The sequence below is a fragment of the Mytilus edulis genome, chromosome 3 (assembly GCF_963676685.1).
Source record: "Mytilus edulis chromosome 3, xbMytEdul2.2, whole genome shotgun sequence".
In the NCBI taxonomy this organism is placed as follows: domain Eukaryota; kingdom Metazoa; phylum Mollusca; class Bivalvia; order Mytilida; family Mytilidae; genus Mytilus; species Mytilus edulis.
The window spans coordinates 63,125,940-63,254,135 of NC_092346.1; the positions used below are offsets into that span (position 1 = coordinate 63,125,940).

The 128,196-nt window shown below is 31.5% G+C and overlaps 1 protein-coding gene across 2 annotated transcripts; it reads right to left on the reverse strand.

Moving 5' to 3' along the window:
• Nucleotides 1-45,754: 45,754 nt before the first annotated feature.
• Nucleotides 45,755-119,530, reverse strand: LOC139517094 (protein dispatched homolog 1-like). Of its 2 annotated transcripts, none has more exons than XM_071307773.1 (7): nucleotides 119,436-119,530; nucleotides 112,253-112,296; nucleotides 100,941-101,110; nucleotides 92,386-92,447; nucleotides 55,119-55,242; nucleotides 52,689-52,905; nucleotides 45,755-48,975 (listed from the first exon to the last, which is right to left on the reverse strand). In XM_071307773.1, the coding sequence occupies exons 4-7, from the start codon at nucleotides 92,388-92,390 to the stop codon at nucleotides 45,971-45,973; spliced, it is 3,351 nt and encodes a 1,116-aa protein (XP_071163874.1). In that variant the 5' UTR covers nucleotides 92,391-92,447; nucleotides 100,941-101,110; nucleotides 112,253-112,296; nucleotides 119,436-119,530; the 3' UTR covers nucleotides 45,755-45,970. The 2 variants fall into 2 exon arrangements, with proteins under 2 accessions (XP_071163874.1, XP_071163875.1); XM_071307774.1 differs by having other exon boundaries at nucleotides 112,257-112,296; nucleotides 119,436-119,513.
• Between the last annotated feature and the right edge of the window lie 8,666 nt (nucleotides 119,531-128,196).

Consider the following 128,196-nt stretch of genomic DNA (forward strand, 5'->3'; position numbering starts at 1 on the left):
TATCTCGCCTATGTTCAACATGTGATGGAGTGGCAAGTTCACTCGCACGTAAAAATGCAGCACATACGAAGTTACATGCTGTTTGAAGCTTATAATTTTTATATTTCAAATTGCAACAATAGCCAAATTACCACAATGAAATTCATTTAAATGCATAAAAAGATGACTAAAGCATAGGTATTATTTTTAAATAAGTGATGTCAACTAATAAAACTTTGTCCCAATTATATGGCTATTTTGAAAATGATCATGACCCATTTAAATAAACTGCACAACCCAAGAAAAAAAACCCTGCACTGTCAGCATTCAAATGTAAATCAGCATTAGAAAATAGTTCATTTACATTTTATGTAAATTATCTTTTGTTAAAACTTCCTTTTGGGTTTTGTCTATTAGCAGAGTTGTTTAGGAAAGGTGCAATGTCATTTCTATTATACCTAGATGGATCAGTATCAATTTCATTGTCCATAAATCGACAACATCTCAAGGAAGAGTGATCTAAACCACATTTGAGACATGCATGTCTGTATTGGCAATTGCGTTTATTGCAAAAACCTTTAAAATTAAAATCGTAGCATTTATTACTAACATCAGCGTGTTGTTGTTTTGGAGTACTGGCAGTTAAAATACGTAACCACAAAAAACCATCTATGGATGACCATTTCTTTGTATGATCCCTTGATACCCTTAAACGGAATTGTTGGTCATAAGAATAGCATTTTTCAAAAGAATGATCAGCTGCTGCACCCCTTATTATGGACATATACGAAAACAGTTCACTTGCCTTTCCAGGATACCTTTCGATAAGGACCTGGGCATAGGCAATAAATGAATCAGTCCAATCAACAACAGAACTAACAGTTTGGGTTTTTTAACTTTGTTTTGAATAACTAGCATACCCTCATTGATGCCAATTGTGTTTTCATTATTTGTTTGGCTGTTAAAATTCTTACGGTGCATAAGAGACAAATCAATGTATTCAAAATTCCAAATTTTGTCCTTAAGTTTTTGGCTTATAAATATGTCAACTTCATTAAAGCCAGGTAACAGTAGAGGTTCATCATAAACTTCATTTACCTCACCTAATGCAGCTAATTGCGGCTCATTCACTCGAATGTCAACAGGTCGCATGGCAACTAATTCGGGTTCATCAACCCGCAGTCTTCTTTCTATATATGCTTCTTGCTCTACATCAGCTTGCGGACGCCTTCCCACATTTCTCACAACTGGTTGTGGCTGTTGTACTTCCCTGGGAGCCCTCCTAACCCGAAGCTCCGGACCTCTAACCTGGTCCTGTCGGCGACGTCTACCTCTACCTCTTGGCATTGTTATAACTATTATAATCATAAATACAGATTAGATACATACATCAAGTCTTTAAAGTCCAGATCATATTTAAACATGTACGAATTTAACATATGATAAATTACTCAAATTTAAATAAATTGAAATACCAAAATGTTTACACTGCGTAGTCTTAACTGAACTTTTGATACATTTTTATGCATCAAAACAAATGAAGTTGATTATAAAAACCTAACTCAAAACAGCTACGATGTGTGCTTTCTTAACAAAATAAACATCGTTTTAAAAACGTTTGATAGCTTCTATTACCAAGCTTAACTTAATTAAACTATGTTTCCGGAAATTAAACACACATGTATAAATCATGTGTAACGTTTAATAAAATTAAACTTTTCCGGTCATGTTAATGATAACACGGCATACACAACATACATTGTAACTACCTGTTCAAAGTGTATCGCTAATACATTTAAAACAAAATATATCACCTGTAGTAAAGCATTTAATTTTAATGCTAGTCAATGAAATATAAGTGTGCACACTATAACATAACTATTATTATTAAAATATAGTTTGTTCCGTGTAATATGCTATTCAAGTGAGAGAAATTTTGAATTAATGAATCGAACTATTTGCAAGAAATAACTTTCATTTAAAATCAAATAATTTCTTTTACAAATTACAGAAATAAAAATAATTCGGAAAATACAATTGCAGTAACTAATCTAACTATCAATAAAACATTATGTACTTATCTTATGTCCGAATCTACCTGTCCTTTTTGTGTTCCTTCAGAGTTCAAATCACGCAATGAACAAATCACGAAAAGCATGCAATTTTATACCAAATAAAAGCAGGAAAACCGCTTATGAAAAATGTAGGTTAACAAAAGACGCTTAAGTCCGTCAAAATTAAAGAAAAGTTAACTCTAGTTTAGCAGACGATACTCTCAATTTATTAAATTGATTTAATGCTGAATGATTAAATCTTAATAGTATCAACTTCTTGATAAACACTGGGGTAAAGCTGATGACCGTAACTGCATTCACGGTCATCCCAAGATGTCGGATGAAAAATTAGGTCAGTTTCTGTATTGTCTGTTAAAGTGTTTCTATATCATTTTCTTTACAAATCATACATTGAAACGATGTAAATTTATAAAAGAATCACTCGGAAATCACTAATTACTTCCGAGAAATGTGCATGAAACGGGAAATTCGATTTGAAAAAATCGTTAAGATGACCGTAAATCATAATCAAAATATTTTCAAGATGACCGTAACATAAAACAAGGATGACCGTGATTGGTAAAAAGATGACCGTAACTTGTAAAGGATGACCGTAATTTGTAAAGACTGACTGTAATTTATATAGGACGACCGTAACTTTTATAGGATGACCATCAATTCTAAGAAATATCCGTATTGTATTCAAAGCTTTGTTGTTGAGTTGGTCGATCTCAATAAGGGCTCGGTTAGCGGATATAAATATGTTTCATAAATTTCTTTTTAACCGGATTTTTGTGACAAAAATGTCGGTTATTGATTTGGGGATGAACAGCGGGCGGGCGGCAATCAAATGTTGTCCGTGCATTACCTCATGAACCGTTCAACCAAAGCTTTTAAAATTTTAATATGTTGTTACTAACAACTAAATGAAGGTCAAGTTCAATAATTGCGATTTTGACTTTTACCGTTCAGGAGTTATGGTTCTTGAAAGATTGAAAAATGGAGTTTCCAGTCGTGTCCGTGCATTTACGCATGTTCTGTTCTACCTAAGCTTCCCAAATTTTAATATGTTGTTACTGATGACAAAATGGAGGTCAAGTTCAATAATGGCGATTTTGACTTTTACCGTTCAGGAGTTATGGTTCTTGAAAGATTGAAAAATGGTGTTTCCATTCGTGTCCGTGCATTTTCTCATGAACCATTCAACCAAAGTTGTTTGTGTCATTTTGGTCTTTTCTGGATAGTTGTCTCATTGGCAATAATACCACATCTTCTTTTTTATTATCGTATCTAAAGTTGGATGTAGAAAATGCATAATCTCCGATTTTTTTTTATCACGGACGGAGAACATATCAATCTTTTAGTTCAGAAATTTTCGTGTCTGCCCTTCCATTATGTGGATCAAGAAAAAATGCCCCAAAACAGGTAACGATTGTATCGACAAGAGAAAAATCGAGTGCACCTTTTAATGTAAGGGCATGTTTGGGGTGTATATTTTGTCTTTAAAACGTACAAAGCAAGAGTATTTTATATAGCATCTCGCTTCAGATTCTATCATTATTATATATCAAAGCTACAGTACGAAAAGATGAAATATATGGGTCAAGTGAGATACCTATCTAATGAATCACAAAAACAGAGTAGGTTTGTTCGAATAGCTATTTTTTTCTAAAAGTACTTGACGACAGTCTTTTAATTTGGATGATGAAAATGGATATCTTCGAAAAAATATGATTTTCTTGTGTGTGATAACTAGGGTTTATAATCTTCAACCACTGAAAATGTTTAGTCTGCCCTTCCACGAAATATTTAATTAAAATTTTTTTTAATGCTTAAGAATTTTCAAAAATTCAATCTGACATCCGAACAGACAATATTTTTAAGTTGAATCAATGCAGACAAGATCATTAACTAATGCTCATTAGCTAGTAGATACATTTGTCTTTTAAAATATAACTGGCATATAACGATCGATCGTAATGGTGCTATGTGGATAAATTTATCAGTTTTCAAAATTGGCAGAGCGTCATCCCTACAATGGCTCCCATTTCTACGATTGTGAGCATGAACTGGCGTAATGGGGAGATAATTTTGAAGAAGTAGAATCCTGACTGTATGAATAACATTTCTGTATATATACAAATTGACAACGTTCCGCCTTGTGATACGCTTTTCGTACAATACTATTTTAAGGATCTACTTTGCTGGAGCTCACCTTCACTAGTTTATTCGAATGATATTTTCAAAATATTTTATTTGCACGACAAGATGAAAGACGATATAATATCAATGGGTGTACATGCAATTTTTTGGCATTTTTAAAAATGTTTATTTATTATATGTCATTAAAAGGAATCCCAGAAACAAACAAAAATCTTTTGTCGAGCAGTTGAAGGCTGTGCACCCCATTTTTTTTTATTATGCTTGTAAGGTGTCATTTTATCGCGCTTTTGTGGCATGTTTTCCCTTCCTGTTCATTTGCATGTCTTTTGGCAATCATTTGATACAAAAAGATAGTTATATAATTACGGATATTTCTTAGAATTGAGGGTCATCCTTTAAAAGTTACGGTCATCATTTACAAATTACGGTCATCTTAAAAGCAGTTACGGTCAGCCTTGTTATGAATCTCTGATTCTGTTACGGTCATCTCGATTGTGATTTACGGTCATCTTGGCGATTTTTTCAAATCGAATTTCCCGTTTCATGCACATTTCTCAGAAGTAATTAGTGATTTCCGAGTGATTCTTTTATAAATTTACATCGTTTCAATGTATGATTTGTAAAGAAAATGATATAGAAACACTTTAACAGACAATACAGAAACTGACCTAATTTTTCATCCGACATCTTGGGATGACCGTGAATGCAGTTACGGTCATCAGCTTTACCCCAGTGAATCAGACAACTTTCTACCAGATACCATTATATATTGAATTTATACAGTAGAGCCTTTAACACCCTGCATAAAAGGTCCCTTATTGAAAAAATAAGACATTTAAAACGAGAAAAAATAACGGCCTGATCTATGTACAAACAAATATGATTTGCAGCAGCGAAATTACAATCAATAAATTATAGGCTCCTGACTTGGGAGAAGCACATGCAGAATGTGGCGGGGTAAAAACATTTATTATGGCGCAACCAGGGACAATTGTGTAACAGTACGTAAAGAAAACAAAAAAGACCTAAAAATATCAGTCGGAGGGCTTGCCTTTCAGTTCGAATCAAACCAAGGAAAAAACTTACCAAAAACACAAAATACAAGATGTCAGATCTGAGAGTATTCACAGTTACTGAAGGCCAGTTCAAAGGTATCGACAATGTAAATGGTCGTATGTGTATAACAATAATATTTAGTTAAGTTTTATTATACTGATAACAAAATCATTATTTATACTGATGAAAACAATATTCATGGATCTAATTACAGTGTCGAATTTGTAATCTTTTAAAATAAGTTTATATATAGGATCGATTGGTTTTCCCGGATATGTTCATTTTCTGTAAATTTACAGTATTTGGCACAACTTTTCGGGAATTTTCGATTTTAAATGCTTTCAACTTTGTGTTGCTTTTGGCCTTCCTACTATGAGTATGAAAGACGAAACGTACATTTGGTATACAAATTTATGAGCCTAGAATTTTTCCATGTGTATTAGCATCCACTAGGTCGATGCCACTGCTTGTGGTCGTTTTGTCCCCTCAGGTATCATGCATCAGCCCAGTAATCAACACTTTTGTGTTCACATGAAATATCATCGATAGACTTATTTTCTACAAAAAATAAACTGCTCATAAATTGTTGTAATTTTGAAAACACTACCCCTTTAGATTTTTCGGTTTAAAATTCCTTTCAATTTCTTTTTTGGGGGGGGGCATTTCAACTGTTTTGGTTTTGATATTTGTGCCACTGATGAGTGTTGATTAAACGAAACGCCCGTTTGGCGTACAAAATTATAAGTGGCATCTTTGGTAAGATTTGCAATATTTCTATATCTGATTCAGACTTCGACATCATCTTCAAAATTTGGCTAAGCTTTTTTTTTTGGGGGGGGGGGGGGGGGGGGGGTACATGAATTTGGCCATGTCTGTGAACATGATAAAACCTATTCTATTGTTACTTTCCTCCCTGGTTCCAACTTATATAGGGTGTGAATTTCTTTGTTGTTGTTTTTGTGCTTTACCTTACAGCGAAATTTCATATTTCAATAAACGAATTACATTTTAATCATAACAACTAATTTATTTAATTGTGAAAGCTTTTGCATTTTTTTTATCAAAAAAATCTTATGTGGAACTATGATTCAAGCTGTGAAATTTAATAAAAGTGGTAATGTTCACACAGTGATATCTTTTCTAAAGCTTACGAATTTGAAATTAATCTTTATTTTTCACTTTGGTTAAAACACTTATTGCTTAAGTTTAAGGTAAGTTGTTGTTCAATCATAGCGTTTGATTTATTTTTTTAAGAATAAATCACTAATTTATAGTTTGAATTAAGAATAACAATTTCCCTTTGGTTTTTCTACATTGAAGTTTGTGTATCAGAACTACTAGGTAGTACTGCATTCAAATGTAGAACAACATGATTTTTTGTAATTTCTATGACTAAATACTTAGAACCTGCTTCAGTAGGAGCATTGTTTGATACGATATGTTTTGTATTGTCTTATTCGTACTTGAGTCTTGTGTGAACATGTGTCTTATTTGTACGTGTGTCATGCCGTGGAGTTTAATTCCGGTTCTGATTTGTTTTACATATTTTACTAGTATAAATCTAGATTATTAGGAGAGTTGAGATCTCACAAAATTAGTTTTCACTCACTACAATAATGATTAAGTGCCTAACACACTGTGTAAAACCCGTCTATTGTTGGGGATTGTTAATTGCTTCATAATTGTCGTTTAGAATTTATTTTGTCGTGGCGTTGATGTTTCAATGTACCAAATGCATATGTTTATAAAATTTGTAGATTTTGTGTAGTGGTTATAGATTAAAGCATAATAGTAACATATCCCCAAACTACGTAACATTAATCCAAATATAACGTTAAAGTGACAGATATTGTTTTTTTATACGTTATTTGACATTATTTTCGACAAATAACTATTCAATCGAGAACACTAGTTTTAATTTCTGTGATTTCATATGAGTCGTTTCCATTGTCAAATGAAACTTGAGTATTTACAGCTGTAACTTATAAATTTATAGAATTTAATCCCTTGTGAACTACCATCAAGCATTTCTGTGACAATGACATACTTATGATTTCATTTGATTATATTGTTCAGTTCTAGGCTTGTCTACATGTATGTCATGATGCTGTTTGTAGACAAAGGTGGAAGCTTTTCTTGTATCTTTCTAGAATGATTGAAATCGATTTTTACTGTTTTCTACTTGACATCATATTTTTCTAATTGGTTTTACAATTGTAGTACTTGATATCCATCAATTATTTTAAGTCTGCGATCCAAGACTACAATCACATGTTTACATTTATAGAAATAATGAAAAAATACTTTGGCATTCGTTATTTACTCTTGTTTTCGTTCTGATCCCTTCACACAACAAAGAAAGTGTGTTTAATAATGTGTTGTTTTTTTTCTATTTCAATTTAGTATTGACTTGAGATCAATTGTAGTAACTAAGCTTATTTCATTGATTTGCTTTTCCTTGAAGCTCGGTATTTTTGTTATTTTACATTTGGAGACTCCAAAGAAAGCATTCACATATAATAGCAGACTTCGTCCTTCATTATTTTTTTATCACAGTATGGATAAATTCCAAAAAGATCAGCCTAAATGCTTATCAATTGATAGATTTGATAAATCTTACTATTGTCTTGAACATATTTCCCCCTTAGATAACCAAATCTCAAAATTATACATAATATTGTGGAAATTTTCTAAACGGGACTAACTTTTAAAAATGTTATATAGACATCAATGATTGTCCTTTTCCAAGTCACCCCCAGTTTTCGGTGGGGTTCGTGCGTGTTTTGCTTAGACTTAAGTTTTTTATGTTGAGTCTTTTGTACTATAACTTGTCTGTTTGTCTTTTTCTTTTTTAGCCATGTCGTTGTCAGTTTATTTTCGATCTATGAGTTTGACTGTCCCTCTGGTATCTTTCGCCCCTCTTTTTGATATTTCAGTTTTTTGATATTTTTTTTATTTAAAGTACAATTGGTCGAATTATTTGCGTGGTCTTAGTCATTATAGCTTAAAAAGAACAATGGGAATATCGAAAATTAACTTCCATAAACTGTGTATTAAAATGGTGCGAAGGAAGTATACTGATTGATAACTGAGAAGAGTACAACACTAATAGGCTAATAGCTTTAATTCTAAAAATTATCCGCCTTTCAACACTGTTACATCATACTTTCCACCTTTTATTGACTTTCAATGATACATCTATGAATATTTTGGAATGAATTTTTAAAATAATTTTAGCAATTTTCTTTCCATATTAAAAAGAACCAGAAGATTTAAGAGGCTGTCCAAGTAAATATCAGGCAAATCCTATGATATGGGTGGCACAACATAATTTTTGGTTCCAATGCAATGTTTATATCATACAAAGGATATATATATGTCAAAGATACTTTTGAATCAACAGTGGATGGCTCAGAAAATGATTTTAAAGTTCACTAACAATGTCAGACTTTTGTCTGCCCATGAAAGTGACTGAAAAGGAAAAGAAATCATTTTACAGCTTTAAAACAAAGTATTTTGGGTCATTTTTTACTTTTTACGAAATCAAAGGCACTTGTCTTAAAAGACAAAAAGAAATCGTCAATATGAAGTACCTTTAGTTTGTAATGTCTTATCATAATATAGTAGATGTGTTTGAACTAAAAAGTATCAGATAAAGACCTATTTATATGCAAATCTATTCTATTTTTTATTAAAAGCCTCTACCCCTTGAGACGCAAAATCGGACACCCCGAGCGGCAATTCATATTTTGATGAAAAACTAGTTTTAAAATAAATTAATTTTAAGTAAGAAGCTGGTTTTTGGTTAAATTCCATGATAGGAATTCAATTCTATATAAATGATACAAGAGGAAGTCGTCTAAAGTAGTTTTTATCCAGAAATTTGCATATGAGGCCTAAAAATCTGCAACACGGAAAACTAGGGAGAGGTGTTTGAGGAAACAGAACACTGAAAACGACTGCTTCTGCTTGCAGGAAATAGATTATTTTTCAGTTCATTCCGTGCAATACATTATATGGTACTAAGAATTCAAAAATATTTTTTTGGATACTTGAACTTACTTTGATAGTTTTTCTCCGCTTCGAAATTGCCACCCCATGTCAAACATAGCCGACGCCCCGCATGTGGCGTTCTACACGGTGAAATACCAAATTCAACATATCAACGAAACTCCATCATTAATATCAATTTTCTATGGGAGTTTTTAATTAAATTTTTGTCTACAATACGATTATATCCCGAATGCAACATAGCTGCGCAACTTAATTATGTGTCGGACCAACGAAGCTTATAAACTGTTTGTTTTCATTTTTTACTCACTTGGTTGATACTGCAGCTATGAGTCCCCGATAGTTCATTGGTCAGTTCTTCAGTAATGCCATGATTTACAACAAACATTCCTAAAGTATCGTGTTAAAAAATTTATGAATTATCAAGAAACTAAGGTTTTAAATCAATCCTTAGATGGATTGGGCTATTATTTTATGTCCTTTTTGGTCATATATAGCTCTTCAACCGTTTCAGTTCTGCTACATCTTTGGCGTTCAAATATTTGACTTTGACCGTTCCTGATAAAGGTAAATTCAGGAACACGGTTCAGACACACAGAAATTGGTAAAGTGTTGTTTCATTATCTAATCGCTGTTTTTTTTTACCCCTTCAACTACGACTGTCATACAAGTAAGAGTTTAAGCTAGCTATAAACCAGGTGTAATCCATCATTTCACACATTAGAAAATGCCCGCACCAAATCAGGAATGTGACAGTTGTTATTTATTCGTTTGATGTGTTTGAGCTTTCGATTTTGCCACTTGATTAAGGACTTTCAGTTTCGTATATCATCGGGGTTCGTTTTTTTGTTATTTTACTTTTTTCGATACGAAACTGTCTAAATTCGTCAACCAGATTACTCTTTATTATAGTTTAACCACTGCGTTTAATCTGTGAGTGTAATGAACAGAGAAGTTAAATAGTTTACCAGACACAAGTTGGTTCCTTTTTCCTTTTTCCTTTTTCGATATTCAAATTGTGAAAAATATTACAAGTCCAAACTAAAAATTTGTTTTCCTTCAAAAAATATTTTCCTCAGAATTTTTTTTTCCTCAAATTTATTTTTCCTCAAATTTTTTTTTCCTCAAATTTTTTTTCCCTCAAAATTTTTTTTTCCTCAAAATTTTTTTTTCCTCAAATTTTTTTTTTCTCAAATTTTTTTTCCTCAAATTTTTTTTTCCTCAAATTCTTTTTTCCTCAAAAAGTTTTTCAAATTTTTTTTTCGTTTCCTTATTCGGTTTCTTTTTCCTAATTCGGTTTTCATTTCCTTATACAGTTTATATTTCCTTATTCGATTTCCATTTCCTTATTCGATTTTCATTTCCTTATTCGGTTTCTTTTTCCTTTTTCAATGTTTATTTCCTTTTTCAGTTTCTATTTCCTTATTCGGTTTCTATTTCCTAATTGGATTTTCATTTCCTTATTCGATTTCCATTTCCTTATTCGATTTCCATTTCCTTATTCGGTTTCTATTTCCTTATTGGGTTTCTATTTCCTTATTGGGTTTCTATTTCCTTATTGGATTTTCGTTTCCTTATTCGATTTCCATTTCCTTATTCGATTTCCATTTCCTAATTTGGTTTCTTTTTCCTTTTTCAATCTTCATTTCCTTTTTCGGTTTCGATTTCCTTATTCGGTTTCTATTTCCTTATTCAGTTTCCATTTCCTTATTGGATTTTCATTTCCTTATTGGATTTTCATTTCCTTATTCGGTTTCTTTTTCCTTATTCGGTTTCTATTTCCTTATTCAGTTTCCATTTCCTTATTGGATTTTCATTTCCTTATTGGATTTTCATTTCCTTATTCGATTTCCTTTTTCGATATTCAAATTTTGAAAAATATTACAAGTCCAAACTGAATTTTTTTTTTCCTTCAAAATTTTTTTCCTCAAATTTTTTTTTCCTCAAAATGTTTTTTTCCTCTAAATTTTTTTTCCTCAAATTTTTTTTTTCCTCAAATTTTTTTTTCCTGAAAAAGTTTTTCAAATTTTTTTTTTCGTTTCCTTATTCGGTTTCTCTTTCCTTATTCGATTTTCATTTCCTTATACAGTTTCTATTTCCTTATTCGATTTCCATTTCCTTATTCGATTTTCATTTCCTTATTCGGTTTCTTTTTCCTTTTTCAGTGTTCATTTCCTTATTCGGTGTCTATTTCCTTATTCGATTTCCATTTCCTGATTCGATTTTCATTTCCTTATTCGGTTTCTTTTTCCTTTTTCAATATTCATTTCCTTTTTCGGTTTCTATTTCCTTATTTGGTTTCTATTTCCTTATTCAGTTTCCATTTCCTTATTGGATTTTCATTTCCTTATTGGATTTTCATTTCCTTATTCGGTTTCTTTTTCCTTATTCTGTTTCTATTTCCTTATTCAGTTTCAATTTCCTTATTGGATTTTCATTTCCTTATTGGATTTTCATTTCCTTATTCGGTTTCCATTTCCTTTTTCGATATTCAAATTTTGAAAAATATTACAAGTCCAAACTGAAATTTTTTTTTCCTTCAAAATTTTTTTCCTCAAATTTTTTTTCCTCAAAATTTTTTTTTCCTCAAATTTTTTTTTCCTCAAAAAGTTTTTTCCTCAAAATTTTTTTTTTCCTCAAATTTTTTTTTTCTCAAAATTTTTTTTTCCTCAAAAATTTTTTCCTCAAAATTTTTTTTTCCTCAAATTTTTTTTTCCTCAAAAAGTTTTTCAAAATTTTTTTTTCGTTTCCTTATTCGGTTTCTCTTTCCTTATTCGATTTTCATTTCCTTATACAGTTTCTATTTCCTTATTCGATTTCCATTTCCTTATTCGATTTTCATTTCCTTATTCGGTTTCTTTTTCCTTTTTCAATGTTCATTTCCTTTTTCGGTTTCTATTTCCTTATTCGATTTCTATTTCCTTATTGGATTTTCATTTCCTTATTCGATTTTCATTTCCTTATTCAATTTCAATTTCCTTATTCGGTTTCTTTTTCCTTATTGGGTTTCTGTTTTCTTATTGGGTTTCTATTTCCTTATTGGGTTTCTATTTCCTTATTGGATTTTCGTTTCCTTATTCGATTTCCATTTCCTTATTCGATTTCCATTTCCTAATTTGGTTTCTTTTTCCTTTTTCAATATTCATTTCCTTTTTCGGTTTCTATTTCCTTATTCGGTTTCTATTTCCTTATTCAGTTTCCATTTCCTTATTGGATTTCCATTTCCTTATTGGATTTTCATTTCCTTATTGGATTTTCATTTCCTTATTCGATTTCCTTTTTCGATATTCAAATTTTGAAAAATATTACAAGTCCAAACTGAATTTTTTTTTTCCTTCAAAATTTTTTTCCTCAAATTTTTTTTTTCTCAAAATTTTTTTTTCCTCAAAATTTTTTTCCTCAAAATTTTTTTTTCCTCAAAAAGTTTTTCAAATTTTTTTTTTCGTTTCCTTATTCGGTTTCTCTTTCCTTATTCGATTTTCATTTCCTTATACAGTTTCTATTTCCTTATTCGATTTCCATTTCCTTATTTGATTTTCATTTCCTTATTCGGTTTCTTTTTCCTTTTTCAATGTTCATTTTCTTTTTCGGTTTCTATTTCCTAATTGGGTTTCTATTTCCTTATTGGGTTTCTATTTCCTTATTGGGTTTCTATTTCCTTATTGGATTTTCGTTTCCTTATTCGATTTCCATTTCCTTATTCGATTTCCATTTTCTAATTCGGTTTCTTTTTCCTTTTTCAATATTCATTTCCTTTTTCGGTTTCTATTTCCTTATTCCGTTTCTATTTCCTTATTCCGTTTCTATTTCCTTATTGGATTTTCATTTCCTTATTGGATTTTCATCTCCTTATTGGATTTTCATTTCCTTATTCGGTTTCTTTTTCCTTTTTCAATATTCATTTCCTTTTTCGGTTTCTATTTCCTTATTCGGTTTCTATTTCCTTATTCAGTTTCTATTTCCTTATTGGATTTTCATTTCCTTATTGGATTTTCATTTCCTTATTGGATTTTCATTCCCTTATTCTGTTTCTTTTTCCTTATTCTGTTTCTATTTCCTTATTCAGTTTCCATTTCCTTATTGGATTTTCATTTCCTTATAGGATTTTCATTTCCTTATTCGGTTTCCATTTCCTTTTTCGATATTCAAATTTTGAAAAATATTACAAGTCCAAACTGAATTTTTTTTTCCTTCAAAATTTTTTTCCTCAAATTTTTTTTTCCTCAAAAAGTTTTTCAATTTTTTTTTTTTCGTTTCCTTATTCGGTTTCTTTTTCCTTATTCGATTTTCATTTCCTTATTCGGTGTCTATTTCCTTATTCGATTTCCATTTCCTGATTCGATTTTCATTTCCTTATTCGGTTTCTTTTTCCTTTTTCAATATTCATTTCCTTTTTTAGGTTTCTATTTCCTTATTCGGTTTCTATTTCCTTATTGGATTTTCATTTGCTTATTCGATTTCCATTTCCTTATTCGATTTCTGTTTCCTTATTCGGTTTCTATTTCCATATTCGGTTTCTATTTCCTTAGGTAGCACTCCACAGTTAAAAAATAAAATTAAAAATGAGCCACAAAATGTTTTATCATCTCCTATTCCTGGATTTCTAATACATTAACCTAACTGTTTGTGTTGTACATGTGCATATGTATGTAATCAGTATCTTCCATAGATTAGATTTTTAAAAGTGAAAAGGGTGAAAATTAATTCCTTTTATGTGTATCCATGGCAACATTCTGCATTTATTTCCCATAAAATATTGCAAAAAGGGGGGTGAACATGTCACATTTCACCCAAAAATTTGGATCAAACTAGAATTTCAATGCCTTTGAGTGATACCTTTTCAGAAACTGTTTCCCTAAATCTTCCTAATGATCAAATAAAAAATGGGTGTCTTTCGCCTCATTTTTTCGTAAAATCCAATCACAAAGTTCGTGCGATAAAAAGTTGGAAAAAAACATTGCAATAATTGCCGGACCAGTGTATGGTAGGGACATGCAAATACGGACTGTCATACAGAAAACAGCCTATATTACATACATTACATAACCTTGATGTCCATATAAACCCAATACAAAGATTATCTTAATACTCAGCTATCCAAAAATGAATTTTATTGCACACTAGCTCTCATATTTGAAAAATTCACAGGGGCCAAAATGCGAAACTACACATCTAACTGTGGAGTGCTACCTTATTCGGTTTCTATTTCCTTATTCGGTTTCTTTTTCCTTATTAGGTTTCTGTTTCCTTATTTGATTTCTTTTTCCTTATTAAATTTTCATTTCCTTATTCGGTTACTATTTCCTTATATTTACAACTATCAAACATCAACACACACCAAACTGGATGTAATTGAAAGATATCTAGAGGTCAATATACAGTCTCGAACAAAAGACAAAAAAGGAAAAATATAGCGAGCTTTTTTGGGATGAAGATGTAGTAAAGACCGAACGTCAGTTTTAGTGGGATATACTTTAATGTTAGTCTTACATGTTGTTCTGGAACTCATTCCTCATTTATTCTTCAAGTGATCATCATTTTATATTGTTAACGTTTCATTGCGTACATCGCTTAATGTGCGCCAGTTTTAGGAGTTTTATACAGGACAGTGTAGGAATCCATGTTACTTTCCCCTTTCTCTGAATAACGAAAACTGCACAACTACAAGGAACATTCAGCGGACACGTTCTTCTTCTTCTTCCGGTAAGCGGCCACCGTCAACTGGTTGTCCAAAGGAACAATTCATGGCTAACCACAGCGTGAGTAACATTTAAAACATTACAAATTTTGTATTTACATCAGCCATGAACTGTTCTAATATCTTTTCTTATGTTATAAAGAAATTATGAACATTTTACCGTTCAAACTGTTCGTATCTGAGATGTTACAACTTAATTCCAGACAGAACCCGACGTGTGCAAGAATATTTATCTATTTATTATTATAAAGAACTTTAACGGCTTTATATATCTACGAACTGTTTATCCGTATATTTTATGGACTTAAATTATCATTGAACACATTGTAAAATTGTATTTATATTTGTATTTTCAGTTTTTCATCTTTTGGATTGGTAGTAAAATAAAAAGTCAGCTCCTGATTGTTTTATCCTTACATTAACCCAGTCATCTTGGTTACACTCACTGGTCCGGCCAGTACACATGTATAGATGTGTATATATATCATTGATTCAGTGGCGATGGCAAATAGACACTGATAAGTCTTAAATAAAATTTTATAGTTTTGAATGTTTCTTCATCAGTTGACTAAAATTAAGTGGAGGTATGTTCTTATTGCCGACAAGAGAGGCGCTCTACCTATATTAATTTGTGCATAAAGCGATTGAAAGTTGTTAGATACTGAATGCTTTTACCACAAATGCGCCTAAGTTTTAATCTGTGTATATATACTTAAAATACGATGATACAATTCATGTCTTGTTCAGGATTTCTGTCAGATCCAACCATGTAGAAGTCATGTTTGTGAGCTATGGTTTTAGTCGATGATGTTCATGAAGGACCTGTAGTACAAAGTATATCACTGGATTGAGCTCTCTGTCTAAGTGTATCATTAAAGTGCTTTGCTTTGAGCTGAGTTCATTGCGGTGCAATTCATTTTTTGTGAAATAAAGATTTGACAGACAACTCTCATGTACAAGGATTTGTCAAAGTAGTATTCATTCTATGTACAATGTATGTAATCACTGTGCTTAAACGGCCGTGGGTAACTTGTGTAACTTAAGTTACCCACAGCCCAAGATGGCGGACTCTAAACTTGTTGAGATGATAGTTGATACGAAATCTACTTTTTGCAACGTTTTTCATGATCTATGTAAATATTGAGAAGACTTTTGAATCAAGAAATCACTTGCCATCACTACATATGCGTTAATTTTGACTTCATTTTTGCGCAAGGCCAACTTTTAAAAAAAGCATAAGATGTCCGTAACTTATAAATCAAAAATAATCAGACTGTCCGTAACTTTATTTTCGGATGTGGGTAACTTTGTTTTCAAAACTGTAAGATTAACAATTTCAACACTTAAAGGACAATAAACACTATCAAACCCTTTAATTATTACATAGATTTATACAATAACGATATGCTTCAAAAAGCAAACAAGAGTGTCACGGATTTTCCGTTAAATTAAAAAAAAAATATTCCTGGGATAAAACGGGATTTTACGGTACGGCGAAATTGATCTAACATTCTTCTAGCTTTAAAGATTGTTCACTGATGAGTCCTTGGTCGGTGTAGCCGCGGAAAAATTGATATCCTTTCCTTTAAATCATGATATTCTGAATTGTTAGTCTCTTCACTATATCTAGTGTGATGTGTTGTTGATTTCGAGAAAAAAAAAATGCCAATATCTAGGAATAGATGGAAGGCTATATTGTTAAACAGGATTTAGTTTATTATAGCAATAAAAGTAGATTTAAAAGCTTCTAAAAGTTTCATTGACCTCAGGGATTCAATAAGATCGGGTATCAAATCATACATATCTTCTTTAGAGGTTTGGACTGATATATCTATGTATTTCTGCTAAGGATTGTCCTCCGAAATTGTTCTCCTAATGTCATTTGCATATGTTCACTATTAATTGATTGATCGATTTTTGGTTGCTTAACGTCCAGTGGCAAATATTTCATGCACATCCAGACGGTAACAAGTTCACAATAAATACTATAGGTAGGTCTTGAAATAATAGAAGCCATCTGGGATGAAGATCGGGGAAATATGGACTGCCACTGGAAATTAATGGTATATCGGATAGGGACAGAAATTTTGCCTAGCTACAGGCCACCTACGGACCCATCAAAGAAGTGTTGCAAGGGTTCTTAACGTGCCCTCCTTACACGAGGCATCGGATTTAACGTCCCAAATCTGACCGGACGTGACTGCGTAGTTGATACATCCCGCACAGCCAAACGGACGCCTCACTTCGGCAAGCGTTTTACTGCCGGTCGGGAGAAGACCAAGTGACCATATTTCTATTCCCCAGTCACCCTTTGGGGTGTTCACTATTAATGTAATTTCTACAGTTGGAAATGGTGAGATTTATAACCTGCATGTCATGATTTATCATCTAAAACTTAAGCAGTAAACAATCTATAAAGTCAGTAGAATGTATGATTATACATTAATTTTGCCGTACAATTTTCTACATAAGAAAATGCCTGTACCTAGTCAGGAAAATGGCAGTTGTTATCCATTCGGTTGAGTTTTGGATTTTTCCATTTGATAAGGGACTTTCCTTTTTGAATTTTCTTCAGAGTTTAGTATTTTTGTAATTTTAGTTTTTAATGCCTGTACCAAGGCAGGAATATGGCCGTTGTTTTCTATTCGTTTGGTGTGTTAAATTGAGCTTTTGTCTTTGCAATTCCATAAAGGACTTTCCGTTTGAATATTCCTAGGAGTTCGGTATTTTTGTTATTTATCATTTCTTTTTTTTATAATTACATCTACGAATAAAGATTCTTTGAAAATTACTGACATCATGCTAAAGTTACGGACAGCCCTATTGGTATAAGGAAAAAAGTTACGGACGAGCTGTTTTGAAGTTACGGACATCATAAGTGTTTTGGAAAATCGTGCTGTAATCAATTATTTTGTAGTAATAAACCACGTTTCACATTGCAGAGTTTTCTTAAAAGATTTATATAACTTTTTAATTACTGAACATTTCTTTTGTATTCATTGTATTATTATCATATAGGAGCAAACTTCCTAACCGAAGCCAGGCGGCTCCATTTTGGGATGTAGGTAACTTAAGTTACCCACGGCCGTTTAAGCACAGTGATTACATACATTGTACATAGAATGAATACTACTTTGACAAATCCTTGTACATGAGAGTTGTCTGTCAAATCTTTATTTCACAAAAAATGAATTGCACCGCAATGAACTCAGCTCAAAGCAAAGCACTTTAATGATACACTTAGACAGAGAGCTCAATCCAGTGATATACTTTGTACTACAGATCCTTCATGAACATCATCGACTAAAACCATATCTCACAAACATGACTTACTTCATGGTTGGATCTGACAGAAAACCTGAAAAAGACATGAATTTTATCATCGTATTTTAAGTATATATACACAGATTAAAACTTAGGCGCATTTGTGGTAAAAGCATTCAGTATCTAACAACTTTCAATCGCTTTATGCACAAATTAATATAGGTAGAGTGCCTCTCTTGTCGGCAATAAGAACATACCTCCACTTAATTTTAGTCAACTAATGAAGAAACATTCAAAACTATAAAATTTCATTCAAGACTTATCAGTGTCTATTTGCCATCGCCACTGAATCAATGATATATATATACACATCTATACATGTGTACTGGCCGGACCAGTGAGTGTAACCAAGATGACTGGGTTAATGTAAGGATAAAACAATCAGGAGCTGACTTTTATTTTACTACCAATCCAAAAGATGAAAAACTGAAAATACAAATATAAATACAATTTTACAATGTGTTCAATGATAATTTAAGTCCATAAAATATACGGATAAACAGTTCGTAGATATATAAAGCCGTTAAAGTTCTTTATAATAATAAATAGATAAATATTCTTGCACACGTCGGGTTCTGTCTGGAATTAAGTTGTCTCATCGCAGATACGAACAGTTTGAACGGTAAAATGTTCATAATTTCTTTATAACATAAGAACAGATATTAAAACAGTTCATGGCTGATGTAAATACAAAATTTGTAATGTTTTAAATGTAACTCACGCTCTGGTTAGCCATGAATTGTTCCTTTGGACAACGTGTCCGCTGAATGTTCCTTGTAGTTGTGCACATGACACGCTGAGCATTTTTCGTTATTCAGAGAAAGGGGAAAGTATCATGGATTCCTACACTGTCCTGTATAAAACTCCTAAAACTGGCGCACATTAAGCGATGTACGCAATTGAATGTTAACAATATAAAATGATGATCACTTGACGAATAAATGAGGAATGAGTTCCAGAACAACATGTAAGACTAACATTAAAGTATATCCCACTAAAACTGACGTTCGGTCTTTACTACATCTTCATCCCAAAAAAGCTCGCTATATTTTTCCTTTTCTGTCTTTTGTTCGAGCCTGTATATTGACCTCTAGATATCTTTCAATTACATCCAGTTTGGTGTGTGTTGATGTTTGATAGTTGAAAATATAAGGAAATAGTAACCGAATAAGGAAATGAAAATTTGATAAGGAAAAAGAAATCAAATAAGGAAACAGAAACCGAATAAGGAAAAAAAACCGAATAAGGAAATAGAAACCGAATAAGGAAATAGAAACCGAATAAGGAAATAGAAACTGAATAAGGAAACAGAAATCGAATAAGGAAATGGAAATCGAATAAGGAAATGAAAATCCAATAAGGAAATAGAAACCGAATAAGGGAATAGAAACCGAAAAAGGAAATAAACATTGAAAAAGGAAAAAGAAACCGAATAAGGAAATGAAAATCAAATAAGGAAATGGAAATCGAATAAGGAAATAGGAACTGTATAAGGAAATGAAATCGAATAAGGAAAAATAAACCGAATAAGGAAACGAAAAAAAAAATTGAAAAACTTTTTGAGGAAAAAAAATTTGAGGAAAAAAAAATTCAGTTTGGACTTGTAATATTTTTCAAAATTTGAATATCGAAAAAGGAAATGGAAACCGAATAAGGAAATGAAAATCCAATAAGGAAATGAAAATCCAATAAGGAAATGGAAACTGAATAAGGAAATAGAAACCAAATAAGGAAATAGAAACCGAAAAAGGAAATGAATATTGAAAAAGGAAAAAGAAACCGAATAAGGAAATGAAAATCGAATCAGGAAATGGAAATCGAATAAGGAAATAGACACCGAATAAGGAAATGAAAATCGAATAAGGAAAAAGAAACCGAATAAGGAAACGAAAAAATAAATTTGAAAAACTTTTTGAGGAAAAAAAAATTTGAGGAAAAAAATTTTGAAGAAAAAAAAATTCAGTTTGGACTTGTAATATTTTTCAAAATTTGAAAATCGAAAAAGGAAATGGAAACCGAATAAGGAAATGAAAATCCAATAAGGAAATGAAAATCCAATAAGGAAATAGAAACTGAATAAGGAAATAGAAACAGAATAAGGAAAAAGAAACCGAATAAGGAAATGAAAATCCAATAAGGAAATGAAAATCCAATAAGGAAATGGAAATTAAATAAGGAAATGGAAATCGAATAAGGAAATGAAAATCCAATAAGGAAATAGAAACCGAATAAGGAAATAGAAACCGAATAAGGAAATGAAAATCGAATCAGGAAATGGAAATCGAATAAGGAAATAGACACCGAATAAGGAAATGAAAATCGAATAAGGAAAAAGAAACCGAATAAGGAAACGAAAAAATAAATTTGAAAAACTTTTTGAGGAAAAAAAAATTTGAGGAAAAAAATTTTGAAGGAAAAAAAAAATTCAGTTTGGACTTGTAATATTTTTCAAAATTTTAATATCGAAAAAGGAAATGGAAACCGAATAAGGAAATGAAAATCCAATAAGGAAATGAAAATCCAATAAGGAAATGGAAACTGAATAAGGAAATAGAAACAGAATAAGGAAAAAGAAACCGAATAAGGAAATGAAAATCCAATAAGGAAATGAAAATCCAATAAGGAAATGGAAACTGAATAAGGAAATAGAAACCAAATAAGGAAATAGAAACCGAAAAAGGAAATGAATATTGAAAAAGGAAAAAGAAACCGAATAAGAAATGGAAATCGAATAAGGAAATGGAAATCGAATAAGGAAACGAAAATCCAATAAGGAAATAGAAACCCAATAAGGAAATAGAAACCCAATAAGGAAATAGAAACCGAAAAAGGAAATGAACATTGAAAAAGGAAAAAGAAACCAAATAAGGAAATGGAAATCAAATAAGGAAATGGAAACCGAATAAGGAAATGAAAATCCAATAAGGAAATGAAAATCCAATAAGGAAATGGAAACTGAATAAGGAAATAGAAACAGAATAAGGAAAAAGAAACCGAATAAGGAAATGAAAATCCAATAAGGAAATGAAAATCCAATAAGGAAATGGAAACTGAATAAGGAAATAGAAACCAAATAAGGAAATAGAAACCGAAAAAGGAAATGAATATTGAAAAAGGAAAAAGAAACCGAATAAGGAAATGAAAATCGAATCAGGAAATGGAAATCGAATAACGAAATAGACACCGAATAAGGAAATGAAAATCGAATAAGGAAAAAGAAACCGAATAAGGAAACGAAAAAATAAATTTGGAAACCCAATAAGGAAATAGAAACAGAATAAGGAAAAAGAAACCGAATAAGGAAATGAAAATCCAATAAGGAAATGAAAATCCAATAAGGAAATGGAAACTGAATAAGGAAATAGAAACCAAATAAGGAAATAGAAACCGAAAAAGGAAATGAATATTGAAAAAGGAAAAAGAAACCGAATAAGGAAATGAAAATCGAATCAGGAAATGGAAATCGAATAAGGAAATAGACACCGAATAAGGAAATGAAAATCGAATAAGGAAAAAGAAACCGAATAAGGAAACGAAAAAATAAATTTGAAAAACTTTTTGAGGAAAAAAAAATTTGAGGAAAAAAATTTTGAAGGAAAAAAAAAATTCAGTTTGGACTTGTAATATTTTTCAAAGTTTGAATATCGAAAAAGGAAATGGAAACCGAATAAGGAAATGAAAATCCAATAAGGAAATGAAAATCCAATAAGGAAATGGAAACTGAATAAGGAAATAGAAACAGAATAAGGAAAAAGAAACCGAATAAGGAAATGAAAATCCAATAAGGAAATGAAAATCCAATAAGGAAATGGAAACTGAATAAGGAAATAGAAACCAAAAAAGGAAATAGAAACCGAAAAAGGAAATGAATATTGAAAAAGGAAAAAGAAACCGAATAAGAAATGGAAATCGAATAAGGAAATGGAAATCGAATAAGGAAACGAAAATCCAATAAGGAAATAGAAACCCAATAAGGAAATAGAAACCCAATAAGGAAATAGAAACCGAAAAAGGAAATGAACATTGAAAAAGGAAAAAGAAACCAAATAAGGAAATGGAAATCAAATAAGGAAATGGAAATCGAATAAGGAAATGAAAATCCAATAAGGAAATAGAAACCGAATAAGGAAATAGAAACCGAAAAAGGAAATAAACATTGAAAAAGGAAAAAGAAACAGAATAAGGAAATGAAAATCAAATAAGGAGATGGAAATCGAATAAGGAAATAGGAACTGTATAAGGAAATGAAATCGAATAAGGAAAAAAAAACCGAAAAAGGAAACGAAAAAAAAAAATTGAAAAACTTTTTGAGGAAAAAAAATTTGAGGAAAAAAAAAAATTCTGAGGAAAAAAAATTTTGAGGAAAAAAAAATTTGAGGAAAAAAAAATTTGAGGAAAAAAATTTTGAAGGAAAAAAAAATTCAGTTTGGACTTGTAATATTTGTCAAAATTTGAATATCGAAAAAGGAAATGGAAACCGAATAAGGAAATGAAAATCCAATAAGGAAATGGAAACTGAATAAGGAAATAGAAACAGAATAAGGAAAAAGAAACCGAATAAGGAAATGAAAATCCAATAAGGAAATGAAAATCCAATAAGGAAATGGAAACTGAATAAGGAAATAGAAACCAAATAAGGAAATAGAAACCGAAAAAGGAAATGAATATTGAGAAAGGAAAAAGAAACCGAATAAGAAATGGAAATCGAATAAGGAAATGGAAATCGAATAAGGAAATAGAAACCGAAAAAGGAAATGAACATTGAAAAAGGAAAAAGAAACCGTATAAGGAAATGGAAATTAAATAAGGAAATGGAAATCGAATAAGGAAATGAAAATCCAATAAGGAAATAGAAACCGAATAAGGAAATAGAAACCGAAAAAGGAAATGAACATTGAAAAAGGAAAAAGAAACCAAATAAGGAAATGAAAATCGAATAAGGAAATGGAAATCGAATAAGGAAATAGAAACTGTATAAGGAAATGAAAATTGAATAAGGAAAAAGAAACCGAATAAGGAAACGAAAAAAAATTTGAAAAAACTTTTTGAGGAAAAAAAAATTTGAGGAAAAAATATTTTTAGGAAAAAAAATTTGAGAAAAAAAAATTGAGGAAAAAAATGTTTTGAGGAAAAAAAATTTTGAGGAAAAAAAAATTTGAGGAAAAAAAATTTTGAGGAAAACAAATTTTGAGGAAAAAAAATTATGAAGGAAAAAAAAATTTGAGGAAAAAAATTTTGAAGGAAAAAAAAATTTCAGTTTGGAATTAGGAAATGAAAATCCAATAAGGAAATGAAAATCCAATAAGGAAATGAAAATCCAATAAGGAAATGGAAACTGAATAAGGAAATAGAAACCGAATAAAGAAATAGAAACCGAAAAAGGAAATGAATATTGAAAAAGGAAAAAGAAACCGAATTAGGAAATGGAAATCGAATAAGGAAATGGAAATCAATTAAGGAAACGAAAATCCAATAAGGAAATAGAAACCGAAAAAGGAAATGAACATTGAAAAAGGAAAAAGAAACCGAATAAGGAAATGAAAATCGAATAAGGAAATGGAAATCGAATAAGGAAATAGACACTGTATAAGGAAATGAAAATCGAATCAGGAAAAAGAAACCGAATAAGGAAACGAAAAAAAATTTGAAAACACTTTTTGAGGAAAAAAAAAATTTGATGAAAAAATATTTTTAGGAAAAAAAAATTGAGAAAAAAAAATTTTGAGGAAAAAAAATTTTGAGGAAAAAAAAATTTGAGGAAAAAAAAATTTTGAGGAAAAAAAAATTTGAGGAAAAAAAATTTTGAGGAAAAAAAAATTTTGAGGAAAAAAATTTTGAAGGAAAATTTTTTTTTAGTTTGGACTTGTAATATTTTTTAAAATTTGAATATCGAAAAAGGAAAAAGGAAAAAGGAACCAACTTGTGTCTGGTAAATAGTTTAGTATTACTGGTTGTATAAGAATGGAAAAGGATCCTTGTAATTTGAAATTCATTTTTGATACAAACCGCCTCTAGAATATGTAGTTTCGAAGTAGCTCTGATTCACTGTAGAAGATGTTAATACTTTAGTTATAATACTCCTGAAGCGTTTATATATATATATATATATATATATATAATTAAATATTGCTTGTAATTTAGGTATCCACTGGAGTACAGAATGATTCCGTTCTTAATGTCTAGTCTAAATTCAAGAGTAAACAAAACAAACCAGGACTCCCTCCTTGTATATATGGTGGTTGTCCAAATGAGTTGTCAATACATCCTTTCTTTATCACTGGGGTAAAGCTGATGACCGTAACTGCATTCACGGTCATCCCAAGATGTCGGATGAAAAATTAGGTCAGTTTCTGTATTGTCTGTTAAAGTGTTTCTATATCATTTTCTTTACAAATCATACATTGAAACGATGTAAATTTATAAAAGAATCACTCGGAAATCACTAATTACTTCTGAGAAATGTGCATGAAACGGGAAATTCGATTTGAAAAAATCGCCAAGATGACCGTAAATCACAATCGAGATGACCGTAACAGAATCAGAGATTCATAACAAGGCTGACCGTAACTGCTTTTAAGATGACCGTAATTTGTAAATGATGACCGTAACTTTTAAAGGATGACCCTCAATTCTAAGAAATATCCGTAATTATATAACTATCTTTTTGTATCAAATGATTGCCAAAAGACATGCAAATGAACAGGAAGGGAAAACATGCCACAAAAGCGCGATAAAATGACACCTTACAAGCATAATAAAAAAAAATGGGGTGCACAGCCTTCAACTGCTCGACAAAAGATTTTTGTTTGTTTCTGGGATTCCTTTTAATGACATATAATAAATAAACATTTTTAAAAATGCCAAAAAATTGCATGTACACCCATTGATATTATATCGTCTTTCATCTTGTCGTGCAAATAAAATATTTTGAAAATATCATTCGAATAAACTAGTGAAGGTGAGCTCCAGCAAAGTAGATCCTTAAAATAGTATTGTACGAAAAGCGTATCACAAGGCGGAACGTTGTCAATTTGTATATATACAGAAATGTTATTCATACAGTCAGGATTCTACTTCTTCAAAATTATCTCCCCATTACGCCAGTTCATGCTCACAATCGTAGAAATGGGAGCCATTGTAGGGATGACGCTCTGCCAATTTTGAAAACTGATAAATTTATCCACATAGCACCATTACGATCGATCGTTATATGCCAGTTATATTTTAAAAGACAAATGTATCTACTAGCTAATGAGCATTAGTTAATGATCTTGTCTGCATTGATTCAACTTAAAAATATTGTCTGTTCGGATGTCAGATTGAATTTTTGAAAATTCTTAAGCATTAAAAAAAATTTTAATTAAATATTTCGTGGAAGGGCAGACTAAACATTTTCAGTGGTTGAAGATTATAAACCCTAGTTATCACACACAAGAAAATCATATTTTTTCGAAGATATCCATTTTCATCATCCAAATTAAAAGACTGTCGTCAAGTACTTTTAGAAAAAAATAGCTATTCGAACAAACCTACTCTGTTTTTGTGATTCATTAGATAGGTATCTCACTTGACCCATATATTTCATCTTTTCGTACTGTAGCTTTGATATATAATAATGATAGAATCTGAAGCGAGATGCTATATAAAATACTCTTGCTTTGTACGTTTTAAAGACAAAATATACACCCCAAACATGCCCTTACATTAAAAGGTGCACTCGATTTTTCTCTTGTCGATACAATCGTTACCTGTTTTGGGGCATTTTTTCTTGATCCACATAATGGAAGGGCAGACACGAAAATTTCTGAACTAAAAGATTGATATGTTCTCCGTCCGTGATAAAAAAAAATCGGAGATTATGCATTTTCTACATCCAACTTTAGATACGATAATAAAAAAGAAGATGTGGTATTATTGCCAATGAGACAACTATCCAGAAAAGACCAAAATGACACAAACAACTTTGGTTGAATGGTTCATGAGAAAATGCACGGACACGAATGGAAACACCATTTTTCAATCTTTCAAGAACCATAACTCCTGAACGGTAAAAGTCAAAATCGCCATTATTGAACTTGACCTCCATTTTGTCATCAGTAACAACATATTAAAATTTGGGAAGCTTAGGTAGAACAGAACATGCGTAAATGCACGGACACGACTGGAAACTCCATTTTTCAATCTTTCAAGAACCATAACTCCTGAACGGTAAAAGTCAAAATCGCAATTATTGAACTTGACCTTCATTTAGTTGTTAGTAACAACATATTAAAATTTTAAAAGCTTTGGTTGAACGGTTCATGAGGTAATGCACGGACAACATTTGATTGCCGCCCGCCCGCTGTTCATCCCCAAATCAATAACCGACATTTTTGTCACAAAAATCCGGTTAAAAAGAAATTTATGAAACATATTTATATCCGCTAACCGAGCCCTTATTGAGATCGACCAACTCAACAACAAAGCTTTGAATACAATACGGATATTTCTTAGAATTGATGGTCATCCTATAAAAGTTACGGTCGTCCTATATAAATTACAGTCAGTCTTTACAAATTACGGTCATCCTTTACAAGTTACGGTCATCTTTTTACCAATCACGGTCATCCTTGTTTTATGTTACGGTCATCTTGAAAATATTTTGATTATGATTTACGGTCATCTTAACGATTTTTTCAAATCGAATTTCCCGTTTCATGCACATTTCTCGGAAGTAATTAGTGATTTCCGAGTGATTCTTTTATAAATTTACATCGTTTCAATGTATGATTTGTAAAGAAAATGATATAGAAACACTTTAACAGACAATACAGAAACTGACCTAATTTTTCATCCGACATCTTGGGATGACCGTGAATGCAGTTACGGTCATCAGCTTTACCCCAGTGTGATTAGAAACATACCATATTTTTGATTGTATATATCAATGATTTTTCATGTCAATACTGGTCTGCTTTATACCCTCGTGGACTAACCATACAACTGGATCAGCCCAGTTGTTGTTAAAACTCATAAGGTATACAAGGCTTGAAATTCGATATGACAAAGGAGAGTTTTGTCGACACAATATCCATCAGTGGCGCTCGAATAAAACCAGTTGGAAGGTCAAATGAAAAGGAACGAAGTTGATGAGCATTTAAAACCGAAAATACAAAAAAGTTAGGTCAAATACGGATAATACAATCTATTCCTTGAGGAAGGGGTACCTTAGCGTTTTGAATATTTTCATTAAAACAATTGATATCCTCTAATACCGAACACTAGTAGCAGTTGCACCGGTCAAAAGTAAAATAACAAAATAACCGAACTCCGAGGAACGTTCTAAACGGAAAGTCCTAAATCAAATGGAAAAATCAAAAGCTCAAAGACATCAAACGAATGGATAACAACTGTAATATTCCTGACTTGATACAAGTCGTTGTCAAAACTAATCAAAGATACCAAGCTTATAGTTTGGAACACTGAAACAATCCGCAAACTTCATTATTAAACGACTTAGAAGCTGAGAGTATCCTCGACATCAGGTGTACACGTTAGTACATACAATTTTATGTATGTACTATAACGAACAGCAAAATAGTTTTACCATCACTTCCGTTCGCAACAGAAAAGAGACAGATAAAAAATAAGTTTTTTAAACAACCGATTACATTTAACTGCATTATTATATAGTAGTTCCACTTTCTACATGCAAATTTATGGAGACATATGATTGACATAGTGTTTTAGACCAGAAAATGTCGGAACATATAAAATTATCATGATGGTGTTGTCTCTGAGAAATTGAGACAAAACAATGTGAAAGTTACATAATTCTTGCTGAAGTCGATTCACTGCTCAGAAAACAATCCAGCAGACCGTTCAATGAATAAAGACTATAAAATATAAAATGTTATGACATTATATTGTCTTAAGGATGTACCTAGGTGAGGTTAGGTAAAAATTAAGAAATTGAGAAATTAAAATTGATACTATAAGTTGGTAGAGCATCAATTAAGGATAAAGATAAGCTAAAAATATTGATAGGTCATGGACCTCCTTTTCGAGATATTTGAGATTTAAAAAATGGCGGGAAAAGGCTGACTCGGACTTTTGCCTTATATTTGCATTGGTATTATTTGGGTCTCAAAACAAAAGAAAGAAAATCAAGAATCTTCTAAAATTTTGGTAAATGACCTTTCATGAGCTATTAAGTCTTATATGGAAAAATAAATGGGTGTTATGGGGCAACATATTTTATATTGTAGTGTATTGAAAAACACCAAAGAGTCCGAACGTTTGACACAAATTCCAAACAATTACCTAAGTTCATCCTTAAGTCATTTCATTTCATACTTGAATAACATTAACAACTTCAACAAGTTGCATGAGAAAACTTCAGTTATGATGCATCTGTTGAAGTAAAGTCATTTTATTTTTATTTTACCATGATTCTATTTCAATCTATTTTTCAAGTGTAACTCCAAATCTTGCACACTCATATTGTTCAACGTATTTTGCAGTACATACTTTTTGATTATTTTTTTTATATAAAATAAAGAGAAGCGGCATGATTGTAATTGAAACCTGGGGTCTTAATGACGTTGATGTGATAACATTTTTGATCACTGATTAACTGTACCAATAGTCTACACCAGATGCGCATTTTTACAATAAATGACTCTTCAAGCACTATTCGGTATTGTACGGCCTTCAACAATATTCATACCTTACGTTAATGGCCTTGTGCCATTTTAACATGTTAGTTTGTGATATATGACGGGCTGTAGAACCCTAGACTTTTATATGTATTTTGATTTTCGAAAACGTAATCAATGTTAGTACCGATTAAACAATATTCAAAGATCTTATTGCAATGTTAAATCAATATTGTTTTAAAAGGAATAACATTATTCAAACTACTATTAATTAATATGAATCGCGCTTGATGAATAACATTACCATACAAATGAGGATGTGATATCCTGTTTGTAAAAAAACAGTGCAGGTACAATTAAACTTCTTCTAAATCAAATCTTTGACAGAATTTAGAAAAGTAACTTTTGACAACGAATCCTTGGCCTTATAATTATACAGTTAAGTCGGCTTCATATCTTGACTTACATCTAGAAATTGACAATGAGGGTCGGTTGAAAACAAAACTTTACGACAAAAGAGATGATTTCAGCTTTCCAATTGTGAACTTTCCATTTCTAAGTAGCAACATTCCAGCAGCACCTGCATACGGGTATATATCTCCCAATTGATACGATATTCCCGTGCTTGCATTTCCTATCATGATTTTCTTGATAGAGGGTTACTGCTCACAAGGAAGCTATTAAACCAAGAGTTCCAAGTGGTGAAGTTGAAATCATCCCTTCGCCATCACGAGTTGGTTGACCGTTATGGAATAACCGTTTCACAAATGATATCGGATATGTTCCTTACGTCGTAACTACAATCCCCTTCCCTTTCATGAATGTGACCTACCGAATTAGACTATTTACCGGATTTGTAATCACATAAGCAACACAACGGGTGCCACATGTGGAGCAGGATCTGCTTACCCTTCCGGAGCACCTGAGATCACCCCTAGTTTTTGTTGGGGTTCGTGTTGTTTATTCTTTAGTTTTCTATGTTGTGTCATGTGTACTGTTGTTTTTCTGTTTTTCTGTTTGTCTTTTTCATTTTTAGCCATGGCTGTGTCAGTTTGTTTTAGATTTATGAGTTTGACTGTCCCTTTGGTATCTTTCGTCCCTCTTTTACAGGTTCTAAATAGATCTCAAGTTACTTGAAATTTACATCTCACAACAGACACAGAAATGATTGACAATATATACAAAAAGGGAAAATAAACAAAAAGGAACGAAAAATGGTATGTTTGTCTAATGTTTTGTTTTGAGTTTCTGTTTAGAGAAGAACAATTATAACTTTTAGTTTTTTGAAAGAAGATTTCTTTAGAAAATTTTGGCAGATTTATGTATATATCAGAGATTTGATTATCTCAGCATAACTGTGATCAATATAACAGTAAATCTTATTACATTTGTCAATTGGAAATAATTGTGACGGATATTTTTTGGTTTGGGCCATTAACTTTGTTACGTATTTGGCACAGCTCTTTGTAATTTTGGGTCCTCAATGCTATTCAACTTTTTACTTGTTTGACTTTAAAACTATTTTGATCTGAGCGTCACTAATGAGTCTTATGTAGACGATACACGCGTCTGGCGTATTAAATTATAATCCTGGTACCTTTGATAACTATTTACAAAAACATTATAGGAACAAGTCTGTTATTACATGCGAAGCAAATGATTTCTTTGAAGCCTCCAAAAGTAAGTAAGTAACAAAAATACTGAACTCCACAGAATATTCAAAACGGAATGTCCTTTATCAAATAGCAAAATCAAAAACTCAAACACACCAAACATATAGAAACCAACTGTCGTATTCCTGAAATGATACAGGCATTTCTTTATGTAGACAATGGTGTTTAAAATTAATGTCAACTATATCTATTCAATTTTTTTGGATTCAAACTTTACAATTTTATATCTATTAATTTTATATTTGTAATTACATTATTTGAATAGAGAGACAGGACGATATTATAATATTTACAAAAAAAGATAGATAATGATCCAACGAAGAAGAATTTCCTTTTTTATTAGAACGTTATAAATATGTTGACATTGGGGAACATTATATCAACAATATTTTTGGAGACACCCCTCTACTTATAAATTGATACAATTGCTATATGCAATATATTAAAGAACTAAACAATCTTAGTAAATACTTTAAATTGGCTGAGAAACTACGTGATTAATTTATTACTGCTAATTGTGAACATTTGCATGTCATGCTGTTATCGTACTTTGTATATAAGAGTGATTAAATGAAGTTAAATATTGTGAAGATTTCATTATATGCCTGTTTATGTGATATGGTGCATGTATAGATAATGTTTCAATCATTGTGTGTATATAGCATACGATGTACTTGCTTTTGGAATTTATTACTATTATCAAAAGGGACACAATGGGTGCCTCTATGAATAAATAGACGCCGACAAACTTAAACAGGTTCGGATAAGAGTAGATCGATTTGTAGATGGTAACTTTTCTACTTACAGCAGCATTTCCAAAATGGATCACATACCTAAAATGACCGACACTTCAACAAAGGCGAGCAACCATGAAAGCTACAATAATGTACAGCATTGTGTACTATTTTTTGTTCTAAGCCTCTCTTGAAAATGTTTTTGCTAAAGATTTTAGGACGCCAGATATGCTTAAATGTCGCTATGGACAACCTGATATGGTTTTTCCGTAATTTAATTACCTTATTTATTTGTTTATTTGATATGTTGACTGAACTTGTGACGTGTTTTCGAAAGTTGGCTGCTTATATATACAAAGTTTATTTGATTTATACTGTTTAAGCTGACATAAGAGGTAACAGTACTTCTACAGACTAGTAAGACTTCATTTAAAGTAATGGTATCCGGATTACTGTATAATGTTTGACACTCGAAGTCCTACAAAGGACACATGTCCTACTCAAAATTATTATGCTTCCTTCTTTTTATCGACATCCTTAATCAAGAAATGGATGGAAAAGGAAGTCCGTTTAAAAAAACCTGTACCTATATATGATTTATTTACGAAACATGAAAGGTATGATAAAAGGGGAAACTTTTTTCCGTACTTGGAGATAAAATCATCTTGTGGTTGTTGTTTAGAAAAAAAATGAGAAAAATATTGTTGATTGCATAAGGGCGTCAACAAAAAGGATATGTGCGCACCATGTTTCCATCCAGATCAACATTAATTGAAGACAGTTTATGCAGAGTTATCAAATCATCAATATGCTTGTTCACACTATACGGACTTCATATACAGGAGTGTGCTCCTTACGAAGAAACTGCTCCAACAAATTTATGAGGAGGACAGATTAAAATGACTCTCCTTTAATTTTACGGACACCTTCACGAATTGGTTGATCCATACGATGTGTCTTTGTCCAAACTAGCTAAGGACATTTTTACCACATGTTAGATTATGGTTTGTCATTACGTCGTCTAATCTTTTAATTACCGAACGTGACGTATTCCCGATTGTGACTGTGAATTCGCATTGCTATAAGACGTGTTACGGTACTTTTTTCCTATCCCAAATTCATGTATTTAGTTTTGATTTATATTTGTAATTCTCATCGGATTTTGCACATGTCTTGACGTCTTTTTTGTTATATACATGTGTTATGGTAAAGAAAATTAATCACCGCCTTCACTTATTAGATTTGATTTGGTTCAACGTAATTTGTACGATGTATTACGTTTGCAGTTTGATTCAGAATAAACAGAACATAGAATATATTTAATTGTCTAATTGTTACCTCAGTTTGATATTAAAGGGGCACTAGCTGTCAAATTCATGTTCAACGATTCTAATCAAATTTTTATATTTGATTAATAACAATGTAAAACATTTATCCAAACTATTAAAAGTCTAAATAAAACAATAAACAAGGCACAGGCATGAAAATACGTAGCTTTGTTTTGTGTGTATTTGTGTCTAGACGCCATCTAATTATTTATCGAGTTGACCTCTATAGTCATCCGATGACCATATAAGCGACGTAAACATAAAAATAGATATAAATAGATTAAGCGAACACGTGCTGTTGAATTATTCTAGGTCTATTTTATTTCATATTAAAGATAAAAAATAAATGTTTATCATCGTTTTTACCTGTATTAGAATGTTTATTTGTGGATCGAATCAGTCAGTCAAATGATTTACCTTTGTTTCACTTTCAATGTTGACATTCTCTTCCTTTAAATAACTTTATACATACAATTCACGTGGTATCCATCTCAATCTAAAGGGTTAAATTAAAGTTCACATGAATACGGATTCAATGAGGTCGAATTATTCACTTGCAAGTGAATAATTCATAATCAATGGTTTTTTTAACCTTATTGGCTACTAAAAACGAATTATTATTTCACTATTTGTATTTCATTACTGATTGAGCGAAAAAAAATAATGTATTAGGTTTTTTTATATATCTCGTAGCTAGTGCCCCTTTAATAAGTATTGCAATTTTCATTGTCATTAAATGCAATATCAGTATTTAGTACAAATATAGTCCTGTAATGTTGTGTTGTCATTTTAATGTTACATTTACCATTGCCATTAAACGGTAGGTTTGGCATGCCACAAAACCAGGTTTAACCCACCATTTATTTTTTTTAAATGTCCTGTACCAAGTCAGGAATATGGCCATTGTTATATTATAGTTCGTTTCTGTGTGTGTTACATTTTATTGTTGTGTTTCTTTTGTGTCGTTTGTTTCCTCTTATATTTGAGTGTGAATTCACATTATTATAAGACGTGTCACGGTACTTTTCTATCCCAAATTCATGTATTTAGTTTTGATGTTATATTTGTTATTCTCATCGGATTTTGTCTATACTAATGCATAGTTCGTTTCTGTGTGTGTTACATATTAATGTTGTGTCGTTGTTCTCTTATAATTAATGCGTTTCCCTCAGTTTTAGTTTGTAACCCGGATTTGTTTTTTTCTTTCGATTTATGAGTTATGAACAGTGGTATACTACAGTTGCCTTTATTTATCTACATTTCACCTTAAACGTTCGTGGGAGATTTAAAGAAATTGATAAATCAAAACCAGACTGCTCTTGGTGGCCAGTTTTTTTTTAAATGCTTGAAACAGAATGAACATCGTTTGTAGAGAATCTTCCATGTATACATCCTTCCGAATTCAGTCCAAATTGGCAAAATTGTTGTTAAGAAATATAAGACCTTTACTGACGAAAAAAAAATTGGAGTCAAGTGATAACAGTAGTAATGTCAAAGTCCAAATGACCTTCATGCCATGTGAGATAATTGTTCAAAAATTTAGTACTTTGTCTACCTTTAACAATTAAATCTAAAATCAATGACGTACATGTGTTCAACAACTGAAGGCTGCAACTGGCTACAATAAGGTTTCCAGATATTGTGACTTTCTCAATAACACATATCCATGGTCAAATAGGTGTTACATAAACATAATTGACATAATGACTTTGCCTCTTTTTGTGTCTCTTCGAATTTTCAATTTCATCACAGTTTCACTATAAAATTAGGTATACTGGATTAGGTACTGGCCTAAACTAGAATTGAGCTGAATTTCTGTCACGTATTGTTCACAATTTAGCGATATTTTTTTCACATTGGCATAAAGCGGGCATTTTGGCTAACCATTTTTTCTTGAAATGTCCTGTACAAAGTCAGGAATATGACAGTTATTATCAAGTAGTTCGTTTATATGTAAGTTGGCATTTCTTTTGATGTACTTTAGTGTTTCTGTTATTTTTTTGTTTTCATCTAATAGTTGATGTGTTCCCTCAGTTTTAGTTAGTAACCCGAAATTGTTTTTAACTCAATCGATTTATGACTTTGAACACCGGTATACTTCTGTTGCCCTTATTTCCCATGTATTTTTTTTTCACAGGGTCAACAAAGAAAATTAATAAAACCTCGCCTTGGATGTTAAGGAGTATAGATAATATGTGTATACGATTTTTCAGCAATTCTAAATATTTAGACTGAAAAAACCCTGGCATCAGAAGGAGCCACGACCCAAAGCACCCAATATTTTATGCATAAAGGGAACATTACATATTTAATAATTTTCGATAGAATTGAAGTGGTGTCAAATAACGATATTGTAAAAATATAGTCTGATCGAGTGTTTTATAACCCAGAATTGTTTTCTCTTAATCGATTTATGTTTTGGACAGCATTGTACTACTGTTGCCTTCATTAACTCCAAAACAGAAAATATTTTAGAATGATATGGATATGTGAACCAGTGATAAATAACTTAATTTTTCTAGATTTGTACCATTGCCGCAACCAGTTACACTGTAGTCATACACTAATGGCTTTAAGTTCAAGAGACATTGTGGAAACTTTTCCAAGCAGTTTGAAAAACTGTAGTTCTTGGTAAATAAATACACCAATTTGAAAAATTAATTCATTTATTGATGGAGAGTTTGATCATGGTTGTATATTAAAATGAACAGAATTAGGATATAATTAACAGTAACATAACAATACAAATATATCATTTGATCAAAATAACAAAATGAAAACCTGATAATTTACCATAAGAGTGAAAAATAAACAGCATATAGATAATACTAATTAAATACAATATAAAATTCATAGAATATTAAGAAGACGTTGATTATATGGGATTTCAAATTCAGACTTCCTTTAGCATGATTCACCTTCAGCTCAATATTTTAATTGTTTTTTTTTTTTAGTTTTCTTTTTATATGGTTGGGACATTCAACAATTTAATTCTACTCTATCCCAAAATTTGGTAGCAGTAAGCCAACATTTCTCAGCAAATAACATTCTTTTTTCATCTAGTATCTAAGTTTCGGGATGGGGGAAGCCATGTATGGTTATTTTGGGTCATCACCCAAATTCTTCTAGGAGAATAACAATGCATTAGTCAATATAAAATTAAACTTGACCTGTATTTTATCGTTCATGACATTATTTGAACATTTTGGCAAAGTGGTACTTTAATTATCCTCTATATAACAAGAATATATGTCCATACAATTCTAATAGACACTTTCACAGTTCCAATTTAAATGAAACTCTAAATCTGGTTCAAAAAACTACTCAAACATTTTAAAAGGTTACATTATACTGAAAATATTATTTTCAAGTAGATGATACCTCATGGTATTTTAACCTGATATTAGAATGAGCAAAGGTTTAGACAGATGAATATATAGACGTAGACAAGAAAACATGACACTCACTTACCACAGCAATATATAAACAGTTATTAAAGTGAAATTTGCACAGCTCCTCTTTATGCTCCTTTATTTGAATCCTTGTCATAAATCATGTTAACTCAAAAACTTTTCAACTGTTGATATCATTAGATTTCTACCAAGAAGAATTCCAATTATATACTTTTATATCAAACCTAACAGTACTAACGAGTGGTTGTATGAATGTAAAGTTTACATTTAATATTGGATAGTTTCCGGAATAAAGAGTAGAATAACAAAAATACAGAAGAAAATTTCAAAACAGAAAGTCCTTAATTGAATGGTAAAATCTAAAGCTCAAACACATCAAATGAATGGAAAATAATTGTCATAATTCTGACTTGGTACATGCATTTTCTAATGTAGAAAATTGTGGATTAAACCTGGAAATATTTTCCCCCATCTCACATAATGACAAAGTAACACTCTATATGAAGAATAATCTTTTTGAAAATAAATATAAAATGTATATGGGTTATACAATACACAATAATATATATAACCAACAGAAAATATGTCAAAAAAGCCTTATGTTTGAAAAAATACGAAAGAGTATTAAAATGACAAGCCATGTTTATACACATACATGATTTAACAAATTCAAAACCATTGGATGTGCTATTTTATCAATTTCAACCTTTTTTTCAATCTAAGATGTGTTATCTCCTATACACAGTCTCAGTTTTAAAAAATAACTTATATAAATTGTTACTATTTCATATTTTTTGCATGACCTATCACTAATGTATTTATAAATTTGGTAATTGATTATGTTATTAGAGATTCATTTGTACAAGTTATTTCCTCCAGAGGGATGTACATTATCATTGCAAATAAAGAGCAAACAGATAAACAAATTTACCTGTGTGAAATGTGTGCAATATGTATTTTTTTTTTAAATCTAATGATTGCATATAATCTATTGATTTAGATTACCTAAAAAAACTACATTTTACTTTCAACTTACAGCAGTTTGCAAGGGAAGCAACTTAATGTGTCCAGTAAAAAATTTGTAGTTGGCAAATAGAATATTTAGATCATCTGTTTACTTTTTAATGTATATTTATGGGTTTAGATGTTCTTGATATGAATATGACCCTTATGATGATAGGTTCCTGATATGAATATGACTCACACTGACTAGTTCTAAAAGTTCTGAGTATTGTAAGAAGTGTTTACAAGAGAATATGTTTAGTCCATTGAAATCAAGGAAATTAATTGAATTAATATACCTCCCAGTATAACTAAATAAACCTATTGGCTAATAGATGATCATGAGTCAATTTCAAAACTCGATACAGGAAAAAGTACATGAGTTACAGCTGGGAAAGAGTTCAGCATATACATCTAAATACAATTCAGTATGTAAAAATTATCTTAACCGAGGGTCCTAACTGGTTAAAAACCTAAATGGAGGTCATTATAAGAAAAGAATAGTCAAGGTATGGTTGAAAAAAAACCACAAACATATGGTTCAAGTAATTAGATACCATTCAAACAAGAGGAATATGGTTAATTCAAGAATCAGTAAGTCATATAAATGAGCTTACATTTAAAGCTATGATTTAAAAAAAATCACATTTGTTTAAGGTCTGACAGTGCTACGGTTGGGGCTTACATAAATAATAACGGTTGCTCAATAAATTCAGATTCAATCCTCAAGTCTAAAGGCTAACTCAGATAATGCCTATCATCTTTAAAATTCCCCTGGATGTTTTGTAGATAGCACATTGCTCTTGTAGGCCCTTTTGATTATGTGATCTAACAACAGCACAAATAAACTACAACTTCCATAACTAGAGGCTCTCAAGAGCCTGTGTCGCTCACCTGTTAATGTGTTTACAGATGTTGGCCATCTTCGTTGGTAGGCGGGGTCATTAGACACTTTTTTTTTAAAAAGATACCCTAGTATTATGATTGTGGCCAAGTTTGGTTAAATTTGGCCAAGTAGTTCTAGAAATGATTTTTAAACAAGTTACAAAAATGACGAAAAGTTGTTCAATATTGACTATAAAGGGCAATAACTCCTTAAGGGGTCCTCTTAACAATTTTGATCATGCTGACTTATTTGTAGATCTTACTTTGCTGAACATTATTGCTGTTTACAGTTTATCTCTATCTATAATAGTATTCAAGATAATAACCAAAAACTGCAAAATTTCCTTAAAATCACCAATTTTAGGGCAGCAACCCGACAACAGGTTGTCCGATTCAATTGAAAATTTGTGAGGGGATATATCTTATTCTGATGGACATTAAAATCTTGAAAGATTTGCCCTAAATGTCTTAGTTTCAAAGATATAAAGCAAAAACTGCATTTTACCACTATGTTCTAATTTTAGCCATGTCGGCCATTTTGTTTGGTAGGCTGGGTCATCGGACACATTTTATAAACTGTAAACCACAATGATAATTGTGGCCAAGTTTGGTTAAATTTGACAAAGTAGTTTCAGAGAAGAAGATTTTTAGAAAAGTAACAAAAAATGACGAAAAGTTGTTAAAAATTTACTATAAAGGGCAATAACTCCTTAAGGGGTCGACTGACCATTTTGGTCATGTTGACTTATTTGTAGGTCTTACTTTGCTGAACATTATTGCTGTTTACAGTTTATCTCTATCTATAATAGTATTCAAGATAATAACCAAAAACTGCAAAATTTCCTTAAAATAACCATTTCACAGTCAGCAACCCAACAACAGGTTGTCCGATTCGTCTGAAAATTTCAGGGCAGATAGATCTTGACCTGATCAACAATTTTACCCGTCAGATTTGCTCTAAATGCTTTGGTTTTTGAGTTATTAGCCAAAAACTGCATTTTACCCCTATGTTCTATTTTTAGCAATGGCAGCCATCTTGGTAGGTTTGACGGGTCACGCCACACATTTTTTAAACTAGATACCCCAAGAATAATTGTGGCCAAGTTTGGTAGAATTTGGCCAAGTAGTTTCAGAGGAGAAGATTTTTGTAAAAGTTTACAGACGACGGACGACGGACGCCAAGTGATGAGAAAAGCTCACTTGACCTTTCAGGTCAGGTGAGCTAAAAATTAAGTCAACAAATACATCAAACCTCTTATATTTTTAAAAACAAACTAAAATCTCTTAGGAAAAAAACATGCAAGCACTTATAAAAAAAGCTTGAGCATGACTTGTTACATATTTTGATATAAAAAAAAATACACAGCCCTTATTGTCAATACATATGACCACATGTACATACATTTCATTTGATTCCTATTTATTCAGAAAATGTACTGCCACTTAACAAATGAACATCACATATGATGAGCTTTATATATCTTACTTTTGAGCCATTAATACAATAAAAGTACAATGTATATTCAATGAAAAATGTATACATTTATATCTTATTAGATCAAATAATTAAACAAATGAATAGTAAAGTACCTACAACAATGATTCACCATAACAGTTAAAAAGACATTATGTATTCAAACATGTTATTTACAGTTATATAAATTAAATGTGGATTTCATACAATATAAATTTGTATATGTAGAGATTTTTTCTAATAAAAATCACTGTCCCGTCTCAATATCCTATCCTTTATAATGATATTTATCTTACCAACTATCTTAATTTGTTTAATTTAGACTAGAGTTGTCTAATTTGCAATCTTATTTTTATATAAAAGTGTTCAAGTGTTCAACTTTAAGAGCCTCCTTCCATTGGTCTGCACAAAAAAAAACGAATGTCAACAATAACAATTTAATATCAACAACCTTGATACAACAATATCAAACAGAACTTTCATTACATTAAGTGGCAAAGTCGTAACTCCATTAATAAACATGTATTCAAATAAGCCCCGCCTCCCTACTAACCTAATATGGAATATACACGGTCTCCACACAGACGCTTTTAACCAATCACATTCCTAGAAATGTATAGGAGCTAAGATAATACATATTATTCATGTACATTTTGTACTAAAATTAAATATGAAAGATTGATTAATTTTTCTGTGGAAATTAAATCTGTTGACCTACCATCAGCATGCTTTATAAACTTATTAAATGTGATAGGTTCAGAAAAGAAATTTAGAATATTAAAGATGTGCAGTGTACAATTCATTATCATGGATGTTGCTTTCTTAGACACCAACCAGGTGCTCCGCAGGGCGCAGCTTTATACGACCGCAGAGGTCGATCCCTGAACAGTTGGGGCAGGTATGGACAAAACATTTAAGCGTGATACAGCTCTGAATTTGGATTGTGATCAAATTTTTGACATTATATGGGTTTTTTACACAAAACAAATGTCAAGATTTTACAAATGAATTAAAGATTTCTTCTTCAAACTTATTTAAATCTTAAATTAAATAGTTGACACAGCATAGGTTTCTGACACAGAATGAATGTGGTCTAATGAACTTAAAATTTTTTTTGCCTTTGAGCAATTCATTATGCTGTTGAATATTAATCCTGTCAAAAAAATGTTTGAAGAAATTTTCTTTTTATTTATGAAATCTGAAATGAGAACAAGTATGGACACAACTTTTAAGTTTGATACAGCTATAAATGTGGATTGTGATTAAATAGTTGACACAACATAGGTTAATGTCACATTATGAATTTGGTTTAAGAAATGAAAATTAGAATTTAAAGTTTTTAAATTTAATATTAAACTATTATGGTTCAATATCCAAAATGTAAATAGTCATGTCTGGCAAATGTCCAACATACATTATCTAAAAACATTTTAGATAAGATAAGGAAAAAAAGCTTCATCAGCAACATTTTATATTGGCAAATTTCCAATGAAGTTATTTACATAAAGTTATTGGCAAAAAAATAGAAAATGACATCATAGTCATGTCTGCCAAATTTACAACATATATAATCAACTACTATTCTATACAAAGAAAGATAACTCCAATTGAAAATTAATTGCTATTGCACAATTAGGTATTTCTTGCTATTGTGCAATACTGTGCAATTGAAAATTTCTTGCTATTGCACAATACTTGATATGGAATCCTGATTTGGACCAACTTGAAAACTGGGCCCATAATCAAAAATCAAAGTACATGTTTAGATAAAGCATATCAAATAAGCCCAAGAATTTAATTTTTGTTAAAATCAAACTTAGTTTAATTTTGGACCCTTTGGACCTTAATGTAGACCAATTTGAAAACTGGACCAAAAATTAAGAATCTACATACACAGTAAGATTTGGCATATCAAAGAACCCATTTATTCAATTTTTGATGAAATCAAACAAAGTTTAATTTTGGACCCCCATTTGGACCAACTTGAAAATAGGCCAATAATTAAAAATCTAAGTACATTTTTAAATTCAGCATATCAAAGAACCCCAAGGATTCAATTTTTGTTAAAATCAAACTAAGTTTAATTTTGGACCCTTTGGACCTTAATGTAGACCAATTTGAAAACGGGACCAAAAATTAAGAATCTACATACATAGTTAGATTCAGCATATCAAAGAACCCCAATTATTCAATTTTTGATGAAATCACACAAAGTTCAATTTTGGACCCTTTGGGCCCCTTATTCCTAAACTGTTGGGACCAAAACTCCCAAAATCAAACCCAACCATCCTTTTATGGTCATAAACCTTGTGTTTAAATATCATAGATTTCTATTTACTTATACTAAAGTTATGGTGCAAAAACCAAAAATAATGCTTATTTGGGCCCCTTTTTGGCCCCTAATTCATAAACTCCAAAAATCAATCCCAACCTTCCTTTTGTGGTCATAAACCTTGTGTTTAAATTTCATTGATTTCTATTTACTTATACTAAAGTTATTATGCGAAAACCAAGAATAATGCTTATTTGGGCCCTTTTTTGGCCCCTAATTCCTAAAATGTTGGGACCAAAACTCCCAAAATCAATCCCAACCTTCCTTTTGTGGTCATAAACCTTGTGTTAAAATTTCATTGATTTCTATTCACTTTTACTAAAGTTAGAGTGCGAAAACTAAAAGTATTCGGACGACGACGCAGGACGACGACGCCAACGTGATAGCAATATACGACCAAAAAATTTAAATTTTTGCGGTCGTATAAAAATGTCATTAAATTTGATTACACCTACACTTAATTTTTGTTTAGTATTTGTAATAGGCTTCATTCATGTATCATGAGGTTTAGGACTTTTAGCATTACTGGTACTGAAAAATCTTCATTTGAGATATTGGAACGTTTGACTTCAAGTATACATAAAGGAAATTTGTTTTGAAAATTTCATTAAAAAAATTAAATGGAAACCATATGCTCCACAGGGCACAGCTTTATACGACCGCAGAGGTCGAACCCTGAACAATTGGAGCAAGTATGGACACAACATTCAAGCTGGATACAGCTCTGAATTTGGATTATGATTAAATAGTTGACACAGCAAAGGTTTCTGACACAGAATGAATGTGGTCTAATGAACTTAAATTTTTTTTTTTTTTGCTTTTGAGCAATTTACTATGCTGTTGAATATTATTAATCCTCTCAAAGAAAAAATATTTGAAGAAATTTTCTTTTTAAATTCTGAAATCTGAAATGAGAACAAAAAATTGACCCACACCCCAATTTTTTTTCCACTTCCCTCTTTCCCTTATTCCAACAATGATCTCAATTTTTGTTAAAAATTAATATTAATTAATAGTAACTTCTTAAAAAATAAATGGGGAATGTGTCCAAAAGGACAAAGATGATGCCCCCGCTAGCATATAGCGATATAAAGGGACATAACTCAAGAACTGTAAAAGTGCAGCTGCCAAAAATTGAACTAAAACTGAGTTTAAAGGAAATAAGCATTATATACACATAAATTTTGTTGAGACAAACTTAAGTTAAGAGAACAGAATTCTTCAATTTTTCCACTTGTTAAGGGGCATAACCCTAGAATGGTAATCAAAGTGCTTGTAATCACTGAATGGTAAAGATTGCTTTAATTTATCAGTTGGTAGTAAAGTGAATATTGCATTGTATATTGTATATAGCATTGATTTAAGTTGATTCATTTCTATTCTGGACAAAGAAAGATAACTCCAATTTTCAAAGAAGATTATATAAAGCATTGGTTTTAGGTGATTCAACAACCATTCTGGACAAAGAAAGATAACTCCAATTTATTGACTTGAAACTACAAAATTCTTGTTTTTGGCCCCTTTTTCCTAGACTGTTTGCCCCATAACCCTTAAAATATATCTCAACCTTCTACTTATAGTATTAAACATTGTGGTACAATTTCAGAACCATTCAAATACTTATACACAACTTATTGTTATGACACTAGATTAATGCTATTTTTGGGCCCTTTTGGCCCCTAATTCCTAAACCTTAGGGACCATTACTCCCAAAATCAATCCCAAGCTTCCTTTTGTGGTTATAAACATTGTGTTAAAATTTTATTGATTTCTGTTTACTTATATATATGCTAAAGTTATTATCCGGAAACCATCCGTCTTTGGATGACGCTGACATGATACCAATTTACGACCGCAAATTTTTTTTGGGGTCGTATAAAAACCTCTCAGTATAATTCATATAAGTTGTCTAAATAAAAGGGAGATAACACTTAAAAGAATGTTAACAGGAATAAAAAAAAATAGATCTATATAAAACATGTTAATTTTGTACAATAAAAAGGAGATATAGGTAAATATCAATGAGATAGCAACCCAACAACACAAAGGATCAAAATACAACTTGTAATGCAATAGGCTGGAGTTTACCAGTAATTTTCAGGCCATTATAATGTAGACAGCATAACTTAAATGCTTTGCTATTTTTAGAAAATATCTCAAAGGATGAAAGCAGCTTTATAGTCTGTAATTTAACAGCAAAATTTCACAAAGGTGTTAAACTAAATACTATTTAACAATTACATCTATTAAATTGTGTCAATTGTTCAACATAGACTAAAGATGTTTTTTGTTTTTGGTAGATATTAAGGATATAAGAACTTTTTTCAAACAAATGTATAGGAAACATTTTTGTTTTTTTTAAATGAGTTTTTTTTTAATGATTTGAATCAACAATGCAAAAAGTACAATCAGCATAATACACAGATATTCTAAACAGTAGTCTTCATTTAATTGGCAATAAAAACTAAAATATAAGCAGAGAATACCCTCACTAAGTATTCCTTAAATTCATATAATGATTACACCATTTTAATACAGATAATCTATCAAACTCACTCAAAAAAGATGCTTAGCTACAAGCAGATAAAAATTCTTAAAATTATGCCAATCTTTTTTCACAAAAATTCATTTAAATGTTAGTCATTGATGACTATAAATATTCATACTTTTGATAAAAACAAAGTTATCAATTTGCAAACCATTTTTCATAATAATTAAGGGGTCATCCATAATTGTCAACCATTTTCCAAAGTGTACAAAACGTACACTTGGGGGGAGGGGGTTAAAAAATCAACATTTTTACCGTACGCTTTTTTTTTATTTCCGAAATTTATTTCGTTTCTGTTTCTGTAGGAAATCGATGTATAAAATCGAGAATTAGCTTGGGTGTGTTTCTCTTCTTATTTCTTCTTTATTATTTTCACTTGATGATATTTATTTCGATAGCATAAGTCTCCTCATTCCGGATTGAACGATTAAAAGACCAAATCATATGAAAACTAAATCTTTCAAAATTGTGAACTAGTAAAATTATTTAAGCAAAAATTTTGCAAGCATTTCTCAGTATCACCGATTGTCAATTTCACCTGCTTTATTATAGATCGTTATCGTTTCACTCTGTTTAATAAACAAAATCGATGGAAACACTTAATTCTTTGAATGTTTTGGGTTTTACAAGATGCCATTTTGTAAAAAGATTTTAAACTGGTTCTTCTATTAATTCCCTTGTAATGAATTCTAAAATAGTAAACCAGTAAACCGGAAGTAAACTCATTTTTCTTAGTATAAGCCTCCTTTAATTAGGAGCACCTCCATATGAAGTTCAACCTTAACTTAAAAAATATCCAATATATGTACACGTTACAGTATATATACATAAACAATAATAGTGCCATGAATGGCAAATTTACAGGGACCTTTTTTTTTTAATAGAAATACAGGCGGGAAATTTAAAAACTTAAAAATGTTTTAAAACATTACACTTTTATTGATTGCTGTCTTGAGCTCTGAGTCCATAAACAACTGTCAGTCCATACTTTACCAATGCATTATAACCATGCATTTCCCTTTCTTTGATTCTTAGCATAATTTATGTGCCCTTTTGTTATAAATCTTTTGCATGCTCTAGGTGCCCGTTTCATTGGAGTTACCATTCCCACTGTGTGATAGAAGAAACAATAATCTCTGTACTCTTTATTCTGACCAAACACAATCATCACAGATAGATGTCATCAAAATAAAACTGTCAGATATGTTTTAGTTTATTTTCAATGCAAATTCCTATATCAAACTTAAAAATAATAAACAGGATCTTCTTTTTATTAAACAGGATCTTCTTTTTATTAAGAAAATGGTTGATGTACACTTTTTGAGGGAGGGTGGGGGGTCTGAAAAAGTGTACGTTTTGTACACTTTGGAAAATGGTTGACAATTATGGATGACCCCTAAGCTAGTCTTAATCTGAATGTTGAGATAAAAAGACCCCTTTAAGTTTTTTTTAACAAATATTAAATGACATTTGTACCATCATAAGAAAATGAAGCCATTTCAACCTTTGGAATATACAAATTTTAAATGTACACCTATAAATTATTTTAATATAAAAAAATTGTAAAAAATCATCAGATCCTCCATCAAGGTGGAAAAAAATATACTTAAAGCAAAGAAAACTAAAATTTTCTTATGACATGTATGATGGTAAATAGAATTAATGAACTTCTGTTTTACTGCCCTCTACTGGAGAGGATAGTGATTCCTCCGACACCTCGAATACTGAATCTTCCGCCACTGATCTTCTTTTACCATATCGTTTTGGTTCAGTATCAATTTCATGACTGGGACTTGTTTTTTCTATACTTCCGATAGAGAATCTAACACGACTTCCTCTCCTGGAATGATAACCTTCAGTCCTTCCAGGACGAAGTTCTTCAGGACTGTCACTCCTTGTACGAGCTTTCATGTATTCATGATACTGACCTCTTGATCTCGATCTTCTTCGTTGAGGTAGAGGAAAAGGGTCTATAGGATCGTCAGATATTGATTCAAGTTCTCTTGACTCACTTGTTGAAGTGGTAGCTGTACTAGTTGTGTGAGGATATGTGCTAGTTGAGGATAATTCAGAAATAGTATATTGAGTTTTATCTTGGTGTTCCTCTGGCGCTGCAACACAGACTTCACAAGTTGGCCAATTGAATTGGCCGAAATTACCCATTGGACCACATATACATAACAAGGACAGGAAAAAAATTGTTGAATAAGTCCAGCTTACAGATATGACAAGCATCAGAAAAATGCCAAATTTCTTGTAGACTAAAACTGTGGCTGGCATCATTAATGCACCAGCTAGGAATGTGGTAATTGCTGCCATAGTGATGACACTTCCCATACTATGAACACAACTCACAATTTTGTTCTCACGATCAATATCTGGAGATAGACGATAAACTACAGCATAATGAAGAGTATAATCTACTGACATGCCAAGTGCTACAGTAAGGATCACAGCTTCTAATATATTCAGTTCCCAGTTCAGAAGCACCAATGTTCCAATGGTGACAAACATAATACATGCAACACTAATCAATGCAAAAATACTGATGAAAACATTTAATGTAGTTATAAAAATCACAGCAGCGACAACACAAAGAGAAATCCCCATGGTAACGGGTGTTTCTTCTGAAAGACTATTTTGGAGATCAAACATAGCTAGGTTGCTAACGAACCAGCCATTTTTCATTTCGGGTGGTGCTGATTGAAGTTCCTGAGTAAACCAGCTGTTAACTTTAGTATAAAAATCTTTGGTCTTTGAGTAAGAAAATGAAAACTGTACATTGCTCATGTATTCCACAATAAGAAGACTGATACTATTGTCTGTGTATCTTATGCCTGGAGTCATCTGACTGTATTGAACACCTGGAGTATTCATGAGCATTGGAATGTATTTATATAAACAATACGACATTTCTTCTGATTTGGGATATGTATTATTACAACATGGAAAATCATCTACAAACAGACAAGGCTTTTGTAAATAATCACGAAATTTATCAAAAAAACAATTTGTGAGCTGATATCCTGGTGTCTGCTGATAAAAATCAGTATTCTTCAGTTTATTACAAAATTGCAACAACCATGTTTGAGCACTTGGAGTAATTGCATTGAATGTTTTGTCGAATTCTAAACTTCCACGACTAGCTGGATCTAAATAGTCTCCTTTGTCTGTTGCAAAAGCACCCCATACAAATGTCAAAGGCAACAAGGTAAATTCCTCAATATCTTTAGATTTTTCAAACCGGAAATTGTTTCTTATTTGGAATTCATATTTTTCAATTAAATGATTGGATGAAAAAACTTGAAATTTATCTGATGATGGTAGTTTGAGCTTAGGATGGAAGAATATCACAACCACTCCTCCAATGCCTAAAGCACCTAATACAAATATCCATATATATCTAAACTTCACAATGATAAAAGGCAGCAACTTTTCAAAAAATATCCTTGACCAATCCGATATAGAATGATACACTTTGTACGGTATTTTGCATAAAAAGTATCTCACTTTTTGATTGGATGAAAATTCTGGATTGTACCAGCTCTCACAATTGCACCATTTATCATTGATAATAAGAGTGGCAGGAATTAATGTAATCATGATTAAAAAATTACATAATATAGTTGTCCCCGCATAGATGCTAAAACATTTAATGGCAGTGATTGAGCTAGCACCATTTGAAAACAAAGCAGCTGAAGTAGTTAAACTGGTAACAAACATTGATAAGGTTGCATGATGGAGCGTATCATGCACTATTTTCTCCATAGTTCCATTGTTTCTCTCAGATTTAGATAAATGCCATACTTTACAATATACAAAAACATCATCAGCACCAATAGCTATAACCATTACAGCAGTAACAAGATTCATGTATGGAAAAAATTTGATTTCAAAAATAATTTGGTTGAGAAAATACGACATAACTAAGGAAGATCCAATAACAACAAATGTCATAAATGTAACAAAGATGGAGGCTGTGTAGATCCATACAAGTATAAAAATTACGCAGATAGCACCAATTATCCAAATTGTATCTTTTAAAAGGTATTCACTAAACAGTGTGTACTTAATACCAAAATCTATCCCTGCTATTTTGATATTTTGATTACTTGATCCTACCCATGATTCAATGTGGTGGTATAACTCCACTGTATCAATACTGTAAGAAATTGGTAAAAAGGTTATAGCATAGCGTAAAAATGGTTGAGTGTGTGGTTTGGCACTTTCTGGTATAAAATTCATGTCGGTAATATGATGTAAAATATTAAAGACACCATTAAAACGTATACACCTTCTTGGAATGCCTTTACAACGGGAATAAACTCTTCCATTTCTCTTTGTAGCTTCACAGTCATGTTCCAATGTATAATTAAAATAGTATGCTGAGCATTTATCAAGAGTTTTATACACCTTATTTACATCCTCTTGTGTAATCTGTGAGCAATTTGATTTCTGTGATAGACGAGATATAAAGTTTCCTAGTGACCAACTTGGACAACATTCATTACTGGTTGTAGTCAAGCATAATTCATTAAACGAGGAATGGGTTCGAATAATTTGTTCCTCTATGTAACACATCTGTCGTATATTTTCAGCAGTGAAGAGATTAGAGCTGTCCTCTGCAGTAAAGGCAATATGTGCAAACTGGCTATATTTCTGACCTGCAAGAAAAAGAGGAATAAAATATTAAAGATATTGATCTCTGACCAAAACCAATTCATCAATAGATTCTTTTGGGTTTTTTTTGTGATTGCCACCATTCAGATACATTGAAGGTAAGTAAGAACTCTCTATTTATCAGCATACTTGTTTTCACACTATTGTTAGCTGTTCTTGCCAAATTGATACCAGATTTATGTTATCAGGACTATGTTTACATGGAAATACAAATCAAACACTTTTTTAGGTCATCATTACAATGAGGCAACAATAAAACTGCAAAAGTTTTAATGGAAATCAGATGTTCAGTAGTTGTCGTTTGTTGATGTGGTTCATAAGTGTTTCTCGTTTCTCTTTTTTTTTTTAAAGATTAGACTGTTAGTTTTCCTGTTTGAATGGTTTTAAACAAGTCATTTTTGGGGCCCTTTATAGCTTACTGTTCGGTGTGAGCCAAGGCTCTGTGTTGAAGACCTTACTTTGACCTATAATGGTTTTTCTTTTACAAATTGTGACTTGGATGGAGACTTGTCTCATTGGCGCTCATACCACATCTTCTTATATCTAATTAAGATAAACTTGCAGTATGATTCTATCTTTTTATTTTTTACAGAATGGTAATAGCATTATTTTATGTACTCCATATTTTCAGATTTATAAATGTTCTAATGAGACTAATAACTGTATGATCACATTGTTTGCAGCTTTAATGCCTTGCAATTCAAAGCTACTTGGCAAATTCTAGGAACACTGTGTAGAATGGAAACTGACTTTATATCGGTTTTTTGTCTGCGTTTCCGCACTAATCGGGTTTGGCAACAGACTTATCGCATTTTGTTTCCAGACAGTGTGACACAAAATGAGCCAAAAAGACGAAAAGAAGTTGTTAGTGTTTATGTTTATATGATCATGGAAGGCACCAATGATCTAAGTTTGCAAATTTTTTTATTTTGCTTCCGTACCACTCTTGGCTTTTTCAAAGAGCTCCACACTAAACAGGACAACCGGCCAAACACAGATACTAATGGTGTGGTTTCTGTTCAAATACACAGTATATTAGAATGTGGACTTTTTGTGCTCCTTTATTTCATGCAAAATACATATTAGAACCACTAGTGTGCTTTCAAAAACAAAAAATATCATATATCAAAGCTTTTCTCAAAATTGCTTAGCAGCGTTCTAATCAGGTTTCCCTAAAATGATGTGTTTTTTGGCACCAAACTGTTGGGTTTAATGAGCAAAGGACTTTTTGTGTTTTTATTGTTTTAAGAGTGTAAAAAATGATTTTTCATATTTTTTTGTTTGTTTACGAAATGAAAAAAAAAGATTTTAAAAACCCCATTTGACAGGTTAATATTAAAATCTCTTGTTTAAATGCAAGGCCATGGGCAAAGATGTTAAAAAACAATCAGCAACATTCATTTCAATTTGAGCCTTTTTTACGTTACACGATTTATATATATCAATATATATATATTCATACCAAGTCTTCTTTCGACGTATTCATAATGATGCATGTATGAGTGAAGCTTTATGTTTGGAAAAACAATTGTTGATAGAGCCAGTGAATAACTGTGATAACCTAACTTATTAACCCATTTAGTCTTAGATGCATGATTGTTTTATTAGTTGTTAGTGGCTTTGAACTAGTTGTCAGTTAACTGCGAGTACTCCCAGATCTGTTCCTAGTGTCTTTTTGTTGTTGGGATGTACAAGTACCCGGCCATGTCCACTTGATGAGTTAAGCCTTTTTTAACTGATTTTTATAGTTAGTTCTTATGTTGGACTGTTCTGCCAGTGTCCCAGGTTAGGGGGGGGATCCCGCTAACTGTAATGTTTAACCTCACTACATTATGTATGTATGTGCCTGCCCCAAATCAGGAGCCTGTAATTCAGTGGTTGTCGCTTGTTTAAGTGATACATATTTGATTATTGTTCATTTTCTATATATAAATAAGGCCTTTAGTTTTTATGTTTGAATTGTTTTACATTGTCATTTCAGGGCCTTTTATAGCTGACTATGCTCATTGTTGAAGGCCGTACCATAATTATGACATCTTGAAAGGCTATTATATTTTTTATAGAAGGGCGTCAAGGCAAAAATTTAAAATTGCCTTCCCAGATGTCATGATTATATGGACTAGAAACTATAAATTCCTGCTATGAGGACGAGATACTGATAGAATCCCACACATTTGTTTGTGGATTAATAAAATATATCATTGCGTGATGTATGATTAATGTATAAAGTAAGAGGTGAATAACCCAGGCGGAGTAAACACATAGACTGACTGAGAAGATAGGAGTCTCCATATTCATTTGCGTACAAAAAGTCTGGTGCTTATAACATAAAAAGTTAATGAATAATAACCAAAAATTTACTTGGAATTTTCAAGTTCGGGTACCACGTTGGTGGAAACAATTTGAAATTAATCGTAGCTTCCCATGAATATATGATTAGCTAGCCAGCAAAATAAATAATTTCCCCATTCCGTGACATCAAGCTTATTTGGAAATATCAATTCTGCTTTAATACAAGTTGAAAGAAATAACTCTTACGCCATGTGTTGTCATCTGAAAACCCGATTAGTATGGAAACGCCGAAAAAAAACACGATAAGTCAGTTACCATTCTACACCGTGAGAAATGTACCTCTGTAAATTTTCTTTGAAAAGTAATAACACATTAGGATGGAAGACAAATAAAATGAAACCAGGAAAGTATAATTAATAAGAGGCTTAGAGAAAGCTGAGTTGTTCATCTGTCAAAAAAATGCACCATCAAAATCTTAAGCAACAGTGGCAGTAATCTTTCAATAACAAAACATGATCGTGACCACGTTTGATCTAAATCCACTCCAAAAAACATTTAGATTAAAAATTTAAAGTCATTCAAAGACAATAACCCATATAAGGAGTCAACTGACAATTTATACCATGCTTGACTTATTTGTAGATCATATATCTTGCTGTTAATTTTTGTTATTTAGAAGTTTCTTTCTTTCTATTAAAGCTTTCAAGATACTAGGCAAAAACACAACAAATTTGTATACATTATCATTAGAGGGCAATACAATAACTCAATTAAGACATCATTTTAATTTTAATTCATTGTTCATGGTTCACCTATACCCACAAAATTGACATAAATTACTATACCACGAATAATTATGAATCCACAGCAAGGGAATTTAACTTCACATTTCAAGTTACTATTTCGATCAGATCCCTATAGTGTCCCAGTGGTTTCAAAGTTTCAAAATATTCAAATGAACAACAGACATAACTGTTGGTTTCTTTTACACCTGACTATATAGGGGGTCTCATTGGGGGGTTCTGATCCCGGATCCCGCTTACTGTTTTGTCAGATTTCCATATCCGGCTTATAATATGTATGTAAGAAATTCTCATTTGTAATTTCCAGTGTCCCGCTAGACATCATTTCCCATTTTCACGTGTCCCCCTTAGACCCCAATGAGACCCACTATATAGTATAGGCTTTCTGTGATTTTTTATTGTTTAAATCCACACTATTTGGAGAATAGTTTTCTCATTGGCAATCATACCACACCTCTTCATTTCAAATATATACAGACAATGGTTGCAAAAAGACAAGTAAAGCTCTTGACCTTTTCTTATCAGGTAAGCTAAAGAGGGAAATTCAGTGTGGGACTTAAATATGGCATGGTACTGTGACCATATTTACCTAACAAACTTACTAGAATATTCACAGAAATAATCATTATTTTTGGTACTTCTTTTAGACAATATATCTGTTTGGTTCTGTTCATTGGTAGCTGCATCAGAGTCATCAATATCTTTAAGAAGAGAGTGGAAGTTGGACGGGAGCAATGAAAGCTTATTTCCTTTGTTATCATAAATGTTGCCAAATGTATTGAGTCTCTGTCCTACTTCTGTCCCTCTTGGTTCAAATCCCTAAAAAATAATAAGAATGGTATAATTAAGAGATTATAAATATTTTTTATGTATTTATTTTATTCTAATTATATATAAGAGGCAATAAACCTGTGTGTGTAACATGCAGATATAACGGAAATAACTGAGTAAATAATGTAAATTCAGAAATTATTGCGAGGTTTTTATTAATGGGAATAACACAATTAGGTGAGTATCACAATAATAAGAATTCCCATTATGGAATTTGATACATAAATCAGTATGCAGATATTCTTGAAATCGTAATAACTAGACTCCAATTTATGTCCTTTCTTCAAAAATAGCAATAATAAATGCCTGCAATAGTTCAAAAGAAAACTAAATTAATTTTATTGTCATCAAATGACCAGTAGTGCAAGAATAGTATATATATATGGATGTCTCTGTTTTTAGACTTCCTAATTATCTTTGTCTGAATTACTGCTTATTTCCATGTTTTTAGGTTTAAATTTTAATGATCTATTCATGGGATATTTTTAATCAAAATATACTTCAGTCTGGTAATAAAGTGCAATTTAAGTTAAAAATGGAATAAGGTCACCTAATGCCTGATTGCACTTGATTCTGGATGAACACCCAGGAAGAAAATTAGATCCAATTGTAATGACAACCTCACCACAAGTAATTGTCCCAATTTTCTTCTGATTAAATTGACAAAAAAAAATTCTTCTAAAATTAGATTTCCCTGTAGCCGTCTCTAAATATAAATATCTTGTAGAAGGGATAATAGTGCACAATCAGTTAAGGAGAATAACAACATGGCGATGTATTAAAACCTATACAAAATACTATCCTGTTCTATTTTCTTCTTTTCCTAACTGTCACTTTAGAAATTAATGTGATTCTTTTATGGAAGATACATTTTAAAGGATAGGCATCACGTTATTGAAACAAAGCATTTAAATTTCTGCTAGTAATAGTATTCTAAAGCATTGATTAATGTTGTATTAATATTGTAGATTGTAAAACATTGGCATTAATAATTGTATACATTGAATTCTGAATTTAGAGTATGCATGTAATTATGGACAATTGACGTAATCTCAGTCAATCCCTATTTTTTTATTTGGAGGAACATATCATCATTTACAGTTTTTTCACATTAGCTATTTTATTTTTCTATACAATCACCTTGTTAATCAGATGCCCAGAGAAAAAAATGATGATGGACAGACATGAAGGGTTGAATGAATTACAGATAGGATAGAACATTTATAATTCACACGTGACCTCTGAACTTACTATTACAAGGATTGGGAAACATTTATGCCACAAAAAATATAAAGAAAGAATTGAAAACAACCCTACCAAACTAATTGAAAAGGTTCAACCAAATATTTAATAACAATTGCTTTTTTCATTGCTTTCCAACCTAGTAAGTGATAAAATCATCTTTTGAAGACGGAAGATCTAATACATGTTTTATTTCACTGCAATAAGACAATTCTAAATACTTTCAATTCAGAAATTATTGTGAGGTATTTATCATTGCAAAAAATGTGACAGAGTTGTAAATGCAATAATTCAAACTTGCATTTAGAGATAATTTATATGAATTAAACAGGATTTTTCTCAAAAACGTAAAAAATTAAAATCGCATTTAAGTCTAAAATGACAAAGTTGCAATAAGAAAAGCACACAATAATTTCTGAATTTACAGTAGTATAATCGCCAACCTTTGGGTAAAGATTAAATTCAAATGTCTCATGATATGAAAAAATAAATGCAAGTTTAACGAAATGCTTTATTTTTAGTGTATTAGCAATTTTCTAGAGTTGAAATGCTCAAGCCTTAATATTCGAAAGCCTCTAATGCAATATGGATTTTACCAATTGTGAAGGCCATAAGGGACCTATAATTGCTAACATCAATGTCATTGGGTCTCTAGTGGATAGTTGTCTAATATTGGTATTCATACCACAGGTGCTGTTCCAGGTTTGGATGTTACTGTAGTGCTGATCTCTGTCAGAGAACTTTTGTGACAAACATATACTATAGAAAGGAAAAACAAATAGTTTCTCCTCCAAAAATAATAGCGCCAAGATTACAGTATGGTAAATGGATAATTGATGATATCAGATCATATTGTCACCAACATAATGGTATATGTATTTTGTTTAGTCTAGCTGTTGTATTTGCATAGATTAACCATTACATGATGGGTATCAGAGATATAACATAATCATACTCACATCCAGAGGGTTACCAAATGTAGGGAATTCTACAAGGGTCAAGGACAAGACTAAGCAGGTAGCTATAACAACAAAGACCACAAGGAAAACCATATATGGGTAGTGAACTACCACTCTTGTGTAGCTGAAAAGAAAAGAAAATAAATAAGGATAAAAGGATTAACAAAAGAATAACATAAATCAAATAATTTTAAAGAAGCATACATTTGCGGTAGATTCCTACAAATCATATTGAAGTCTTGTTTTTCCTTTGGGAGGTGCTGAGGTTTCATAACAATTGCTTCAAAAAATTGAGTTCTACCAAAATATAAAAAAAAATTCTACAAGATTATCTGTTCATATCAAACTTTGGCGAATAAATGTCAATCTAAGACAACCATAAGAGTAGCACAAATGAAGGTTACATCAAAGTTCAAGGCGAAGGTACATTTCAGAGGTTTATCCAAGGACATTAAAAACTTGCAATATACCACTATTTACTGCGCTTTTTACTAACCAGATGCAAGTCTTTCCAAAAATGTGCTACATTAGCAAGCCTAAATGACAAAATTTGAATGTGACACTATTTAAATGACATCTTGAGCTAAACTTCTATTGTTTTTGCATAGAATAGACTTATTTTATATGTGTTTCAGCTAAAAATAACATAGAGCACAAGTGTCACCCAAAACTATGTTTTGCCAGTGAATGAATAAACACAAAATCCAGCAAATGTCTAAATAGTTTCTTTAAGTAAGTCTACATCATTTCTTAGGATGAATCTAAACTCATGAATACAGGATTTTTCTGTTTTATTATATGGTACAAAAGTTCAGCATTTGATTTTAGAAATCAAAGATTGTTTGAAACATATTTCATGTAGGGACCAAAACATGTACCTTCTCGTTTATATGCAAGAGGTAATAAGCTGCACAGATAGATTTTTCAAATATTTTTACAATTGACCACAAGGTCCTTTGTCTGCTGGAATAACATTATTCTCAGAAGATAGGTTAAAAGATCAATGTTATCAGTAGAAGGTATTTTTTTTGTTACTTGAATATTATGGATAAAGTAAAATGTGTGGTATACATCAATCAGACAGAAAACCAACAAAACAAAATATAGATAGACATGAGGTCAACATATGGACAGTAATGTTTACCCAAAAGACAAATGTCTATACAATTAGTAAACTTCTTTTTCTTTATATTCTGCAATTCTAATAATTCTATCAGATACTCTATGTGGTTTTTTTTTCTTTGGTTTCAAAGGAGTAAGTTCAGTAAGACCCCTTTTGGGCCCCAAAATATAGCAGTTTTACAAAATTGTGAAAATGTAATCTTTTAGCTATTTATTGGAAAGTAAATTAAAATGCTTCTGCTACATAAATATGGGCTGTTTTGGACAATACAATGCACATATATCGGGTACTTAAGCATCATTAAGTCATGCTATATTTCTGAAATCTTCACAATTTTAGCATTTTAGTAAAATTTTGGACGGTTTCGGTCTTTAATGAAAGTGGCCGCATCCGCGTTCATTCAAAATATTGAAAAGTAAGTTGTATTTGATGATAATACATAACATATATAAAGGTTGAGGATGAACATGGATTCGGCCACTTTCATTTTTGACAAAAACCATCTGAAAAGTTACGTTTTTTGGCATATTTGATAGATTTTTCATATTTAAGCTTTAATCGAAGCGTTTTTAATGACTAAATTAGTTAAAAATATTCAAGTAAACAAATCGAATCAATTTAAATAGACGCTTAAGTGTTTAAAAAGTGTCCAAAATCTTTCGTTAGATGAACCTGAAATTTGAGGCCAAAATCGGCCCTTACCGGACCTACTCCTTTCTTGCTTTCAAGTGGCAGCATACAGTGTTTTATATTCAGGTATACATTGTCCTTGATTCTGATCCTCTTTAGAGGTTAGATTTACTTAAAGGGATATTTTCATTGTAAAAATTCTTGCCCCCTATTACTCCTCATGGACAATGAAATGTCTAAAACTACAACATTACATAATAATCCACAATTATATTTTAAATTTATCAGCTATGTAATTTAATTTTGGATGTACCGGTAATGTGTCTTTTGATTGGCAAACGTTGTTTTGTTTATCAGCCCATATACATAATTTTGTCATGTGACTGTGATGTCATCAACGTTTTTTCATGATTTACTCCGGTTTAAAATGGAATTAAGAATTAAGTTATAAAAAATGACTGTAATATTTTGTCTGCCTATTCAAAATAACATAAAAAATGTGGTGCACACTTCAAATCAGCCACTACGCGCGTTATTCAGTGTGCACAACTTTTTTTATGTTATTTCTTCATAGACAAAAAAATATTACAGTCATTTCTTTAACCCGAATAATTCAGTCGTTATATTCCGCTGATCTACGAAGGCTACATTAACGCCTGAACGTCTTCCTCGATAAAGACCGTCAACCGGAAAATTCACACCGCTATGCAATATGGGAATTTTTACTAAGTTGGCAGCTTAAGAAGGAGGAGTTCCGGATGTTAATTGATGTTAAATGATGTAAACTGATGTTAATTGATGTTAATTAATTATTATCGGATTTGTGTTAATTGAACACACGTGTTTGGTAAGACAATTACAAGACAGTTGCGCAGACTCATTATCCTGATCACCGCCGATTGGCTCTCTCTCACAGAGAGCAGGCGACGCGGCCAATGATCATAAGGAGTTCAAGCCCTCATGTGGGAGAAAATCGGACACAGAAAGGGCTTGAATTATTCGAGTTATCATTTCTTAAATATATTTACTTATATGTTGCCAAGGTAACAGGTGAATCCTTATACCAGATTTGTATACATAAGTCAGCTATAAAAAGATTTTACCCAATCTGACCATACACCAACACGATGACTGACCCTTCCCTCAAGTTTTCCCTGTTTGACCTATTTCAATTTTCAGATTTGGTCTGATAAAAACTATTCTCCATTATGGCACTAAATAAGTATGGATAAAAGGTTGACATTGTGATTTCCTTCAATGATGAACAAACTTTCATATGCAATATTTATATGCATAAATCTGTATTAGCTGTATTGATTGTTTACATAAAGATAAACACATTTACATCTCAAAAAACAAATAAATCTATAATTACAACAATTTTATAACTACTTTGTAAAAAGCTTTCCTTTTTGCATTGTAACAAGCTCATAGCAAGGAAATTCTAAGGGGAATACAAAGAATTGAGCAATGATTCTAATGAATTTTGGTTTTTTAAATGTCAGATGTTTGTTCCTCTCCCTCACACCTGGGCTGTATACCGGTATATACATCACAGTACGTCATATCCTATTTTCTCTCAGTGCATAGAGCTTTTATTTTCATAATAGGATTTTACTAATTAAGCATATCTAGTGATGTCAAATAAAGCTATCATGGTTTAAAATACTGCTTCAGGTACAGTCAAATCAGAAATTTCTTAATATGCTGATTCAGCATTTTATTTTTTGTGAAGTTTAATTGAAAATAGCCATACAACACTCCAGAAATATTTTTCAAAAACTGTTTGTGCTGTCAATCACAGGATTGAAATAAACATCCCACACAACTTCAAGAAGAAACATATTTACAAAGTGTCTGTGTGTAATAAAAACTTAATTTACAACCTATGAGTCAGCCTAGCAGGCTATTTTTACTTTCTAAGATACATGGTCAATTAGTGCTTATCTGTTCAAAAGTTTATTTATGATTTTTTTTTCTTCAAAGAAACATGGTTAAATACCTTGCCATGCTCCACTTTGACCTGGCTGATGGAAAGCACATTGTTTCAATTCTTTCTATTCTTAGTAATCACTTTACAGTGCATGACTGGTTTTCATTAAATCTATTTTTAGTAACACTTGAGATCAGTGATTGACAGCTGACTGTTATGCTATCAGTGGGAAATTGTAACTTGCTTCTAAATATAAACCAAATGTCTATTTCAGCTGATGCATTCACAAGCAGGAATAATCACTTGTTAATTTCTTTCTTCTTTACTCATTATTTTCCAGCTATCTACAATTTAAATAAAGCATGTCGAAGCATGATAAGATTTTAATGGGTGTAAGCCTCTTTGATGTCTTTTAATTACCCAACAAAAGAAGAGTTTTCAAAAATTAAACTTCAACCTCTTTTCGACTTAGTTATTTATAATCATTAATCATTAGTACAAAAAAATTTTAAAAATATAATGAATATATACTGCTTTAAAGTTAATATACTTTTTTGTGTTTATCTTCTTATTACAATTATAAGTGTTTAATATTTCCTTACTTTTTTGCTATATGTGGAATAAACAATTTCAATTTTCTGTGCATAACTTATTCTAATAATTTCTGTACAAAATTGCCATTACTTTTGTACATACTCAAATTGATACTATAGGGCTAGTATTTCATTTAATGATTGTTTAGAGGGTTGCCCCTTACAAGGATGTTACTAAACCAAGAATTCCTAATCATGTAATGATATCTTTAAAGTTATCTCTTTGAAAGTTCCATGGATGTCATCAAAATTTGTAAAATTGTTATAAAATATATATTCTAATACGACCTGCTTCTTTCGCTTTGTAAACAACACTGTGATAAAATTCTAGATATATCTATACTTAGCGCAGACTTAGAGATATACATAACAAGAGTGCACACGCTGAAATGTCTCGCCTTCTATACTAATCATTGATATTATGTTGATAGTCCTAAGTATAAAGCTAAGCTTTAATACAACTGTCACATAAACTTAACATTAACCAAGATAACTAAACAAAAACCAATGAACCTTGAAAATGAGGTCAAGGTCAGATGAACCATGCCAGGCAGACATGTACAGCTAACAATGCTTCTATACAACATATATAGTTGACCTATTACTTATAGTTTAAGAAAAATAGACCAAAACACAGAAACTTAACACTGTGCAATGAACCGTGAAAATGAGGTCACGGTCAAATAAAACCTGCACGACTGACATAAAGATCATAAAATATTTCCATACACCAAATATAGATGACCTATGGCATATAGTATTAGATAAAAAGACCAAAACTCAAAAACTTAACTTTGACCACTGAACCATGAAAATGAGGTCAAGGTCACATGACATCTGCCCGCTAGATAGGTACACCTTACAATCATTCCATACAACAAATATAGTAGACCTATTGCATATAGTATGAGAAAAACAGACCAAAACACAAAAATTTAACTATAACCACTGAACCATGAAAATGAGGTCGAGGTCAGATGCCACCTGCCAGTTGGACATGTACACCTTACAGTCCTTCCATACACCGAATATACTAGCCCTATTGCTTGTAGTATCTGAGATATGGACTTGACCACCAAAACTTAACCTTGTTCACTGATCCATGAAATGAGGTCGAGGTCAAGTGAAAACTGTCTGACAGACATGAGGACCTTTCAAGGTACGCACATATCCAATATAGTTATCCTATTACTTATAATAAGAGAGAATTCAACATTACAAAAAATCTGAACTTTTTTTTCAAGTGGTCACTGAACCATGAAAATGAGATCAAGGACATTGGACATGTGACTGACGGAAACTTTGTAACATGAGGCATCTATATACAAAGTATGAAGCATCCAGGTCTTCCACCTTCTAAAATATAAAGCTTTTAAGAAGTTAGCTAACACCGCCGCCGCCGCCGCCGCCGCCGCCGCCGGATCACTATCCCTATGTCGAGCTTTCTGCAACAAAAGTTGCAGGCTCGACAAAAATGGCTGTAACAATATACTTCCAACGTAAATCTACATGTATTGGAACCTATTTGCAAACCCTTTGCCGATTTTATTGTTTTAAAAAGTGCAATTAAAAAAGACAAAATAACTGTTATTCTTATTCGGATGCATTAAATAAAAAGAAATAATGCATAAGAGCTCGATAATCAACAAAATAAAAATAAAATAAATTTCCGTGAAAGTCTATCAATTTTTTTTGCGCATTCAAGTCATTTCAAAACATGACATCATACAAATGAAACCGCTCAAGTTGAAAGTTTTCTGTTACGTGAACCATCGAAATTCGTATGATATTGTATTAAAACTGATTTTTGAGGTAAGTTTTGTTTTGTTTTCTATTCTATTGCATTATTTGCATATCTACTAATTTCAGCAAGCCAACATGGCGGCTCCTTAGTTACGAAATGTCAACTTTGGATTTGACGGAAGCTTACAAGAAATTCATGTATATTAAAAATGGCAAATGTTGGGTTTGAGAATTTGAAAGAATTAAACAGTTTTTTTTCCAGCGGTTATTCACGAAATAACCCATGCAAGCTACGGATTTATTAAGATATTTGAGCTTTATCTAACAGGGAGTAAAAAAGATCAGCCACACACACACACCAAACCAACGCTTCAGTATTTTGATGACTGAATTTGTCCTATTAGAATCGAAATATTATTCATTTAGGCCATGTGTAAATTTCCAACAATCTATGGCTTCCATGAATAATATTTCAATTCTAATAGGACAAATTCGGTCATCAAAATACTGAAGCGAGGGTTGGTTTGGTGTGTGTGTGTGGCTGATCTTTTTTACTAAAATATTCAAATTTTATCCTGAGCATTAGCGAGGGATAAAATTAACGAATATCACGGCCCAGGCCATGTGTAAATTTCCAACAATATATGGCTTCCATGAATTATTTCTTAATTTATACATAAATTCTTCTGTTTTTCATAGTTTTAAAATTCTGTCCTCAACTTCTTGAATATTGGATTACTGAATGCTACTTATACCTTATATTTTTCAACACAACAATAATATCTCAAAAATTATTAACTCCCAGTCTTAAAGCATATACATAACTGTGCAGATTTATTAATTTCATTTAATTTTGTTTAACAGACAAGTTCCTTTTTTATTTATGTGTTAATTTTTCTACACAAAAATGGAAATTCCAAAATGAAATGTGTGTGTTCTTTCAAATTTTAATGGATTATTAATTCCTGCCTTCAAAGGACTTTGTTTAATATTGGACTATACTTATCATATCCAATAAAACTGGCCTCTTTAACTAAAGTTCTAGGATTTCAAGTCAATGTACAATGTGATTCAAACCTTATCAGTATGGTGATAATAGTGCAAAAGATGCCTAAGAAATGTTACTTTAATTACAATTATGTCAAATCAATTTCTGGAGCAAAGGATTAGGAGATATAATGATGTCCATTTTTATGTCAATATGACATATGAACAGAAAAATGTCACATTGATCTCATTAGGAAAAAAATGTCAATGCACTTATTGTTTGAGATACAATAAATCACAAGGAGCTGCCATACAAAACTAGAGGAATCATTTTTATACGCCCGTCGTCTTTTAGACGGGACGTATTATGGTATACCGTTGTCCGTCCGTCCATCTGTCCGTCTGTCCGTCCGCCGTCGTCCACACTTCGGACAATAACTCAAAAACGCTTTCACCAATTTCCATGAAACTTAAGTGAATTGTTAATATTTATTGACGTAAGCTCCCTTTCGTTTTTTTTTAATTTCAGATTTTAAGTTTTGGATTTATGGGGCTTTATTCATAAAAAAGGGGGGATTTTTAACACTTCGGACAATAACTCAAAAAGGCTTTCACCAATGTCCATGAAACTTTGGTGAATTGTTTATATCTATTAATGTAAGCTCCCTTTCAATTTTTTATAAATTTCAGATTTTAAGTTTTGGATTTATGGGGCTTTATTCATAAAAAAAGGGGGATTTTCAACACTTCGGACAATAACTCAAAAAGGCTTTCACCAATGTCCATGAAACTTTGGTGAATTGTTTATATCTATTGATGTAAGCTCCCTTTCAATTTTTATAAATTTCAGATTTTAAGTTTTGGATTTATGGGGCTTTATTCATAAAAAAAAGGGGGATTTTCAACACTTCGGACAATAACTCAAAAAGGCTTTCACCAATGTCCATGAAACTTTGGTGAATTGTTTATATCTATTGATGTAAGCTCCCTTTCAATTTTTATAAATTTCAGATTTTAAGTTTTGGATTTATGGGGCTTTATTCATAAAAAAAAGGGGGATTATCAACACTTCGGACAATAACTCAAAAAGGCTTTCACCAATGTCCATGAAACTTTGGTGAATTGTTTATATCTATTGATGTAAGCTCCCTTTCAATTTTTATAAATTTCAGATTTTACATTTCCGTGTTATGAATTTTTATGCTTAAAAAAGGGGGGATTTTCCAATTTTGGGACAATAACTAACACTTTCACAAAATTTTATGCAACTTTGATAAATTGTTTATATCTATTGACATAAGCTCCTTTTCCATTTTTATAAATTTTAGATTTTACGTTTTCTTAAGTAATGAATTTTTATACTTAAAAAAGGGGGATTTTATGAAACTTTGGTGAATATATTAATGTAACATCCCTTTTGATTTGTATATATATATTTCTAGTTGATCATATAAATTCATTTAAAGCATAAAAGACAAGTTAAAAGAGCAACAGGCGTATCATACGCTAAAGCGCAGCCCTTTATTACTTTTGTTTGAAGAGATCAAAAAAATATTGCTTACTTCCTACTAAATACATAATATCAATTCAATCTGACCAAATTCTGATAAAATTTCGGCAAGGTGTTACTGCACACAGTGTAAGACAACAAGTTTATGTTGTTGGTAAAAAGTAAGAATCATTAGTGGATGACAAACACAATTTTAATATACTTTTAGCATTTGTTTTTCATCAGGATGATTGAAGAATTTGGAGGTCTATTTAGTAAATTTGGATTTTCCATTAAAATCAACCACGGCTACTGGAAAATGTTAGAATATCATTAATGAATAATTTCTCATATACTGTAGATTCATTATTATTGGTTGGATACCAATTGTTTTTGGGTTTCGTGGGTATAGATAAACAACAAATTTAAATGTTCAATGAATTTCAAATTTTCTATATGGTTATTAGCAGACATTGGCAAAACCGTGAAATTAAATATCCACGAAAATGCTAGTTTTGCACTCCACAAAAATTGGTACCCACGAAAATAAATGAATCCTCAGTATAATATAAATCAAATCAATTTCCAACAAACATTCAGGAATGAGTTCCATTAGTTGCTTCAGTGTCTTCTGAAATTTTAAGATGAAAAATATTGTTCTTGTTTTCCTATTTCATACATACTGATACTGTTTGAATCATTTTAACTTACTATGTTTAATCTTCATTGTCATATATACTGCTTGACAATAAAATTACTAGTAATTATTATTCACTACAAAATGCAGTGCTTTCATTGGTTTATACAAGGGTGACATTCTGCTCTACCACATGGTTTATTGGGCAACAATCTTTAAAATTTTGATACAGGTTCTCCCCACCATTAAATTTGTTCATACTACCTAAATTTAATCTGTTTTTAGTACTCTATTTGAGTCAAAACCACCCAATTAAAACCACAGAGTCTGCATTTAATTTTTTCTAAGGATAACAATCTGCTCTATCACTTTCTCAGATATGTGTCATTTATATAACATTTATCATTGCCTTTGTTCATATAAATGTTTAAACTTTTATAATGTCTAAACAGCTAGTTATTGTTTACTAGTTATACCAGATATGAAATTGGTGTTATTGAAGAAAACCTTGAGAATTATGTTGCCAAAGAGATTAAGGCTATATATTGCATTATTTGTGGTTAACCACAGAATGACATTGAGTTGTCAGCTAATTAACAGTACAGTAAACCACTTTACTGATATTGTTGGTGTTATGATAAGTAGCATAATGATATAAAGGTCAATGTATTTCTATATATATTGTTTAAAATTTTGGAAATATCACTTGGAGGACTAGACATATGAAGGAGAAGTCAAATTTCCAACAAAGCAGAAAACTACACCATCCTTCACCTTTATTTGAGCATAAATACTTTTCATAGGGTTTGTCTAGAAAATTGTTTTTCTTTTCATCTATTTCCTTTTTGTTATGTTGTTTGTCTTTCTTTACCTCAGGGTATTTTTTGCCTTCTCAATTCTTTGTGCTTTCTGATATTCTAAATTATAATGTAGTCCATTTTGCAAAAAAAAAAACCTTTGCATTTTGTTAACTCAACAACAGAATTTGAAAGCATGGCCCAAGTAGAAGTTACAGTTCCCAAAAACAATATGTAGCACAACATGCAAGTCTTTTGCTCCAGTTAGCAACCATTCTGTACAGTCATGTATGCTTTAAGGGACTACAATTTTATACCAACATTTATTTTCTGCATGAAAATTTAAACCTAGTAATCTATCAATAGAAATTATAATGTTTGGAAGCAAAAAAAACCTGAAGAATATGTGTCAATAGCCATGACCTGCTCATAATACTAGTATCACATTTTTGTGTTCAGTAAATTTTTCTCAAAACTGTAATTTTGTATATATTATATATTATTTTAATTACATGTCATAATGAGCATGTGTAATAAGTTTCAAGTTGATTTGACCAGTACTTAATAGTAAACTAAGGTAAAACACTTAACCTGCTCAGTAAGCCATAAGGTCACAACACTCTAATTTGGTATACATTTCAAAAGTTCACATCATCATAAGCAAATGTACTAAAGTAAATGTGACCAACACTTCATGGCGAACTACCATAACTACAAACTTTAACCTGATATGGACAGACTAACAGACTCAGTGACTTCTATTGACGAGATAACAATTAAGATCATATCCCATGTCATAAATCTAACCACATAAACTCTACTTTGATGTCAACTTCAGCAAAGATATAAAAAAGGACAAATATATAGGTTAGACGAAGCCATTAGCCATCACCATGGGTATTAAAGAAATTCAGTTTAGCATTTAATTGTCTTGACAAATTCAATTTTTGGTCTTAATAATCAACAAGGAAGAGAATAATCCACAAAAATATAATGGCGGAAAAAAACATTTACTACCTTGAGGTTTACAAAATCAATATACAACTCCTTCAGTTATGAAATGTAACACAGAAAATCTATGAGAAATAAGAAAATATTGATTAAATAAACATAAAATGGAGTACCAGAAACCTATATAAATATGTCTACTATTTCCATATTTGAAACAATTATGGTTTATATAAATGTCCCATTGTGGGGGTGAAATCACAGTAATCTATTTGGCATTTTCTGTGTCAATAAAAAACTCATTTGTGCCCTAAATGAAATAATGGAACCTTTATTAATTCTCTGAAGAGTAGTTTTAATCACTTCCAATTATACACCAATAAATCATTTTGCCCTGATTGGAGATTCATTCTGGTTGCTATTTTTATAAACTTTAATGTAATCTTTTTCTGGAGGTGCCTATAAAATACACATAAAAATAAATGAAAACAAGAACAAATAGCATTTGAAGTCGTAACATGCAATCCCCTCTAACTATTAATCAAGCAGTATATTAAATCGAAATTGTTCTTATGAAATTGCATAGTTATAGTTGGAGGTAACAGCTGATTTAAACATAGCAAACATTCAGGAACACTCATACTACATGTACAAAAATGTCTAACTAGGAGTTATGTAGGTTTGTTAATTATTTTTTAATCTTAATGGTACCAGGCAAACTCACATTATAATTTTTGAGATAAGACAAAAATTAAAATATATGTTGCAACTTGTAATATGGAAAAATTCAATATGAGAAGTCGGCAGAGTTTTTACGCATATGGACTCTAGTTTGAGCTTAACATTCTGAACATGTCATACCCTGTCAGATTTTCTCTATTCATAGCAATATAAGAATGAACAAAACTTGCATTTTACCCTAAATTTTATTTCAAGCCATGACAGACATCTTGGTTGGTATGCAGGGTCATCAGACATATTTTTCAAACTAGATTACCCAATAATGATTATGGCCGAGTTTGGTTAAACTTGACCCAAACTTTGCCCAGTTAGTTTCAAAGGAGAAGAATTTTGTTAAAGGTAATAGGCATTGACAGACAGTGGACATCAAGTCATGAAAAAGCCCCGACTTGGCTCTTTGTGGCAGGTGAGCTAAAAATAAATATAAACAATGGCTTGCATAATAAATAAAAAGGAAGGCAATGAAAGAAAATTGTCCATACTAAATGGTATATTATATCAAACTGATAAATTATTTTGGGTAGCGTGACATACATATAAGAGAATGGTTGGAATATATATGTGTGCCTTTTGTACCCTTTTCTGCACCATACAAATCTAGATAACAGCAATTAGTGTATGAAAAAAGGTATATAAATAAGTTTTTGTTTTATCTTTATAGTCAGGTTAAAATTACAAGTTTGCAAAAAGTTTAACACATGTAAATAACCAAACTACAAAGTAATTTAACATACATGTAAATACCAAACTACAAAGGAAAACGGAAAGAAAGTCAGTTTATCAGTTTCATTATCAGTTTGAAATAATCAAAAATTCAAAAACATCAAATAAATGAAAAACAACTGTCATATTCCTGACTTGTACAGGCATTTTCTTATGTAGAAATGGTGTTTTTAACCTGGCAAGGCTAGCCTAGTTTTTCTTTTTTGCTTCAAACGCATGTATTTTAATTTATAAATTTGAAATTTCCTACATGCTGTATGTATTTTATTATATTGTTTCTACATACAACCTCCAAAGTGATGTTGTTAACAATTTACATTCTAGGGATACCATAGTTCATCATTAGCATGTATAATTGTACACAGCTTTCAGAATAACTCATATAATTACAATTATCCATAATCAAATAAATGTTAAACTGTGTAATATGTCATGATATTTTCTATTATATTAAGAGTCACAATTTTGACCTTTAATACATGTCATAAATAGTGGGAGGCAATTTTACAACAAGAAAATAAAATTAAAGCATATTACAGCAGACCTTTGGTTTCTGATAGTTTTGAAAGTCAATCTATTCTTTTACACAAATCTAAATTGAGGAAATATTAAGACTGTAACATAAAATAATCCAATATGTATAACTTAATTTTATAAATAAACAGAAAACAATAATTCTTCATTATTGCTCTATAAGCAGAAACTGTTAAAATAATAGTACTTCCTTAATTTGTAACATGGATAATTTAAATAGACATTTTCATTTCCTACACATGTTTAATGTTCAAGATGTTGTTATAAAAAGGACACGATAAATTTAAAGTACAATTGGCATTTGCTGCTCACAGCTTAGCACAGAGCAAGATAGCGAGCATAGACTGGTTAAGAGCAATTCTCCTTAACCACCAACCGTTTTATATAGGGGGTCCGGCATGCATAGTCACCGATTTTCATGAAACTTAGCCAAAACATGTGATCATGTAAAAAAGTAAGAAAAATGCCCACCCAAGTGTTGCTAGGTCATGGTTGCCATGGCAACCAAGTGAATTAGATTTCCCGCAAATTTTGAGGAATTTAGTATCGAAAAAACAACTACTTTGCAGTCATTCGTAATCAAAAACTAGGTTTTATTTATTGATATTTGTAAATATTTTTTAGAAACATGAAACTTAACAAACAAAAAAGCAATGTCATATATAAAAAATATTTTGGCTGAATATTGTCACAACCGCAGAAGCAGGGGTCATTTTTCAATATAGTTCCGGAGACAAATTTTACACATTTTGTATGAACAAAATAGACATTTTTGCATCCACCTCCATTTAATCTGTGGTTATGAATGAAAAGTATCGATGTTTGTAATAAAAAAATTATAACAAAATGTTTGGGAAATTAGGTTCTAGGATGGTTGCTATGGAAACAAAAATATGTAATTTTTGCCTTTTTACCTCTAAAATGTAGCCATTTTATTACAAATAATCCACAAAAAGTAATTATTATTCAATGACTATGATGTGCAAACTATTAGCAATTAAATAACCATGAATTTTTCCAAAGGTCAAAGGTCATTGATGACCTTGACCTTTGACCTTGTGTATATTAATTGAATTTTGAAAGGAAATATAATAGAAAGAGGCTACTAAACATGGAGAAAATTATCAGGATGTTTTAAGCCACTTCTGATCAATATATGAAAAATAAAAAAGTCAAGGTCATTTCAAAAGAGCTTAGCAACCACCCTTATTTGATCAAAAGTGTACCTAGCAACCATACATGATTACATTCAGGACTACATAAACTATTACATAGACCTAACTTCAAAGGTCTAGAGGGTGTCATCACATAAGATGTAAGCAATCATTCATTTAAAGTGTAAAACTACCTAGCAACCACATATTTAAATTAGGAAAATGCCTAGCAACCATCGCTTTATATTGAAAAAAATGCATAGCAACCAATTAATTATTTAGAAAAACTGAACAGCAACAATTTATTTTAGATTTCATTTGGACAAAAATTAGAAAAAAATAATATTAAAAACACATTTCTAATCCGGAAAAGTAAATAATATAGCAAATTTAATTTCATGAGACTGATTACACATACAGTCATGGGACAAAAGTGAGTTCTGACTCAAAAAAAGTCCCATCATTTCAACTGAAATCAATATTTTTCAAAAAAATATTACCAAGTAACCGTATGAACGATTTTTATAAAAAAAAAAGATACAAAAAGATGAAGAAATGCTTGAAGTTTTATTGTTTATTTGGTTATAATTTTCTTGAGTTTCGTTTTCATCATCTGATGAGTAAATTAAAACACAAATGCAAATTTTTACGATTTTAATTTGATTAGAATAATAGCAAACTTTTCAAGAAATATTTTTCTTTGTGTTCATCTCGTCAGATAATTAAAATGAGCATCAGTAATATTATAATCAAATAAACAATAAACCTTCAGACATTTCTACATCTTTTGGTATCTATATTATGACAATCGCACATACGGTTACTTCGTAATAATTTTTCGAAAAATATCGATTTTAGTTGAAATAATAGGATTTTTTTTACTGGGAACTCACTTTTGTCCAATGATATACAAATTTAAAAGATGTCGTCTGATGAGACAACTCTCCAGAAGACAACCAAATGTTATTCAAAGACAAATTATTTATATCTATAAGAAGAAGAGAAAAGGAATATAACTGCTAAGAGATCGACCTGATTATTTTGGTTGGAGTTGGCCTTTCAAGCAAAGAAGTTACATGTATGCATATATATACAATATATTCATTTTCAATCGTTTTAACTTATAAGGCTTGATTATTTCATATTTTTCGTCGATTTTTTTTTTTGCATACACACTGTTTTTGTATTTTAAATAGTTTCAAATGTGCATCTAAATGTACAAAAAATTGTTTTTAGCATGTTTTGGGCAATATTATTTATCTTCAGATCAAGACACTATCACATTCATTTCGTTAAACTTCCATCTTCCCCATCACAAAAGATCAAATGCTCTTTCCTAACTAATATAACTGCCTTGCATCTATCCATTGCTATATTTGTATATCAACAGTGGAAGATTAAACAAGAATATTAAACATACTTATTTTAACAGAGTCTCAGTGCCAATTGAGATTTAGTAATCGAACAGACTAGGCCCGTTTTGGTCCAAAAATAAAGAATTATAACATTTGCTTAAAAAGTAAACTCTAACGCTATTTATAAGAGAGAAGAAAGCATGTGTTGAGACAGATTTTTCTTATTATTTGCTTAAATAAAGATTTTACTATGCTTTTTTTTTAAAAATAATAAAAAAAGTTGGGTCACCGTGCTATTTTACAAGCTACGGGTCATTGAAAATTGCATAATAGATTGTTTTTGAAAAAACACACTTGTGTGCATAAAAAAATTCTTTAAAATAGAATTTTGAATAATTGTGGGAAGATAGGTTTCATCATATGTTTTAAGAAATAAAAAGAAACAATGGTGTCACTGAACTAGTTTTCTCGCTGCAAGTAATAATAATAAAAATAATTCCCTATTAGTCCAGTATTATTTTTTTACTGAAAGAGTAATCTATCCTCAAATGGCTCATTTGAAAAGAAAAAATTCCTTTAAAAAACATAAGGACTTTTGTTTTTTATGAAATTAATGTTGCTAGATTCATACTTCAGAGGACACACATCACCTTTTATTAACCGTTGCTCAGGAATATTTCTGTAGCTAAGTAGTTGATTAGAAATTTGTTAACTCAAATTGAAGTAAATATTCATTTGTAAGTTATTCTCAAACCAACCATCTTATATGGAAAATATGGTTATATGTACAGATACATCAATTTGTATGTGCTAATTATATTATGTAGTAAAAATGGTTGCTAGGCAACCTTTTTTTTTACCGGAACTAAAAAAAATATTTTTTTTAAGTGTCTATACTACGGCTAGCAATGGTTTGAATTAAGACTTCTTTTGAGAGGGGACCAAAACGCCCATTTTCATAAATACATTCTCCTTAGCCGATTTAGGCAAATAACAAGACCAATTGGTACAATGAATGTACAATCCAAGATGGTGCTATACCATAAATCTACCTTATTTTCATTTGACAACCCCTATTAAGAGTAAAAACCCTTTAAGGTCAATTTGGGGTAACTATCGTTTATGTTAGTATTAACCTAAATACATTAATATAGAATAAGCTAAACATTTATAGCTACAAGAGTTACTAAAAAAAGAGAACATAATTGGGATAAAGAAACAAGAAAAAATGCTGTTATTTGAATTTTTCTCCTTAAGCACTAGTATTCATTAAAAGGCAAACCGCCTATATGGAGAAAAATGAAATTTTCGAATATTTGAGTAAGAAGATAAATTTAAAACAGGAGCCCCCTAGTATAAAATGATATGATAATTCAACTGGTATTTTTTCGTTAAATTGATAAAATACTTTGGAAAAAACAGCATTTGTAATTCAAGCAAGAACAGGAAACAAAGTTGCTGGCGATTAATTGGAATTTACATGAGTAAACTCATGTTTGCGAGTTATTTAAGAAACACAATACCTGTTCTTTAAAGAAATTCTTTAAAGAAATTCTTTAAAGAAATTGAGAGTCTAAATAGAAGAATGAATTAAAACTTTAGTAAAGCACCAATACAAGGATGGTTGCTATGCATTTTCTAATTATATAAGAATGGCTGGTAAAGTTTATGTTGAAAATATTGACCCCTCAACTTTTAATTAGGATGTATACCATAATTCGTATCAATCTGAACCCAACTATGCATGGTTGCTAGGTACTTTTATATCAAGTAAGGGTCGTTGCTAAGAACTTTTAACATGACCTTGACCTCTGGCATTTTGCTTTCAAACAAAATGTAAGCAAAATTACGTCTTAACACTTTTTCTAAATACATTTTGGGTTTATTTGATAAAATTTCTAACAAAATTAAATGAAAAAAGACAGAAGGTCAAAGTCAAGGTCATAAAAAACCTTTGACCTTGAGGTCAACTTAAGGTCATTGAATGCAGAACATGTCCCAAATAATTTTTATTTTGTATTTGTCACTGTTTTTAAACTATTCAAATAATAATTTCAAAATTTTTCTTCAAAACACCAAAAATGACATTTTTATGTTCCCATAGCAACCACCCTAGCAACCTATTTCCCAAACCTTTAATGATAAATTATTTTTGGGCAACAGCCATAATTTACATTTATCACTTTAGTATAATTGGTTGTGGATGCAAAAGTGTAAAACTATGTCATGCAAAATGCCTATAATTTGCCTTTTTGAATTCACGGAAAATTCCGCTATTTGAACCAGTGCTGCCCACTTCTTCCACTTTTGTCAGAAATAATTTTTATCTTTTATCTTACTCATAAAGTGTTATATTTTAATGAATTATAGTTAAAATATTCATAAAACTTGAAATGTCTGCATGATTACTGCTTAAAATGGGTCATTTTTTATCCTCAAAATATGCGTTTTTGAGGCAAAATCCAAGGGGACCCGTAACCATGGCAACCGGGGCATAAAATAAAATTTTGTCAACATTTTTCTTGTAAGTTTATCGATAGCTACCAACAGACCAAGTTTCAAGAAAATCTGAGACTATGCGTGCCGCAACTTGGTTGGTGGTTACAGAGAACTGCTATTAAAAGGCTTGGAGTCTGAATAATGTGTCCAGGAAGAGTGACCATTAAATAGCTGTTACCTTGTAAATACTATAACAGGTTAAAATGTGGCTCAGTAATTGGTCTAGAACAATGCAGATTTCATATTCCTATCTCATTAACATGATCTCATTCTGAAAATGCATTTAATTGCCACTGGACATTAACAAGCCATAAATCATGCTATTATCTTTCTTGAACAAATATGATTTTATGCAAGTTGGAAACCTGCAATTTGGGGCAGCAAAAGAGGTCAGTTAATCTTCAAATTCTACCTTATAATTGGTATTGACAATTTTCTACATAATTCTAAAGTAATGTCCTGCATTGTCATCCAGAAGTGCTGACTGATACTCTGATACTTAAATCTACAGAAGGAAGTGATATTCTATTAGGAACTCAATGTTGCCATACAACTACTTTGAATTTTGTTTTCATCAGATCATGTTTTGGAGTATATATAATTGACTAAGTGCATGATATAAACTGATGGTTTTGTCATTTACAATTATATAATCTTTGTGGATATATTGGAAAATCGTGATAATGCTGTCATAATATTGTATACAAAATCTGCTTAAATGTACTTCTCACGTGAACTGACATATTGTTTGACATTAAAGAAGAAAAAATCGGCCGGAAACTGCACGCATGTGAAGTCTTTCTGTCTGGTTGGATACTTTACCGGTACTATAAACATATGAGTATAAAATAACATTGCCAGTTTGCATATAAATCAGGATTTGAAGAATCCACGATGAAAACTAGATGTGTTTGTTCTCAAGCAACTCAATTACAAATTTTACAAAAAATCTCATGAGAAAAATACTCATAAGTGATGAACATTTTAATTTTTGCCATAAGGTTTTTTTGTAATAAAAGCCATTAGGTTCTAAATTTATTTAGAATACCAGGTACAAAATTTGTGCTCAAAACACTAAACCCTGTATTTTTATTGGTTGATATTTGAGTCTTAAGAAACATCATTTACTCAAAACGTTAATGAATGTAAAGCAAGAATAAGGTAAAAGAACTACAATATACCAAATCGATTGAAAAAAAAACCAACAAACAGAACTCTTTCTGAATATAAAATTTAGGAACCTCCAATTCACACTGACAACATAAAAAGCTAGTCCCAATCTGGCTGTCAATGTCCAACCTGGTCCATTGAACCCATTCATCTCAAGATTGCAATAGGGAACCATATCAGATTGAAAATCACAAGCAGTATATATATATGAGTTGGAAATTGAAAGAAAATTTGTTTTTAAAAGAAAATGTAAAAATATCAAATGTATTTTATAACATTTCTACCTTTTTGTAATTCATTTTAATTATTTAAAGCCAAATTAACTTCTAAATCTAAAAGATAAATGTTAAGGCTTATATGATTTGTTAGAATGATATCAATAGTCAAAGAAAATTCATTAATGGCCAAACACACTGTAAGATGGGGGAAAAGAAACATTATCCCCTACAAAGGAAGATCGACAATGAGGAAGTAGAAAAGTATTTATTGATTTATAGATTGTGGTCAAAGTAAAGGTAAAGACAACTGGTCAATTCTTTGTATTAAAATACTAGTAGTTAAAAATCAGTAGAAATGTTTAGTTCTTATTAAAAAAAAATATTTCTCAAATGAAACAACTTTATTTTTTATAGATAACCTAATTTTTATATCTACATTCAACAGTTTGCTTAATTTTGCTTAATTTAACAAAAATTGATTGATTGTTGGTTGCTTAATGTCCAGTGGCAAATCTTTCATGCATGTTCAGGACGAGAACAAGTTAACAAATAAAACAATAGGTAGGTCTTGTAATAGAGGATGGTTTAAAATAAATCTCATTATTATACATTTTCAATAAATGAATATATAATTAAGTTTCCTGTAACTGAGTTTTTTCTTTTATTTTGAATAAAATTCTTGTCAAAAATACAAATTTAAGAAATGTTAATTACCATTGAGTTATATTGACATGAGAATTAGGTCAACAACTTATTCATCGATATAGACTAAACATTTCTGTCTCATATACTGATGCTGATTAAAAATATTTACTTGTCTTCTTATCAAAAGATAAACAAATTCTTCAAAAAATTCACACCACCAAAAACTAATTAATTAAAACAAAAGAACCCTTACAACCTGTTATAACCAAAATCGTCTACTGAAATGACATACTTAATTAATGAAACTAGTCTTTTATTCAAGAAATAAATAGAATAAAAGTGATATTCCATTGAAATAAATAAATAGCCTATAATAAAAGTCGATTGTATCACTTACCATGCAGGCATCTTTTCAAACACAGTCAAACTTAACAATATGTCATGTGAACCTCATTTGACACATCTTATATCCACACTCAAAGAATCTATCACACATGATAATTCTTGTGTAATTAACTATTATCCATCTATAACAATTTACATCACCTTAACAAATCAGGTGATCAGCTGCACTCTGCAAATGTTCAAATGATCCTGAATACTCTGAGTCTTGAGAGTGTTTAAGTTTATTGGCAGCAAGATCAATAACAATTATATATATAGAAGCACATTAACAACCTCAAACAACAAAACTACTGTCTTTTTTCACCAATTGGCTTGCGTTTTCGATCTAGTAATGATACAAGATTATTGGACAATTTCATTTTACAAGCCTAGTTAATTTTATGGGTGGTTTTCAGATCAACATTTTTGAATCCAGTTATAGAATCTCTACTCTGAATAGCATTAAATTTATCCTATATTCAGTTTGTCAGATGACTTTTACATTACAAATACAAGTTGGGATTAACTGTAACATATCACATAAAATTTCAGTCTTTTTATCCAATGAAAAGTAAATGTTTTAAGAAATATCATCTTCAATAAAACATTACTATTTTAGTCTACAACAATTCGTTTTTTTACAGAATAAATATAAAGCCATAAAATGACAGTATATTCAGAAAAAAAAATGTGAAATTCTACACATATTCTTGAAAGATTAGTTAAATTCATTTAATTTTAGTTTATACTAGACATATGATTTTAGCAATCGGTTCAAATATAAATAAGGGCAACTCATGCTACATGGGATATAGCAAGTCAATGGGATTATTGCAAGCTGTCTGCCACTCACACTGTCTGCCACTCACAGCCAACATTACAAATAAAGAACCAAAATATCAGAACAGAAAAAACTTTTTACAATTTGTTCTTATATGTTGTGTTGTCCATACCACATTCTGTAGGTCAGTTGTCTAAAGGTACAAGAGTATGTTACACCATACCACATTCTGTAGGTCAGTTGTCTAAAGGTACAAGAGTATAATTCAGTGGTTGCCATTACTTGATGTCTGTAACATCCGTTTTTCTTTTAATGATTTGTTATCTATTAGGCAGTTAGCTTTTTCATTTGAATTGTTTCACCAATGTGATGTTCAAGACTTTATGGTATGGGTTTAGCTTATTGTTCAGGGTAGTACATTGACCATTAATTGGACTCTGTTAAAAGCTGTTACATTGGCTAATATACCAAATCTCCTTATCTTATATAATGTTGGTAAAAAAATCATGTTCTTACATAGCGTCACACTACAGCTGTTCCTTTACAATGTTTGTAATTTCCTTTTTTCACATTTTGAAGCAAGCATATCCTTATATATGTCAGACTTTCTTTTATATAACTAACCTCTTGTGTCTTCCCCTTGCTCATATCACCTCCCAAATAACACTTTGCCCACTCAAGCAACAACCAAAAATTAAGGTATTTGAGCAGGTGCATTTGATGCAGTTACTTCCCCCCCCCCCCCCCCTAGCCACAGGTGAGAACTACCATAACTTTTTAATTTATGACCATATATGAAATAAAGTGCAGCAAAGTAATCTTAAAAGCTCATCAAAGCCTTTTCGTGACATGTGCCTAAAAAAAAAGACATCTAAAATGAGTTAACTAAATATGGGGTCATTTACTGAACTAAGTTACATCAACCCAAACAACAAAATAAAAACAACAAAAAATGTTCTCAAGTGTTTCAAAAGAGTGCTACAAGATTTTACAGAATATTGTATATTTCAAATTTAATATCCTAGATACACTTACAAAACCAGAATTTTTTACTGTACTTTAACATGAGTGACCTAGTTCAAGAATTATGCACAGTGTACTTTTAGCAAAGGATTGAGGCAATTAAAGTCACTTTTAATTTTATCTATTGTTGACTTCTGCCTTATGCAGGAAATTCTAAAATATTAAGGCTAAAAATGTGTAACGTAAAATATTCCTTTTGATATTGCCTGAATCACTTCATCTAAATTTTGTAAAGTACTTTATTCCTACTCATAATATATGACTGTACTTGAGTGACAGTTCTAGGTTAATACATACTGTAGTCTTTACATTGGGATGAGACAATTAATACTAGATCTTGATTGTAACTTTTCATGACTCTTCCATATATAGAAAATATTCATTCTAATTTAGGAATATGTTTAGACTATAAATAGCTTCAAAGTGATTTCTAATTCCATTTTTTTTTTTAAATCAAATTAGCCATCTCCTGAAACGGTGCCACTATTTTTAGATAATTCTAATGACAAATTTATCCTTTGTTGAGGAAAAAAAATTCTGATTTCTGATGTCAAATATGTTATTCCTTAAAGTTCAATCAACATTAGAAATTATATTTTTAACACATGATAGATATTTTGTAATTTCCAGTAGAAGCTCAAAAGATGTAAAGCATTTGAATATTTCAAGCATGTGCATTAATGATATAATCCAAAAATAAGGTTTACTGTGTAAATTATAATTGTTTTGCAGATGTCAGCATAAAATTGTAGCCAACAATCAATAAAATGTCAAAAATGAAATTTGCAAAATCAGCACTATCGAACAAATCTGTTAATGCAAAAATTATATAATTTACTAGCTTGTTTGGCAATTTCTCTTGAGTGAAAATCTGATTACAGCTAGTTATTAACAGGGTAATGACAGGCCAATCAATGCAGTATTCATAAGTAAAAATTAATAATATTGTAATAATCAAATGATAATTAAGATTCTAAATTCAGTCTGGAATTGCCAAACATATGAATCAATCTAAAATTATCAAAAGTGAAAATGTGAACTGACTGTTAGACAGAGAGACAGACAGACAGACATATGTGAACTGACTGTTAGACAGAGAGACAGACAGACAGACATATGTGAACTGACTGTTAGACAGGGAGACAGACAGACAGACATATGTGAACTGACTGTTAGACAGAGAGACAGACAGACAGACATATGTGAACTGACTGTAAGACAGAGAGACAGACAGACAGACATATGTGAACTGACTGTTAGACAGAGAGACAGACAGACAGACATATGTGAACTGACTGTTAGACAGAGAGACAGACAGACAGACATATGTGGACTGACTGTTAGACAGAGAGACAGACAGGCAGACATATGTGAACTGACTGTTAGACAGAGAGACAGACAGACAGACAGACATATGTGAACTGAATGTTAGACAGAGAGACAGACAGACAGACATATGTGAACTGACTGTAAGACAGAGAGACAGACAGACATATGTGAACTGACTGTTAGACAGAGAGACATACAGACATATGTGAACTGACTGTTAGACAGAGAGACAGACAGACAGACATATGTGAACTGACTGTAAGACAGAGAGACAGACAGACAGACAGACAGACAGACATAACTGACTGTTAGACAGAGACAGACAGACATATGTGAACTGACTGTAAGACAGAGAGACAGACAGACAGACAGACATATGTGAACTGACTGTTAGACAGAGAGACAGACAGACAGACATATGTGAACTGACTGTTAGACAGAGAGACAGACAGACAGACATATGTGAACTGACTGTAAGACAGAGAGACAGACAGACAGACATATGTGAACTGACTGTAAGACAGAGAGACAGACAGACAGACATATGAACATTACCTGACTACTGTAAATTCATTTAGGTTTGTGGGCACCAATTTCTGTGGATTCAGGAAAAACTGGGTTTTTGTGTATATTTGATTTTGTGTTTTTGCTTAAGTCTGCATACAATTTACATGCCTATAGAAAATGTACCAGTATACTTCGTTGAATATTAAAATTCATGGTTCACATTAACCCAGGAAAGTCACGAAAATTGGTATTCCACAAATAATGAAAAACTAGGTTATCCGAAGTAGCACTTTCGCTTTGAATATATATTCATGATCACAAGTACATCAATATTATCTATTAAATAAGGTGAGTTGATAAGATTGGTGCATAGATATCAAGTAGGCCAGAGAAACTTCCACAAGCAAACAGTTTGATTCCTTATTGTCTCCTTCATGAGTTATTCTACAACTCAAGACAAAAAAAAAATCAAATCTGAACAAATAGCACAGAAATATATCATGGGAGTCTAATTTGTTATTATTTAGGAACATATTTATTTAGTGTCTATCATAATTCAATTCTATAGCCAGTCTTCAGGTTACATTCAACCATTACTTTTAGAAGATATTCAGATTTAGACTATGGTAAATCCTGATTGTTTGATATGTGCACCCATTATTTCTTATTATTAGAGACTTTGTGCACTCTGCATTATACCAAAGGCAAAATAATATATTTCCTTTAGCTCTAACTGGACTTAGATGTCTTTTCTACACTAGGATGAGACACATATTTTTAAGTGCAAAAATGATAGGCAAGGAATATAAGTATGGTACAATTTACATTAAGAAGAGCCATCAGGGAACCTATATTTTTCGGAATCAAAAAGTATTGCTCTATAAATTTTTCTTTAATTAAAGCAAGGTTTCATTTAAAGAATCAACTTTCTAAAGTCTATATCTAGATAAGGCTACCAGTGTCGTCTATGAAGATATTAATTGTTTTTTGCCATCTTCAAAACGTGTACCTCATTGCTCTCTTCACTCATTACATTAATTACAATAATCAACCAAACTTTCAAATATGTGTAATGTCTATATTTTTATATGTCAATTAGATGGATATCAAATGTGGTCTTAAATAATGTTTACTTTTATTTCAAATATCATGAATAGGCAACTTTACAAATAACATGACATTTTTTTTATCCTACAGTCTAATGCAAATCACAGGAATATCTACAAATATTCTGAGAAATATTCTTTAAAACTTGATGACCTCATTAACAGCTGAAATTGTTTTATAATCCAATGAATATACAAAAAGATTTATTTACGCTCACAAGAAAAATTCACTGTCGTCAGCAAGAGAAACTGACGATTTAACTGACATCATATATTATACCCCAGACTCTCCGATTAGATTTTTCAATGACGCCATTCTTTAGACATACAATTATCCATCATTGGTGTCAATGAACTTTTTATGAATATCTTTATGGTGTCATTTGAGGAATTATCATCATCTTGTTAATTACATATAAGAAAAAAAATCAATTAAAGCATTTTTCTCGTAATTTGTGAACAAAACATTGTGAAGAGAGTAAAAACCATGAGGTTGTATGATGCATAATGATAAATTAGTGACGTACAAATATAGAACCTTAAGCCTACAGTGTTAACATATTGATTAATGGTTTCTTTGGATTGAAAATATAAGAGTCAATGTTTACTGGTGAGAGATTCTTATTCCTCTAGCCATTTTCTTAGACCACAAACTAGGTCTTTTTACATACATCAACAGACAGTAATGGGATAAATATGAAAATTGGTAAAAACATTTATTTTAATATTGGTTTTATTCAACTGCTATTACAAAATAAGAAGGAAATGTTAATTTTATCTTAATTGCATTTTTTCTCAAATTGCTAGTGTAGTGCTATGAAACATTAGGGTTAAAAATTCATCTGATATGATTCAAACATTCTCCAAGTTGAGTGGAGTTTCTTCTCAAGCCTTATTTTAGGTAAAGATTTTTTTAAGAACAAATATCAATAAATTCAAAAGTATCATTTACCAACACCTTAAGAAGCACAACCATCCTTTTAAATATTTAGCAGTTCAACCTTTAGAAGTAGTAAATAAGCAGCCTGGTGAATCGCATTCAAAGTTTGTACGATCACGGAAAATAATTGAATTAAATTGGATTAAAAAATTACAGACAGTTTACCCTCTCGGTCTAAATGATAATATCATGGGAATTGGTAATATATCTAGAACCAATTCCGTTAACATTTTGGATATAGTTTCTAAAACTGTTCGTAAAAAACGTTCTCACGGTCGTAGAACAAATCGCAATCAAAGAAAATTTAGGGCCAATCATACCAATATTTCGGACCTAATTTCTATTTCAAAAAACAACGGCAGACATTATCTGTTAACAAAACTCTGTTCGTTACCGGTTAATAAGTTAAATAAAATTTTGGAGGATTGCAACACAATTTCATATAGCAGTCCTTAGTATGAAATTGTTCAAATTATTATGGCATATTGTTATTCTAAATTATTTCCCAAAATTGATCGCCCTGAAGATCATAAAAAACATTTTATTAAAATTAAGTATGTCAATAAAGGCTTTGATTTTGTAAATATTGCCGGTATATTTAACGACCATTCTGTTAAAGAACAAATTCCTGGATATTTTGACAATACTGAGCTACCTCTTATTTGTTATATTTACAAGAAATCTACCCGGAAATTTGTGTTTAATTATAGTCAATTGTGTAAAGATGTTTATATCAGTGAAAATACACCTACTTCATGTAATTGCAGTAATTCCGAATATATTTATGGACCCATTTCCCATGTTATAACAGGAGATCTTAACATCGTTCAAGACCGAGAGTTAAAATCATTCCTCAGTAAAGGACCTAAATATCGTCCCCCGTCAATTATTAATTGGAATGAGTGTCGTAATATCATCCACGACTCACTCCATGCTTACTGTATGAAATGGATAAAACGGGAAAAAGCTGACAAAAAATCTTTGGACTCTTTTTTTAATTCAGTAATGAAGATAGTTGATATACGTATTCAACATTTTAAAGAACATTTTACTATAAACAATAACAACAATAAACCTATTTCTTGTATCAAACATAAACTAAAAGAACTAGCCAAGGAATTTGTTTTTGTCCCGGCAGATAAAGCTGCTAATAATATTATTATTGTTTGACGTAAATTCTACATTGAGGTTCTGAAAAAGGAAATCACCAATTCACCAACATTCCAACTGACTCCATTTTCAGAAAACGAAATCTGTAACAAACATAAACTTTTAGGCACCGCTTTACAAGCAGAGCCAAATACAATGAAAGTCCCAACTATGTATTGGCTTCCGAAGCTACACAAAACCCCTTACAAATATAGATTTATTTCGTCTTCAAGCCATTGTTCAACTACTAAATTGTCTATTCTTCTTACCAGCACACTTGGTACAATTAAAAACCTGATAATAAATTGTTCAAATAAGGCCTTCGAAAATAGTGGAATAAATTACTTTTGGAGTGTCAAGAACTCGTTGGAATTACTTGATAAATTGCATGCTTATATTGGTGATTTTGAATCTGTTCAAAGTTTTGATTTTTCTACCCTGTATACCACATTGCCTCACATTCTCATTAAGAAAAAATTCACACACCTAATTAAATGGGCATTCAAAAAATCAGAATGTGAATATATATGTTCAAACTCTTTTAGGTCATTTTTTAGTAGCAATAAACAAAAAAACTATGTTAATTGGACATGCTTTGATACTATATATGCCCTTGAATTTTTACTAGATTACATTTTTGTTCGCTTTGGGGATTCCGTATATCGTCAGATTATCGGAATTCCAATGGGGACTAACTGTGCACCACTTATTGCGGACCTGTTTTTGTATTGTTATGAGTTACAATTTATGACAAAAATAAGCAAAGACCCATCGAAACAACATCTGATTAACAAATTTAATAATACTTTTAGATATTTGGATGATATTTTGGCTCTCAATAATGACGACTTCAGTATGTATATTAATGAAATTTATCCTGTTGAACTTACTTTAAATAAAGCTAATACTAACAATGACCACTGCCCTTTTCTCGATCTTGATATCTATATCACTAATGGAAAGCTGAATACTAAAATTTATGATAAAAGGGATGATTTTTCATTTCCTATCGTTAATTATCCGTTTTTAGATGGTGACGTTCCCTTGTCACCATCTTACGGTGTTTGTATATCTCAACTTGTACGATTCGCTCGTGTATGTAACAATGTTTTAGATTTTAACGAGAGAAATTTATGTATTACTGAAAAATTATTACACCAGGGTTTTCGATATCACAAACTAGTCAAAACATTTACTAAATTTTATCATCGGTATAAAGACATCATTCGTAAATATGGCTCAACATGCAGACTTCTAATACGTTCAGGTATTTCACATCCAATTTTTTATGGTAATATTCTTTCTAAAGCACAAAGGTGTCAGTATTCACCTCAGTAACTTACAAAACCTTTGAATAGACTTATTAAGAAGGGATATAATTACGATACTGTTGTCAAGTCATTAAAGATTGCATATTTTGGCGTTAATATTGAGTCACTGATAAGGTCTTTGCATCGGAACTAAACACATTTATTCTAAAAACAGTTGTTGGCATGACACGGGTTATGTTCTTCTCATATATGTTATGATGGTATAATACTAAACCACTAACGGGAAGGATTGTGCCTGATGTTCATATGATGAAATCATAATCTTTCAGTCAGTTTAGTTGAAGTCTGGAGCTGGCATGTCAGTTAACTGCTAGTAGTCTGTTGTTATTTATGTATTATTGTCATTTTGTTTATTTTCTTTGGTTACATCTTCTGACATCAGACTCGGATTTCTCTAGAACTGAATTTTAATGTGCGTATTGTTATGCGTTTACTTTACTACATTGGTTAGAGGTATAGGGGGAGGGTTGAGATCTCACAAACATGTTTAACCCCGCTGCATTTTTGCGCCTGTCCCAAGTCAGGAGCCTCTGGCCTTTGTTAGTCTTGTATTATTTTAATTTTAGTTTCTTGTGTACAATTTGGAAATTAGTATGGCGTTCATTATCACTGGACTAGTATATATTTGTTTAGGGGCCAGCTGAAGGACGCCTCCGGGTGCGGGAATTTCTCGCTACATTGAAGACCTGTTGGTGACCCTCTGCTGTTGTTTTTTATTTGGGCGGGTTGTTGTCTCTTTGACACATTCCCCATTTCCATTCTCAATTTTATCAAAATATTTCCATTTCAACCACTTTCATGTGTGCTTAAACAAGAACCAAAACAAAGCTTAATGTAAACTTTGCCTTATGCTCAGGAAGCCCTTTTTCAAATTTTAAAAGTAACAACATTTATAACAAACCCTCAAAGAACCCAATCTCCCATACAGACAGAGTTGTCCTCCCTTCCTCTTCAATTGAGGAGGGAAGGACAATAACTCTGTCTGTATAGGAGATTGCAAAGAACCTTCCTGTCCAGTTTTTGTTCAATTAGCTCTTGAAAAGAAGGACTAATTGAAAACTGGATTAGATATTTATTAGAATGTGAAAGTACAGTACAAATTTCATTCCTGCTAGTTGTTGCAAAAATATTTTACAGAACACAAAATACAGATCTTCATACATGCATCGCCTATTGTTGAATACCATATGTTGGCTTATTTGCTTATATCTTTTTCATTAGGACTGTGATGGATAGTTGTTTCATTTGAAATCGTTCCACATCTCATTACTTTTATATCTATAAATGTCTATTGGGATTTTGTGAATCTGGGTTGTTGCTGAAATGATGTATACCCAATTTTTTCTTTAGTTCATATGTAAAAGAAATACCTTATTGTTTTTCATCTAAGAAAAAGGAATAATACCTGTTTAAAAAAAATTGTTTTCTTCCGATTACAAAGGTAACCTTGGCCACTGTTTTGATTAATAACATACATCTTATCATACATGCTCCTGTATCGACAAAATATCAATGACACAGTAACAAAATTTGATTATGATTTAATACCAAGATGAAAGATTAGTCAGAACAATGTGAAAATCGAAGCTTAGCGGTAATACTGTCGTGCCATTTAATAAGAGGTTTCATTACAAAATTGACATTTTGTTAGTGACGTCTTTTTGTAATGTCACTTGCATTTTCATGGTTTGATGGTTAAGAAGTGAATATAACAAAGAGGTTTGCCATCCCCTCAACACATAATTGTATTATCTTAGAATTTCAAAGGTTACAAAAAATGTTGTAAGAGATGTTTTCCAAAGTTTTTATCATTACACTGGTCAACCCGAGGATACTGCTGCATGGGGCATTTCTAGATTTTCAGTCATCACTACCTTTTGTCATTAAAAATAATGAAATATTTGTTCGTTATTTAACCTAAACGAATTATCTTCTATAAATCCTTAGTGACACCAATAAGTTAATGATCACAGCTGACTTAAGACTCCTGTTGAAAGTTGTTATGGTTATTAAGGTCAGATGATCAAGACAGAATTTAAGGTCAGGTGACCAGAAAAGAAAATTAGGTCATCTTCTTGACAGTTATGGAAGAGGAAGTAAGAGACACACACCTTTCTAACAGTAATTATTTCACATAAGAAAGGTCAAATCAGGCTACGATGAAAATAACTACAAAATAAATGTATAGTCTACGCAATATATTTTTTCAAAAAAAGTCTGTACAGGAAGCAATATATAATTCACTCACTTATTGACAAAGGTATTTAAATATGTTTTGCTGGGATTGGTAATGGACACGATTATTAATAAATAGTACTATAAATGGACTGACAGAGGAAGGAAAAATACACTAAGTTTTGAGTTCAAAATAACTCTGTATTTTAAAATACATTTGTTGAATCAATATATCAAAGAAAACCAAAGTTAAACAGCTCTTTTTCAGGATTGGATAGGTATAACCAGAGCAAGAAAACACAAGTGGGATGGCCAAGAAATGAGTAATACTGGGCAATATGATTTTAAAAGCTTATTTTTGATAAAATAAAAGAAATATTGTAGTTTCATGTATAATTGCTAAATTTAAACCTTTATACAGATAAAAATTAAATCTTTTTCAGAGAATAACAAACAAAATAATTCTATTCTTTCCTTTTCATCCATCACATTTTTGCTAGACAGAGTTCTTTCTATTCATCATATGATATTCAAAATTATTCTATTCATAATGAACAGTAGTGACCATTTTTGGGCACTTCTCAATTTTTATATCAATTTTTCTTTAAAAAAAATAACGATTTGTTAAAAAATAGACAATACTTGCAGTTTACCCATTTATAAAATAAAAATTATCAGCAGATGCCAAGAAGTGCATCAGTCGATTCTGAATTTATGGCTACTAATTTAAACTGAAGTGCTCAGTATATACGGGAATCATTATTTTTCAAGCTAAAGTACATTCAAACAATGTACCAAACTCATCCATTGCCCTTAGTGAAATGACCAAATTATATGACATTCATTATCTGTCTTCATTTCTAACAAGACTCCAAACATTTAGTTAACTGTCCATAAATAAGACTGTTTTTCCATTAAAAGAAAGGATGTATGAGGCTTCGTTATGAAAATGACAATCAGGAATGACCTGCAGCTGAAAGTTTTCAAAGAACTTTTTCCATCAAGTAGATTTCCTTTTATTTTGTCATTTTTTAACAGTGTATTACTTTTATCAAGTATGTTTGATATGAATTCGTCAAAAAAGGATAATTATTATTAAGGTTTACTCAGTGCAAGTGTTCTCATTGCCAGGATGAATAAGAGTTTATTCAGTGCCTTTTCAACTTCTAATGAGTAAACTTGTTATAAATCATCAATTTTTAAAAATGCAAGATGTACAAGATGCCACAAAGAAAAGTCTTGCATGTCTACCTGATTACATACAAAAATAAGAAATGAGCTGTCAAATTCACAGCAAACTGGGTTTACTGTATTTTGCAAGGCGCTTTCATGCTTTTTTGACCTGCCACATTTTTTTCCTATTTTTCAAATTATCAAGGACCATAATGACATATATGTAAATAAAAATCTTCAATGTAAACTTGACCACCATTTTTCTATCAGTAACAGTATATTAAAATTTTAAGAACATTGGGTGAACTGTTAATAAGTAATAATAAACTAATTGCATATAAACGACATTAAGGGCACTTTTACAATCTATCAGAACTCCCGAACAGCAAAAAATGTCATAATCATATTTGAACACCTTTTTGTCATCAGTAACAGCATATTAGATTGAGCATTGGTTGAGCTGTTCATAAATATTTGCATAGAAATGACAAAAAGTTCCTTTTTCAAGCTATCAAGAACCATAAATCCTGGAAGTAAACGTGAAAATCATCGATACTGAAATTAACCTTCATTTTTTCATCAGTAACAACATATTAAAATGTTTTCAAGCATTGGTGTAGATATTCATAAGTGATAGCACAGAAATGAAATAAAAAAAAAAGGTGAAATTTCAAATAAAATAAGGTCCATAACTCCTGAACTGAAAATCATCAATAATTACTGTGGCCTCCATTTTCTCACAGGTTACAACGTATCATAATTTGAAAACAATTGGTAGAATGTTTCAGAAGTAATTCAACAGTAACGACTTTAAGAGCCATTTTCCAATATATATATCAAGGGCCTATAACTCCTGAACATAAAAGTGAAAATAGTCATTAAGACTTGACCTCCATGTTGTCATTAATATCACATATTGTTATTGGTATCAAAATATTAAAATTTTAAAATCAATTATTGACAGCTTTATAAGTTATTGCAGGGAAACAGTTTGTGAGCCTAATATAAGATGTTTTTTGCTGTTTGTGAACCTTGTATGTTGTTCTCTGCTAATTGTGAGTTTTCATTCTGATAAATCATGTTTTCTTGTTATACAAAATGCTGTGGTGTCCAATTTTTAGGTTATTCCGATTATCTCTTTTAAAAATTACTTATTATATCTGTTCTGTCTAATTTCATTTTTTAGCACGAAAAAAAATTAACAATGGCTTCCATTGTCAAGTGCCAATCATTAATAAAGAATGTGTCCAGCATTAGTACTTAGATGATCAATGACAGGTTACAGATCATACAATTATCTAATGACAACATTTCTCAACATATACTAGACAATTCTGGTCTGACAGATGCTAAACTTAATTGAAGTCAGGTAAACTAGGAGCTCTAAGAAGCATTGCACTTTATCAACTTAAATTCATAAGAGTGGCTTAATTTAACCCTCAACACATAAAATAGTCATTTCTACAACAACAACAAAATATTCATTTTCAGGCACATAAATTCCTTTTTTGACTCATATCTTCTCCTTCCAAGAATTTTTGGAAATTGTTCACAGCAGAACCTTTTTGGAGTTCATTTAATTTCCACATTTATACTGACATCGGATGGATTCATGATTTCAAGCATCAAACTGTCTCAAGTCATTTAAGACCCTAATTGTTTAGGCCTCCTGTTTAAGCTTATTTTTGTGGAAACCAATGATGTCAACACAAGCCTAAAGTTGGTTTGATTCCTTTTAAAAACTGATATGTAAATTCAAAAATATTTGCATGCATTTCTTGTTGCGATTGTTCTAGAATGGGCAAAAATGTGAGTTTAAATTAATTTTAGGAGAATCTGCATACAAACATATGTATCAGATATCAGAAAGCCAGTTTTCATTTTTGTGATAATCAACCTGTCGCATTATTGGAATTAATAAGAAACCTCACAATAATTTCCAAATTTACAGTATGTATTTAGATTTTGGATTTTTGGATTTTTGGATTTTTGGTCATAATAGGTAAATGTCATTTTGTGTCAGAAACCTTTGCTGCATCAAATATTTAAACAAATATTGAAGCTTGCCCCAACTGTTTCGACCTCAGTGGTCGCAACAAGTTGCGCCCTGCAGAGCATTTTATTGGAACTTCCTTTGGTAATTCTTTTATTAATTTAAATTCTACTTATCTATATTTGATGGTATGTTGGTGTTTGATGCCAATATCAGCTGTATTGTTGCAGTCAAACTTTTATTGGTGAAGGAAGTATCATGCGAAATCAAAACCTTCAGTAGGAAAACAATCTAGCAATTGTCAAGATAGAGAAATAATAAAGGGTATTGTTCCCTTGATACATGGTTTATCTAAAGAACCAAAATTTCTTAATGTGTGTTCAAACCATAACACTATTTTCTATTTTATTATTATTAATTCCGAAATTTTTGCGATTTTTAATATTGTTGAGAAAATTGGGATGGGATACGTGTTTTTCCCATTTTAAATTTTGATAGCATTATTTGTGAGCAGAATTTCAATAATCAATAGTTTATTTGGTATTTTTGTACACTGTTCAAATGCACTCAAAAATTTCCAAATTTATGTAGCATTTTTTTTTTCTATCATCCATTTCATATTTACCTAAGATACGTTGTATATCACTTAATTACAGTCAGCTTACATAAAGCAAGAAGATTTCAAGTCAAATATAATGATGCCATAAAGGTTCATATGACATTTTATAACAGACATAAGACTAATAATACCAAGACAAACTAAACAATATTTTTCTCGTAACTACCGGTAGACTTTCGTCAGGTTACAAGTACAAAAAAATCAAGACAAAAGGAAGAATCCGAGTAAATGTTTTGTCTAGGGATGACGTGAACTGCAGTGCATGCCAAGGAAAAGTAAAGGTCACAGTACTAGGAATCAGGTCGAACATCAAAGTATGTGTCTCTTTCCTCACTGTGTCCTCATTATCGCAACAATAGCTTCAAGTAAAGACACATCTGGCATCTCGTGAGACTTCCGTTATTAATTGTAAACAAAATCTAACATCATGTCATTAGTAGACAATCACCTTCATCACTTTCTGACCTTTAAACAAGTCATATGATCAACTCGGGGATGCTCTTTGTTCTTAAGATCAAGGAAATGTTAAAATAAATACTGGTAAATGACATTGACTTATTTACCGTATTATCAAATTTAAAGTGAACTTGGATTAAAATGAGACATTGCATAGAGTAACAAGAGTGCACACACTGAAATGTCTCGCCTTCTTTACTATAAATCATTGATATTATGTTGATAGTCCAAGTATAAAGCTTTATTACAACTGTCACATAAACTTAACATAAACCAAGATAGCTAAACAAAGACCAATGAACCATGAAAATGAGGTCAAGGTCAGATGAACCATGCCAGGCAGACATGTAGAGCTAACAAAGCTTCCATACAACAAATATAGTTGACCTACTACTTATAGTTTAAGAAAAATAGACCAAAACACAAAAACTTAACACTGTGCAATGAACCGTGCAATTGAGGTCATGGTCAAATAAAACCTGCGGGACTGACATATAGATCATAAAATATATTTCCATACACCAAATATAGTTGACCTTTGGCATAAAGTATGAGAAAAACAGACCAAAAAACAAAAACTTAACTATAACCACTGAACCATGAAAATGAGGTCAAGGTCAGATGACACCTGCCAGTTGGACATGTACACCTTCCAGTCCTTCCATACACCAAATATACTAGCCCTATTGCTTATAGTATCTGAGATATGGACTTGACCACCAAAACTTAACCTTGTTCACTGATCCATGAAGTGAGGTCCAGGTCAAGTGAAAACTGTCTGACGGGCATGAGGACCTTGCAAGGTACGCACATACCAAATACAGTTATCCTATTACTTATAATAAGAGAGAATTCAACATTACAAAAATTCTGAACTTTTTTTTCAAGTGGTCACTGAACCATGAAAATGAGGTCAAGGACATTGGACATGTGATTGACGGAAACTTCGTAACATGAGGCATCTATATACAAAGTATGAAGCATCCAGGTCTTTCACCTTCTAAAATGTAAACTTTTTTTTAGCTTTTAAGAAGTTAGCTAACGCCGCCGCCTAGCCGCCGCCGGAGCCGCCGCCGGATCACTATCCCTATGTCGAGCTTTCTGCAACAAAAGTTGCAGGCTCGACAAAAATGAGAAAAAAAAAACGAACAAATTGTGGAAAAAAATTGACAATAAAAAAAAGAAAGTGTGGTTTGATTGCCAATGAGACATCTCTCCACAAGAGACCTATTGACAACAATGAGCAAAGCACATACCCCATAGTCCTTTCTCATACAAATTAAAATTGCAACACTGACCATATCACAAACTGGAACATGTAAACTATACAAAAGATTCAAACTAAATAAACCATTACTGAAAAGGCAAGGTAGAATAATCTCTATGGAATGACATGTACCAATACTTATACAATTGTTACCAAATATCATTGATTTACCACTAGTGGTTCACCTTTAATTAAGAGCTGATTATAAACTTTATGAGTTGCAGCTAAAAAATTACAAACCTTAGTCTTGTAATTTCGACTCCATCGAGAAGAGATGAAAGGATAGAGGTAGATTTAAACTGGCATACTAATATATCTGTCCCATATCAGCATTCTTGTTATTGTTTGTATTATAATTTTTTTAGTCAAATAAAAAAATTGAATTTTCTGCTTTGTCTAAATTATTCATTTTGTAAGTGTTTTGGGCTACAACTGCCGAGACTCTGCAGTTTTTCAGACATATATTTAGGTTTATCACCTAAGTGTGTTGACCTTTTTATACTATTTAGGTTTATGGTGTAACACCTAAGTGTGTTGACCTTTTTATACTATTTAGGTTTATGGTGTAACACCTAAGTGTGTTGACCTTTTTATACTATTTAGGTTTATGGTGTAACACCTAAGTGTGTTGACCTTTTTATATCTTTTGGTGTTTTATTTTTGTTGAGTCTAATAGAAGTATACCACATATTGCCCTCTATTGATACACAGTGACATCTAGATGTTCATAACACAAAATTGATGCTAATCAAATATCTCTTTTTTTCTTATCCTGTATGCATTTACACCAGTTCTAATCAGATTGATAAATTTTGATAAACCACATGTTGATTAAATTTATCTCCTGTAATTCCATGTCATATCCATTCTGAACATCGTACTCCAAAGTCTACCACTTTACCCCATGAATACAATATTAACTCATTCTTGATAGCTACATTTCCAATTTTTTGTAATTAATAGTGATATCCATTTGAGTAAAGTATAAATCAAATATAACTTTGATGACATCAATTTGGTAGCTATTATGGCCCTTTAAGTCACATAAACAAACCTGGTTTGAATGTTGGTCTATAAGTTAAAAGACTTTATCTATCTACTATATTTTTAAATACCTCATTTTGGAGTCTTGCCTTGTAAATCTCACAATCTTCTTCTAACAAGCACAGGACCAATCCTGAAGAAGAGTAAGAATCATTGAATTAGATTAAAATTACAGACTAAATTTTCAAATTCAGTCTCTTAGAGAGTAAACTTAAAATCAATGCATATTTTTTAAGGGGGCAGCTGAAGGACGCCTCCGGGTGGGGGATTTTCTCGCTACATTGAAGACCCATTGGTGGCCTTCAGCTGTTGTCTGCTCTATGGTCAGGTTGTTGTCGCTTTGACATATTTCCCATGTCCTTTCTAAATTTTAACATATATTGAGCTTAGAAGCAAAAGTGATTTCCCTACCCTTTTATACAAGTTTTGTTGTAATCCTATGTAAAGAAGTAGACTTATCATCAGGAAACATCTTTTCAACATTCATTTTGGTTTGTTTAAGGAAACAATGGTCTAAACCATCATAGACATAGTGATCAATTCATTTATCCTCCATATTAAACTTAGATGAATGATGGACGGTCAGACTGACAGATGTACTGACAAGACTGACAGACTGACAAGTCAACAGATAGACAGACAAGACAAAAACTGTATAAGCCTGCTTCATTGTAGATGTATAATAATCTTTTTGCTGCCATGATTTTGTTTAATTGCTGTGGTGCACATGGAGTCCAATAAAGCTAAGATATGGATCACAGGGCAGGGTGGTTAGAATGAGGAGGTGGGTAGGGTGGAAGGTAATCTGCCCCATAAATGGTCAGCAGGTGCAAAAAGCATCAATTTTGACATTTTGTGTCCTATCTATAAGACTGAGGTATGCTGATAGATGTGTCTCATTTATCTGCATGTAAACATGCTAAAGAGAACCCCAGGGAACCCATTGACTTCAAAAGAGTTATGTTCAGAGTGAACCTGATCTAAATATGAGGGGGGATAGGACCTTTATCGGGACTCCGGGATCGGGTGTTTTTAAGCTCGGGATTTCGGGATTTACCCCTTCGAGATCCGGGAATTCTTTTTTTCAAATTTCGGGATCCGGGATTTAACTTTATTTAAATTCAGGACCTCGGGATTTCGTGTTTTTAAGCCCGGGATTTCGGGATCAGGACCCCTCCTACCCCCCCTCAAATATGGTAGTATAAAGAAGGTAATTTCTTCAAAAAATCATGAATTTGCAAGTTTTTGGCTTACCTGGACCTGCAGAAGGAAGAAGTTTTTTCCTTGATGTATTTCAAAAATAAACATGAACAGAAGTGATATTTTTCCCCTAGGGTTGTCACAATTTTTTGAAGTATTTGGTGTTTGTTTGGTGTGACTAAGACTCAGAAAGGAGGCTCACCCCTCAGAATTAAACCATTTTTTTTTTCAGATTACAATTCATGAGGTTTGTATTTGGGCTCAAACTGTGCCTTACAGTTATACCTGATAAGCATGACAATCAATAGCCTTAGGTTGAGGGATCATGCAGTAATTTCTAAAAACTTACTAAATTCAGTTGACGTTGAAAAGAATGGAGAGCCATTGAAGCAAAAAAAAACTTATTTGGGTAGAACTCTTGCTGTACTTTGAACAGTGGACAGAGAGGCTTTTTTTTCTTATTTAAAAGTTTAGCCAAAGTTTATTATGAACAACAGACAAAACACACCAATAGATTGGAAAAGCTCACATTGTACCCTTAGGGCCAGATGTCAGAGTTAAAAACAAGAGTACTTTACAACAGACAAAACATAAATTAATCTATATCTTTAGGTCAATGGCCCAGAATTAAGTTCAGTTAAATTCTATCTTGGCTCTTAACATATCCTTCTAATGTAACAAAGGCTTCCAGCTAAGTCTGTCTGGTTAAAAGTTGTTTTCAGGTTTGATAGTAAACAAAAAACACAATAATTAAGTGGATCATGATGTGATTAAACAGCCTTTACCTTTTTTGTTGTTCATTAGGTGGAAAAAAGTAAAAACCCAGACTTCAGACTCCCAACGGAAATGAAGCGACAATATGAAACAGCTGTAAGCAAAAGGTTACATATATCACAACTACAGGACACTTACATATAAGTGTTGTAATTACAGACAAACAATGTCCTCAACTCAGTCACAAATGGAAAATAATGTTTTTTATCATTATAAGCTTTTAAATTTAATATTTGAAAGCTTTTTTTTATTCAATATTCTATTTAAAAAATTTAATACCCATTTAAAAAAAATGACCTTTTCTTTTATTTTTTAACATTGGGTATAGGCAGGAACATACATATATTTCTCTAATTCTTCGTCAATTTATCCCTTTCTGCACCCATTCTATAAAAAAAAATTTAATCAACGTGTGGTTCGTTTGATCTCAGTACTTCATTGGTTAAAATCCGATTATGACGTCAATTTTTCTTGCTTTCCTCTGAAATTCCTACTGTGACGGCATGAAAAAAGGCGACTATGCCTGATGACGTCACATAGAAAGAACACATCTTTTTGCAGATCATTTGAAAAGAAGGAATAAGTTTGCCTGCATAATGTTTAACCAGATGCTCCGCAGGGCGCAGCTTTATACGACCGCAGAGGTTGAACCCTGAACGGTTGGGGCAAGTATGGACACAACATTCAAGCTGGATTCAGCTCTAAATTTGGATTGTGATTAAATAGTTGACACAGCATAGGTTTTGGACACAGAATGAATGTGGTCTAATGAACTTAAAATATTTGTTTTGCCTTTGAGCAATTCACTATGCTGTTGAATATTAATCCTCTTAAAAAAATTTAAATACATCATAAAATATTAAAATGTAACAAAAGGTGCTTGTTATCACTGAATGGTAAAGATTGTTTTAATTTATCAGTTGGTAGTAAAAGTGAATATACATTGTATATTGTATAAAACAATGATTTAGTTATTCAACTACTATTCTGGACAAAGAAAGATAACTCCAATCAATTGAAAATTTCTTGCTATTGCACAATATTGTGCAATTAGATATTTCGTGCTATTGCGCAATACTGTGCAATTGAAAATATTTGCTATTGCACAATACTGTGCAATTGAAGATTTCTTGCTATTGCGCAATACTGAGCAATTGAAAATTTCTTGCTATTGCACAATACTGTGCAATTGAATATTTCTTGCTATTGCTGAATACTGTGCAATTGAAAATTTCTTGCTATTGCACAATACTTAATATAATCATTTTGGATCCTAATTTGAACCAACTTGAAAACTGGGCCCATAATCAAAAATCTAAGTACATGTTTAGATTCAGCATATAAAAAAAGCCCAAGAATTTAATTTTTTTTTAAATCAAACTTAGTTTAATTTTGGACCCTTTGGACTTTAATGTCTACCAATTTAAAAATGGGACTAAAAATTAAGAATCTACATACACAGTTAGATTTGGCATATCGAAGAACCCCAATTATTCAATTTTTAATGAAATCAAACAAAGTTTAATTTTGGACACCGATTTGGACCAACTTGAAAACTGAGCAAATAATCAAAAATCTAAGTACATTTTTAGATTCAGCATATCAAAGAACCCCAAGGATTCAATTTTTGTTAAAATCAAACTAAGTTTAATTTTGGACCCTTTGGACCTAATTAATGTAGACCAATTTGAAAACGGGACCAAAAATTAAGAATCTACATACACAGTTAGATTCAGCATATCAAAGAACCCCAATTATTCAATTTTTGATGAAATCAAACAAATTCAATTTTGGACCCTTTGGGTCCCTTATTCCTCAACTGTTGGGACCAAAACTCCCAAAATCAAACCCAACCTTCCTTTAGTGGTCATGAACCTTGTGTTTAAATTTCATAGATTTCTATTTACTTATACTAAAGTTATGGTGCGAAAACCAAGAATAATGCTTCCTTGGGCCCCTTTTTGGCCCCTTATTCCTAAACTGTTCAGACCTAAACTCCCAAAATCAATCCCAACCTTCCTTTTGTGGTCATACACCTTGTGTCAAAATTTCATTGATTTCTAATTACTTATACTAAAGTTATTGTGCGAAAACCAAGAATAATGCTTATTTGGGCCCTTTTTAAAGTTTTTTGGCCCCTAATTCCTTAACTGATTGAACTAAAACTCCCAAAATCAATCCCAACCTTCCTTTTGTGGTCATAAACCTTGTGTCAAAATTTCATAGATTTCTATTTACTTAAACTAAAGTTATAGTGCAAAAACCAAGAAAATGCTTATTTTGGCCCTTTTTGGCCCCTTATTCCTAAAATGTTGGGACCAAAACTGCTAAAATCAATCATAATCTTCCTTTTGTGGTCATAAACCTTGTATTAAAATTTCATCAATTTCTATTCACTTTTACTAAAGTTAGAGTGCGAAAACTAAAAGTATTCGGACGACGCAGACGACAATGCCAACGTGATACTAATATATGACCAAAAAATTTTCAATTTTTGCGGTCGTATAAAAATCATTAGAGAAACAGATTCCACCACCAAATCTCGTGTAATACGATATTTATCCACTCTCGACAGTTAAATTTTAAATATTTAAAACACTCGGGCAAGCCTCGCGTTTTAAATTTGAAAATTTAACTGTCTCAAGTGGATAAATATCGTATTACACTCGATACAGTGGTAGAATCTATATGTCTCTGGTTTACATTGTAGGCAATCATTTGGTATCATATAGTAGATAACTTAACACCTACATATATCTAGCATCAGTATGGTATAAAATACTAACACATGTTATAGCTGTCATGTTAAAATAAGCATATGATAGATATCCGGTGCTGCTGTACTTTTTTAAGCTGGTAAGCAGACTTCCTGGTACTAGTATATATGAGACAGAATGAGTTAGCACTTTTTAGCAGGAAGTATCTGAAGGTGATCAAGAACAAATAATTCAAATTGTTCAATTATCTATTTAGTTGCTTCATTCTGTAAAAGTAAAACAATTGGAATTCAGGAACAAAAGAAAGATGCCACATCACAACATTGACTCAGTTTTATAACTGTTAGAATTGTTTATATTACAAATACTTGCTTTAAACTTAAGACAGAAACAAAGTCAGTGGCAGACATGATTTGAAGATGGATTAAAAATATCTAAGAACATCAATACAACTTTTTAATCCATATATCATATCAATGCAGTCAATAGTTGCCAAAAAACATAGAACACAGTATTGAAAGAAGCAGAAAGGATTGAAGAAAAATAGGAATCATAGGGGTAGCATACTTCTAACTCCTTTAGAACAAGAATAAATTAATTTTTTATTTGTGCTTAATTTTAGTTGTGCATAAATTTTAGTTGTGCTTCAGCTTTGGCTTGTTTAGATATGTACTAAAGTAGAGAGCCGTGGTGTAGTGGTTAGTGCATCGGACTACTAACACAAAGGTTCCTGGTTAGATTCCCGGTTCGGGATGAAAATTTCAGGGACTGAATTTTTGGCTCTCCCTTGACACCATTTGCGAGTATGGTCTCGAGGAAACATTGATAGTCAGTTGGAAGGATATGATAAATGGCTGACCCGTGTTAAGAGAGAGCCATATCTCTTGCACGTAACAGACACCCTTGTAGATTTCGAAAAAGAGCAGGCTAATTTCGCTTCAAGGCAGCACTCGCACCCGCAAAATGGAAAGGGATTAATATAAGTTGCAAAACTTGTTTCCCAATCCACTATAAATAAATATGTTTAAACTAAATAGTGAAAACATAACTTTGGGGGTTTAAATGACGAGTTTATCTGGGTATCATCCTGGGGTTTACTTCAGGTTTGCCTAAGTGCTTTGCATGTATTTCAATATGCCTGTGCTGTTATATATCTTGTCTGCATGCTGCATGTTTTAATGTTGTGTTTATGTTATTTTATATTCGGTAAAAAGCTCTTAAGAGCTTATGTTTGTATTGTTATATGTTAACCGAATCAAAATAAAACTTTCGTATTCGTATTCGTATTTCAAATTCAAATTCATTTTATCATTTTGGTCTAAAATGACACAAGAACAAATGAATTATTTATAAGGCATCTAAATCTTTCTGTTGAAAACATGAATGGTGATATCTTTTAGTCATAAAAAAAAGTTCGTATAATATGACTGTGAAAAGACCCATAACTCTAGAACACCAACCAAAATAAATTTCAAAATCTAATGCAAGTCTTCATTCGCCAATCCCAAGAAACAGTATAAAGTTTGTACCAAATAGATCGTATAATACTAGAACAAGTGCATGAATATTTTTTTTAAATAAAAGTATAAGCTTTCTTACATCAGTTAATTCCATGGGAATTGGTAAAAGCAAATTTTGAGTTATTGAACAAAGTTTTGACCCATTGAAAGACTGTGGTATCCCATATAAAAACATCAAATCTATAACAAACACACAAAAATAAGTCTTTTGATAATTGGTCATTAGTAAATTTTATCACTGATACAAATGAATAGGAATTTATCATAATAAATAAGCCCGTTAGTTTTCTTGTTTGAATTGTTTGACTTTGTCATTTCGGGGCCTTTTATGAGGTTTGGGTTCGCTCATTGTTAAAGGCGGTACAGTGACCTATAGCTGTTAATTTCTTTGTCATTGGGCTCGTGTGGAGAGTTGTCTCATTGGCAATTATACCACATCTTCTTTTTTATATGTATGGTTTGATGATAAGATTTTTAGGAAGCAACAAAGCCATGTTTGAAGGTTTTTATATTTTACCATATTTACAACCATTAAGAATAAATTGATACACTATTTATATAACTAGCCTGACATAATCATTAAACACTTGTTTTATGTAAAAGCTATAAAATCAACCACAGAACATCTCACCTGAGAATATTTGGTCTACCAGATTCCCAAAGGTCACTTTATTTTCATCAATTGACATATGTGTGTAGGTGTTCCTTTTAAAAATTCATTCCTGAACATACATCTAGTAATTGGGCAATAAAGGGAGAAATTTTATCTAAATTTCATAAATTTCTATGCTGCATTAAATCTGTTGTTTGTAATTTTTCACGATGTAGAAATTGAATTTAAAACTAATGACCAAGCCAAAGAAGAAATGATATTCAAATAAAACACGATTTAATCTAAAGATCAATAGCTCAAGGCAGGTGTCAACATCTTTAAACACAACAAAGGGAAATTCAGGGTAATACTGTATTAATAATAAAATAGTACTGAGAAAGTTTAAATACAATAAGTTTATTCTATGTGGACTCATAGGAAAACATAATTTTAAACTGTTAACGTCAACAATAAGGTGGCAAAGTGAAGAAAGGTTCAACATCAGCTTAAAAATAATGTTACTGACATGTACAATGACACCAAACCACAAATTCCTTACATTTATTAGACTCATTTGCTACAGTAATCAAGGGCCATAACTCCTGAAGTGTAAATTGGCTAAATCCATCTCCATTTTGTCATTAGAAAATTAAATTTAAACTACCTCAGGTATAATTGTTAAATCAATCATTGACCATAGGTCCAGAATAACACATGAAAAATGTCAAAATCAGATTCTTCATCAATATTGTCATCTAGAACAAATTATCATTGTTTAAAAAAGGTTGATACAGCAGTATAAAACTATGTTTTTCAATCAATCACTTATGACCATATATACCTCCTGAACAGCAAAACACCAAAAGAATCAAATTAAAACTTAATGTCCATTCTATCATGAGAAATAAAATAGTGTATAGTCAAATTTGAAAAAGATTGGTTTAACATCTCTCAGTCTAGCTATCATACAGAAAAATAATAAAATGCTATTTTTAATCAATCAAGGACCATAATATCTGAATCACATAACTGAAAATCTTCAATATGTTTTTGGACCTCAATTTTGCATGAGTAACAACATACTGTAATCTGAAAAGGACTGGTTAAATGGTACTAAACTTATAGCCCATCACATCCATTAAGCATCCATCAGGAACAGATGTTATGGCATTGTTTAATACAAAGTTTCAAGGGGAACTTCTGATAGGTGGAACAAATATATGTTGACAGAGTGAAGCATCTCAGTTTCACCTTATCATAAAATTTGATTGGTTACCTCAACAGGGGATATGAGCCCATATACCATGTAATCAACCATAAAACAAAGATCAAAATGGTTAATATCAAGTTATCAATGTTGAAATCAGGACATTTCAGAATAATACAATTCTCATTCGGACTTCACACAGGATTTAGTCTTAATATATTCCTAGTCAGTGCCAACTGAGGCCTGCCTCCAGGTTAGGTATGGGATTTTCTCACTGTGTTGAATACCTATTCGTACTTTTTGGACGGGTTGTTGTCTCTTTGACACATTCCCCATTTCCATTCTCAATTTGATATCCCAAACTACTGACATCTCTGGTAATATAACACCCTTACACTTACAGGGAATATGAGCCCGTATCAATGTTAAGATCAGGAATAACACACACACACAATGTACATACTAAATTAAGTTCCCTTTGCCACATACTGTAGTACGGTCAATAGTCACATTTTAAAACAGAAGAACTTAAGACAGAATTTGTTTTAAGTATATTTCATGCATAAGTCTAGCAACATTTGTTTAAATTTCATCTTAAAAAAACATTAATACTTACAAATAATGCCCATTGTACTAATTCACTATACCAGTATCTGTTCCCCTGTTACATGCATTTCATTACAAAATCCAGTCCATTATAAATGCAGAAACTTCTGAATTCTGCATATTGTACCTGCTCCATTCATTGTAATAAGATCTGAGTGATCCAAACCTTAAACAAATAATCTGAAAAAGATGAACTGAATTTATATATATAAAGTGATACAGACTTTGCCTTATGGATATATGTTAATAATATAGTTTATTTTATACACCCACACAATTGTAGCTGATCAATGCTCCAGTCCTATTACAACTTACAAACCATCCGGTAAAGGAAAATTGTTTTGACATAATATTTCCTATGTCAAATGGATTTGTTGCACTTAAGCTATTGAGAAAGACTATTTCTTAGGCTATTGTTAATGACTTTTACAAGAAAAAAGAACTTTCTTTGTATGATGCAATACTATAAAATGCATGTCAACTATTAAATGAGTATAAAAGTACATGCACTTTAGGGTATGACTTGCAGAGTCCTTATATTTATTATCTTACTTTTAAGTGCAATTAATTTGATTATACTTTGATGTATACAAATCTCTCATCTACAGATTATTTTTCTCTAACTTTTAAATTTATACAGAGGGAAATTCAAATCTACTGATGTATGATTATCTTTTTGTATGCGGCTGTTCAGAACTTTTTAATACTATAGCTGGCCATGGAAGTAAGTATTTGACTGATAGATGTCTACTGGAAAACAGGAAAAGCTTCTAGTAGGTTTGAACACATACTCATACAAGTATGCACTTAAAATGCAGGGTATGTTTCAAAAGGGAATGAACTCTTGCTAAATTGAGAACTTTCATGCACATATTTAGGTGCATCAACATTTTTAATAAACTTTTAATATTTCATTTCCATGTAAAAAAATGTTTTTCTGTTACAAATCACAATGTATTGTTTTATTTGTATACATGTCATGCTGTCCATCAAGGGCACTTGATTGGAATAATAAATATTCTTATTCTTTTTATATGTATATGAGCTAGGATATGAGAAAGACTAGTGAAAGTATTTTTTCAATCTAACAAGAAAGATTCAAATTTAAAATGATTTGTTAAACATTTGTATATTTTAACAATTAACATGCTTAATACAAGAAGTAATGCACATTTTCTATATAAAGGTAACAAGCAGTTTGTTTGATTACAGAAATACAAGTTCATCAATGGAAGCCAAAATGTTAAAGATCACAGACAAAAATGTGATTAGGACAGTATTTTAGAGATTGACATTTCATCACCTTCCAAAGATGTTGATAACATATTTGATCCACAATAAAAAATAAATGAACTAGAATTCAATTACATTTCTAACTCTACAATCGCATTTTACATGCGTCACATACAGATGAAGGAGCGACAATCTGAAAAAATTTGACGAAATATTTGACGTCACATTGTCAATAATCTGTAGAAAATGATCATGTGGGTTTCCCTAAAGTAATATTTTTTGTTTCACCAACCACCCAATTACAATTCTCATTACAACATCAAACCTAATAAATTGTTGAAGAAAATATCAAGACTCACGTCACACATCATCAATATAAAAACAATTTCTTTAAAACGAACGGATTATTGATTCAAGAACCCCAAAAGTTAAATATGTTGTAAGGTTAGACCCAATGGAATCAGGAGAAAATGTCAAAATTAGAATTACTGGTCACCAATCAATATCAATGATTCGTTAATTCTGAGTGTATTGGGAGAATTTGATCAGTTTCTAGATTTTACTAAGTGACAATAGTGTTACATACTTCTTTGCTTAAATATAAACGGAATACTAATAAAATGAAATTGAATGTCAATATTATTTTTCTATAAGAATACTATATTAACTGGCTGAAAATAGCTAACAGATTTTCTTTTAGAAATTTTAAATTTGGACATCAACAGCTTGGTGAAATTACTTATTACATTAATAAGAAATGATTATCGTAAACATAATATGACATTAACAAGATGTTGGTATGAAAATGTGTATATGTGTATATAGAAAAAAATAATTTAAAAAAAAATCCGTTAAATACTTTACATATTTTTTTTAACCATGAATAGGTGTATAGTTTTTCAATGGAAAGCTACCACAACTAATATAACCAGCATTGTTGTCTTCATACAATTCTGTCATTATGAAAATCTCTCAATATTTTTTTTGCTATCAGGGTGCTCTGCAGGAAAGAAATGACTTTTGAATCTGTACACTCACAGTAAGAATTGATTGTTTGATAACCTCAGGTGTAACTCATTCATAAAAACAACAAGATTGGTGTATACTATCAAATGCCTAGTTCCTTAACTTTTTAGATTTAGATTTAGCGTACATTGTAGAAAAAGTTGCCATCTTTAGACAAGACAATTTAAGATAAGAATATAACTTTGAATACAGGGCTACTTTTAGAACCATTATAAGTCAGAAGTCTGACATACTAAAGAGAGAATATTACTAAAAAGCAGCTCACGAATCCATTATTTCAAAAATATACCACAACTGCTGCAAATGACAATCACATAATAGTTTAGATAATCTATTGCTATAACTGAATCATGTCCCAGTTTGTTTTAAGAATTTAATACCAGCTTAAGCCCCAAGAGATACAAATGTGTGGGCTGATACCAATTTGTGTTTTTTCTATAAATGGTTTGCGGTAGATATGGTTTTGTTGGCTGAGTTTTAGGTTTGATTTTACAGTTCTGACATTAAAAATACAATGATGCCTTTATGAATAATGAAGGAAGGTAAATATTGAAAACAAGTCATGTGAGATTTCTAACCATCACTGACTGACAATTCTTAACTTTGACCTTTTCATTAAACTTACTGAAATTATTGAAGATCTCACTAGAGGCAAAAATTTAATTTGATATAAATGTTTAAACATTGTGCTTATACTTAAAATGTTTTAAATAAATTGAGGCTGAATAAAAAATATTACAGCAGCTTGACATAATTCATGCTGGTAACAATATTATGACATTTACCCAGGTTTGAAGCATTAATGTACCTGTGGTTACAATTACACAGTTTTATAGACGACTGTAACTACATTGAGGACTTGGTAACATGGCTTAACCTATGACCCTAGATTTAACCCATTTTCTAGATATAAAACAAGAGGCTCTCAAGAGCCTGAATCGCTCACATGTATTTCAGAGAAGATTTTTAAATGTTAGCAAACTTGATGAACAAATTGTGTAAAATGGTCTTTAAAGGGCAATTACTCCTAAAGGGGTCAATTGACAATTTTGGTCATATTAACTTATTTGTAAATCTTACTTTGCTGAATATTATTGCTTCTTACAGTTTATATCTATCTATAATATTCAAGATAATAACAAAAAAAACTGCAAATTTGATAAAAACACCAATTCGGTGGCAGCAACCCAACAATAGGTTGTTTGATTTTGTCTAATAATTTCAGGGCCGACAGATTTTGAGCAATTTAACAATCTTACCTCATGTCAAATTTGCTCTAAAAGCTTTATTTTTTTAGATATAAGCTTAAAACTGCATTTGACCTATATGTTCTATTTTTAGCCATGGTGGCAATGTTTGTCGATGGATCAAAACTTCGGATACACTTTATAAACAAGATACACTAAGGAACATTTAGTTAAAGTTTAAAGATAATTAGCCCAGTACTTTCGGAGGAGAAGCTTTTTAAATGTTAGCAAACTTGATGAACAATTGATGGTCAATTGACAATTATGGTCATATCAACTTTTTTGTAGATCTTACTTTGCTGAACATTATTGCTGTTTACAGTTTATTTCTATCTATAATAATATTCAAGGTAATTACCAAAATTTCCTTAAAACTACCAATTTAGTAGTAGCAACCTAACAATGTGTTGTTCGATTCGTTGAAAATTTCAGGGCTGATAGATCTTGACCAAATGAACAATTTTACCTCATGTTAGATTTGGTCTAAAAGCTTTAGTTTTTGAGATTTTAGCCAAAATGCATTTGACCCCTATGTTCTATTTTTAGCCGTGGCGTCAATGTTTGGTGATCAAAACTTTGGATACAATTTATAAACTAGATACCCTAAGGAACATTTAGTTAAAGTTTGAAGGTATTTGGCCCTGCAGTTTCAGAGAGGAAGATTTTTTAAATAGTTTACAACAAAAGATACTAAGGCAAAGTCAAAGGGAATCAAAACTGACACAAGTCAAAGACAACAGACAAATTCATGGCAAAAATAAAGTAAAGACAAACAACAGTCAAGAACACATTTCATACTCTACTAAAGACTGAGTAACAGAAAAACTACCAAAAACTTGATGATATTTGTACTTCAGAAAGACAAGAACTTAAACCAGAAGAGTGTAGAATTGTTATTGAAATGTCCTTCCTGAGTAACTGATTACTACTGAACAATATAAGTCTATGAGACAAAAACCTTGGATCTGCCACTGTCCAACCATTTCCTAAAAATGATGGCCCACTAATAATCTACATATCCATTTTTGTTGAATTCCAAGCAAAAAACATTTTTTGAAAATTTGTGATAGTAAAACAGATAAGAAGTTTGATCATGTACAACAACTTTGACAACAGAAAACCAAGTGTTCTGCAGGGCGCAGCTGTATACAACCGCAGAAGTCGAACCCTGAACTGTTGGGCCAAGTATGGACACAACATTAAAGCTTGATACAGCTCTGAATTTGGATTGCAATCAAATTTTTGACATAATATGAGTTTCTGACACAAAACAAATGTCAAGATCTTACAAATCTATTGAGCAATATTGCGCAATTAAAGTTTTCTTCCTTATTTTTCAAAAATTTGGAATTTGAGAAATTTGAAGAAAAAAAAATTGAAAACAACTTCCACCACCCTTTTTTTTGCAAATAGTCCAAAACCTGACATTTCATTATACATAACATACAAGTAGTGTAAGGGAGGTTAATCCAAACATACTCAACATTGTATGTAAAATGTTTTAGAATTACCTGCCTTACACTGTTTTTACATTGTCTTAATTGTGCATTGACCAGAAATAGTTACCAAATACCTAGTTTTTCCCCTTTTTTGCCCCTAATTCTGAAACATTTTGAGCCATAATCCCCAAAGTCAATAATAACCATCTCTTCATGGTATGGAAACTTGTGGTTTAATTTCAGAGAGATTCATACACTTAAACATAAGTTATTGTTTGAAAACTACAAAAAATATTATTTTGGGCCCCCTTTTTGGCCCCTAATTCCTATTCCCTAATTCCTCTTCAGGAAAATTTACCCTGAACTTGAATCCCAGCCTTCCCTGTGTTAAATGGAAAATTGTGGTACAATGTCGGGGTCCTGGGGAGATCCATACAGTTACACACAAGTTATTGTCTTGAAACTAGAAAAATGCTTCTTTTTGGCCCCTTTTTGGCCCTTAATTCCTAAACTGTTTGCCCGATAACCCTTTCAAATAAATCCCAACCTTCTACTTATGGTATTAAACATTGTGGTACAATTTCAGAACAATTGAAATACTAATACACAACTTTTTGTCCTGAAACTAGATAAAGGCTAGTTTTTGGCCCCTTTGGGACCATAACCCCCATAATCAATCCAAAGCTTACTTTTGTGGTTATAAACATTGTGTTAAAATATTATTGATTTCTTTTTACGTATTCAAACGGTATTATCCAGAAATAATCTGTCTTCGGACAACACTGACGATGACGACTATGATGACTACGTGATACCAATATATATGACCACAATTTTTTTTAATCTTTGCGGTCAAATAAAAATGAATGTCCATTTTCTTTGGGGTACTATGTATGTCTATTTTCTTTGGGGTACTAATGGATATAGCTAAATTAAAATAAATGATGCCTCTCAATGTTCGTGTTTATATTACATTTTTTAAAACTTTTTCCCAGTTTTTAGGTATTCATTACACATGACCCCAACCCTATTTTAACATCATGCAACTAAGACATCAGAAATTAGATAGCATTATATTTTTATTAAAGTTCAGATTATATCTAAATCATTGTTGAAGTTGAAATGGTGCAAAAGAGATGTTTTATATATAATTCAAAATTTTGAATGGCAATCTTCTCCCCAAATAGTAAATACCAGGTAAATCAATTTTTGACATATGAAATCAATTATATCAACAAATGTAAGTTTCTGTTGAAATTCAAGCATACTGGGCTAATACTAGTAAAATTTCCAAGTTGTGTAATCTGCATAGGCTGATCCAGGGGGGGCCTGGGCCCCCCCTTTCGTGGGAAAAATTTTGTTGATTATATAGGGAATCATTAAAGCATGACTGGAGCAGGCCCTCCTTAGGTCAGTCAGCACCCCCCCCTTAAGAAAAGTTCTGGATCCGCCACTGATCTGGTTAACAGTAGCGTAGGTTAACAATACAAAATATCTATGAAAACTAAATATCTCCCCACAAGTAATGGCAATAGCTCATATTTTGGCTAGTTTCAAAATTTTCGCCAAATATTCAGCTAAAATAAACTAGAGGCTCTCAAGAGCCTGTGTCGCTCACCTTGGTCTTTGTGCATATTAAACAATGAACACTGATAAATTCACGACAAAATTGTGTTTTGGTGATGGTGACGTGTATGTAGATCTTACTGTACTGAACATTCTTGTTGCTACAATTATCTCTATTTATAATGATCTTGGCCCAGTAATTACAGTGGAAAATATTTTTTATAAATTTACCAAATTAATGAAAAATGTTAAAAATTGACTATAAAGGGCAATAACTCCTTAAGGGGTCAATTGACAATTTTGGTCATGTTGTCTTATTTGTAGATCGAGTGGTCCGATTCATCTGAAAATTTCATGGCAGATAGATCTTTACCTGATAAATAATTTTAATCATTGTCAGATTTGCTCTAAATGCTTTGGTTTTTGAGTTTTAAGCCATCTTGGTTGGTTGGCCAGGTCACTGGACACATTTTTTAAACTAGATACCCCAATGATGATTGTGGCCAAGTTTGGTTTAATTTGGCCCAGTAGTTTCAGAGGAGAAGATTTTTGTAAAAGTTAACGCCGGACGCCAAGTGATGAGAAAAGCTCACTTGGCCTTTTAGGCCAGGTGAGCTAAAAACAAATGATACCAAAAATAGAAAACAACATTTCATATACATTTCTAAGTACAGATATTCATGTTATTAGACTGTATATATTATTTATATTATGTGACTGTCAATCTTTGATTTATTTTTTCAATATTTTATACAAATCATGAACTGTTTGTTCCAAAAGCTAATGCATCAAACAAAGGAGTAAGAAATATCACTAATGACGCTAGTTACATTCACTAGTTACATTCAGTTACATCAGGGCATGATGTTCATCATATTAAAGGTGAGTGGGCTTGCACATTTTTCTAACAAACATCATAAATTATTGTTTGAGATACAATTAAACATTTCCTCAAATAGATATGTAGTGAATGAATTATCTTAGAATAGAAATTGAATTATCAAAAACATATAAACAAAACCAATAATACAGCCTTATTCAAGAAAAAAATGTTCATATATATGTATACATAAAAAAAGAAATTATTTATATGTTCAAAAGAAAATTTTACCAGAAACATTGATCATAAATTGCTAATGATTTATAAAAGATTTTTATCCTATAAAATACCAAAATGACTGAAGAAATGTGTCCATCTGTTTCTAAAGAAAATATGAAAAAAATAAGTTTTGAATCTAAATAACTAGTTGAAATTTTTAAACCTCTATGCCAAAACAAAATAAAACCAAATGCATGTTCATGTACTATTATAATCATTAAATAAACCATGGAAGTATTATTTAGAAGGAATAACAACGACTAATTAGCATGTATTTATAGCATGCTGAGCTCTGTACTAAAGTCATACAATTTTATCCAATTATAGTCTCAGCGGTAAGACCCCTTTGGTTACTATCTGCGTTACCGCGGTTGTAAACTGGCATCTTGAATTTCTTATCAGTCACATGGTTTTATCGAGTCCGTTAATTATAAAGTACCTGTGTGACATCCGCGGTTAATTAATAAGAAGGTGGCGCTGTATCATATAAAACATCTACCTTCCAAAGGAAGTCGTATGACGTAAAAAACTTGAAAAACGGATGAAAATTGTTCAAACTACAACAGTTTAACATGGAAAATTGTATTTAATTTAGCTTATTTTTGCTTTTTACCGTTTGTTTTAAACTGTTCTAAAAGTATTTTCCGGTTAAAAGCGGATCCCGAGTTAAACAGGTAAATACCGATGAATCGATCAGGTTTCACATGATGTTTAACAAAATAATGTAGGCAAATGTAGGCATATATTTTTATACTGTTGAAATGTGCAAAGTTTATCGAGATTGAATAAAATAATATTTACTTTCAAGTATTCTAAATTTATGTATATGTCATAAATGTCATTGATTGCATTATTGAAACTGGACAACTAAAACGGGGATAATATTTTCGTAAATATATATTTAAAAAGTGTTTATTGTGGAATGCTTGTATTAATATAATAAGCTATACAGCAAAACATATAACAAGCCGACGACATGGGCTTGAATCTATCTGTCTTACGGTAAATTCATTTTTACACAAATTAGTTTATGTATCGAGAACTTAAATTGAAGGATAGAACCGTTAAGAATTGTGAATATTTTAATTGATAATAAAGGGGGTCCAAACGTATTTTTGTACAATCATCTTCTTAACTTTATACGGAAATGGTTTTTTAATTGTTTGTTAATATTAAAATTGAAATGACACAACTTTGTTCTCCAATTTCGTATGTGAAAGCTGTCGGTTTTAACTATTAGGATCAAACTAACAAAAAATATGGAAAAATTGGACTAAAATAAAAATTGAACGAATTTCTTTTTTCGGCAGCGTACATCAACGGAATGTAACGATTGACTATATATTCGGGTTACTTCGCAAGTATATTCGACAAAAACTTGTCTGTTCGTAGTTCTCCGTGAACACGAAAACTACCGATAAGTGTCAGTGATTTGATCGATCACATGCAGAGACTAAACTTCCATGCTAGATATTGAACCAATTAACAAGTTATTGAAAGATGGGCGGTAACGCAGATGAAACCTTTGAAGTGAAGTCGTTGTTATTCCTTCTAAATATTACTTCCATGAATAAACCAATATGTAACAAGAGAGATGTTTAATTGGCATTTTCAGAATCAAAAGGAATATTTGTAATCTAATTGATGGTACACCCAAAAACAAGAGGCTCTCAAGAGCCTGAATCGCTCACCTTAATTCTTTTGGTTAAATCTCTCATCAATGATTATTTTGGCTTTTCAATTTATTTAAATGTTTTTTGGATCGTCCTATTTTCTTCAAAAGCCAAAAAAAATAATCATTTTCTCCTATGTTCTATTTTAGCCATAGGAGCTATGTTTCTTGACATACAAGGAAATAAAATATAAAATTTATACTAGATACTCTGAAACTCATTTAGCCTAAGTTTGGCTGAAATTGATACAGCAGTTTCAAAGGAGAAGATTTTTTAAAGTAAGTCAACATGATGAACAAATTGTGAAAAAAGTCTTTAAAGGGCAATAACTCCTTAAGGGGTCAATTGACAATTTTGGTCAAATTGACTTAATTGAAGATCTTACTTTGCTGAACATTATTGCTGTTTACAGTTTATTTCTATCTATAATTATATTCAAGATAATAAACAAAAACAGCAAAATTTCTTTAAAATTATCAATTCAGGGGCAGCAACCCAACAACAGGTTGTCTGATTCATCTGAAAATTTCAGGGCAGATAGATCTTGACCTGATAAACAATCTTACCCCATGTCAGATTTGCTCTAAATGCTTTGGTTTTTGAGTTATAAGCCAAAAACTGCATTTGACCCCTATGTTCTATTTTTAGCAATGGCGACCATGTTTGTTGATAGATCATAACTTCGGATACAATTTACAAACTAGATACCCTAAGGAACATTCATTTAAAGTTTGGAAGTATTTGGCCCAGTAGTTTCAGAGGAGAAGATTTTTGTAAAAGATTACTAAGATTTACGAAAAATGGTTAAAAATTGACTATAAAGGGCAATAACTCCTAAAGGGGTCAACTGACCATTTCCGTCATGTTGACTTATTTGTAAATCTTACTTTGCTGAACATTATTCCTGTTTACAGTTTATCTCTATCTATAATAATATTCAAGAAAATAACCAAAAACAGCAAAATTTCCTTAAAATTACCAATTCAGGGGCAGCAACCCAACAACGGGTTGTCTGATTCATCTGAAAATTTCAGGGCAGATAGATCTTGACCTGATAAACAATACTACCCCATGTCAGATTTGCTCTAAATGCTTTGGTTTTTGAGTTATAAGCCAAAAACTGCATTTGACCCCTATGTTCTATTTTTAGCAATGGCGACCATGTTTGTTGATAGATCAAAACTTCGGATACAATTTATAAATTAGATACCCTAAGAAACATTCAGTTAAAGTTTGAAAGTATTTGGCCCAGTAGTTTCAGAGGAGAAGATTCTTGAAATAGTTTACGACGACGACAGACGACGACAGACGACGGACGACGACGGACGCCAAGTGATGGCATAAGCTCACTTGTCCCTTCGGGACAGGTGAGCTAAAAAAGAAGTCACATCAATGGTTGAATTTCCATTGTTTGGGACGTTTCAAACCCCTCATAATGTTTTGGTGTGCGCTTTAGAATATATTTCCCAAAATGCATGAGTAGATATAGGAAGATGTGGTATGAGTGACAATGAGACAAGTTTCTTCAACCAAATAACAATTTATGAAAGGAAACCATTATAGGTCATGGTAAGGTCTTCAACACGGAGCCTTGGCTCACACCGAACAGCAAGCTATAAAAGGCCCCAAAAATTACTAATGTAAATCCATTCAAACGGTCTAATCTATATAAAAACAAGAAACGAGAAACATGTATGAACTACATAAACAGAGGTTTTGAAACAGCCCATTGAACTTGGGTTTAAAATCTTGATCAAATTTGGTTTCTAAGAGCAACTGATGAGAAGAAAACATTGAAATACAAATAGGATTCCTTTTTGATGATGTTGTCTAGTAAATGTAAACTAGCTGTTAATAGTTTAATTTCATCTTGAAAAGTCAGGTAAAGAATGAAAGAACTAGAAATCAAATTTAGATTAAGTCTGATTGATATTTCATTAAATATAATATGCTTGGAAGAAAATTAAATACAGGAATTTCAACAACACTGAAAATATCAATGGTTAATTGTAGCCATTTCTCTATTAATACATACATACCTACATTTTAATCAAAAACTTTGGAAACTTGGACTTCATGGCCACTGAAAATGAGGTAAAAATATTGAAATTGGCCATTATTATATTCATATACCAAGATGTTTTAACGAAAAACAATGTGGATGATACAGTGTGGACTCAATTTTCACAATGCTGTAGTAACAGGTCTGTACAAACCAGCAAAAGGAGGTAAAGGGTTAAAAAAGCACATTGTATTACTTCTGTAGAGTTTGTTGAAATAAAACCTACAGGAGAAGCCAAAGCCTTGGGTGGACAGTGTCAGAAATTTTGTTTTGGAAAAATACTTCCAACAATAAAAGTAACATCAGAAGTATTTCTGTAATATTTAGTCTTAGATACTGTTTCCATGTCTTTTATTAAGGACATAAGTATGACAATCCAACAGAGACCATTTTAACTTGTAAAATATGATTCTAAAAGAAGACAAAACAAGGTCTGACAATGTTTAGTTCAATATGCAATTACTAAGGATGTGTAGAAAATTTCTTGACCAATCAGAGGTTTAGCAGGAGCAAGAAGATGAATAATAAAATGTTAATGAGTAATAAGATCCTAGTTCTCAAAAAGTGTCTGTCCTATTACTCCTCACTACAAATGGGAAAATCTACATATATAGTGCATGGTATGAAATTCCAATTAAAATTTTTTGGTTGATTAAACAAAATAAATATCATAATTATTTAAATTTTCTTGCAAATCACCATCTTTTCTAACAAAGGGTAACAATCTACAATTCAAAGATGAAGCCAGAATGTAACCCCTGGTTTGCATCTAGATGTTTAATCACTAGCACTTATATAAGCTGAGACGCACTATTTTCCACAACTACAAGATCAGTGCAGCTATTTATCAAATGTTTAGTGGAAAATAAGCTCGACAGCTACATTTAACTATTCCTACTATAGCTGTTGAGTAAAGAGAGTGTTGGATAACTTTAATCTGATATAAAGACTATCCATACTAGTGCTCAAAATTCCTCAATTTCATGTGTATGCTTTCTTTGAGGAAGTTTTTAATCATGGTACAGTGTAGTACTTGTATGTTTTCATATTATAACCTTGTTTTGCTTTTATACTGCATGTTCTTTGTTTGTTTTGATGCGTACTACTCTGTTTTGCTTTTTTATATTTTTAATATGTATTTGCTTTACACAATCAAATTAAAAAATCATGTTCTCTAATTTTTGTGCTATTTTTACATTTCCTGACAGGTGTGAGAAAAATATTTCTCCTCACTAGTGAAAAATCTGTTCTCGGCAAATGATTGGTTGAAATCTAATTGTGACGTTAAATTTTCTTGCGTTCTTCTGAATTTTCTTATTGTGACGTCATGAAAAAAGGCAACCATGCCTGATGACGTCACATCAAAAGTACACAACTTTTCTCAAATCTTTGAAAAGGAAGGATAAAAACCAAAAGGGAAACAGATTCCACCACTGTAACGTGTGTATTACGATATTTCTCCACTCTCAACAGTTAAATTTTAATTATTTAAAGAGCTCGGCAAGCCTTGCGCTTTAAATATTAAAATTTAACTGTCTCGAGTGGAGAAATATTGTAATACACTTGTTGCAGTTGTGGAATCTATATTTCTCCCACACATAAGCACCCTTTGATCAGTACATATTATTTTTTAGAGTGCAAATTTTAAACAGAGAATAGTCCATTTGCCAATTACCAATTTGATTTTGTTATTACACACTTTTTAAACGAATTACTTCCCTTTGTGAATCGTAAACTGGTTCCATACCGGACAAAATTGACTTTTGCCAATGCAAAGCATAGCAAATTGAAAGTGGTGTATCGGCGGTTCAACTTATTTTTCACGAAAAATAATTTCGCAAAACAAAAGCATTTCGCTTAACAACAATTTCATGTAATTAAAAGATTTGAAAACCTTAAAAATTACTCACATTAGGCAAAGGGAAATTTGCTCTTTCTGCTAGCTCCCCATTGTAAATAAAAATTAATGTCCCTCATAAGGGAGAAAAGGGGATCTCTATATATATAGCTAATAACAGGGTCAATTTACCGGAATTGGCAAATAGCCTATTGTATAAATAAAAATAATCACATTAAACAATCATCACGGAAAAGATGTTATCTTGGTCCTTAAACTAGGTGACGTCATAAGTATGCTTCCGTCATCAAACATAAATTCCAGGTGTTTTTTGGCTTCTTTGCCGCTTTAGAATGTAATACAATTTGATAAAATGAAGATTTTTAGGTGCAACATGTAAGTTCTTTTGCTTATTATTATAGAAATTACATGTTTGTACATTCCACACTTCAAAATGTCTGCTTCCTTAGTTACAGACAAAGAGATTAAGAATGAATTTTACGCTTACTGTCATCCAATCAGAACCATTGATACAAAATATTTGCATAAGAATATATCTATTGACTTTTTTTTTTTGTAGTCTCTCATACCAGGTAGAAAATACAAAATGTACATGCAGATAATTTTTTAAGTTTTTTGGGTTTGTTTTTTTTATTATTCTATTTTAAGGAGGCTCGAGGGTATAAAAATTTCAGAAACAATTAAACATTTGTTTTTCACTACAAATTTTATTTATTACCTTTTGTAGTTGTTACTTTATCATATGGTACAATCAAAGAGCTGAAAGCTCTGAAGAAAAATGACGCCACTGTCTCTAATATTGGGATAGTTTTTATGCAAGTCTTGATTTTCACATACCATAATTAGTTTAACAATGCAACATGTCTCGTAAGCATATAATTGATATTCGTATATGTGTGTGTGTGAAGTGAAGGTGCCAACTGGCTGGTGTTTTTTTTAAGACAAATGAATAGGTCAAGACTACCTGAATTGTACAAATAAATACCGTAGAAAGGCTTCTATATTTCTCACTGGTACATAGGCTAATCCGGGTCCGTTCGCGCCCATTCACGTTTGCGCCAACTCATGTTCGCCCCCTTTCACTTTCACACCCTACATGTTCGCAACTAATCTTAATTGGTTTTGTGTTTAATAACTCTGTAAGCAAGTGTTTTCTAATAAGTATAATTGTTGTCATTGTCTCAAAATAAAGTGAGACAGCATTTTTTTTTGTGTTGAATAAATCTTAATCATGTTTTGGATAGCGTATTGTTAAAGATAATAATAATCCTTTCTAAATAAAGTGGTATTTTGTCAACGTTTTATTTAGCGTTGAATAACTCTTAATCATGTTTTGGTTAGTGTATTGCTATACTTTGTTTCATTGACCTCTTTCATAATGAAGTGAGATTCTGACTATTTATTTTTCTGTGTGTTGAATAAATTTTGTCATGTTTTGGTTATAATAGTGGATTGCTATATTTTGGTTCCTATATATTTTATTGTTTCGTTGTTTCAGATCAAAGGGCTTAAAAACAATTATCTTTTGTGTTTTTCCTTTAAAATCTTCAATGTTTTACTCATACCAAGCTATAAATACATTCAGAATTTACACCAAAGCAATTTAAAACAACAATCATGATTTTCCAATTATTCAACTTGAATTTGAATTAAAATTGGGCGCGAATGAGTAGAGTGCGAACGGACCTTGGGTGTGAACGTGCGAGGTGTGAAAGTGTATTGGGCGCAAACAGACCTGATACCACATAGTCTGAACCCCCTTCTCCCGCAAAATATGAAGTAAATTAAAAACAAATTGTTCAGAGAACAATTGAAGTCTTTCCACTAGAAAAGATCTATTTTTATATTGAAATATGAAAAATCAGTTTAAAATGTTAGTTCCTATGGCTTTATGACGTCCTATTAACCTCTGACCTTGACCTCAATTTCAAGGTCACAAACCATGGACCTTGAATCAAAATATCCTAGGTCTTTAATATGTTTGGTTAATGAGTACTACCACTTGACGCATAATTTTAAATGTAAGATGGACAAAAACTCCCTTTTATTGTATGCGCAGCCTTTCAACCAAAATATACAAGTAAGGACATGTCGCAACTAATAATTTATGAAAAATTATTTGTCAAAATGTCATACAGTACTAGTATTTGAAAAGAAGTGAAAATAAGCCAAAATCAAAATTTATAATATGACCTTGACCTTTGACATTGACCTCATTTTCATTTTTAGTACCAATGACCTCATGAAGACCCTAGGTCTCTATCAGTTATGGTTTACCAGTTGAAAATGCATATCGCTTGAATCAAATGAAAAAGGGGGAATAACTCTCATATGGAGTCCCCATAGAGCTATGGTTCAAACGAATATTCTTATCCTAAATATGTAACGAGCAATTTGGTAAAATAAAATCTTTTACGGTTACGAAGGAGAGGTGGCCACAAGAAAAACAGTGTTTGGGGAGATAACTCTTACAACGTAATGTATTTTGTTATAATTACATTTGATATATGTTTCATTATAATACTTTATTCTGATTGGCTAACTGCACATCACATGTTATTCCTCAAGCAATTGCATCACTCAATAAAACTTTTCATTCATGATAACACGTGGTCCCACAATAAAGTGCACAGATGAATTGAATAAAAAAGTTATAAAATTCGTGTTTTCATGATCCTAGCTAAAAAAAGTAATTATAAGTATTGAATGTTTTTTTTTGTAACCTCATAGGGTTGCAAAAGCGTTGACCGTGTGCACATTTTTAGAATGATGCGCTTACGCTTACGCGCTTCATACAAAAAGTACTTCGGTCAACGCTTTTACACCTCAATGAATTTACAAAAAAAAAGCATTCAATACTTAAATGCAGTTGTAAATTTTTAAAGCAAAAAGAGTTAATACTAACTTTCACTTTTTTGGATGTTCATGTACATTTTGTATGTATTTATTTTTCTCAACTACATGAATTTTTTGGTGTATTTTTAATGATATATATGAGTAGTCCAAATAATTATTACGTCTGGCAAGGCTTTTTAAATTTTATTCTGGGACACCTTCCTATGACCACAAGGCTATGTTAATTTTTTTCTGGGACGCCTTCTTAGGAAGCCTTCCTACGAACGTCTTAGGAAGGCGTCCCAGAAAAAAATAAAATAGCCTTGTCAGACGTCATTATTATTTGGACTAATACATGAGATATTGGATATTTTTATGCATTATTTAACCAGTTGAGTCTTTTACAGGATTGTTTGTTTAATGCTGTTTAAACATTACTGAAAAAAAAACCACCTTAAATTTGCTAATTATTTGGCATGACAGTTTGATTTATTGAAAGGGACTCATAGTTTTCCATTTAATTTTAATAATTGTCTAATGGTTAAAACAATAGCTTCGTTGTTTACTTTTATACACAACAACATATTCACTTTGGTTTCGTTGTTTACCTAATATTCACTATGTACTTGGTAACAGTTATTAATTAATTGAATAGAAAATATTATAATAAATATTATTGGAAGCCGAATTGACGTCAAATAGGTGCCGATTTGACTAGATGCCAATTTAACCAGGTGCCGACTTGACTTGTACGTTTCAATTCCTCTGCGATCGTTTGCGGTATTTTCTTGAGAAAACCTATTTTCCATCATCAAAGAGAAGAAGAAACTGCTTGAAATGATTCCCGAACGCTTCGTGATTGTTAAAATTAGTTTAATTCACTCAAAAAACAATTTTAAAACTTGCGATGTTTAAACAGGAAGTTTCAAAAGCACGTGTAAAAGAAGAAATTAACCGGTGAGAGTGGAAATCCGTACATAACATATATCACTTTAGTACGACTTTTAAAGCAAAACAGTTTCATCCTTTTGTAAAACAGTCTTTAATATACCTATCACATTAATGTTTGAAGGGTCTTAAGCTTATTCAACCCATATAAGTCGGTATGAAACAACAAAACGGAATGATAATAACCGATTACGTTTTGTAGTTTACAAAATTCTGGACTGGTTCCTGTCAAACTACAACACTTTGTTCGACTGTAGTGGAATACAAACAGATACCAGTTGGTTTGTAAACTGGTTCCTGGCTGATTACTACACAATGCTCATGCATAATGATAACACAAGCACATTCCAGTTTGTATTGAAATTAGTAAATACGAAACCAAGCGCGGTAGGCAGAGAAATCAGGTCGGCAGTTATGGAACAATGACTGCGTCATTTTCCAAAAATCATTCAAAACAATCAATTCGTGTTGGCCCCAGATAACATTTAAAATGTGTACATCATTGAAAAAGTTCCAAATTATCTCCCTTTGGTGGAAAAATGCCCTTTTTTGGCTTTAAAATTGAAATATCTTTTTTAACTCATCGGTGACATATATTTTTTAATATAATTTCCATATAAGCTGTACTTAAACTAAATTATTGTAAAATTTGAGCTATTTCTGTAATAAATTTCTTTTTTTATTTCGATATTACCTATATTTCTCCTATTACTTCAACCACCTTTACAAAAATGTATGCTTCTTTCGAAGGCAGATTGTGAGCGCAAATGAACGGTGACCCCACTTTTTTATTTTAATTTTCTATTAACTATAAGATAAAGTTCATTTATAGAAAAATATAGAGAAATCCTATATAAATGATTTAGACCCGCAAACCCCCTTAATAAAAAAAAATCGACAATATTAATATTAATTATTATCATTATTATTATATCAGTGAGGGGGGTTAGGAGGGGTCCTGATCCCGAAATCCCGGGCTTAAAAACACGATATCCTGAAATCCCGGGCTAAAAAATACGAAATCCCGAGGTCTGGAAATTCGAAAAATAGAATTCCCGGATCCCGAAATCCTGAGCTTAAAAACACCTGATCCCGGAGTCCCGATAAAGGTCCTATCCCCCCTCATCAGTGGCGAATCCAGCCATTTAAAAAAAAGGGGGGGTTCCAACTATATGTCCCCATTTAAATGCATTAATCGGCCAAAAAAAAGGGGGGTTCCAACCTGGTATCAGTCGACTGGCAAAAATCTCAAATGCGTTTGTCAGTAACTTCGACATATATTCCCAGTGAAAACAATTTAAATAAACGTTTAATAAAAAATAAATCAAAATTAAACTACAAAGGGGGGGGGGGGGGGGGAGGGTCATTCGGAATACTCCCACTCAGGGGCACCCAAAGGGTATCCTGTCCACAAGTACCTGTGTTTGGGATGACATTTCTCGTGAAATTTCTTGTATGGCCCATGTATAATGTACTGAATGTTTCAGAAATGATATGTACAATTCATATAGATTCATACCCATGTCTTTGTGGGGAGTTTGACCAGACAACTATTGCTAAGACTTACAGACGAACCAATCCTGTAAAATATCTGGTAGCCTAACTTGGATGTATCAGGTACCAGTTGTACTGGTATAGCCAATAACCATATTCTTTTGTCAACACAAAGGTTGACCACTAAGGCCAACTTTGATCATATACATAGACTAGTATCATAGTGTCTAAGTTAACATGTATAACTACGTTATATGGACCCTTATAGGGGGCGGATTTAGGCGGGGGCAAAGTGGGAAGAGGATTGGCTCATGTCCAGCAGCAGCAAAGTGGGAAGAGGATTGGCTCATGTCCTTCCATCCGGACAAGTGTTCAGTCCTCCAAGTAACAATAAAGAAAACACCTCTCCCATATGACTACATCTTACATGGGCACACTTTGCAAAAAGAAACATCTACCAAATATCTTGGCTTAACCATACAAACTGATTTAAAATTTAACAAACACATAAATAACATCACAGCAAATGCAACTAAACAACTAAATTTTATCAAAAGAAACCTTAAAGTCAGCTCGCAGTCAGTTAAAGAAAAGGCCTATATCTCACTTGTGAGACCAAAGCTAGAGTATGGTAGCTGCATCTGGGACCCACATACAAAATCCCAAAAATCACAAATAGAAATGGTCCAAAGACGCGCAGCCAGATATATATGTAATCGATATCATAACACCAGCTCTGTGACAAACATGCTTAACCATCTTAACTGGCCAACACTTGAAATTAGAAGAATAAGAACAAGGCTTATATTTTTCTTCAAAATTATACACCACCAAGTAGCAATATACCCTACGAACTTGTTAATACCATCAGACAGTCGAACAAGACAATACACTCATAGTCACTCATTCAGGCACATACAGGCAAAAAAAGACTCATATAAATTTTCATTCTATCCTAGGACAATCGTCCAATGGAAACTTTTACCAGTTACTGCTGTCCAATGCACCACAGTTGAAACATTCAGAGAACAGATTCCTATATCTGTTCTCAACCAATACTACACCATGTAATGTAACACCTTGTAAATAGTTTTATCTTATATGTACAGTGAAAACCAAAAACAAGTTATTATTTCTTTATTCAATTTTTGTTGTTGATGTAAATATAAAATTGTAAATTTTACCCACGCATGCACGGCACATAGTCATCAATATTATGATGGAGTGCGGAAACTAAAAGAAGAAGAGAAGAGGGGGCGTGGCGGGCGTGCTCCCCCTAAAATTTGCAAAGCATGGATTGTCTTCAACTTATTAGACCCCCTTAATAAAGTATCAGTAGAGATCATTCCATCTTTTTTAACATTCAAAGTATATAAAACAGTCAGTTTAGTATAATCAACGTGATTACTCATCAACTGACCTACGATTTATTTAAGTCTCTATGTCTATATATATATTCAAGTCTCACTTGCAACCTAAACATTTGCCGAATGTATATGAGGGGGGGCAAGGGGTTTAACTGTTATGCTGTTATGGGGCAATTTAATTCTTTGTTATCTGTTATTCTGAAAACTTATTTGCTGTTAGCTGTTATTGTCTTATTCTTTGTTAGCTGTTGTTGGGCTTTTAGTTTTTTTGTTATCTGTTATTGTGATAATTAATATATTCGCTGTTAACTGTTATTGGAAATTGGAATGTTAGCATTTTTTGACAGCAATTAAATTTTCAGAAATTGAAGATTATTATACATTGGGGTCTACCACTACTAATATGTAGGTCCTGTATTCGGAGAAGGATTCCATTAACATATACCCATCACAGAAGTGAGGTCAAGGACAATTCCAGTATATCTTATGATTATCCTTTGTAATAAATTCCATTTTTTTGGAACATGCACATGTATTCCCCTAACGGGAAGGATTGTGCCTGATGTTCATATGATGAAATCATAATCTTTCAGTCAGTTTAATTGAAGTCTGGAGCTGGCATGTCAGTTAACTGCTAGTAGTCTGTTGTTATTTATGTATTATTGTCATTTTGTTTATTTTCTTTGGTTACATCTTCTGACATCAGACTCGGACTTCTCTTGAACTGAATTTTAATGTGCGTATTGTTATATGCGTTTACTTTTCTACATTGGCTAGAGGTATAGGGGGAGGGTTGAGATCTCACAAACATGTTTAACCCCGCCGCATTTTTGCGCCTGTCCCAAGTCAGGAGCCTCTGGCTTTTGTTAGTCTTGTATTATTTTAATTTTAGTTTCTTGTGTACAATTTGGAAATTAGTATGGCGTTCATTATCACTGAACTAGTATATTATATATTTGTTTAGGGGCCAGTTGAAGGACGCCTCCGGGTGCGGGAATTTCTCGCTACATTGAAGACCTGTTGGTGACCTTCTGCTGTTGTTTTTTTCTATGGTCGGGTTGTTGTCTCTTTGGCACATTCCCCATTTCCATTCTCAATTTTATTTAGAATTATCTTATTTTTTTTGTATGAGGATAATGTTCCTTGTTTCCCATGCGAACATATTAAATAAGAACAATTCTTTATATGACAAAAAGGAAAACATATGGTCAGGAATATCGTTCCCGGGCCCTACTAAACTATGTATTCTACTTACTAACATACTAGCCGATTAAAAAAAAAAAAATAATTGTTAAGATATATTATTTATTCAAATGTTCTCTTATATCCTTGAGGCATCGTCCCCTGGTATCAACTGCATTCAAGTTACCTATGATGCTTCCTTGTTTGCTTTTGATACAGGTAGGAAAGAGACATTTACACACATTTTACATGCCTATGGCCCATAAGGTATCGCCCCCTGGTGTCAGCTGCCTTTAGGAAACCATAATGCTTTCCTATTTGCTGCTGACACAGGATGAGTCATGGACATGTTTAATTTCTACTTTCTTTTTGGCTAATTATTATATATTTAATTGATCCAACTTTTTGTGTACTATACATATGTGGATATCTATTTTTCTTTTTTTCTTTTTGGGCTGCTTGTTTGTTATCTATATCAACCACACTTGCAATAAAATGCATTAGTATTTAAAAAAAAAACATACTATAGATTCTTTATCTACGTATTCTTTAAGAACTTAAATAGTTCTCGTTTAACTTTTTTTTTTTTTTTTTATCTCATTGTTTGTATTGTATTATGAAAAAATTATTGATGTTGTAATGTTTATGCCCTTTTGGGCCCATAATTGGAAAATAAAATATCTTATCTTATCTTATCTTAGTACACTTGGTGCAATCAAAAACCTAATAAAAAATTGTTCAAATTAAGCCTTTGAAAATAGTGGAATGAATTACTTTTGGAGTGTCAAAATTTTTCGAGGTACTTGATAAATTGCATGCTTATAATTGGTGCTTTGGATTTTTCTACCCTATATATACCACTTTGCCTCATAGTCTTATTAAGAAAAATTCACACACCTCATTAAATGGGCATTTAAAAAAAGTCAGAATGCGAATATATATATTCAAACTCTTTTAGGTCATTTTTTAGTAGCAACAAACACAAGAACTATGTCAATTGGACCTGCTTTGATACCATAACTGCCCTTGAATTTTTACTAGATATCATTTTTGTCTCTTTGACCCTCATTTCCATTCTCAATTTTATTACACACTATTTAAATTACAAGCATGTGTGAGTTTCTATAACTTTACAAAAATAAATGCTGAAAAAAGTATTCTATAACAAATAAACAGCTACGCCATGAGCGCATGATACGCCGTCTCCCTTTTTGAAATATTTAATAACTTCTTTATGTCATATCAGATATTTATAAAAATCGAAAGGGAGCTTCAGTCAATATATATAAACAACACACCAAAGTTTCATGAGAACTGCTGAAAACATTTTTAAGTTATTGTCCGAAAACTGGAAAATTATATACCATCTTTTTTAATGAATAAAACCCCTTAACTCAATAACATAAAATCTAAAATTAATGAAAATAGAAATGACTCTTACGTAACAACAATAGCTATAAACAATTCAGCAAAGTTTTATGAGAACTGCTGAAAACGTTTTTGTGTTTATATCCGAAAACAGGAAAATACCCGCTTTTTAATTAATAAAACCTCTTCACTCGGAAAGGTGAAATCTAAAATTTATTAAAAATTGAAAGGGGGCTCATGTCAATAGATATAAACAATTCACCAAAATTCCTTACAAATTTGTGAAAGGATTTTTGAGAAAAAAAAACCAACCATTTTTATTGAATAAAACCCCATTAATCAGAAACTTAAAATCTAAAATTTATAAAAAAAAACAAACGAAGGGGAGCTCATGTCAATATATATAAACAATTTCCCAAAATTTTATGCAAATTGGTTAAAGAGTGTTGGAGTTAATGTTCGACATGTTGACGACAGACACACAACAGTATTCCATTATACGTCCCGTAAATGAGGGTATAAAAATATATTGAGTAGTAAACACATTTTAAATACATAATTTTAAAAACATTCATTACAAAGGATTATACCTGCAATAAGAAATACTGGATTTGTCAAGGACCCGACTTTTTTTAATGTTTCATTTACTGTTATCTGTTTTTGTCCATTTTAATTCCTTGTTATCTGTTATAAGCCAAATGAAATTGCTGTTTTGCTGTTATTGGGGCCCCCTTGCCCCCCCCCCCCCCCCCCCTCGTATATGCATGCATGGGATCCCCATAAAATAAACATAACTTCGTAAATGCATCTTATTCTGATTTTAGTGGTTTATGGAACACAGTATATATAATGTCTGGCACGACCTCCGAAAATCAAAAAAAGTAAAAACAGATATTATAAGTAAGTAAGTAAGTAAGTAAGTAAGTAAGTAAGTAAGTAAGTAAGTAAGTAAGTAAGTAAGTAAGTAAGTAAGTAAGTAAGTAAGTAAGTAAGTAAGTAAGTAAGTAAGTAAGTAAGTAAGTAAGTAAGTAAGTAAGTAAGTAAGTAAGTAAGTAAGTAAGTATCTTGCTAAATACCAAAACATAAATATATGAAGCACTAATACGGGAATAATTTTAAAAATTTGCAGTTTCAATTTTTTGTTTCGGTAGTATGAAAGGACAATTCAGTAGAAATTTTCGTTTGCAAAATCTATTACTAGTATTGGTCAGGTGGGCTTTTGTGATCTATCTCGTCTCACTTTGCGTCCATCGGTTCGACCGTCTACACTTCGCATTTCCATCGTCTTAATCAAGTTTGCCAGGTCTGGTGTTATGGAGTGTCAAAGTAATTCTTAAAGGCATATATTGTCATAGGTGATCTAAGGTAAAAATAATTCAAGAATTCAAAATTGATACTTTAACCTGGAAGTGTATTAGTTAAGGATAAAAAAAGCTAAAAATATTGATAAGTCATGGAGCTCCTTTTCGAGATATTTGATTTATAAAATATGGCGGGGAAAAGCTGATTCGGACCTTTACCTTATATTTGCATTGTTGTGCATTTTATAGGGAAGACAATTTATTCTCATCTCGTCTAATACCAGCTTTCCATTAAATATTAGATGGATTGATTTGATAAAATATCCACGCCAATACTAGTAATTACCATTATATAAGGATGTGAAGGATTTAAGAAAAAATCGTTTCAGTTCAGAAAGCCTATCTTCAACTGGAAACATGTACTCTCAACTTTTTAGTAATTGGCAAACTAATATGCAATTCAATTAATGTAGATATAAAATAGAATTATCTTCTTTTGCTGTTTTTATGACTGGAAACAATTTAATATAATCATAATGTATGGACTTCAATATCATATTTTCACAAAGTATATGCAGTGGATCTCGTACGTAAAATAGGTTTTTTTTATGACTGTGGCTACATATATGTATATTGGAAACACACAATTGAATTAATAAGTAATAATAAAATTGAGAATGGAAACGGTGAATGTGTCAAAGAAAAACTGAACAACCCAACCAAAGAGCAAAAACAGATAAATGCCACCAATGGGTCTTGAACCCTACAAGAAAATCCTGCATTTGGAGTCGGGCTTTAGATGACCCCTAATCATGAATATACTAGCTCACCCAAAATGGACACCACAAAAAACTCTAAAATTCATAAATAAATCGACATTAAATAAAAACAAACAGACCTAGAGTCCCAAGTCCTCCGTGTTGCACATGTTTTATAGTGTATAAGGGCAATAACTAGATATCTTTAAAACCATTTCAAAATGTCTTCGAGATGTAAAGGCTTCAGAGCAAATGCAATGCGATTTCCGTTATAATCAATTTTTCCAAGAGGCTCAAGTTGACTCGTTTAAAATATTTGATAAACACTGATTTTCAAAAGTATCAAAGGCATTGCTGATATAAACCTATGATACAAATTTCACAAAATTCTGACACGAAATGTACATATGAGAGCACTATCAACGCAACTGTCCATACATCAATATATCCAAGGGACAATACGATTTCAAAAACCAACTAATCTGCACTGATTTTTTAAGTGTCGGCCTGAGACATTAATGATATAAACCTATTAAAGAAATTTTATTATATTGGTAAAAATTAATCACATAAGAGTGCTAATATTGCAATTTTCCTTATAATCAATATTTTCAAGGGTGTAACTCATTTAAAAATAATTAATCGGCACGGATTTTTTTAAATTGAACTCGTCCAAGGCATTGCTGATAAAAAAAAACCTGATATAAGTTTCATAAAAAAATTTACAAAAATAGTACACGCTAACGATGCAATATTCCGTATCATAAAGGTCTATAAGGGGCATAACTCTTTTGAAAATCAATTTTCAGCACTGAGACATTGCTAAAGTGTACCTATGATATCAGTTTAACAAAGAAATCTGTCAAGAATTTTACAGATGAGATTGCTAAAGATGCAACTTTCCATATAATCAATATTTCCAAGGGGCATAATTCTTATACACATAACTGATTGGCACTTATTTGAAAATTTGTGACGTCTAAGACATTGCTGAAATAAACATTTGATATAAGTTTTCATAAAAACCTGGCAAGAACTGAACACGCGAGAGCGCCAACAAGAACGGACGAACGGAATTATTGACGGATGTCCGATATTTCTATATTTGCAGTGGATAAAACCATACAAGATTAACAAAGGTTTCATGAAATCTCAACCCTGCCCCTATATCGCTAGCCAGTGTGGAATAAACAAATATAAACAAATACACACCAATACATACTGTGACAGTAAAACTCAGTTTAAAAGAAGTCTGAGTACTTTGTAAGGTAGCAGCTTTGAGCTCCAGACCTTTTTTTAGATTTTAGATTTTAAAATGCTATCATTTTCTATAAATTAAGGACGAAATTTACAAAACTGTCAATAAAATTCGGAACTGAGTGGCAAAAAATATAGAAAATCAAACTGAAAGTGCTTCTAAGCACTGAAGGGTACAGAAAAGATTGATTTTATTTATCAGTGGGAAGCAAAATAAAACATTGCATTGTATAATGCGATTCAACTATAAATATGGACAAAGGAAGATAAATCCAATTTTACATTTAACTTAAACAATGACATCATTGATATTTTAAGAACAGATACTTGCACAAATTATGTAAGGGGACGACCATTTGATATTCTGGGGGCCGGGCCAGGAGGATTTGTTTTTGATCGGTTATTTATTTTTGTAAACTAAGAGGACAGATTATTCTTTTTCTGCACTATTGAAGCAAGATTTTTCATTTTCATTAAAGCAAGGGACTGATTATTCATTTTCACAACAATATTTATGATATTCGAAAACATACAATTTTTATACGACCGCAAAACATTTTTGGGGATCGTATAATGGTATGATGTCGTAGTCTGCGTCGTCCGAAGACACATGGTTTCCGGACAATAACTTTAGTTTAAGTGAATAGATCTTTATGAAGGTTCTATACCCCAAAAGGAAGGTTGGGATCGATTTTGGGGATGATGGTCCCAACCGTTTGGGAATTAGGGGCCCAAAAACAAGAATTTTTCTAGTTTCAGGATAATAGCTTGTGTATAAGTATTTCAATTGCTCTGAAATTGTACCACAATGTTTAAAACCACAAGTAGAAGGTTTGGATTCATTTTAGGGGTTATGGGGCCAAAGTTTAGGAATTAAGGGCCAAAAAGGGGCCATAAACAGCATTTTTCTAGTTTCCAGACAATAACTTGTGTGAAATTGTATGGATCTCTCTGAAATTGTACCACAATGTTCCATATAACAAAGGGGAGGCTGGGATTAAGTTTTGGGTTAATTGCCCAAATTATATAGGAATAAGGGGCTGAAAAAAAAGGGCCAAAAAGAAGCATTTTTCTAGTTTCCAGACAATAACTTGTGTTTAAGAGTATGGATCTCTCTGACATTGTACTACAATGTTCCACACTACAAAGGAAAGGATGGGATTGAGTTTAAAGGTTATTGCTCCAAGGGGGGTTTCATTAAGTGGGGGGATTTTTTGTTTACAATTTTTTTAAGGGATTCCTTTTTTTCAAAAATTTTCAAATTTCGAAATTTGAAATTTTCAAGAAGAAATATTCAATTGCACAGTATTGTGCAATAGATTTGTTAGATCTTTGACCACATTTATTTTGTGACATAAACCTATATTATGTCAAAAATTTGATCACAATCTAAACCTAGACAGTATAAAGCTTGAATATTGTGACCAAATTTGCCCCAACTGTTCAGGGTTACGACCACTGCGGTCATATAAAGCTGCGCCCTGCGGAGCACCTGGTTAAATGATTTGTTTATTATAAATAATACATGTATAGTCAAGTCATTATGTTCCATT

Bases quoted from the DNA above. Each gene is read 5' to 3' on its own strand.
- LOC139517094 (XM_071307773.1), bottom strand. The intron at 52,906-55,118 runs GTGAGTATGATT...ATTATTTTTTAG, and splicing joins CATTTGGTAACCCTCTGGAT to GGATTTGAACCAAGAGGGAC. The intron at 48,976-52,688 runs GTAAGTTTGTTA...TTTTTCTTGCAG, and splicing joins TTATTTCTGTGAATATTCTA to GTCAGAAATATAGCCAGTTT.